General features: G+C 37.0%; 9 protein-coding genes, 3 long non-coding RNA genes and 1 pseudogene across 23 annotated transcripts in view; 5 read left to right on the forward strand and 8 right to left on the reverse strand.

The window, feature by feature from the left end:
• LOC136277496 (uncharacterized) overlaps positions 1 to 9618 on the reverse strand; it is a 20179-nt gene extending 10561 nt beyond the window's left edge. For both annotated transcript variants that reach the window (XR_010715916.1, XR_010715915.1), the window contains exon 1: positions 8989 to 9618. This is a non-coding gene — a long non-coding RNA (uncharacterized lncRNA). The remainder of the gene's footprint in view (positions 1 to 8988) is intronic.
• Positions 9619 to 10548: 930 nt separating this feature from the next.
• On the reverse strand, positions 10549 to 14383 carry LOC131799932 (angiopoietin-related protein 7-like). Its single transcript, XM_059117616.2, has 4 exons — positions 14261 to 14383; positions 13656 to 13832; positions 12801 to 13181; positions 10549 to 12453 (listed from the first exon to the last, which is right to left on the reverse strand). The coding sequence occupies exons 1-4, from the start codon at positions 14340 to 14342 to the stop codon at positions 12167 to 12169; spliced, it is 927 nt and encodes a 308-aa protein (XP_058973599.2). The 5' UTR covers positions 14343 to 14383; the 3' UTR covers positions 10549 to 12166.
• A 17220-nt stretch (positions 14384 to 31603) lies between these two features.
• Positions 31604 to 66395, forward strand: LOC131796873 (angiopoietin-related protein 7-like). 8 transcript variants are annotated; one of them, XM_066159251.1, is made up of 6 exons: positions 49816 to 49875; positions 60978 to 61036; positions 62343 to 62408; positions 63422 to 63598; positions 64946 to 65326; positions 65664 to 66395. In XM_066159251.1, the coding sequence occupies exons 3-6, from the start codon at positions 62348 to 62350 to the stop codon at positions 65948 to 65950; spliced, it is 906 nt and encodes a 301-aa protein (XP_066015348.1). In that variant the 5' UTR covers positions 49816 to 49875; positions 60978 to 61036; positions 62343 to 62347; the 3' UTR covers positions 65951 to 66395. The 8 variants fall into 8 exon arrangements, with proteins under 8 accessions (XP_066015346.1, XP_066015345.1, XP_066015351.1 ...); XM_066159250.1 differs by lacking the exon at positions 49816 to 49875 and adding an exon at positions 55680 to 55737; XM_066159249.1 differs by lacking the exons at positions 49816 to 49875; positions 60978 to 61036; positions 62343 to 62408; ... (1 more) ...; positions 64946 to 65326; positions 65664 to 66395 and adding exons at positions 31604 to 31690; positions 32099 to 32155; positions 38484 to 38660; positions 38782 to 39162; positions 39732 to 40356.
• On the reverse strand, positions 64959 to 79808 carry LOC131799931 (uncharacterized). The gene is made up of 4 exons (XR_010715853.1): positions 79470 to 79808; positions 69839 to 70219; positions 65623 to 65906; positions 64959 to 65187 (listed from the first exon to the last, which is right to left on the reverse strand). It is a non-coding gene; the product is annotated as an uncharacterized lncRNA (long non-coding RNA).
• Positions 67550 to 68947, forward strand: LOC136277347 (uncharacterized). Its single transcript, XM_066159362.1, has 2 exons — positions 67550 to 67565; positions 68415 to 68947. The coding sequence occupies exons 1-2, from the start codon at positions 67550 to 67552 to the stop codon at positions 68945 to 68947; spliced, it is 549 nt and encodes a 182-aa protein (XP_066015459.1).
• A 2846-nt stretch (positions 79809 to 82654) lies between the features above and the next one.
• On the reverse strand, positions 82655 to 84334 carry LOC131796874 (angiopoietin-related protein 7-like). Its single transcript, XM_059114480.2, has 3 exons — positions 84158 to 84334; positions 83305 to 83685; positions 82655 to 82956 (listed from the first exon to the last, which is right to left on the reverse strand). Exons 1-3 carry the CDS (start codon positions 84222 to 84224, stop codon positions 82670 to 82672), a joined length of 735 nt encoding a protein of 244 aa, XP_058970463.2. The 5' UTR covers positions 84225 to 84334; the 3' UTR covers positions 82655 to 82669.
• A 22223-nt stretch (positions 84335 to 106557) lies between these two features.
• Positions 106558 to 110454, forward strand: LOC131784734 (angiopoietin-related protein 7). Its single transcript, XM_066159255.1, has 4 exons — positions 106558 to 106582; positions 108857 to 109033; positions 109155 to 109535; positions 110100 to 110454. Exons 1-4 carry the CDS (start codon positions 106558 to 106560, stop codon positions 110378 to 110380), a joined length of 864 nt encoding a protein of 287 aa, XP_066015352.1. The 3' UTR covers positions 110381 to 110454.
• Positions 110455 to 117128: 6674 nt separating this feature from the next.
• LOC131784731 (52 kDa repressor of the inhibitor of the protein kinase-like) lies at positions 117129 to 119589 on the reverse strand. Of its 3 annotated transcripts, none has more exons than XM_059101554.2 (2): positions 119099 to 119589; positions 117129 to 117898 (listed from the first exon to the last, which is right to left on the reverse strand). In XM_059101554.2, the coding sequence occupies exons 1-2, from the start codon at positions 119226 to 119228 to the stop codon at positions 117270 to 117272; spliced, it is 759 nt and encodes a 252-aa protein (XP_058957537.2). In that variant the 5' UTR covers positions 119229 to 119589; the 3' UTR covers positions 117129 to 117269. The 3 variants fall into 3 exon arrangements, 2 of the variants coding, with proteins under 2 accessions (XP_058957537.2, XP_066015983.1); XM_066159886.1 differs by having other exon boundaries at positions 117129 to 118034; positions 119099 to 119191; XR_010715945.1 differs by lacking the exon at positions 117129 to 117898 and adding an exon at positions 118525 to 118619 and having other exon boundaries at positions 119099 to 119220.
• LOC136277348 (52 kDa repressor of the inhibitor of the protein kinase-like) lies at positions 118056 to 119072 on the reverse strand (the record flags this gene model as incomplete). Its single annotated transcript, XM_066159363.1, has 1 exon — positions 118056 to 119072. A coding segment is annotated over exon 1 (1017 nt), but the record flags the coding sequence as incomplete, so codon positions are not given.
• Positions 119590 to 122205: 2616 nt separating the features above from the next.
• On the forward strand, positions 122206 to 125049 carry LOC136277529 (uncharacterized; annotated as a pseudogene).
• A 726-nt stretch (positions 125050 to 125775) lies between these two features.
• On the reverse strand, positions 125776 to 127501 carry LOC131799013 (uncharacterized). The gene has a single exon (XM_059116678.2). It carries the CDS (start codon positions 127479 to 127481, stop codon positions 126135 to 126137), a length of 1347 nt encoding a protein of 448 aa, XP_058972661.2. The 5' UTR covers positions 127482 to 127501; the 3' UTR covers positions 125776 to 126134.
• Positions 127502 to 128042: 541 nt separating this feature from the next.
• On the forward strand, positions 128043 to 140659 carry LOC131784732 (angiopoietin-related protein 7-like). Of its 2 annotated transcripts, XM_059101555.2 has the most exons (6): positions 128043 to 128122; positions 129081 to 129137; positions 135251 to 135317; positions 136262 to 136438; positions 139124 to 139504; positions 139845 to 140659. In XM_059101555.2, the coding sequence occupies exons 3-6, from the start codon at positions 135293 to 135295 to the stop codon at positions 140129 to 140131; spliced, it is 870 nt and encodes a 289-aa protein (XP_058957538.2). In that variant the 5' UTR covers positions 128043 to 128122; positions 129081 to 129137; positions 135251 to 135292; the 3' UTR covers positions 140132 to 140659. The 2 variants fall into 2 exon arrangements, with proteins under 2 accessions (XP_058957538.2, XP_066015964.1); XM_066159867.1 differs by lacking the exons at positions 128043 to 128122; positions 129081 to 129137 and adding an exon at positions 135094 to 135122.
• Positions 139229 to 143683, reverse strand: LOC136277535 (uncharacterized). Its single transcript, XR_010715936.1, has 4 exons — positions 143242 to 143683; positions 142695 to 142901; positions 139804 to 140087; positions 139229 to 139365 (listed from the first exon to the last, which is right to left on the reverse strand). It is a non-coding gene; the product is annotated as an uncharacterized lncRNA (long non-coding RNA).
• Between the last annotated feature and the right edge of the window lie 496 nt (positions 143684 to 144179).

Below are 144179 nucleotides of genomic sequence, written 5' to 3' on the forward strand. Positions count from 1 at the left end.
TCCATCGTTCAATCGTTTTATGAAAGATATCTTCTTGGAGTCTAATTTCAGTTTTAGATTTTTTCTAGCTTTGGAATGGCTATTCAAAGTTTAGTCAATGAAAAGATTTTATGTTTTAATTCAAGTGTGAGAAGATAAAACAGAAGTGTCGCTGTGTAATGAGTTCTTGAAAATGACATCCCTATATAACAAGTATCACGCGAATCATTTGCATGTGATATTTGGCTGATTCGTCGAATTTCGTTCGGCCAAAGATTTAAGTCCTTTCCATTCCTTTATTCCTTTAAAGTTTACTTGCGTTCATGGTGCTTCTGAATACATGTTGGTGGCTAGGGTCCTGAAATCGCTGCCCTTTTTTTCGTACGGGAACGGCAAAGCGTGATGTTTGTTTGGCACAGTTAGATTTGAGGATTCTCTTACAGAATTTCGCCAAAGAAATTCAAGCGCCTTCTTCTTCTTTCTTTCAATATTGCTCTTTGCCGCCTTTTCTCGTCTGTTCAAAGAAGTCATGCACTCATTTTGTTCCTCAAAGTTTTGCGGCGGTGTTTTCTCGAAAAATTTGAATGTTGATTTGGCTCAAAAGATAAAGTCGAAGAGTAAAACCGCCACGTTGATAAATTCCTTCATATACCGTGATATTTTCATGTGAAGCGTATGGATGGAACATTCCCTGAGCGCAGGGAGACATGTCTTCGATCACTTCTTTCACTCGGTTCCACAAAACAAAACACGTGATTACTTATACTGTGACAACATTTTCGTTTGTCGATAAGCTGGAACTCAAAGACAAAGCAGTTTTTCTCTCTGAAGTATTATTCCTTGTTGCCTTAATCTTTTCAGGGGTTCGTAATGTTATGTAGATATTGAAATCTCGCTGTATATTGCCTGGTAATGTTTTGTTTTGTTTTGTTTTGTTTTGTTTTGTATTGTTTTGTTTTGTTTTGTATTGTTTTGTTTTGTTTTGTTTTGTTTTGTTTTGTTTTGTTTTGTTTTGTTTTGTTTTGTTTTGTTTTGTTTTGTTTTGTTTTGTTTTGTTTTGTTTTGTTTTGTTTTGTTTTGTTTTGTTTTGTTTTGTTTTGTTTTGTTTTGTTTTGTTTTGTTTTGGCGATTGGGGGCAGAATTAACTTCTGGTCATTGGAATTTGAAAAATTTTAGTACAACAAATTTCAGGGGCTCACTAAGCAATATCTGATTAAACAGTTATTCCATTTGCGCTTGATGGATGTGATATGGCAGATAGGCACCGTGCGTTAGTTGAATACCTTTAATATTCAAAGGTTGTGATTGTTGAAATGACAAAAAGAAAAAAACAGATTATATTGAGTCAATCAAGTAGGACTCCTTTCGCTAATAATCAGTGTACGTCTTCAGAGTACGTCAGTAAACTTTTGTGTTCGTACCATTTAATTTGATACCATAAATAAGATAAAAGATCTATGAAAATGTAAGTTCCATCCTCTTCTTTCCAAGATAGAAATGTTTGACGCATTTTTCGTCAGGTGCAAATCGATACCCAACCTCGTTTTAGACATTCCCACACCATCGAACACCTTTATTTTATCTTCAATAACTAAGAACGGTGCTGAGCTGTACAAATCTGGTCGAAGGGTCAGTAATGTTTATACAATCGACCCAGACGGTTCAGGCGCCTTCAATGTATATTGTAACCAAGCTACAGCCGGTGGGGGATAGATAGTGATCCAGAGGAGAATGGAAAACTTGATGGGTGAATTTTGAATTAGACTGGACAAGATAAACCACCTGACCCGAAAAAATATAAATAAGCTTAGAGTAGATCTAGGAGCACAAACTGGCAAAACTATTCACCCTGAGTATGGCTGGTTTGGGATTGGGACCGAGACAGTTAAGTACCAGTTATACCTTGGCAATATCCTAAGTAAGTAAACCGTTTTTTTAGCATTCATGGTTCGATTTTTATACATTACTTATCTCTCATCTAAATCTCGATATTTTACCCCACTTGGTCCAATATTGGTATTATTAAGCAGCAGGATAGTCCAGGGGTAGACCCGCATGTTCTAATTGTTTCTGACTCGGTCGGGAGTGACGGTAAGAGTAAGGTCCGAGCGCAACATAACAAACCTCTTTCCTACCTTTATTTTACTTATTTTCTTATTTCTTTTATGCCTTTTTTTTGTTTGTTTGTTTGTTTTTTTTTCGCGGAAAAGAACAAGTTTGAATCCATAAAGACATTATAGGGACCCTTGAATTATGCGCTCTTCTTTTGTTCTGTTTTGAAACAGATGCCACCGTTTCCTCTGACACCCTCGGTCCTCTCAGAGATCTCGTTTTTGGTGCCTGGGATGAGGTTCTCGCTGATTGTGCTCAAAATAGAGGAGGAGGCTGGTGGAATGACAATAGTAGCGCTGAATGTGCTGTTCATTCAAATCTCAATGGTATTTATCCACGTTGTGGAAAAGAAACCTCGGCTGCTATCCACTGGTGAAACTTTGATTCTACCAGTGCCGAGAGAAGCGCTCCGACATCAACTGAAATGAAAATTAGGCCAGTGGAATTTATGCGCGTGGCTTGAAGTCTACATGTATGATATGTGCATCTGCTTAATCAATGCTGTTTTAGAAAAAACAGGAAGTAATTTTGCGACAAAAAAACACCGATTAGTTTTTTTCAATTTCTTTAATTTAAGAGGGTCAGATTTTTAGAATAAGCAAATTAGTTTAATGACGGCATCATAGACTCGACGACTTTTTTGTTGTAAAGAAAATATAATGTAGCCAGTTTGTATCAGAATGTTTAATTATTTGTAGTCTTAATAAGATTTGTTTATTATGACAAAAATAAAATTTTACCAAACACGATTTCAGGAAGAGAATCTCATCATTACCCCAAAAGTTAATTCAGAAGAATTCCAATGGGTCGCTACACGCCATAAGATAGAGTTTGTATATGTTTTGTTCTTAATACTTTGGTTTTAATATTTTCTTATGATTTTTTAAGCTTTGCTATTTCAGTGCTATCAACGATTAAATCACAAAAGATACCTTTAAAATGGGAGTTTAATTTATAAAAAATAAAGACTGCTTTACATTATTTCTACATCTATATAAAACACTTATCGATTGAGTTGCCATGGGAATCCACTTGTCGCAGACCTTCTCCTATGCTCGAGGATTTCTAGGCCTACAATGGTTTTTGTAGTGTATTGCGTTACCTAAGCGTTACTATAGTCACGCTATATCCTGTAAGACACGATCGGTACATGATTGTAAAAGTACATTCCTATGTAAAAGTAGTATTACTGATTCCTAGTACTGTATTGTGAATATAGCTTGTTGATTCTTTAATAAAATTCAGTTGAGCAATAGCAATGAAAGAAGTAACTTGACTGAGTCTAGACGACACAACAGTTTTAAATTTGATATTTACAGTGAAGATCTTATACTTGATCTGAAGAACACGTTAAAGTATCGAGGTCCACTTCCGGGCATGGTGTAAGCGCTCATTTGCTTAAAAGTATTAGTTACCATGTTTTAGAATTATTTGCAGCATGACTCCCACTGAATACTCTCGTGTGAATAGAGTGACAAAAACAATTATGTCCTAAAATAAGAAATGTTCTTCTTAATCTCTTATGGAATTCTTTGTCAATACACTTAAAAATTTCAAGGGTTGAAAATTTGATTAACAGACAAAAGAAAATACCTTCTCACTTTACCCTTCATTTTCTGCACACCGTTCTAAAAAACGATGAGACGGCTAATTAATGAAAGAGAAAAATGAAAGTCCAGTTTGTTTCAGTGTTCGTGGTAGACAGTGGCTTGTGGAAAACACAGTCAATTTTGTGTTTAGAGGCTTTGGTGTGCCCGCTGAAATATATATGTTAAAACTTTAATTATTTTCGGAATACATATACTTCAAAAGCTTTGTATAATTTTTTTAAAGTTTATTTTTATGCAGCGTGCTCGGAACTATCAAGCCAGAAAACATTCTTACTAATTATACGCACTTATAACTTTCTACAGCTCGCGACAGAATTTCTGGTATTTTGTAATTAATTTTCATTATGCCCTCCGCGAATGAAGGTCAGGGTTTCAGTCGGTCTTATCAGCGCCCATCGTGCCAGAAATAACTTTTAGTTTGCCTGAAAAGATCTCCTCTTTCAGGTTATATTCAAATGCGTTGAGGTTTCTTTAAAACTAATTTACCATTTATACTTCAAGCTTTACAAGTTTGCAGGAGAGTGTGGCTATTTGTTGGAACTAATATTAGTGTTTGAGGCAGAGGAAGTAAAATACGAGAAGAGTTGGCTGTTTTCTCTCTACGCGTAAAATGATAAGCCACCTGCGTTCGTGAAATGAATTCCTAAATAAAGATTACGTGTCAGGAATGTGATGAAACAAGGGAGGATGTTGCTAATCCACTAATTGTGGCCTGAGCGCACGCTCTGGATTTCCCTGAGTATCAAAATTTATAAAATATATGATTTCTGAATGATGTATTCCTTCTGATGCAATGCTGCTGCAAGTTAGAAATTTGAACGAGATAAGATATCTACTACTGACCCATATATGGTCTAATGGAACTGTTTGACTGAAATGTCTAATGGAACCGGTCTCAATCCAAAAATATTTCAGAAGTATGTATGCAAATGCAAATTATGCAGGAAACTGACCAACGAGGCTCGACGCTCTTGAGACTGGAACTATGTTGCAAATCTACTTACTACAAGTCAATAATCTTTTAGAACTCTCTGCCTACGAAAACATTATTGTTGACTCAAGAAATATTAAATATCTTATTCACATAATTATAATTCTGACCCTATCGTATCGAGAAAATTGAATGCAAATGACACCAAGATTAGAGTACTGCTGTTCCTAAAATATTCTATAAATTGCTGTGTCGCGTTTTTGGTTAAATGAACTGATGCTAGGACACAGAGAATGAAAACGTTTTCAATCAAAATGAGACCAAATGAAGGTATCGCATTGCCCAGTACGTGTAATAAACAGTGGACGAATTTTGACAAAGCTATGTCAAACGAAAATGTATTAGTACCGATATGTGAAGGAAAAATTGCAGCCACATTTGCGTTGAAAACTTTTAAAATTTTGAAACTGTATGGTTTTAAAATTAAGTATTGCATTTTTTTTACTTAAATTTTCATATCACTATCACTGGACTCAGGAAAATTAGTTTGTTTTTTCTATAATTTAAAGTAATGAAGACAAAAAGGGAAACTCTTGAGCTGAATATAGTCGGAGGACAAATATCGACATAGTCAAGGATCATTGCATGATAAATGCCCGTAATTTGCATGACGTGACGTAAAGTAACTAATAGAATCGCGTGCATGACGTGACGTAAAGTAGCTAATAGAATCGCGCGAAAATTAATGTGTGGGTTATAATCTTTAATATACTGGAGAGTTAAATATCCATCATTTCACCGAAACTGAGGTAAATAGTTGTCTTATTATATTCCTCAGAGATACCAAAAGATTGGGTCCTTTTTTTCAACAAACCAAAATATGGTTGGAAATAAACTCTTGACGCGCGACTTTGTCTCATCGGCTGCTCTGAGTTGAAAAGTACTTGCTATTCACTTCGGGCTTAACCACTCAGCGCGCACGAAAAGCACCATTCACTTGTGAGGTATATATTAATTGTAAATATTGCTATGTAAATAAATACCTGTTGATGCAGTAAATTGTTGTAATTGACAAGAAAGCAATAACTGTCTATTAAGTTAATGTTGACACTGGGGGCACGGTTAACATACATGGCGCTAAATATATTTCTAAATTTAATTCTCCATTCTTAAAAGTGAGCAAGGAACTAACGTTTTTTTTTTTTTTTTGAGCAGGCATTTAACTTCCGTGGCGCTGAAAGACTGCACTCTTAGTTGAATAGCAAATTATCTTTAGGACCGTCCTTCATTTGTTTGAAGACGCGCGGGATCGTTAGATCTAGGTAGAGTGCTGCGGCAGAATTTGTGATAGGCTTCGTTGTCAATCATGATATGCGTGATTAAATGATGAAAAAGTGTTTAATCTTTGATATGCCGGAATCTGAAATGATATATAATTAAGGCCTCGTTTCCCGTAGTCTTAAAAGTCACAAACAAGGCTAAATGAAGATAATTTCAATTGTTAAATATCTTAGAGTAGTCTTGGATAATACGTTCCTGGCCCACAAATGATTGATTTCCTTTTGTCAGTTGCACGAGTAACTATGACATTGCAAAAAAAATAAGTTCAAGCCACTAACTGAATCATTATGCAACTTATGTTGCCTAATGAAAAAGAATTTACTGAAAGTAATCTGATTAAGCTGTCAAATTAGAAACAGAGCAGGCGGTCTATTTCAGTCACTCGCGTTAAAAACTAGGTTAATAATCATGCGTCTCCAGATCTCTGAAGCTTCTCTTCCCAAAATTATCCACCAGCCAACTTTTAGAGAAGAATTTAATTTCTTTCAAGTTTGGAAATACAAAGTGTTATGCCATATTTGATTACAGTATGCATTTAGGTCCCTTTATAACTACAAATTGATTTGTTTGCGTGCGTATTCCTCTTAAAATTGCTCGTACGAATTTACTATTATAATTTTATCTGGCGACGTGAAAACACGGCCACCAATTATTTCACCGATTCAATTAGCTCGCACACTTATGAAAAAACACCCATTGATTCCCAACTAAATGATTTAAACAGCATGTCTTGACCTCGGCGCCAGTAAGCGAATGTCATAAGCTCTATTAGGAACCCCACGTTTTGATTCTAAAGATATGTCCTCTGTTGATTCGATCTAAAGAAACCTTACTCGTCGTCATTTAGTAATCAGCTCTGTAAAAGTGTTTAGTATTCATCATTTAATGACGCGAGCCGAGATCTGGAAAGTTCAAAGAGGCTACAAATGAAATATTCAATAACTCTGCAAAATGCCTCCAATACATCATGAAAGTTCTATTGTGACAAAAATGCTGCAGTATAATCTAAGCGGCAGAAGGCACACCTCACTTCTACAAACCCAACTATTTCATCAAACAACGCGTAATGATTATTATCAAGTTGCGACTCCTATCGAAAATACTACAATTACCCTTGAAAGAAATTACTTTTAGCCACTACAGACTTAGTTTACCACTGGTACAAACTCAATGTCTTCAAATCTCCTCGAAATGCTAAGTCTTCGAAGTATATCACAGTAGATTTCTCACTAGAACGTCCTAGACAGTCGGTCTTTGTCGGCAACAGCTACTAACTACTCCTAGATGACTGAGTCCTTATATACTTGAAAAAAGCATTTTAGAACATCTCATTACAAGCCCATAACACAGCTACTCTGGCAGAAGTACATATTGATTACATAACCTTGTAGGAAGTTTTATAACGTTCCTTGGTATGTTATCAGGAGTTCGCGTATGTACATCACCGTGATTAAGGTTGCCAGAAATTTCAAGAAAATACAATTTACATTTACAATCCAATTATATACAGTCTACAATTGTTATATCAAAGACCCAGATGTAATAACCTACTCGTATTCGATTGCCGCGGTTGTTGAATGCAGTGTTATCCAAAAACACTGCAGAAAAAGTCTTGTTTGTTTTAGGTGACGACCGAAAAAGATAAAGAAGACTACGAAGCAGAGAGAAAATTTAGAAAATCAGAAAACGTATGATGGTATGGTTTTGCCGAGACTGATGGGTCTCTATCAAATGCCGAGTGCACTGGCTTCACTTATCGTATTACCCTTTAGAGCCCTTTCTTCCCACTCCGTACAAGAAAAGTGCGTCTCATGTTGCTCTATGTGCTTTCGTAACGTATATTTACGATAAGAAACAACAAACAGATCTCTTTTGCTGTCAGTTTGGGAAAAGTAAGGAATTCTTATGACCAGAGACAGAGCTTACGCTTTAAGTTTATCGAAAATGTAGAAGACGAAAGCCAAGATAACTTAGATGCTCAATGTCTGACCGAATTATGGTCAGACGCGGTTAAAATTGTGCAAAATTTATTTTGATATCGCTCTTTCCATTCTCAAAGTTTGGCAGGGAAAATGAACGATTTGGTGGACTAGAAATATCACTTTCCTGGCAGTAACAGACGACATTCTTAACTGAACAACAACAACTTTTAAGAGCCGGCCGACCTTGCTTTGTTTAAAGACTCCAAGTTCGAGAGAACTGCGGAGAGCCGTTCAACCTTGCTTTGTTTGAAGACTGCGAGTTCGTGAGAACTGCGATAGTGTAGAATGAGAATGTGGGTATTTCATCGAATTCAATAATGGGATTTATAGTTAAATGGTGAAAGCGTCAATTAATATTAAGAGCAACTAGACAGACTATGATTATGATTTTTCCTCTTGTTCAGCGTATTAAAATTTTAATTGGATGTAGTGCATCAGTTCTTTCATCTGGCACTCTTGAAGGCAGACTACTCGAACAGATTATTTTGAAAAATGTACTCTCTCTCTCTCTCTCTCAGTTTCCACGTTTAACACGAGTAATGTTTCATCAAAATCTGAGACATTCGTATCTCAATAAGTATGCACTTTGACCGCTTCGTGAGCAAACGGTAGGCCACGATTTCGTGTCATTAATGGAAATGAAACAGATGAACATAAAGCGAAATGTGCTTAAAAGATAAGAGGAATGAAATGCATAGATTCTAAGCCTTAAAGATAAAGGAAAAGGTAAGAAAAGACAATGTAGGGAATTTTATGGGGACCCTAACTATGGGCTACTTCGATCAGTTCTCATCAATCCGTCGATTAAATTCTTCTCAAACTCGTTAATGATGTCTACCAATGTTAAAATTACTGAAATGCTATTATTCGTTCAAGTACATTTCTTGAACTTTCCTTCATCATTATGTAAACGTCGTCAGTTACTGAACAAATTCGACTTTCAAACACGGTTACTTTTGATCACGAGTTGTTTCGAACGAAACATTGCAGCTCTCTATGGAATTGATTGCTCTAATAAAGCAAAATAAATTACCTTGCAGCCATTTTGACATATCTGTATCTGGCGGGGCAAAGAAGATGGTTCAGACCACTGATAAATATATGGAAATATCAAATGCTTCAAAAATGAACCGGCCAAGCTTCCGTTGGCTATCGAATTCCTATATATAAATGCCTTTTAGCTTTTAGTTTCAGCTCATGGATGATCATATTTCCTTTATGAGCACATTCTGCCCTTTCGATGGCAAATTGCTGTTACATAAGAATAACAATAGCTTATTCACAAAATAGCTTTTGGTTTAATTTAAAATGATATCGACCAGGAGTCTAAGGGTATTTATACTAAATGAGTCTGCTCCTCATGCAGTCTCAAGTCCGGAAAACTCAGATCAAAAAACCTTATTTTGGACTTCAAAACGACATTTTTTTTGTGGACAAGTCAATGTGAACAAGGCTGCTCTTGTGTGGGAAAAAAAAAAAGCAAGAGGGCGCCATTCAAACCAAGAAAAGAAACATCTGACGGCTAAAGCTGCTTGAATTGTTTTCTCTGAAGTTCTCGGAGAACTAATCCTGATACGAGACAATTCCTATCACGTTCATGTGTAAATTTCAGATAAGATGGTAGAAACAATATCATTTCATCGACGTATCTTCGATCGCTACCTTCGACGAGGTGTCTTTTATAAATCCCACCGGAGGCGGATCGAATTTTATTAAAAAAAAAAAAAAAAGAATGAAACTACAAGAAAAGTGCGTGTACGTGCAAAACATCGCAAGGTACGAGGATGGAGATGATGATTTCTTTCTTGAAATTTGTTGTAAATTATATACTCCCACTGAGGTGTGTCTGTTTCTTACTTTGACGGTGACAAAACAATGTTAGGCGGATTATATATATATATATATATATATATATATATATATATAATTATTTCGTAACTCTGTTCTCAACGAGAATATATATATATATGTTTAATAGTTTCCAGCGATTCACAAAAGTTATATCGATTTCTAGATAACGAAATTTATGATCTTGAGTTTACTTTATGAGGACGGTACAGAAATATAGCACTCAGTCCCAAACGTGATATTCAATATCTCGCCGAATTTATTTTGAAACAGGTATTTTAAGGTACTTGAAGCGTAGACCTTTTTTTATCTTGTTTGCGAAATGTACGAGATTGGGTGCAATTCGTGAGATCGCTATAAAAATTTAGCACTTGAGCGTGCATTGAGGCCACAAATCGCGAAACTTTGTTAGAATAGTACTACGCGTAGAGTACCTTCAGCTACTTGTTTAAAAAATAACTTCAACTTCTCTTCAAATAACTTAGGCGGAAACATTTAACGTTACTGGTAGTGTTCAATGTCTCCATGATTTCTTTCTTGAAATTTGTTGCACTTCAACTTCTCTTCAAATAACTTAGGCCGAAACATTTAACCTCTCTGGTAATGTTAAATGTCTCCGCCAAAACCTTTACTTTTAAAAATTTGTAACTTGTAGCAGTATTGTATAAGTATGAATAAATCAATCTGTAATGATTATATTTTATGATACGCAAGAAATTGCAGCTCATTCATCGACGCCACGATGTGATAGTCAAAAGCTCCGTTAGCTTTATTGATTTAACGGATTAGCACTATCTCACACGGTCTCGTCATATAACTGACAAACAATCCTTATGTAGCATTTCACTCCACAAGCTCAAGTGTCTCATCAGTTTTACGGAGGGAGAGAAAACAGCAAAGTCTTCTCTTATTTTATGATCCCTGTTTTAAACGCTCTATTTGCTCCAACAAAAACATAGACTTCCTCGAAAACTTACAGAGCTAGAGGGACAAATGATAAAATAGTTTTAATGAAATCGCAGCGCATTTGACCAAAATCTTAAGGAGGAGATCTTTTTAGACACACGAACAGTTATTTAGAATACGTTAGGCGTTAAGAAGACTAACTGAAACCTTATCATTCATTCACAGTGGGCTTGATGATGCACTTAATAAACTAATCAAACACCGGGAGTTCTTTCCTAGCTGTAGAAAGTCATAAGCGCGAACAAAATATAGTCTACCAGTTTTTGTGTATTTATTCCAGACCAAAAAACATATCACCGTAAACGAACGGTGTTTCGCAACTGAACTACCAGCCTCTGCGAACATGGCAACAGACTGGATTTTATCGCTCAAATTTAAGTTCGTTATCAAGGAAAACGACTTTGTGACTTTGAGAAAGAAATATAAAATGTTTTTCATTTTCCTCTTTGATCAATAGGCCGTCTCATCATTCTTTAGAATAGTGTGCAGACAACTAGGGTATGTTCTCTTGTCTGCCACCTTAATCAAATTTTAACCCCTTGAAATGTTTAGCATATCATTTAAGAACTCCGTAAGGGATGAATCATCACATCTCCATTTGCGAATATCTATCCTAGTTTGGGACATAATTGTTTTTGTAGGTTAGTTTACAAGAAGTATCTAATCAGTCAATATGCTGCAACAGCCATTGAAACATGGTAAACTAATACTTGTACGAAAGTAAGCGGTTGCATCAGGCCCGGAAGTGTACTTCGATACCTTTACTATTTGTCAGATAAAGCGAAAGAAGCTATACTGAAAATATAAATGTGGAAAACCATAGTAGGCCCAGAAATCCTCGAGCATAGGTGAAGGTCTGCGACAATTCGATTCCCAGGGAAACTTCAGAGAAAGTTGTGTTTTATATAGCTGTAGAAATAATGTAAAAGCAGTCTGTATTTCTTCACAAAATAAAAACTTGCATTCTAAGGTACCTTTTGCGATCTAATATTTAATGATAGCACTGAAATAGCAAAGCTTAAAAAATCAGTAAAAAAGATAAGAACAATAGTATTAAGAACAAAACATTTATAAACCCTATCTTATGACATGTGGCGTTCCATTAGAATTCTTCTGAATTAAACTTGGTGCGATGAAAAGATTCTATTCCTTAAATTGTGTGGTGACATTTCACTCGTATTATTGTAAAAAAATCTTAAAAAGTCTGCAAATAATGAAACATTTCTGATACCAACTGGCTACAATAAATTTTCTTTACAAAAAAAATGTGGTGGAATCAATGACGCCGCCATTAATCTAATTTGCGTATTCTAAAAATCTGAACCTCTTGAACTAAAGAGATTGAAAGAGGTAATCGATATTTTCCTGTTGTACAAACTACTTCATTTATGTAGACTTTAGGCCTCGCGCGTAAATTCCACTGGTCTAATTTTCATTTCAGTTGATGTTGGAGCGCTGCTCGCGGCACTGGTAGGAACTAATCCTCCCCAGTGAATATCGGAACAGGTTTTATATCCACAACGCGGATAAATACCATTGAGATTTGACAAAACAATACATTTGCTGCTGTTGTCATACCACCAGCCTCCACCTCTTTTTTGGGTACAACCAGCGGGATCTCTATCCCAGGTACCGAAAACGAAATCTCCGTGTGGACTCAGGGAATCAGCGGAAACAGTGTCATCTGTTTTGAAACAGAAAAAAAGAAATTCGCGTAATTCTAGGATCCGTAAAATACCATCATAGCTTTAACCTTGTCGTTTTCCGCCAAAAAAAAGAGAAAAAAGAGAAAAAAATTTTTTTTAAAAATTGAAAAAATGAGGTTAGTAAATAGTTTATTATGTGGCACTCGGACCAAAATCCCGACCGAGTAAGAACCAATCAGAACGTTCAGGTTTACCTCAGGAGTACCTTGCCATTTGATAATACCACTATTTGACAAAGTGGAGTAAAATTGATTCTAAGATTTAGGTGAGAGAGAAGTAATATATGAGAATTGAACAATGAATGCTAAGAAAACGGGTCACTTACTTATAAAATTGCCAATGTACAGCTGGTACTCAGCTGTCTCGTTCCCAATGCCAAACCAGCTATACTCAGGGTGAACAGTTTTCACATTTTTTACTCCCAGATCTACTCGAAGCTTGTTTTTTGTCTTGTTTCTTGTGAGACGGTTTATCTTATCCAGTCCGAGCCAAAATTCACCGACCAAGTTACCGAAGCCATCTTTGTATTCATTCCAGGTGCGGTTAAAATCAACGGAGCCATCCATTCTCTTCTGGATCACTGTCCATCCCCCACCAGCTGTTGTATGGTCACAATATACATTGAAGGCGCCTAAACCATCTGGGTCGATTGTGTAAACACCGCTGATCCTTTGACCGGATTTGTACAGCTCAGCACAGTTTTTAGCTATTAAATATAAAATAAAAGATACTTGATGTTGTGGGAATGCTCTAAAACAGGGAGTTTGGTATGAATGTGCTCCTATCATCTGACGAAGTATCTGTCGTGGAGAGAAGACGACGGGACTTGGATTCTTTATATATCTTTTATTTTTAAAAAGCGCATCAAATCATAATACAAGAATTAAAAAAAAAAAGTCACCTTGAAAAAACTCGACAAATAACTGAATTCAAGAAAAGTTTGGAGCATTTAAAATTATTCGGTGGTCAATGTTCAGCATCACTGCAGCTTGAAAAGACAGTTGCTGAAGATAAGAGCTCCAAGCGTACAGGAAATTTCGTCATCCAAACTGGCAAAGTGATTCCTCAAGAAAGGAATTGAAATCGCCATGCATATGACCACCGTTTTTCATGCTACACGATATTATGAAGAAGATAAAATGGAATAATCAGTTCAATTAGAAAAAAGAGTCTCACTTACATCTCACCAATGTTATGTTCTCCGTGAGAAGTTTAATCCCAAATCGAACTTGGGTCAGTTCCTTCATAATTTCTTCTAAGCAGACAGCAGTGTTCCTCTGGCAATCTATTGGAGCTGCACTGGTTGAAGGTATAATTTGATAATTTGCAAAAAGTGCCAAGAGCAGCAGAGCTGCACCTGAAGAGAAGAAGAAATTGTGCGAAGTGAAGTCATTCAGCTATGATATTTAATTTTCAGTGCCACGCACGTTACAGAATGAAATAAACAACCGACAGAACTTAACAAGGTATTGGTGCTTTCGATCGGGAAAACTGGATGCAGATTTTGAAATCCGGATTTTGCACAAAGTGAAATGTAAAAAATTGAGCGTTTGTAACAGTACCTTACGTTTGATAATACAGGGTGGACTTTTCGAAAGTTCTTGCTGTTTGCAAGCTTAAGAATCGCATACAAACTCCATGGGTTAGAAATTAGGGTTAAATGATATAGATGTGCAAAACGTCCTATATTCGAGACGGTAAGCATTGGATCTAAGAACTGATTCAGCTTTCGACGAAAGTCTCTTTGAGATGCGATTGTTCATCAAAGAGGCAGATTTCACTTACCCGTTCCTTGTTGGATACCTCTTATTGTCATTCTTTTAGTGTTGCATGCGCTACCACCTAGAACCACCGCCAAAAAATGCATAATGGTGATTACACTCAACCTTCTGCTGAGTTATAAGAAGCTGACAGAGTTGCGTGCGCACATTTTCTATGCATCAATGCCCCTTAAAGTTGAGGGAGTACTTCCGTTATCGCCGGACACAACTTTAATTGTATTAATCTTTTCGAGAATTACCGTCGAGAGTGACTTGTTAAATTGATTACCGTTGCGGCCAATCCTTGGTAAGTTATGCCTAGAAAGTTCCAAATGCAGTTAAAATTGCACAAAAATGTACCTTATAGGATTTTACCGAAAAGGTTCCACTCTTAAACGTAAGCAAGGGAAACTTTTGTTTTGTTGGAAGGATGATACACTTAACTGGATAACAATTTCGAGTTCGTGAGAATTGCGCGTAGCGTTCAGGCAGAATTTGTGATAGGTTTCGACTTCAGTGATGGGATTTGTGGTTAAACGCACGTTACAGAATGTGGTTAAACGCTCTTCCGTGGAAATGAAAGATGAGATTCTTAACTGGATAGCAACAATTTTTTTGGCGCGAACTTTGTTTAATTAGAGGCAGAATTTGTGATACGTTTCAAATCAATTACAAATTAATTACTTTAAAACCATGTCTTCCCCTATCTGCCATCGAGCAGATGCCATAAGATACGAGAGATCTTCTCTTTGATTCTAGAGAGTTTTCGTTCGGTGCGTTGTTTCAAAAGAACCTTCAATCCTCTCCATTTCATTATTACTTTTGAAAAAGCGAAAGTGCATATACCTTGTGACTGTATATAATGTTAGTGGCATACTAATATGAGAGCAGATCAGGGCATAAAATGCAGTGGCCTAAGCAATCACATCATAAATCGATAAATTAATGTACAACATGTACCGATTAACTGTGTTATGTCAAAGTATTCGATGAGCTTGATTTTTCATCTGGGGATATCTTTCACTTGAGTCATGGAGGTAGGAAGAGAACCTATTCCAAATAGTCGTGTTATCTTCATTCAAAATGACTAAGGCGGAATTAGAACGGAAAGAAGATCAGGGATTACGATTAATGAAGGAGACAGCTCAACACGCACTTGCATCTGTATCTCAGTAGCTTCCTGATACTGTATCTCATACAGTATCCATCATGTTTTATCATGGCATCCGTTATTTAATGGTGACATTTTAGCTAATTAATCTTCAGAGCTGTGAAACAAAATAAAATAATGATTTTCCTGTTGACTAAAATGTCTAGCTTCGTAGTAGTTGCAGAGTACATCATTGACCTCCCAGTGCAAGTGCGTGAGTATTGCGTATGGTGAAGAGTAAGAATTTAAGATTAAGGATTAAATGGTAAAAATGTCAGTTAATCCTCAGAGCTATTACAGTTTTTTTTTTCTCTTGTTGGTTAGAATGTTAAGCTTAGTAATTGCATGGTACATCTCTGACCCCCAGTATGGGTATTGGTATTTTGGTATTTCTCTGGTATTTTGCTACAGTCCAGCAATGACATGAAAGGTTGATCAACGTTTCAGCAGTCCGTTAAGGGCGTGCATGACCCAAAATAGCTTAGTGCCGTCTAAAAAGATGAATTCAGAAGGCTGTTTGGATTGTGGCCAAACTTGAAAAATGCACGAGATTATTTGGCCATTTTAATCTCGATTCAAAATAGTTTCCAGGGGCATCAGTATGTTTTTTGAACCGGACAAAAATGTTTCGTGGCAAACACCGGGTAGGTAAACAAAAAGAAGAAAAGATTCTGTTTTCTCTCCACGCCTGGAGGGGATAAGCCACTTGAGTTCTTTGGTAAAGGCGATTATTAAATGATGTTTTTTGGTTGAGTTAGAAGCATCGCGAAATTAGAAAGAAATAGTTCTACCAGTTAAATAAATTCAACTTATCATAAATAACTTGGGCAGAGCCACCCAATATTGCGTCTTTGGTTGGCCTTAATGCATGTGATATTTGAAGGAGGTTGTACAGCCCTTAGACGTTACTTGTCTAAATAAAGTATTGATTGAATTATTGATACAGTGATCTTATAAATGATACCCAGGCTCACACATATTTTATTGTAGACTAGAAAATCATCATTTTTTTTAATCCTTTGAAAACACAGCGTATGTATTTGATACTCTCACTGAAAAGTTTGAAAAAACCTAGTGAAACTCTGCGAAACATTTCTGGCTGCAGCCTATTTAGCGCATCCAAGATCGTACTCGGCTCCGACCATGTAGCTGTAGGGTATTGATTACTGCAATGTAATTTTACACTGTCGAGGTTGAGTATTCTTTCCACCGCACTCGTTACTAATATTGAGACTGAGGTGATGGAAATGTTTCAACGGGTGTGCCGAGACTGAATCCTAGCGAATCTGGGCGGCAAGTGTTCGCTGCAAGCCCAATGAAGATATGGGCACTCATATATAACGTGGTAGTGAAAATGGGTTATTCTCTATCCATATCATCATGTACTTTATACATGGACTTCTAGTTAAGATATAAATGGTTAAGTTGCCGCACGCTTTGCCGAAAGTAAATCAAGTGATAGATCCATCGATAGATTGACAGCCTGACTGACTAAACGACTGACTGGTTGAAGCATGTGACTGCTCACTCTCTGACTTTAGCAATGTAATGCATCTGCTCATAAATATGCCACAAAACAGCTGGAAAGTAATTATTTCCCCTACCAATGGAAATAATAAAATGAAATTTCTTTCGAAACAGCTAAGCCTTAACGTGTGTAAAAGACAAAGATCGAAAAAGACCCAATGACATCTGCATAACAGATGAGAAAAGTCAGAAATATCTTTTTGGAGAATAATTTCATTCTGATGATTTTAACATCGGTAGGTACCACAACTGTGTGAGTGAGATAATGCGTGATTTGATGAGTAAATAAAATCTTATGAAAGTAATTTAGGGTCATATTCCTCACGGAAAATTGCCAAAAATTAATGTTCTTACCTGTTGGATTACACCACCTAAAAGCTCGTTCGTGAAAGTACGGCCCGTGCCTATCATCAGCATTTAGGTGAGTTTAATCCATAATTATATGATGACAAATAAGATTTTCAGCGTCAACTTTAATTAATACGGCCATTTCATCGCTCCTTTCCTTTACAGTATCGTGATGTTTATAAGAAAATATAATTGCATTGTAACACTCACAGTTATTCATGGAACTGACGAAAACAAATCTGTCCCTTTAAGGCCTCTGATCTATTCTGTGACGAATACTTCAAATGCTCAATAAGAGCATTTATCTTCATTTTAGTTTCGTGACTCTCGAGACTACTCGAAACTACGCCTTGATTCTTTACCATTACATAGTTCCGCGGCATATGGAAGATTAATGACATTTTCGGTATTTGATCACCAATCACTTAATTTAGATATAAATATTTCCCGACCTCTGTCTCCACTCTATACATAGTTCTCATGACCTCGTACTTCTTTTCCTCAGAAGCGTGGTGTCTTTCTATTAAACTGTCAGTCTTCTCATCTAACATTTGAAGAAGGAAAGCATTATTAAAATATTTTCTGCGCAATTTTAACCGCATTTATGTCCTTTCTGGGCATGACTTACCAAAAACTAGCTAAAGCAATAATCACTTTAACGGCACCTCGTGATGTTCATTCTCGATAAAATAAATACCATTGATTAGCGATGTCTTTATCGCGACGAGGAAAGTACTTGAATTTTACGACATTGGTGCATAAAAAACATACGAACGCTCTTAAGTCAGGTTCTTAAAACATGGATAGTAAGTGTGAGTCTTACCAGTCTTTATGAAGTGCATATATCCTACGAATTACGCCAAACGATGTACACCAAAAGAATTATAGTGTGAAGCACTTGAGAAGGAATTGGTATGTAACATCCGGCTGTTTGGTAAACGAGTTGCAGCGTATAGAAACTTTCCCATAACCAGTACTCAGAGCTAATTCATTTTTTTTTCAAATATAGACCCTATCGCGAAACGTTTCGTCCTTTTTAAAAGCTGCAGCTTTTCGATTTGGAAAGGCTGAGAGTTGCACCAACTATTAACCTATGGGGTTTGTAAGCAACGCATAATCATGGAAACAGGAAGAACCTCCGAAAAATCCAATCTATATAATCACTTCTGCATGGAGCAGAAGTCCAACTCTGAACGTTTCAGAATATTGCGATGATGATTCAGAATAAAGAATAAACAGTTAGTCAGATACAGTTGACCTTTTACGCTCGAGGTACCATACAATGTCTTTTTTCCAAATTCAGTAGAATTTCCATTTCTAAACTCAGTCGGCTGGGTCAATCGTTTGCTTGAAAAGATTATTTTAAAATGAGCGATTTTGGTCAGTTTTTTAATTTGGCTTACCACAAGTATCATGTGAATATTTTGCCGATTCGTCGTCCAACGTGCCGAATTTCGTTCGGTCTAAAATTAAGAAAACAGTTTTTTTAGTTCTTCATTCTCCATTTTTTAATTAGAAGAGCATTTCCCTTCATGTTGCTACCAAAAGTATGGTCATGCCTACGGCCTTGAAATCGATCTGTGAGTGTGATTTCTTGTTTGGGATTGGTTTGGTGTAGTTAGATCTGAGGATTATCTTCTTCTATTTCATTTGACACAAACGGGCGTCAACCGCTTTCTTCTTTTGTCTTTGGTTAAAATATGAAGTGTGAAGAGAATGAGGGAATAGTGCTATAATAATTCAAAGACACATATCGGCAGTCCACTTTAGTTTTACCGCTAATTCATTGATTACGAGACTCTAAGTTCACTAGACCACAGCAATTTCATGCATCACGTAACATGCCGACGAACTCAGGCTTTTGCTTATCGGTATTCTGAAATAAGACTTTATAGGTCATAACCAAAGAGAACCAACTGGAGTGCAGTTGTTTATTTTATTTTGTGTAAGGCTTCAAAAAAAATTGTGGATTTAATTTTTCAGCAAGCATGATCCTCGCAGGTGATCTGCAATTTTGATAGTAATTGTAAACAACAATCCTGAAAAAACACACGAAGCCACGCGAAACCACAAGTTGGGATCGAGGCCAAGTTTAGAGAGTTCTTCCTTTCCCGTGGTAGAATACTTCACAATTGCTAATGGAATAAAACTCATTATTCTAGCTCCCAACGCGTAGTTTCGTGGTTGTGTTTGTAGTGGCCCTTACATAGCCTATTGGAGGCACGTGTTTGATAAAATTTCCGTTCATCTTCGAGGATCATGGTTTCATTTGAATGCAAAGGTTAAATTGGGCGACGTCTTATTCCTGACCATTTCTCTCTGATCCTTTTCACTTACAAAATAGCTTGCTGCTTACTTGAACCAGTCCGTGCCTCCCTTAATTCCATCATAAAAGCAGCAAGAGTCCATTTTAAGAACACTCTTCGTCGTCTTGGTTTAATTTAATCAGTCTGATCAAGACGTCACATAAACTCTTGACCAGATTTGAATGAGATATTTTTATACCCTGGGAAAAAGCCAACGCGCGAGATTAAGGAATTGAGTAGTAGAGCTGTCAGCTTTCACTTTTAATCATTTCACTTCCAGATCTTAAAAGTGTGTCACTAATGTTTTAAAACCGTTATGTTATGTTTTCACTTTGAATGATAAAACGAACCTAGCTATCCTTCAAATTTTTACGCTCGTTTTAGAATTGACTTCCGAAAGTTTTATTGATGCTAGCTATATCACGTCCTCCACATCACTTCTTAAACGACTGGTTTAAATTAATTGCCGGAATTTTCAAATTTCCGCGAAAATAGACGACCTCGAGGGCTTGAAAAGAATTTTCAAAGCAACATTCCGGAAACTTTCTATTCCATTCGATATCTGAGTGGAATTTCCGGACATTTATATCAGATGAAACTGTTTAGCAGTATTTGACACCAAGAAAAACAAACCCGGATTTCATCACAACTTGCTTTTGAATTATAACCAAAAAATGCTTAGGAACCAAAAGCAACATGGTATCTGCGAAAAAAAAGATATACAAGAAAAAGATGGTTACAAATTTGCGCTTCTTTCTGATAGGGAACTCGAGTGATTTGACACCAACAAGTGTCAAACTGGAAAAACTCAGTGCGCAAACTCACGACGTCTCTTAGTTTTTTTTTTTGTTTTTTTGTTTTTTTTTTTGACATTATGCGAAATATCCGTTAGATATGCCTTTTGAAGAAATGCTTGTGAAAACAAGAAATGCTTGTGAAAACACGGCCAGTGATCATCCACATTCAAGAGTTTGTAATCGATAGGTGTCAACTTTGATTGATGAAACAGTTCGATTGCTCCTGTCTATCTCACTAAAGTACTGTATCTGATGAAATAATTTTGTCATGCGATATTGAGAATTATTGGTGCAACTGACGAAATAATATTCATCGCTTTTGAGGCCCCGACCGATTATGTAATGACTACTCTATTGGTTTTTGCTCGTCGTTTATCTAAAAATAGGGCCCAACTTATGTCTGCAAGGCAGAAGTGCGAGTCGAACTTCTTTTGTGCAATTGCTTATAAGTGCCGCTCACCTGTGAGGATAATCTTTTTACTTGCATTTCATCTGCATGTCAGCACATATTTCTCATTTTTCAGATAAAGATATTGATGGTTGTCAGATAATTTCTGTTGAACAGGAAATGCAGAAACAAGGTAAAATTAAGATAATTGTGTAAAGCTAGCTGATTTCTTAACGGTAGGCGAACCGACGCCATGTTAGATTCCGGTAATATAATAATATGATAAACGTACAAGTTCCCGTGAACGCCGCACAGGACTGACTAGAGAAGAACTAAAAAACAAAGGTGCCTCTTGTTACGTTCCTGTGTTTGAAATTCGCACTAAAATTTGGAATATAACTTCTTTTCTAATTAAGTTGTAACAGAAGTTCTAAGCTTTCATGACTGAATTGAAACAAAAGAGAGTTATCTCGTTTTCGATTCCTTTGCGTATGTCATAAATTAAAATTCGCACGCGCTTTTTTAATTCTTGAACGGAGCACAAAGAAGGCGTGCGGTGAGAGAAACTATGTAAGTGGACCAGGTGAACTTGGCAGTTAGTTAAGTCCTATCATTTATTTATTTAGCTTCACCTAACTAAAATACAATTTGTAAAAAAAGAACACATAAAATTATTAGGCAAGGAGACCACTACAGCCTAGCCAATTGCAGCGGATCCCTCGTTAATTATTTATGTAAAGAATAAGTAATAACTAAACCTACTAATATGTAGGCAGAAAACGTAGGAGGAAACAGAACGGAAGTCTAAATTGCTAGAAGTAGCACGTTGGCGGGCATAGGAGAGACCTCGCTGTGTTGCACCTAGGACAAATTGCTCTCCATGTTCTAATGTCGTCAACGTCGTACAAGTTCAGAGCCTTTTTGTAATATTGAAGTAACAAACTTTTTAGAGAGCTGTGATTTGAGCGTAGCTCGACGGGAAGAACATTCCATGTGCGGCACACGCGTATGAAAAATGAACGTCGATATGTAGATCTCGTAAATTGTTTGCTTACAGGTAAAGCTTCACTATCTATGAAAACTGAGTTATTAACAGCTTTGTAGAAAAAGACCAAAATTCATGCCAGTATGAGATGGGCAACAGATTTGTTAGTTGGAGGGGGGTCGTATAGGTGACATCGCAACGGATGGGGAGCTTCAAAATTAGTTTTGTTGCACGGCGCTGCACGTTTTCAACTCGCTTTAGTAGGCCAGTGGACTGTGGCAACCATACTTGGGTTGCGTAGCCGAGATGGCACCGGACGATAGAAAGGTAAAGTGTACGACTTGTTTGGGTGCTTTGGATGTACCTAGAAACTCGGCGTACAAACCCAAGGAATTTGTTGGCTTTCGCACACTGTTCGGATACTTGTTTGTCCGAGGTAAGGTTGCTTGACACCCACTCTCCAAGGTCTTTCTCTGTGTCGCAACTTCCAAAGGCGTTTCGTTGATAGTATAGGTAGGTTGTGCAGGTAATCTTTTGCGGGTGATGCAATGGTATTTACACCTGGACTGATTAAATATGAGCCCGGATGATTCGGACCAACTGACAAGATTGTTAAGGTCGGATTGCAAGATATTACAGTCTATGATAGAATCGATGCTCTTGAAAACCTTAGTATCATCAGCGTAACAGGCAATTCTCGAAGTCTCAACAGCGTTTGATAAATCGTCCGCAAACAGCAGAAACAGTAGCGTCCCTAGTAGGGACCCTTGTGGTACCCCTGATGTCATCACTGTCTTGAGTAAGATTGCATATATTTAAGGCTTCGAGAGCTCCTCGAAGACCGTCGAAGTCACCATTATGATAGTCGTACATTGTTCTTTTTACTCTATGGATGGGTTTTGTGGAGGCGTAAAAGTCAAAAGACACCGAGCCATGGTCTGTGAACACATCCGATTTTTTTTGGACTGGGCATTTCGCGTACGCGAACAAGGTCCGGCACATTCGTAATTAAGAGATCTAACACTCCATCACGACGGGTGGGAAGAAAGTTTAATTGTGTTAAAAAATGATAATTGAGGATTTCTAGGAGCGCCACCTCTTTTGTGCCTCTGGTGTTTTCTAGCGAGTCCCAATATCTCCTATTACCATATTGTCATGGGTTTCAGAAGCGTGGTCAAGAAAAATATTAAACTTTTCAAACCAGCAGTCTGTATTGTCGTCGGAATCTGGCCAGCAAATCGAGCAAAACAAAACTTTCTTATTGCAGAAAGTGGTCATCTCAGCGCACACAAGTTCTAGGTCCTCCAAATTTTCTGAGTCCGGCACATATTCCTGCATCGACTTGAAGGAGTTACCTTTGACAGCAATAAGGAAGCCACTTACGGTCTTTCCTGTAGACGATAAAGAGAGAAGCGGGAAAAGTTCTTGGTCGAGGATGTTACCATTCAGCCAGGTTTCACTGATTAATACAATGTCAACATGTTCTGAACAGACTAGGTCTTGAGCCCGATCTAAATTGCTAACTCTTGAGGTCCCAACTTTATGTTACGATTTCATGCTTCTGGCATTAATCACATGGCCTTTTAACGGGACACTACACTGCCTTCTCTTGGTGGTTGTAGGTCCAGGCTGGCTAATAATATCGCCACAGAGCAGTAACAAGCCAGTAATGAAGCCGCTAGAGCTGTAAAAGTTGCGGTGGTGAGTCGGCTTGAAGCGATGGTTTCCACTCATGGCCGAAGGTTGATAAATCGAAGGTTTAAAAATTTTCCACGCCGCGAACTCGAATCCCTCTACTGGCCTCCTCGCAAGCGCGATATCCTTCTCCATCGATTTGAGGATGATTAATTGTGCATAAAAGACCAGAAACATAAGGCAACGGAGAAACCTACGGAGCACACGCGTGTGCGTCCAGCCGCCATGACTCTCCCTTCCTTCCCTTTTTTTATCTTATCAGTTACTTATCAGTTTTGGAAATTTATTGGGCGGTCTAACTTATCAGTTTTGCCATTATACTTTTTATGAAGAGTTTTGATTGTTCATTTTCTTAAAGTTGTCAAATTATTGTTACCATTATTATTACATTTTCTATTTCTTATTTTTAAAATTTGTTTTGCAGCCTTTGTGAATAACGTTGCAAACGACACCCAAGAATTAAAATGAAGAGCAAACGACAAGGAATAAGTATGTAAAATCTGGATGTTCGGTATAAAATTTTCATTGTGTAGAGACTTACGTGCTAACATTTGTTGCTTACTTTTTCAAATGAAGGACTGTACGTTGGGCTTACATACGGTTCCTAATTTAGTAACCAGAATGAACTCTAAAAAAATCAACGGCAAAGAAAAAATCTCAAAACGTCTCAAAATATTTTACGATCTGATTCATGCAATAACAAGTACAGTCACTTCAACTTTAATGCTCATAGTAGCACATGACAATATTTGGTTTTTTTTTTTTTTTTTTCTGAGTTCTGTAAAATTCAATTTCCAAATTCAGTAGGTTTGTTAAATATTTTCATTGTAATAAGCACATTCAGTTTAACGTTTCCTTCTGCTTTAGGAATTGTTAGCTGGTGTCTGGTCGATAGCATGATCGACAACTATACTTAGCTGTTTTTGAAAATGGCCTCCTAACAAAGCAGTTCATGCAGAGTTTTTGGCTGATTTATCGCTCTTGGCGTCGAAACTAATTCTTAATTTGCCTTAAAATCGATTTGTTCTCGTGGAAATCAATATTTACGGAAACAGAATCATTCCCAGACTAAACCTATGAAATCTACCAAATTCGAAGATAGATCCTCTATCCTTCTTTTCTTTGCGTTGTCTTCAGTCATGATTCCTATTAGCGCAAGCAAGACCGGTAACAAATCGATCTGATTGAAGTTTAGGACTCCCTCGTAGGGCCTTCAAGACTGTCCTTATTGATTGGTCATTAGTTTCGGCAGAGAAGAAGAGAGTTGGGGGAAGGATTCATCCCCCCTCCCCTAGTAGTTCATTGGCAGAGAATTACCTTGAAAAACCACGATATCCCTCCCTTCCCCCCCCCCCGCCTCATCCCCGTTCGTCACCAATCCCAAGCTTATCATGTTTGTAGATTTTTTTCCCACAATCTCTTGTTTATTTCAGTCTGTAACTTGGCATTATAACATATCATAGCTAGAGCGACTTCACACCGCATGACGACTTCTCTCCTCCAGGTTCTGCTCCGCTGTTTCTGGTACTTTCTGTGACTCTTGAATTCACAAACCATCAAGGCGAGCAGCCCCAATAAATTTCCTAAAGAACACTACTTTCCACTCGAAAGAAGCAGAGGAAAAAGAAATACCAAAAGAAGTGACATACAAGAAGACATCGGAGACATGTAATTATGATTCTCTATTCTCGTACGTGTGTTGAAACCCCTTACTCATTTTCATGTATTGTTATGATTATTATCCTCGTTATTACTTCTAACAGCTAAAACTGTGCTGAGCTGTACAAATCCGGTCCAAGGATCAGCGGTGTTTACATAATCGACCCAGCTGGTTCAGGTGCCTTTAATGTATTTTGTGACCAAACTACTTCCGATGGGGGGGTGGACAGTCTTTCAGAAGAGAATGGATGGCTCTGATGATTTTAACCGCACCTGGAATGACTACAAACATGGCTTCGGTAACTTTATCGGTGAATTTTGGCTCGGACTGTACATAATAAACTGCCTGACACGAAACAAGACAAACAACATGCTTCGAGTAGATCTGGGAGTAAAACTTGCAAAATTGTTCACGCTGAGTATGGCTGGTTGGGAACGAAATGGCTAAATAGTTAGTAAAACCGTTTTTTTCATCGTTCTGATTTAAATCATATTCTCCTCATCCTTTAAGAACCCCCTCCGCCCTCCCCTTTAACGTGTAACATAAGAATAATGGCTTGTTCTTCTAACCGTCTGATTATTCCACTCACGCGAGGTTGAGTCCAAGGTCCTCCATTGAAAATTGTAGCTTGCTTTGGAGTCTACAATTTAATGATAATACAGTTACTGAACTCAGCTATAGAAATATATCATAGTTTGTTTAACTATCCGATTTACTCACTATTAATAAAATCACGATATTTTACCCTACCTCGTCGAATAATAGTTAATCAATTATCGTCAACTGCGATTGAAAGTTCATAACTTTCGAGCTCAGAGAAATCTGTTTCATCGAATCAGCATGTAACTACAGTTTAAATTGAGTTTTGTTCTGCTTGCGTATTTGCTCGCTTTGTTTTTTGTTTTGTCTGTTTGTTCGTTGGTTTGTTTTGTCACAAACAGCAAGCTTGACGCTTCGAAGACGTTACCATGATTTTACTGCTCATTCATTTCGTTTTTGTTTTGTTTTGGAACAGATGAGACTGCAACCTTTCATTCCCTCGGTCCTCGCAAGAATCTCGTTTTCGGTACCTGGAATAGATATCCCCATGATTGAGATGAAAAGGGAGGCCTAGGCTGGTGGTATACCTACAGTAATTGTGCTGTTTGGTCAAATCTAAACTGTCTTTACTTTGATAATAAATCCTCGCCCGCTGTCTATTGGAGTAAGTTGAGTACCCTATCAGAGGATAGCATTCCCAAATCAGCAGAAATGAAAATAAGACCAGTGGACTTCTTTCCTTTTTTTTTTTTTTGGTATATTGACTGAAAACCCTTTTTTTCCTTTTTGTTTCTGACTGATATTGTAGAGCATTCGTAGGTCAAAAGATACCTTTCATTGGTCTAATTCCACTATCCTTCATTCATTAATCAAGAAAGTATGTTTTCAGTACAATACTCGTCACTAGTTTTTCACGTTTGCTTAGGAAAGTAAACATACAACAAGATTGAGTGATAGGAAATATCCATACTGGTATTAAGTGGAAGAAACATATACGTCAGTGTTGATGAAAGTGGTGGATATGTGATTACACTTCGGTGAGTAATCGCTAACTATTAATGTTTTGACTGCAAAACGCAAGGCTCCCTCAAGAATGTTATACAATGCCGTATTTACTAGAGCAAGCGCTGCCCAATCTCCTCCATAAAGGTGCCAGGCCTGAGGTCTAGGCCTCACCTATGATTTTCTATTTGAAAACGCATGCCTTTTGGGGCGCGTCCACCTATTTTAAATACTAAAACAACTAAAACTTTTCATAGAAACGGAGGCTTTGGTCCAGAAGCGGAGCTTATAGAAAAGGTTCTGTTTCCTGGGACGACAATAAACGGAGGCTTTTGAAGGAAAAGATCGCTTTTATCACCACTTTCGAGCGTATTTGTATAGTTAAAAGACATCAAAAGCAAAAAAAAGCAACCAAACATCAAAAATGAAAGAACAACGAATTAATATGATTTTTGCCAATGAAGCTTTTCATGCGTGGCCTAACAAAATGTAAAGGTGTAATTTGGGCACTGAATTTCATCAAAACTTCTTAGTCTGCCGTGTTTTATTGTTCGTTGCAGCATCTTGACCGAGAGAGATAAATACTCATTATTTATTTTACATATGGTATCGACAAAGAGAAAATAAACAACAACAAAAAATATGTTCAAACTAAGATAGATATTCGGAGACGGAAAATTTACCATTAATCTCATCATAATTTTAAAGGATAAAAGAAAAAAGAAAAAAAAAATGACGAAGATTAAAATGAACTGCGGATGTTTGCGCTTTTAACTTCCCAGAACCAGAGACAAAATTTCTGGTATTCTGTCATTACACGGGCTTTCTTAGGGAAATTCCTGAGTTGAAATTCCGGCCTCTTTTTTTTTTTTTTTTTTTTTTTTTTTGTTCAGTTGCAAATCGCTCGCTGTAGACTCGCATTAAAAATGTTGAGCGTTTCCGGAACGGGTTGGTCCGCATTTATGGGCGAACGTTTATAATAAACCTTCATCGAGAAACATGCTATATCAACTGAACTATCCAATATTAATCGAGAGAAGCATAAATGCAAACCCCATGGTGTATGTAGATGTGTTCTTCTCGAAGTACTAAATACATTTCTTTCAGAGTATACACAACAATGATGTACATGAAGTGAGAGAAGTATAAATTGAGAATATTCAAAATAGGATCGTCTTTCAAAATAATGTGAATGAAAACACAAATATATGATCAAGAGCTATCTCAACCTGGAATATTTTGTTAACCAAGAAAAAGAAAACATAAGAAGACAACCTATCTGGTAAATGACTCACCCCGCTCCAACCCCTTAACCAGCAAAACAACATTTAGTAAATTCCAAACCCAAAAAAAGTAATACATCTCTGTATAAATATCTGAAAAAACCTGCATTTCTGGTAAACCACGACAGAAAAAAAGTTACAGGATAAACCAATAATTGTATTTAAAACTTAGGCAAATGCAGGCACAAAAGATATATATTTCCAACAGAAAGCCTCAGTGCACGCAAATATGTGTCTAGTTTTAAGGAAGTCCATGTTTGAATTCATCATAAATGATGGTCAAGACTCAACTTCTCTTAATTGGCGCTCATTGTTCCCGAAAATAGCTGATTGTGCGTCAGAAAATGTAACACATTCAAATTGTAGCCAAAAACTTGAAAATTTTCACGCAAACTGTTTGAACATTTGCTGGACCCAAAAAATGTGTTTCTTATAGGAATAATATAAGAGTAGACTTGGCTGTTTTCCCTCCACGCGTAAAACTAGTAAGCCACCGGGGTTCGCAGAGTGAGTCACTCAATAAACAATTTGAATGAGTCAGGAATATGACGAACAAGATAAGATTCAATTCGATACGATATTGTGACAACCTGCTGAGTTATACCTTTCAGTATACAGTATTGTTATCACGTTTGTGGCCTTCGGAACGTGGCGGATTTCCGAGCGTATTATCGTAAATATAATGATTATTAATGATATACACCTTTTGATGGGATACTGCTGTTGAGGTATACCATACAATATCATTGAGTCAAGAAATATTAGGTATGCTATCACAATATTTTAATTCCGTCCTTATCAAGCAGTTTTGAATGCAGATAACACCAATTAGAATTCCTGGAGGATTGCAGTGATACCCGGTAGAATGAACATACAGTGCTCAATACAGTCGTCCGGTAGTGAGCAGTTGTGGTCAGCCCTTGATTTGTTGTCTTTCCCCTGTATCGAACCGTTAATTAAAACGGAACCTCTTGATTAAACTAAGAGTTATTCTTCAAATAAAATATAATCTATTATTATCTTTATATTTCTGTGTACGCCTTTGTACACTAAGTATTCAATTACGATAGATATTGGCATCCAACATGAAGTAAAAATAAACTTACCAATAAAAATTTTGGTAAGCCTGACCTTCAAATAATATAAAAACTATTCTCCGAAATAAAGGTAGGTAGTGGTGGATATCTACAGTTGTACCGAGCCGCGAGGCGGTAGCAATCGATAGCCACCGACACCCAGGTAAATAATTAATTAATTACTAACTAAAATAGTGAAACAATATACACGCTAAAGTATCATTTTGACTAATTTATTCTTGCAACAACTATAACTTTTTTGGGCGCAATTCCTACGCACATTGCTCGGAGGTGAATAGCAAAGGATCTTCGGAGTTTGTGCAGCCAATCAGAGTGTGCCTTCGACGTTATCCCCTGTTTTAGTATATGCTAATTATCATGAAGAATTTGAGCACTAGCTTCTCACCGTTAGCCTTTGGATTCAAAAGCTGGCTTTAGTTTTTTTTTAATTTTTACTGTGAGAATCAGTTTTGTCCAACGCCAAAATATCAATGTTTACCCTATCTGCTGATGATTAGTAAAATACAATCTTCATACTCTAGTGTGTCGGGAAAAATCATTTGTATTACTCTCAAAAGCCTTAATCTATTTACGTAATGGCGATTTAGGACTTGTTTTCGCTTCAGTTAAAAACACACACCCATACAAAAATAAAATTAAATATTCTGTTTCCATCGATGTGAACTTTTAAACTGTTAATGGCCAAAGACCGAGTTTCTGCTTCCAGTTGTTGAAAAGGTGGATAACGCTATCCACTGGATAAATCTCTATCCGTTAGATAGCACAGTATGTTTTGTTAACACTTATGCGCTAAATAGGGATTTCTCCGTTGCATAGCGTTATCTGCCCTTTGAACAAATGGGTCCTGGTATTTCGTTGAAGGACTGTCGTTACAATAAAAGTTGGTAAAGGGTCCAGCGGTCCGTTCATGGCGTATATTGAACCCGAAATAGCTTTTTGTCATCTGAGAAACATTTAATCAAAAGGACCAAAAACTATTACAACATTTTCCTTTTGATCCCAAATATTCACCAGGCGGGGAGACTGTCAAAATATTTAAAGAGCCAGAGTATTTAAAGAACCAGACACAAGAGATTGCCGCAGACAAGGGTCCCCACGCCTGAAAGGGGAGGAGGCACTTGCATGAGTTCTTTGGTAAAATGAATTACTAAATAGAGATTTTTTGAGCTAAAAAGATTGCGAACTTATTAGATATAAATAGTTCTATTCGTTGAATAACTTGAGCGTCTCGTTAAATAACTCGGGTGGGGTTATTAATCGTTTGTGGCCTTAATAAACGTGCTATAATCCTACAGCAATCTAATAAAAGATACCACGCTCGCACATTTCGTATACTAAAATTCATCGAAACCACTTTGCATTTAATCACAGGCGGGCCAAGCTCACGTCTCGAGAAAAAGCCAACGATTAATTCATGAAAGCGTCACGCGTTGTGTGACTCGGTGTTAAGTTACGAGAGGAACCCTTGAAAATTTGAACTCTTCGTTTTTAACGCGTATTACATTAATACATGAATAAAATTATATATCTCTTTTCTAAGAGCGAGAAAAAGAAAAATCCTGTCCATTTGCAAATTTTCAAAAAAACTCACCGTCTGGAACGCGCCCAATATATGCGTTGTGGATCACTCCAAAACCCTTGTTTTTCGTGACGTCATCACAATAAAATTCTTCAAGTTACGGTATTGCGCACGCTCACGTTTCGCACGTGCTAGTTGAAAATTAGTCGAGAAATAGAAGCTTACTTTCCCCACAACGGCGAAAAGTATACCTATATGTTGTAATATTTATGGAAATGCGCTTGAAAAGTCAGCTTTTAAATTCTTTACAGTGACTAATTTACGTCATCAACCCAGTTGAATTGGCTAAATCATCCTGTAATTACCACAGAGTCAACATATGCAGTGCAATACTGAGGAATTACCTTAATACAAGTTCGACTTTAACCTAATTATTTCTGTCAACGCGAGATGTTATGCCAACATTAGTTGGTGTGAAGGATATCCGATTCTCTTGCACAAGTTTTAGAAACTTACGTTGTTGCCGTTCTTTAGAGGAATCGAACAAACTCTGAATATAAACTTTGATCTTTCCAATGATATCAACAGCGTCGCTTTCCGAGAAAGTAACTGTCATGTTCCTGGCAGTGTATTCGGTCTTTACGTTGGCATCTTCCTTAGTTCCATAGGTCATTCGTATTCTTTCCCTTAAGAATGATCTCAGTGAGGCTACTCGGCAACTTTGTGAGCGCCTTTGGTTGGAACTGACTACATATGAGATAAAAGATAAAAATGCATTTGTGCTGTTTCCACCACGTTTTATATCGACAGCCTTTTTTCTATGATATTGATTCGGTATTCTTAATCGCTTATTTCAATACAGATCAATACTTCCAAACTATTTCGTTTAAAGTATGCCAACATCCGTTGATATGTGGTCGTGCTCTATGACAATTTCTCAACATAATGATGACCACTTCATTTGCTCTGATATTAATTGAAGCCGTTATCATTGGCTGTGTTATGGTATTGATCCTTTCAAGTATCGCGTATAAAACAGATATTTTAGTATGATATTTGAGGAACAACAAGTCTCGATAAGAACGCAATTAGAATAATTTGTTAAAACGAAACCAGCTTAAGAGCACACCATGCTCGGCGAAAGGCACCAATACTCTGGTAATACCTTTTTCAATTTTTTCTTTCATTACTCGGTTCTCTGGATCCAATACACAATTCTACTAACATTCAAGCTTATTTCATTCTGTGAAACTGTTGTTAATCTTTAAGGCTCTCAAATTCTGATTCTCACTAAATACTTCTTCTTCAACCACAAAAGTTTGGCTCTACTCTTCTGCACAATGTCTTCACTCGCCTAGTCTGCTTTCCTCTCTCTTCTCTCTACTCTCCTGAGTAACTTATAAAGAAAAAGCTTTAATAGTCACTACTGACAGATATAGGTGGTAATGCCAGCCAGCTCTGCTTGGGAGATTGAACTATTTTTTGTTGTAACGCTAAACCAAACAATTTCACGAGACTTCCGAAATGAATAACGAAGTATTTTATCATAATGCTTCCGTTCAACAGAGTCAACCTCTGATTGCGTCAGCCAAAATATGAACTTCCACGTGGGTCCAAAGCAAGGTCAGTAAACAAACTTAGCAATCCACTCAGAGAAGTTAGACAAGGCTGTCACAAGTCGGAAAGTCATCCCGTCAGCGTAAACGTAAATAACATCGGAATTCGAGTTGATACGTTAAATACACTCGAGACATAAACGAAAGATTAAATCGTACTAAACTAATTAACTAAATGACGAACTAATTATCAACTAGCTAAACAAATTTATTTTAATAAAATGCCAGATTTTGTATTTTGTATCGCCACAAAAGTTATAAGCAGACACACGTCCGCAATTTTTCTGCATTATAGTATTATATTGAACGCTCATAATCATTACACAATACGCCGCGGCGACTTCCGCGGCCCAAAGTGTGCACTTTAATGGAATTAATACCTTGCGGTCAGATTTTTTGAGCCAAATTTTAAATTTAAACCTAATTTGATTTCGAGGGTTTCCAAAAATTATGTTGATTTTGTAGATAATGAAAGAAATGCGCGGGCGTAGGTATCCTTTATGGTGATTTTCAAAGCTCCGCCCGCATTATCTGACGATAAGTTCAAGCTATTCACCGAGTAAAACTAATTTCCTTACTTTCGCGATGTTTCTAGCTCAACAATAGACTTATATAATAAATACTTTTGCTTAAGAACTTAAGTGGCTTATCACCTTTATGCGTGCCAAGAAAACTGCCGGTTCCCCTCTTTTTTTTTTGTCTTTTTTACCCGGTGTCTGTTACAAATAGATACCTGGATTAGGAAATACTCTGACTCACGCGAAAACTATTTGCGATCAAAACAAAAAATGTTCAAATAGTCTTTGGGTGCATTTTTCACGCGTTTGGTCACAATCCAAACGACCTTTTGAACGGCAGCTGAAATCACAAGACTTGAAAACAGAGGATTTTTTTGCCTTTTTTGTTTTGATTTTTGATGGTTTATTTGTTTTTTCTCTTCAGCCACCTCACCGCTGAGTAAATGTATAGTTATTTTCGGTTTCCAAGTCTGAAGACTGCGTTTGATTAAACATCAGCTAACAATGAACATGTCGAAATTTCCGGACAGAGAGACATCGACATGTTTTCGTCTGATAAAAATAATGAAACCAAAAAACCTACGCATTCAAATTTATAGGTAGCATTTGAAGCCAGCCTCAGCTTTCAAGGGGAAATGGATATAAATTATAAGAATAATACATATACCCGATATTTGTTTGAGGCCAACAGTGCTGTATAAGACAAATATATCTTGGTAGCTTGCAGCAATATCTTATTAGAAGGAATGTATTAATAAGTAATCATTATATTTCCGATAATACGAACACAAATCCGCTGGGCATTTTCCATGAGGTCTTAAAGTAATGCGAAATTTAATGTGCGTAACATATCTCTGGATCCATCGATTGATTAATTGATTGATTGATTGATTGATTGAATGAATGATTGATTGACTGATCGATTGACTGACTGACTGATTGATTGAGTGATTGATTGAGTGATTGATTGAGTGAGTGAGTGAGTGAGTGAGTGAGTGGGTGAGTAAATGATGATGTGACTGCTTGGCCGTCTGACTATCATTGAAGTCAAACTAATTTTGTACTCTGTTCCATGATAATCTAAGTAAGCCATGACATATCGTCACAAGATATCGCTCTCGCTTTATCAAAGCTGATTTATAATCGAGTGACGAGGTGTAAGGTTCTTTAAAGAGAAATTAACGGAGTACACCTTACTGAAATAAAACAGGTCCTCAGAGAGTTTACAGCATATTTCATTATCTTCCACCATTTCGCTGAAAAAGCGCTCGAGTACAATTCAGGCTATTTCAAATAACTTCTTTGTGTTACTCACTTAGCCTGTTTAGTTCAGCTGTAAACTTAAATTATATCGCACCGGAAATGTCCCCCTCTCTAGTATAAAACGTGGGAACCTTATCCGTTTTATGGCACCGAGGTCAAGACAAGTAACTTATTTGTGAATCCTCTGTTGCTTTTCATAACTGGGAAGCTAATTGTATCGGTTAACAGCCACCAACAGTGGCTGTGTGTTTTTACATCTCCATCATCATACTTCGTTATGGTAATTAGAGTGGAGCACGCGCGCAAATAAATCAATTTTAAGTTATTTAACGGAAGATGCATGCGTTATTCGCATATGGCAGAACAATGAAACGATTGCTGGCGGAAAATTTTAAGGAGAAAAGCCTCTGAAATCGTGTAAGATATAAGGCCCTGTCTGGAAAATTGCGCAATAAAGAACTTTATCGGTGTTTACTTAGCCTCCTCTACTCTAGAGAGTTGGAACAATTTCATAAGTTATGAAAACCCGTCACGCATTCCACTCGAGTTCCCACGAAGATATGTCGAGCTCCCTATCATCGGGGAAGACATAGAGATGAAGTACTTCCTTCTTTTTCTTTTTCCTCGGGCGCAGAGGGATTATGATGGCCAAACACAAAATCAAACTTTGCCTTTTTTCCCTATTGTTTTAACATTTGCACTTGCATTTTTTTTTTGGCGAGTGTTGTGAAAGGTCTCAGATCAAAACCGTCACGTGCACTCTCTTAAGTATCTCACAATAAGCATTTTAAGAGACATCTCGGGACGGTCATTCTCCATAAAATTAGATTATTACAAATAGTGATGTCTCTGACAGTAAGGGAATTATGATGCCTAGACAAGAGATTATGGGCAGAGAAAATAGGTCCAACTACCTATCAGGTAATAAGAACCTCGTGGAGGGTATAGTCTTATCAGTTTATAAAGCTTGCCGCCACATCTTCTGTATAGTTTCTCGTCGTATATGCCTGCTGCATACATCCAAAGAGTTACGCCCAAATCATTACAATGAGACGTTCTCAACAAGGAATAGGTATGTAATACCGGCTGTTTGGTATACTATTTGAAGTGCATATAAACTTCTGGGAACACTTTGGACATTTTTTTTTTCCAAATATAGGACTTTTAAATGTCATTTAATACTAGAGCTCTTCAATTTGAAGAAGCAAGCAGTTGTAGCAACGTTTATAACATGGAGTCTGCATGAAAGACTTTATTTTGCAAAATGTAAAAATCCACGGGAAGCCTTACATATATCATCAATTGAGTGGACAGAAGTTGAAGTGCAGGCGTAGTGGTTCATAGTCGTTTTGGATGCTTGTTTAGATAAAGCACGTTCTTTTCATCTAACACAGTCGAACCCTAACACTAATTATTTTCTATTACTTTTTTTTACACTGTGTTCTTTACAATCCCATTTCCAAACTCTCAAGATCGGCTTGTTTCTCAACACAAAATCAAACTTTGCAATTTTTGTCGAGCGTTGCGAAAGATCTGAGATGACGTCAAAACCGTCACGTCCACTCTCCTAAGTATCTCACAATAAGCATTTTAAGAGATATCGCAGGACGGTCATTCTCGATAAAACTAGATTGATACGTGTGATGTCTCTGGCAGTATGTGAAGTAAAATGTTGAGAAAATAGATTATTGGCAGAGAAAACAGGTCCACTTTCCTGTCAGGTTTATTCCTCACCAGTTTATAGAGGTTGCCGCCACATTTTCTGTATAGTTTCTCATTTTCTATTTGGTCGTATATGCGTGCTGCAAACATCCAAAGAGTTAGACCCAAATCATTACAATGAGACGTTCTCAACAAGGAATAGGCATGATATTATCAATTATCGTGAGAGTATATGGCTGTTTCATCATGGCTTTGGCAACGCGGTAAAATTCCAGTATCACTTGGTTTCGCGTAGACCTTTCTGTCTGGTCGGGGACTGTTTCTGATAATCATCATTCCAAGAAAGAGAAGTCTGTCGTTGTTCTCAAGTTCCTATATGAAACTGAGTGAAGGGTGGATTTCATCCAGTGTTCACAAGAATACCGAGGCAGATGAAACATCGGGCATTTTGCTAAGGCTTTTATCAACAAAGGGCGAATAGAAAGCAGCCATCTTGTTTTGGCTTTTCAATTTTTCTTCAATATGGCACATAAACGCATTTTTCATTAGTGGTCCGAAGGAGAGACCATGGCAACCCTATCCACTTGCTCGTACAAATTTCCTGCAAATTGGGAAAGGTGTTTTTTTTTTTTGTGATGTTAAGGACATATCTCCTATTGAAACCTTTGTCTTCGAACGCTTTCTCTGCTTGGATTTCGATGCTTCATCAGCCTCTGTTTTCTTCTCAACGCTGAATGAAATCCACCCTTCACTCATTTTTACGATGGAACTGAATGATGCACACTATGTCGTCTTTACGAGCCGACACTTTCATCAACGTGGGGAGGAACACGAGCGATCAAAACCCGGCAATCACGGAAAGGATCCCTAAACCATCGAAAGAAATTTCAAGATTCTGAAGAAATGTCAGAGCGAACTGGACTGTTTGATCTTTGAAATGCTTTTTATTCGCGAACTTGAACCAAAACTGAACAAACATAGTGATTCGATCCGAGCAAGAGTATTAACCTTATCGATTCAATTTTAACATTGTCTTTTTCGCCTTAGCGTTTTTTATCATTCTTGCCTCGATTTTCTCTTAATTTTTCTATGTAAATATTTTAGAGTTTTAGTGAGAATCTCATTAGCATTTTTACAATTGATTATATAGATAAGCACATGACAAAAATTTGATCCTTCAACTTCAAACTGACCATATATGGCAGCATGATAAAAATTTTATCCTTCAACTTGAAAATGACACTTGGCAGTCGAAACGTCGTTGCTTTTTAACCTTAATATTTATAGTAAAATCCGTTTATATCGAGGTTATGAGATTTCGTAGATTTGGCAGATTTCCTTGCTATTCTTTACTTAGTTGGTTATTGAAGAAGTTGTCAAAGGATCGTTCATTGTGAATCGTTGATTAAAGATCGTTGCTGGTTTGAGCTAATTATAAAATAACCTAAAAATATTTTTGAGAGCAAGCGTGAAAGGGAATTCTAAATGGAGATTGGTAACATCCACAGTTGATCCTTACAACTAGTAACACTCTTGATGAAAGGGAATCAGCGACTGGTTTTGCTGTTATTCCTTACATTCAGAGTGTTACGGAACCCATCAAGAGAATTTTGAATAGCCACAACGTTAAAGTTGCTCAAAAACCTTTTCAGACTTTGGGGCATATTTTCGCCAAATCTTAGGATTCTGTCACGAAAGAACAACGAACCGACGCCATTCATTCTATCCCTTGCAATGACTGGGACAACGAATACATCAGACAGACTAGTTTGGTACACGTTTGAAAGGGCATCAAAAACCGGTTTTCCTTTGCAAAAAGGAAAATTCAGCATTATCGGAGCACACATGCCTAACTAACAATACAATTGGGTGGGATAATTCTCAAATTATCACCACTAATCGGCGTTACCACCAGCGCCTTTGTTAGAGGCTTAGCATATTAACTCCGTCCACGCTCCTGTAAATCGTGACGATGGCAGCTTGCTTCCTGACCCCTATTTACAACTCGTCAGAAAAAAAGGCAGCTTACTAGTGATCATATAAAAAGACCTCTTGTTGCAGCGTTTAGATCACCCCTGATGAAGGCACTAGACAGGAGTGTCTTAACGTTGGGTCTATGAATTGAAACTTATTCGGTTACATTCATTAAATCTGTAAACCAGAGTAGCATCAAACCGTGGCTGATTGTCCACCTGGTTGCCGTGTGAACTTTAATATAATTTAACCAATTTATGTTTACTGTATAGGCTAACGCAAAAGGGGTAATGCAAATATGTTGTCTCTTAAGTTGATCTGGTTTTTGAAATTCCTAAACAGTAAACGAGACTGTAGAATCCGGTAATAAAGCACTAAGGTTTGACTTCAAGAGACATCTTTACCGAGTATGTTTTCCCTACCCACTTCAGCTTATGTAATAATACTCTAGCGAATTACTACATTCAAATTTCTTCTTACTCACTTGTGTATGTGCCTATGATTCACTAAAAATAAGGCTGAGAATTCCCTTCTAATCTAAAGTTCTGGTATAGTGGGTAAACAAAACGTACAACCTAAAGGAGTCTATTGATTTCAAACATTTATCCTTCGAGATTCGTTTCTTCGATGCTGAAAGTTACCAAACGACATATCTATCTACATGTCTGTTGTCTTTACCAAGTGGGGTATTTCATTTTCCGCTAAGACGCATTATAATTTAGTTCTAACAACGCGTTTTCACTACAAAATCCCCTTTCGGACGACCTAAATTTCAAACATTTCTAAGGGAGTATGCTACCTATTTACCACTCCAAGAACTTCATTTCTTCGGCGGATATTAATCCGACCACCCTTACTAATCCTGGATCTGCCCTAAGCAGTAAATTTACACCTCATAATAAGATTTCTTTCCTTTAGGTTCTGACCTGCTTTTTCTGGCACTTTCTGTGACTTATCAAATTCTATCATCAACCCAGGCATTCCCAATAGATTGCCAAAAGAACACTGCAGTCTGTTTGGAAGAAATAATGAAGGAAGTCACCCAAGTTCGATTTGAGGTTAAAATTCTCACGGAGAACAAAACATTGGCGAGACGTAAGCACGATTCCTCTTCGTTCATGTGTGTTACTATCTTTATTAACATTTATTCATTTCAATTCTACTTGTAATTTTTCAAGAGTATATCAACTGTTATTCCCTTTTATTTCATCAACAGCTAAGAACTGTGTTGAGCTCTACCATTCCGGTCAAAGGATCAGCGGTGTTTATACAGTCGATCCAGATGGCTCAGGCGCCTTTAATGTATATTGTGACCAAACTACTTCTGATGGGGGGTGGATTGTCTTCCAGAAGAGAATGGATGGCTCTGTTGATTTTAATCGAACCTGGAATGAGTACAAACATGGCTTTGGTAACTTGGTCGGTGAATTTTGGCTCGGACTGGACAAGATAAACCGTCTGACACAAAACAAGACAAAGAACATGCTTCGGGTAGCTCTGGGGGTAACTACTCGCCAAACTGTTCACGCTGAGTATGAATGGTTTGGAATTGGGAACGGGACGACTGACTACCGGCTGTACATCGGCAATATGACAAGTAAGTAAACCGTCTTTTTAAACAGTCATCGTTGGATTTTTATATGTTACTTCCCTTTCGACGTCTAGTGCCCTATTCGCACCAAAGCTTAACAGCTGTTTTGCTAAAAACGATTAAAACTGCTTTCTTCAGAGAGGCTGCTTAAACTGATGTTTGTCCACCTCAAATTGAGCCAACTGAAAATACAAGTTAGTGACAACTTGAATCCTATGGAAAACTCAGTTATTCATTTTTCTGTTACTGATTGTTAATTCAAACCCCTCCCCCAACTCCACGTAACCTGCAAATAATGGTTTCAGTCTAGCGTTTGAGTGCTTTTAGCCTTTAATTCTGCCTATACCTAGTTAAGTCCGCGCTACTCCGTGGAAAGTTTGCTTTCGAAGCTGCTTGAGATAGAAAAGTCATTGAACTCGGCTCTGGCAAAATCATAAAATGTGAGTGTTGATTATTTTGCCCGATATTTTTGTATTTCGATATCTGCCCTACTTCGTCGATTATCGAGTTTGGGGCGTCAAACGTATTATCTTGATCCTAACATTACGGAATTTTCTTTTTTTCTTTTTAAGCAGATGCAACTGTTTCCTCTGATTCTCTCGATCCTCACAAAGATCTCAATTTTGGTACCTGGGATAGAGATCCTGCTAATTGTACTCTAAAAAGAGGCGGAGGCTGGTGGTATGGCAGGAGTAGTAATTTTGCTGTTTCTTCGAATCTCAACGGAATTTATCCGCGTTGTCGAAAGGAAACCTGGGCCGATATCCATTGGAATAAATTAGATCCAAACAATCCCAAGGGCCACGCCCCCACATCAACTGAAATGAAAATTAGACCAGTAGATTTTTTTTAAAACTTTCTGACGGTAGAGTGTTCACATAAATAGTGATTTCTGCGTCTTCTGCTTCGTCGACTTCGCTTTTATTGATTGGTAGATTGGTTGGTGATTGGTAGATTAATGATTGAGTGGCCTTCCTTGAATTTGAATGAATTCCGCCGGGGAAACATCACCGTTAACTGTTTCCTTCGTGACCAGGGATCAAGTGCAATAATCTGTAACGGCTAGAAAAAGACTTTTTTCAACGCCTTTAATTTTAGAGGTTAAAATGTTTAGACATTTGTTTAGACATATGAAAAAATCATGGACTCGACCATATATAGTCGATCAAATGCGATTTTGGAAAATAATTTTTTTTTTTTTACATCAAAATTAATTCAGGAAGATTTATATCGGTAGAACGTTCTAAGCTACTAAGTGAAGTTCATAAATGTTTTTACTTATCTCCACAGTTTTGTACGTTTTCTGATGATACTTAAAGTTTTTTAATATTAGAGCTATCAATAAAACGAATTAAGACGAATAAAATGAAACTTGAATAAATAAAATGAAACTTTAGGTATGCGAGTTTTACCGGGAGAAGAAATGAAGACTGTTATAAATTATTTACGCATTTACGTCAAAAGCTATGCGATACTGTTGCCATGGCAACCCAATAGGTCATAAACCTACTATACTTGAGAATTTCCAAGCTTACACTGGTTTTTCATTTTCATATTTGCAAGTGAAGCTTCTTACACACGATTGACGAGCATTTTGAACTGTATAGGTATCGAGGTGAGTCCACGTTCAGGCCTGGTGTAAGTTGGGAATATAATTTTATAAAAAAATTGGTAACCAACTTCACAAGTTCTTTGTTTGTATATCTAATTAATACCGACAAAAAAAAAAAAAAAAACAGAACAAAACAAAGAAACAAACGAAAAACCATATATGTTCCAAACTAGGATAGATACGAACAGAAGGATTAAATTTTGATTTCGATATAGCAAGGAAATGTACTTACTTTGACCCTTAATTGTCTGTGCACTGCACCTGATGAAACTACAAATTTATCAAAATGAACGATGAAAAAGTCTTAAATTCCTCTCTCAAAGTCACGGAGTAGCACAAATAGCAAATACCGAACTTCAAATCGTTATATGGTTGGACTCTTCAAAAAAGATGGCGACAGATCATTAAGCTACAAAGTTATCAGTCTGTGAAGTAAAAGTGCGAGACACCGAGGTGAGGTTTTTTACTCGTTTCCCGCTCGATTTAAAATCTCTAAAATACAAAGCCGACACTTCTGTTTAAAAATGCGCAGAAACACTTTGTTTCCGTTTTTTATCGACTAACTAACTAAGAAATTAAGTGGGTTTAAGTAATCTTCGATAAATCTTAATGACCATACTTATTGGATTTAACCTTTCGGACAGATCGCCTTTGCGGGTTGAATTACTGCCAGAATGAACTCGATGGATTTCCGATCCATTACGTAAACGGGTTGCTGCCACTTTTAAGTCGCTTCAAGGCAGAATTTCTTCTTACAGCATCAATACAATATCAAGCAGACAAATGTTAAGAGTAACGAGAAATATCAATAAGGCAATTATTTAATGCAGGATCCAAGGTAAACTTCCACAAAATAACACCATAATAATTGAATGGCGATTAGTATGCAGAATTTCTTATGAGATCTTGAGAGTAAAAGGCCGGTAAAGGGATTATCACGGCTATCACTGCACTGAAGAATCTATTGAGCATTAGAAAGGGGACCGTGAGCAAATGCAATCTTCCGTCATTAGGATTTCGAGTCCTAAACGCGCAAATAATATCAAGACTAGCTTAAGCATGCAGAGAATAGAGTAAGAGAAAGTTAAGTGAGATGGATTCAATCAATGTGTAATGCGAAAAAAAGAAGATTAAGATGACGAATAATAAGATTTGCGAATAATAAAATTTGACCCTGGTAAAGCGCACGTGTGTTTGTTATAAGACTCGTAGATGCTCCAAAAGGTTATCTGCAGTTTCTTAAGGTTTTAAGATGATGTTCTTCTGTGACTGACACAGGTATTTATAGAAAAAAGAGCTTCGAGTCGAACCTATGACCCTCCGAAAAATACTTCAGATGCTGTACCACTGAGCTATTTGAGACTCGTGGCAGGCTGAGCCGTTTATCTTTGTCCATGGAGACAAACTTCATCTATACTTCTAGGATAGGAATATCGACATGTGATGCTACTGCACAATAGTGATGTAAATGAAGACGTTCAATTTTAATGCTAGTAATTTGTTTTTTGTTTTGTTTTCTTGTTGTCTCTTTGTTTGTCCGACAAAATTTAATAAAGAAGGCATGACGTCTCAATCAAAACACACCTATTGGCCAATGAGAGCACGCGTACTAACTTAAATTTTTCCTCTATAAGTTATTTAGGCGGGTATGCTGACGCTTTTGTCTTTACCGTTAGCATCCGAGTTTCCGTGTCTCAATCTAATTTCTGATCTTTTGCAATGTCCGCTGGGTGAGCAGGAAATATGTTATTTCGGAATACCTCTCAATACCACCCAAAGGAAGAGAGAAAGAAACAAAAAATAAAAAAATTCCAAAAATTTTAATTCTGCAAATTTGTCAAAATAAAACTGTCTGATTACCATTTTCTATGTTTTTCGTGAAGAACTCTGGCCGTTATCGTTAAAGCCTTTCGAGAGAAAACTAACTCACCGGAACTTTTAAATTAATTCTTGTTCCGATATTGAAAGAATTCATCTCTGTGTCAGTGCAGTTTTGCCACAGGCTAGGATAAAGTGGCGACTAAGCAACGAGGAGATAAATGAACCTTTTAAAATATTTAGTAAGTCATTGTGCGGAAACTGTGCTTGACAGGTCCACGTACATACCTGTGAGGGGATTGAGGGTGGGGTAAGTACTTCTTAGTCCCATTTTCACGGCTGGATTTACTATAATAGGGATGCATTCTTTAATGGAGTTACTACAATGGGGTCGCACATTTTTCGAGATTTTGGGGGTGAGAAAAGTCTGGTATATAGGGATTTAAAAATGGGAAGATTTACAGTCAAAAAGTTGTCACTGTATTTCGCGCTGTTGTTTAACAATCGGTTTGCATTAGAACTATGCCCTTCCCCTCCGCCGCCCACGCGGGCTGCGAGGTCACGCTTCAAGAGGTCAATAAAAGAAACAGATGACGTGCTTTTGAAACAACGTTCTACAGATGGACAAACAAAGAAATTGATAATTTCGCATGTGTCTAACATTCTTTGGTGTAAAATACTCATCTAAACTTTTGTTTGTCATTGACAAGAACTTAATTAGTTTTTGTTTTCGTGTTGTAACAGTCTTCGAAAGCACGCACGCACGCCAGAAACAGATAAGGATTCGAAGATCAGTGGACGGTTAGGACCATTAGGCTTGCAAAAGAAAGCACAAAGAGTTTAATAGAATAGGAATGTTTTGAATCAAACAAAGTTTCTATTGGGGTCAAAGAAGAGAGAAAGACAAGGGACTTAAATTCGGTCGGATTATAGTATTCCGTTTACTAACGCAATAACGTTTCCTCATCAAGGCGCGACTATGATGGTTAAAAGCGAAAAGGTCGAATTTTCTGAGGGTCACATTTCAAGCATTTCAGCAGTCAACATTCCTTGGTCACAGAAACGTTGTTCGGGCTTCCCTTAAGTAATCACATCAAATGTAGCAAGAAACAAACACACCCTCTAAAAGTTTTGCCTTCTATTACACATCCTTGTAAGTTTCTAGCAAATCAGTTCTTGCTCTTAGATCCATTTAGAGCAGATTATCTACAAATATTTACATCTGCATCCCTTGCGAAAACGTTTTAAAACATGGGAATAAAAAGATTAGTATTGCACTGTATTTGCCTGGTTTTGCAAAGAGGGTAATGCTTGTGCAAATTCATGTCGTTATTAAAAATTTGTAGTATCTGCAAAGGTGAAGGAAAAAAAGAGCACAATGTCACGTTTATATCACGTGTGCACAGGAAAGCCACAAGAATAGGCAAATCAATTCGTCAACACCAATTTATATCCCTAAATTTTCAACACGTTTGCTTACTTTGCAACCCGAGTTAATCCAAATTTTCGTGTAGTGTATTTCACCTTTTTTTTTTCTGTCCTAAACGCAGAAATATCTAATCAATAAGATTCCAAGACAATGAGATCAGGTTCTTGTTTCTTTTTCCTCTCAAAAACACGAAGCCATTAGAAATTTGCCTTATCAACTCAGTTGATGATGCTGTATTACCCTGCTATACTCTCCCGCTGACGTAGTACCACACTTTCTTCAGAAACTTACCCCCTTTATCGATTGAGGACATTTCTCTTCAAAATATTTCTCTCAATCTAACTAAACAATACAGATTTATATTTACCCATATTAAAAACAACAACATCAACAACAACAACAAGATTAAAAATAAGAAAAATCACATCACAAACAGGTAGAATAATTTTTTTTTTTAAGCTGTACGAGCTTTTAACTTCCCAGGTCTAGCGACAATATTTCTGGTATTCTATAATTTCATTAAATTCATGATTAAGTCAATTTTGAACGATAGTCAAGATTTCACCAGTCTTAATTGGTGTTCACTGTACCCAAAAATAGCTTTCGTGCGTGTAAAAGGATATCTCATATTTAGTTTCTTGCAAAACACTGGAATTTACAATTTTACTATCTATCTTAAAGTTTGTGAGTTTTTAGGGGAGACTGAAGATACTTTTAATTGCAGGGACAGTAAAATAAGGGAAGAGCTGGCTGTGTGCTCTCCAACTGTAAAACCGATAAGGTTCTTAAGTTGTCACAGTGAGTCACTAAACAAAGAATTTTGTTGAGTTAGAAATACGATCAAACAAGATAGGATAGTGCTGATTCGTTAGACTGAAAAAGCTAACAGACACATTGAATATCACATTTGTGGCGTCGGTAAACGTGCTGAGTTTCCGTGGATATTAGCTGAGATATAATGATTACTGATACATGTTTATCTTCTGATATCTTTTGATACAACCGTCTGAGAAATATCTGTCTTAAAATTTATTTTTGACCCAAGACGTTTGACGTGTGGCGTCAGTGAGCGTGTTAATGAATTAATGCCAAGAAGAATCTCTTAAGCGCACTTAAATCCAGTGTTATCTTTCGAAGCAAGGTTAGTTATATTTGTAAGTGCGTATTTGTACTTGAAGTGGTCAATTATGACAAAATTTGGAATTTTCTATCGTTTTCTCAGTATATAATACCCCTTCTATGTAAAATCTGCATTTAGTGGGCACTCCTCTATTCTTCGTACTGGCCGCTTTTAAAATATAGCCGGGTTCGACTATCTATAATTCCCTATGCTTAGTGTTAGTGAAAAGAGTTTTTAATTTTCAATTTCCTCTCATACGCTCTTTATTCAGACCACCGGCTCGCATGTCAAAGGGAAGACAATCACATGTTTTAGCGAAAAAATTGATGATAGACTTACTGAAAGAATAGCTGACTGACTTATCGAACGATTGGTTTACTAATTGGTGCGGCATGTGATTCCTTCACCTCTGATTTTCAGAACTTAAGTTTTTTCCCCGTACCCCAAACTGAAATATAGTACCTAAAAAATTTGACCAATTTCCTTTTGATCCAAAATAGTTCCAGGGGAGTCGGAAAATTTCTTCAACCAGATAAAAATCTTTTGTGACTGACATCGAATGAACGAAAAAGGAGGAGTCACTTGTTCTTTCGCCACGCTCGGAGGTGATAAGCCACTTGAGTTCTTTAGCAAAAATATGCTAGTGAGTTAGAAACATCCCGAACCTAGGTTAAAAATAGTTTAACTTATCAATGGATAACACAGTTTCACTGCTCTTGTTTAATGAAATAAATGTATCAGAAAGAATTCCTCAATTTAACCTGATTTGCTTTGCAATTTCATTTCTTTTTATGCATCTGAGGGGAAATCTTTTTTTCCTTAGGGTCAATGGTTTACTATAAAATTACTAACCTTAACATTCTAGCCAACAGGAAAAACTGTAATTCTGTTTTGCTTCATAGCTCTGAGGATTAACTGACATTTTTCCCTTTAAATATTGAATTCCATCGGTAACGTATCTCAAATTCTTACTCTTCACCATACGCAGTTGCCACGAACTTGCTCTTGGGGAGCAATGATGTACTTCGCAACTACTACGAAGCTCGATATTTTAAACAATAGGAAAAATCATATTTTCATTTTGTATCATAGCTCCGAAGATTAGGTAGCTAAATGTGACCATTCAATAACGGATCCATGTTAATACATGGTGGATACTGAAAGGTGACTTTAACCGACACGATACTAATGCAAGCTATTGGGATACAGATGCGAATGTGTGTTGAGTTGTAATCGTAATCCTCGATCTTCTTTTCAATCTAATTCCGCCATGTCGAGCCATGTTATGTAGATAACAAAGATCATCCCGAAAAGTTGTTGCTACCAAGTTAAGAATCTTGCCTTTCATTTCCATAAAAGAGCGGTTTTCGTCCCAAAAAACCGTCAGTTACCCCTCTAACGTTTAAGAATAAAAAATTCCTCTACCGCAATTTCATCCAGGATCTTAGGGTCATCATAACTTGAATAGACAGTTGTGTCTCTCCTGCCCATTGTAAGAAAATATTTCATTTCAATATTCATAGTTATTCATGCAACTGATAAAATGAAATTTATCACTTTTAGGCCTCAGATGTGATAGACAATGATACTCTAAAATATCTATAAATATCATCATTTAACCTTATTTCGTGGCTCCTAAGCCGGACTACATGAAAATAAGTCCTAATAATTTCAGTTCCGGTATATGAAAGATTATTGCCATTTTCACCATTAAATAATAAATCCCATAACTGAAGTTGAAACCAATCATAAATTCTGCCTGAACGCTCTACGAAATTCTCACGAACTCGTACGTCCTCAAACAAAGGTCGGCCTTAAAAAGAATTGTTATTTTTCCGTTAGGTGTATCATATATCCTGCCGAAAAAAACATACGTTTCCCTTGCTTGCGTTTAAGAGTGAAAACTTTACGGTAAAATCCGAAGGTATATTTTGTGCAATTTTCAGCGTGTTTGAAAACTTTCTGAACATGACTTTCCAAGGATTCGCTGAAACAGTAATCAATCAATCAATCAATTTGAAACTCAAAACTCAAAACTCAACTTTGCCAGGTTTTGATTCCATGGCATTGGACTTAAGCAAAAGCTTTTCCGAAGACACAGACTTCTTAGTATGTTGACCGAGGGTGTTCGAACCATGTGCTTCTCCTTTCGCTTCTTTCGTCCTCTTGGCATTTTCTTTCGAAGGTTTCGTGAATTGATTTCCCGAAAACTTCCTTTTAGGACGCCTTATGGCACGATGCTTAGGAGGCATGGTTGTTAACGTGAAAAAAGAACGAGAAACAGGATAAAAAACTCAAAACGCCACGCCACTAGTATTGTTGTGAATTTCGCAACGACAACTTCTCGTGTTTCACAGGCTCATCAACTACGACAGGCTAATCGTTGTTTTGTAGGGGGTAACAGAGAGTCCCTTGTCACGCAACGATCGTTTTCCGGGGGAAAACAACTATTGGGGGATTGTTTCTTCACTGTAAACAAGATAAAAACAAACCTGTTGCCCCTGGCAACCAAAGACCTGGTCTCAAAAATGAGTAAATACTGGACAACAAATAACATTTTCATGAAAAATTAAACTGTGCCGTTAATACCAAGTGAAATACGGACCTTTTCCAGCAATAAAAATTTTTAGGTTAAACTTCGAAATTTTTGCCTTTTTTAAGGTATCATACCACCTTAACGGTTACTTATGACGGTGATTCTCGAAAAAATTACTACAATTAGTATTGTCTCTGGCGATAACCACGACTTGACGAGGCATTGATGTATAGAACATGTGCGCACGCAGCTCTGTCAGCTACTTATGATTCAGCAGAAGGATGAGTCCAATTAATATTGACAAAACCACTGATACATGCGTTAAAAATTTGTAATTTCAGAATATATGTACTATATGTACTTTAAAAGCTCTGCGTTGACGTTAAAATTCATCGAAACCACTTTGCATTTAATCACAGGCGGCCCAAGCTCACGTCTCGAGAAAAAGCCAACGATTAATTCATGAAAGCGTCAAGCGTTGTGTGACTCGGTGTTAAGTTACGGAGAGGAACCCTTGAAAATTTGAACACGTTATAAGGAATAGCATGGGGAACGAAATATTGTCGATTTACAACGGTAAATATTTCGAAATATGAATATTTTACACGTAAAATCAAAAACACTTCCTCGCATCCTGTGTGTCCGTTGTAGTTTCTGGCGATTTCTTCCGTTTTAGGCTTGCTTTACCGTCACTGTTTATCCTGTCAAAAGACGAAGTCAAGGCTACACACTTCGATTTCGACCGTTGTCCATGCGGAGGTGGTTTGCGCACCGAAAATCCTCCCCATCGGCATTTTTCTCAGCCATATTTTACGATCTATGATCATTGCACTTTGGGACATGTCTCAATATCAAAACTTTCCCCTTTAAATTCTCCTTTTAAATTCTTTACAGTGACCAATTTACGTCATCAACCCAGTTTAATTTGCTAAGTCATCCTGTAATTACCACAGAGTCAACATATGCAGTGCAGTACTGAGGAATCATTTTAATACAAGTTCGACTTTAACCTATTCATTTCTGTCAACGCGAGATGTTATATCAACATTAGTTGGCGAGACGGATATCCGATTCTCTTGCACAAGTTTTAGAAACTTACGTTGTTGCCGTTCTTTAGAGGCATCGAACAAACTCTGAATATTAACTTTGATCTTTCCAATGATATCACCAGCGTCGCTTTCCGAGAAAGTAACTGTCATGTTCCTGCAGTGGATTCGGTCTTTACGTTGGCATCTCCCTTAGCTCCATAGGTCAGTCGTATTTTTTCCCTTAAGAATGATCTCAGTGAGGCTAGCTCGGCAACTCTGTGAGCGCCTTTGGTTGGAACTGACTACATATGAGATAAAAGATGATAATGCATTTGTGCTGTTTCCACCACGTTTTATCTCGACAGCCTTTTTTCTATGATATTGATTCGGTATTCTTAATCGCTTATTTCAATACAGATCAATACTTCCAAACTATTTCGTTTGAAGTATGCCAACATCCGTTGACATGTGGTCGTGCTCTATGACAATTTCTCAACATAATGATGACCACTTCATTTGCTCTGATATTAATTGAAGCCGTTATCATTGTCTGCGTTATGGCATTGATCCTTTCGAGTATCGCGTATACAACAGATATTTTAGTATGATATTTGAAGAACAACAAGTCTCGATAAGAACGCAATTAGAATAATTTGTTAGAACGAAACCAGCTTACGAGCACTCCATGCTCGGCGAAAGGCACCACTCTGGAAATACCTTTTTCAATTTTTTCTTTCATTACTCGGTTCTCTGGATCCAATACACAATTCTACTAACATTGAAGCTTATTTTAATTCTGTGAAATTGTTGTTAATCTCTAAGGCTCTCAAATTCTGATTCCCACTAAATACTTCTTCTTCAACTACAAAAATTTGACTCTACTCTTCTGCACAATGTCTTCACTCGCTTAGTCTGCTTTCCTCTCTCTTCTCTCTACTCTCCTGAGTAACCTATAAAGAAAAAGTTTTAATAGTCAATACTGACAGATATAGGTGGTAATGCCAGCCAGCTCTCCTTGGGAGATTGAACTATTTTTTGTTGTAACGCTAAACCAAACAATTTCACGAGACTTCCGAAATGATTAACGAAGTATTTCATCATAATGCTTCCGTTCAACAGAGTCAACCTCTGATTGCATCAGCCAAAACATGAACTTCCACGTGGGTCCAAAGCAAGGTCAGTAAACAAATTTAGCAATCCACCTAGAGAAGTTAGACCAAGTTGTCACAAGTCGGAAAGTCATCCCGTCAACGTAAACATAAATAACATCGGAATTCGAGTTGATACGTTAAATACACTCTGGATATAAACGAAAGATTCAATCATACTAAACTAATTAACTAAATGACGAACTAATTATCAATTAGCTAAATGATTCATAACAAATTTATTTGAATAAAATGCCAGATTTTGTATTTTGTATCGCTACAAAAGTTATAAGCAGACACACGTCAGCAATTTTTCTGCATTATAGTATTACTTTGAACACTTCAATCCAAATCACCTTGCAGTAATCATCACACAATACGCCGCGGTGACTTCTGCAGCTCGAAGTGCGCACTTTAATGGAATAAATACCTTGCGGTCAGAATTTATTTCCCAAATTTTCAATTTAAACCCAATTTCATTTCGAGGGTTCCCAAAAGTTATGTTGATTTTGTAGATGATGAAAGAAATGCGCGGGCGTAGGTATCATTTATGGTGATGTTCAAAGCTCCGCCCGCATTATCTGGCGATTAGTTCAAGTTATTCAACGGATAAAACTACTTTCCTTACTTTCGCGATGTTTCTGGTTCAACAATAGACTTATGTAATAAATACTTTTGCTTAAGAACTTAAGTGGCTTATCACTTTTACGTGTGCCAAGAAAACTGCCGGTTCCCCTCTTTTTTTTTTCTTTTTTACCCAGCATCTGCTGCAAATGGATTTCTGGATTAGGAAATACTCTGACGCACGCGAAAACTATTTGCGATTAAAAAAAAATGTTCAAATAGTCTTTGGGTGAATTTTTCACGCGTTTGGTCACAATCCAAACGACCTTTTGAACGGCAGCTGAAATCACAAGACTTGAAAACAGAGGGTTTTTTTGCCTTTTTTGTTTTGATTTTTGATGGTTTATTTGTTTTTCTCTTCATACTTCACCGCTGAGTAAATGTATAGTTATTTTCGGTTTCCAAAGTCTGAAGACTGCGTTTGATTAAACATCAGCTAACAATGAATATTTCGAAATTTCCGGACAGAGAAGACATCGACATGTTATCGTCTGATAAAATAATAAAACCAATAAACCTACGCATTCAAATTTAAAGGTAGCATTTGAAGCCAACCTCAGCTCTCAAGGAGAAATGGATGCCAATTATAAGAATAATAGATATACCTGATATTTTTTTGGGTCAACAACACTGTATAAGACAGATATATCTCGGTAGCTTGCAGCAGTATCTTATCAGAAGGAATGTATTAATAAGAAATCATTGTATTTCCGATAATACGCACACAAATCCGCTGGGCATTTTCCCTGAGGTCATAAAGTAATGCGAAATTTAATATGTGTAACATATCTCTGGATCCATCGATTGATTTAATGATTGACTGACTGACTGACTGACTGACTGACTGACTGATTGATTGATTGATTGATTGATTGATTGATTGATTGAGTGAGTGAGTGAGTGAGTGAGTGAGTGAGTGAGTGAGTGAGTGAGTGGGTGAATAAATGATGATGTGACTGCTTGGCCGTCTCATTATCATTGAAGTCCAACTAATTTTGTACTCTGCTCCATAATAATCTGGGTAAGCCATGACATATCGTCACGAGATATTCGCTCCCGCTTTATCAAAGCTGATTTATAATCGAGTGACGAGGTGTGTAAGGTTCTTTAAAGAGAAATTAACGGAGGACATCTTACTGAAATCAAATAGGTCTTCAGAGAGTTTACTGCATCTTCCATTATCTTCCACCATTTCGCCGAAAAAGCGCTCGAGTACAATTCAGGCCATTTCAAATAACTTCTTCGTGTTACTCACTTAGCCTGTTTAGTTCAGCTGCAAACTTAAGTTATATCGCACTGGAATGTCCCTCTCTTTAGGATAAAACGTGGGATCCTTACCCGTTTTATGGCATCGAGGTCAAGACAAGTAACTTAGTTGTGAATCGTTTTTTTCATAACTGGGAACCTAATTGCATCGGTTAACAGCCACCCACAGTGGCTGTGTTTTTTTACATCTCCATCATGATAGTTGTTATTGTAATTAGAGTGGAACACGCGCGCAAATAAATCAGTTATTTAAGTTATTTAGCGGAAGATGCATGCGTTATTCGCATATGGCAGAACACTCTGCATTTTCTAGCTTGAATGAAAGGACATTCTTCTCGAAATGAATGCTGGCGGAAAATTTTAAGAAGAAAAGCCTCTGAGATCGTGTAACACATAAGGCCCTGTCTAGACAATTGCGTAATAAAGAACTTTATCGGTGTTTACTTAGCTTCCTCTACTCTAGAAGGGTTGGAACAATTTGATAAGTTATGAAAACCGTGACGCATTTCACTCGAGTTCCCACGAAGATATGTCGAGCTCACGATAATCGAGGAAGACATATAGATGAAGTACTTCCTTCTTTTTCTTTTTCCTCGGGCTCGGAGGGATTATGATGGCCAAACACAAAATCAAACTTTACCTTTTTTCCCTATTGTTTTAATATTTGCACTTGCAATTTTTTTTGGCGAGTGTTGTGAAAGATCTCAGATCAAAACCGTCACGTACACTCTCTTAAGTATCTCACAATAAGCATCTCAAGAGATATCTCGGGAAAGTCATTCTCGATAAAATTATATTATTACAAATAGTGAATTGACAAGAGATTATTGGCAGAGAAAATAGGTCCAACTACCTGTCAGGTAATAAGAAACTCAGCGGAGAGTATAGTCTTATCAGTTTATAAAGCCTGCCGCCACATCTTCTGTATAGTTTCTCGTCGTATATGCCTGCTGCATACATCCAAAGAGTTACGCCCACGAGACGTTCTCAACAAGGAATAGGTATGTAATACCGGCTGTTTGGTATACAATTTGCAGTACGTAGAAACTTCTGGAAACACTTTGGACATTTTTTTTTCCAAATATAGGACTTTTGTAAGTGTAAGAATTCTCGGGAAGCCTTCCATATATCATCAATTGAGTGGACAGAAGTTGAAGTGCAGGCGTAGTGATTCATAGTCGTTCTGGATGCTTGTTTAGATAAAGCACGTACTTTTCATCTAACACAGTCGAACCTTAACACTAATGATTTTCTATTACTTTTTTTTTACACTGTGTTCTTTACAATCCCATTTCCAAACTCTCAAGATCGGCTTGTTTCTCAACATAAAATCAAACTTTGCAATTTTTGTCGAGTGTTGCGAAAGATCTGAGATGACGTCAAAACCGTCACGTGCACTCTCTCTTAAGTATCTCACAATAAGCATTTTAAGAGATATCGCAGGACGGTCATTCTCGATAAAACTAGATTGATACGTGTGTTGTCTCTGACAGTATGTGAAGTAAAATGTTGAGAAAATAGATTATTGGCAGAGAAAACAGGTCCACTCTCCTGTCAGATTTATTCCACATCACTTTATAAAGGTTGCCGCCACATTTTCTGTATAGTTTCTCGTTTTCTATGTGGTCGTATATGCGTGCTGCATACATCCAAAGAGTAAGACCCAAATCATTACAACGAGACGTTCTCAACAAAGAATAGGCATGATATTATCAAGTATCGTGAGATTATATAGCTGTTTCATCATAGCTTTGGCAACGCGGCAAAATTCCAGTATCAGTTGGTTTCGCGTACACCTTCGTGTCTGGTCGGGGACTGTTTCTGATAATCATCATTCCAAGAAAGGGAAGTCTGTCGTTGTTCTCAAGTTCCTTTATGAAGCTGAGTGTTCACAAGAATACCGAGGCAGATGAAACATCGGGCATTTTGCAAAGGGTTTTATCGACAAAGCGCTAATAGAAAGCAGCCGTCTTGTTTTTCCTTTAAAATTTTTCTTCAATATGGCACATAAACACATCTTCCATTAGTGGTCCGAAGGAGAGCCCATGGCAACCCTATCCACTTGCTCGTACAAATTTCCTGCAAATTGGGAAAAGGTGTTTCGAGCCGACACTTTCATCAACGTCAGGAGGAACACAAGCGATCAAAACCCGGCAGTCACGTAGAGGACGAACACGGAAAGGATCGCGAGACCATCGAAAGAAATTTCAAGATTCTGAAGAAATGTCAGAGCGAACTGGACTGTTTGATCTTGAACCAAAACTGAACAAACATAGTGATTCGATCCGTGTAAAAGTGTTAACCTTATCGATTCACTTTTAACATTGTTTCTTTCGCCTTAGCGTTTTTATCATTCTTGCCTCAATTTTCTCGTAATTTTTCTATGTAAATATTTAGAGTTTTAGTCAGAATCTCATTAGCATTTTTACAATTGATTACATAGATAAGCACATGACAACAATTTGATCCTTCAGCTTCAAACTGACCATATTTGGCAACATGATAAAAATTTTATCCTTCAACTTGAAAATGACACTTTTTAACCTTAATATTTATAGTAAAATCCATTTATATCGAGGTTACAAGATATTTTTCAGGAAATAAACAGAATAACTTATTTTTGGTAAATCAAGGAATTAATCCCAACTGAACACCAGCAATTTTGAAATTAAGCACCTTTGCTTTAATCACCTCGCGCGTAGTCATTATAGCGAGATACGACACCATCCTCGATCCATTAGAGCGAGAGAATCTCTATCATAATAATCTCCTGAGCATTGGAATTCGTAATCCTCGTCTTTATTAACAATGTTATCCTCATCTTTGATTAAAAACTGTTCACAAATAGTATAAGCCTTACCAGCAGGATTCCACCGCTAAAACTGCTATTAAATTCCATTGATGATTCAACTGATTAACGTACGATTAAAAACATTTCTCTCAAAGACATTTTATCAACTTATTAACCATTGCCTGATTAGCATGTCTATGAACTGACGAAGAGCTAACGCTCTAAACGTCAGCTTTGAAACTCTCTACGGTAGTCAATTTACCTTATCAACTCAGTTGATGATACTGTATTACCCTGCTATACTCTCCCGCTGACGCAGTACCACACTTTCTTCAGAAACTTACCCCCTTTATCGATTGAAGACATTTCTCTTCAAAATATTTCTCTCAATCTAACTAAACAACACAGATTTATATTTACCCATATTAAAAACAGCAACAACAACAACAACAACAACAAGATTAAAAATAAGAAAAATCGCATCTCAAACAGGTAGAATAATTTTTTCTCGAGCTGTACGAGCTTTTAACTTCCCAGGTCTAGCGACAATATTTCTGGTATTCTATAATTTCATTAAATTCATGATTAAGTCAATTTTGAACGATAGTCAAGATTTCACCAGTCTTAATTGGTGTTCATTGTACCTAAAAATAGCTTTCGTGCGTGTAAAAGGATATCCCATTTACTGGAATTTACAATTTTACTATCTATCTTAAAATTTATGAGTTTTTAGGGGAGACTGAAGATATTTTTAGTTGCAGGGACAGTAAAATGAGGGAAGAGCTGGCTACTTGCTCTCCACCTGTAAAACCGATAAGGTTCTTAAGTTGTCACAGTGAGTCACTAAACAAAGATTTTTGTTGAGTTAGAAATACGATCAAACAAGATAGGATAGTGCTAATTCGTTAGACTGAAAAAGCTAACAGACACATTGAATATCACATTTGTGGCGTCGGTAAACGTGCTGAGTTTCCGTGGATATTATCTGAGATATAATGATTACTGATACATGTTTATCTTCTGATATCTTTTGATACAACCGTCTGAGAAATATCTGTCTTAAAATTTATTTTTGACCCAAGAAAAATATATTTAGTATGTTATCCAAATTGAATGACACATTTGTGGCGTCAGTGAGCGTGTTAATGAATTAATGCCAAGAAGAATCTCTTAAGCGCACTTAAATCCAGTGTTATCTTTCGAAGCAAGGTTAGTTATATTTGTAAGTGCGTATTTGTACTTGAAGTGGTCAATTATGACAGAATTTGGAATTTTCTATCGTTTTCTCAGTATATAAAACCCCTTCTATGTAAAACCTGAATTTAGTGGGCACTCCTCTATTCTTCGTACTGGCCGCTTTTAAAATATAGCCGTGTTCGACTATCTATATTTCCCTATGCTCAGTGTTGATGAAAATTGTCTTTCGTTTTCAATTTCCTCTCATACGCTCTTCATTCAGACCACCGGCTCGCATGTCAAAGGGAAGACAATCACATGTTTTAGCGAAAAAATTGATGATGGACTTACTGAAAGAATAGCTGACTGACTTATCGAACGATTGGTTTACGAATTGGTGTGGCAAGTGATTCCTTCACCTCTGATTTTCAGAACTTAAGTTTTTGCCCCGTACCCCAAACTGAAATATAGTACCTAAAAAATTTGACCAATTTCCTTTTGATCCAAAATAGTTCCAGGGGAGTCGGAAAATTTCTTCAACCAGATAAAAATCTTTTGTGACTGACATCGAATGAACGAAAAAGGAGGAGTCACTTGTTCTTTCGCCACGCTCGGAGGTGATAAGCCACTTGAGTTCTTTAGCAAAAATATGCTAGTGAGTTAGAAACATCCCGAACCTAGGTTAAAAATAGTTTAACTTATCAATGGATAACACAGTTTCACTGCTCTTGTTTAATGAAATAAATGTATCAGAAAGAATTCCTCAATTTAACCTGATTTGCTTTGCAATTTCATTTCTTTTTATGCATCTGAGGGGAAATATTTTTTTCCTGAGGGTCAATGGTTTACTATAAAATTACTAACCTTAACATTCTAGCCAACAGGAAAAACTGTAATTCTGTTTTGCTTCATAGCTCTGAGGATTAACTGACATTTTTCCCTTTAATCTTGAATTCCATCGGTAACGTATCTCAAATTATTACTCTTCACCATACGCAGTTGCCACGAACTTGCTCTTGAGGAGCAATGATGTACTTCGCAACTACTACGAGGCTCGACATTTTAAACAATAGGAAAAATCATATTTTCATTTTGTTTCATAGCTCCGAAGATTAGGTAGCTAAATATTAATAGTTATTCATGCAACTGATAAAATGAAATTTATCACTTTTAGGCCTCAGATGTGATAAAGAATGATACTCTAAAATATCTATAAATATCATCATTTAACCTTATTTCGTGGCTCCTAAGCCGGACTACATGAAAATAAGTCCTAATAATTTCAGATTCCGGTATATGAAAGATTATTGCCATTTTCACCATTAAATAATAAATCTCATAACTGAAGTTGAAACCAACCACAAATTCTGCCTGAACACTCTACGAAATTCTCACCAACTCGCACGTCCTCAAACGAAGGTCGGCTTTAAAAAAAATTGTTATTTTCCCGTTAGGTATATCATATATCCTGCCGAAAAAACATAAGTTTCCCTTGCTTGCGTTTAAGAGTGAAAACTTTACGGTAAAATCCGAAGGTATATTTTGTGCAATTTTCAGCGTGTTTGAAAACTTTCTGAACATGACTTTCCAAGGATTCTCTGAAACAATATTCAATTTAACGGGTTACTCATGACGGTGATTGTCGAAAAAATTACTACAATTAGTATTGGCAATAACCACGACTTGACGAGGCATTGATGTATAGAACATGTGCGCACGCAGCTCTGTCAGCTACTTATAATTCGGCAGAAGGTTGAGTCCAATTAGTATTAACAAAACCACTGATACATGCGTTAAAAATTTTGTAATTTCAGAATATATGTACTATAAGTACTTTAAAAGCTCTGCCTGATGTTCTATAGTTTCTTTTAATGAAGCATGCTTGGGGAGAGTTTTTTCAGGAGGCACACTATTCTTTGACAGTAAACTTAACTAAAAATAATAATAAAACAACTAATATCTAACTGAAACCTGTAAAAGAACTTTTCTCGCTTATAACTTTCCACAACTAACGACAGAATTTCTAGTCTTTTGCTATTTATTTTCATGTATTCCACCATGAATGAGGGTCAGGGCTTGGCGCCCATTGTGCCCGAAATAACTTTAAGCGTGTCTGAGAAGATCTCCTCTTTCAGATTGCAGTCAGATGTGCTGGGATTTAATTACAACTATTTTACTATATATCCTTCAAGCTTTACAAGTTTTCAGGAGAGCCTATTGTTGGACCTGAAATAACTGTTTATGGTAGGGACAGTAAGATACGAGAAGAGTTCACCGTTTTCTCTCCACGCGCAAAACTGATAGGCCACTTGCGTTCGTTGAGTGAAATGCTAAATAAGGGTCAAGTGTAAGATGGTGCTAATTCGTTAAACTGATAAACAAAACAGAGGTATCGAATATCACATTTGTGGCTTCGGAGCACGTTCTGGATTTCACTGAGTGTAAAAATTTATAAAATATAATGATTTCTGATACAATCTGCGGAAAGTTATAGTTTTGAACAAGATAAGATATCTACCATCGGCCCATGAATGGTCTCATGGAACTGTCCAGGTCTCTATCCAAATATATTTCAAGAAGTATATATGCAAATGAAATTTATGCAGGAAACTGACCTAGAAGTACAGCGCTCTGGAGAACGGAACTCCGCCGCAAATCTACTCACTAGAGTATTTGTAAAACACTCAGGAATTGGATAGCGATTGTATATCGAGTTATAGATGCACGCGCGAGAGAAGGGTAAGAGTTGATGAGAGTTGCTCGATGCGCAGCTGAGAGTAAACTGAGCTTCTTGAGAGCTCTCCAAACTTCCCAAGTGTATTAATAACTCGATATAAGTACAGTTAAAGCATGAACCAATTATTTCAGAACAAAGCATGTAAACAATAGTTTTACTCGGAAAAAAAAAATTAAAACTGTGTCGGGTTTACCAAGTAACCATGTTCTACTCGAAAACTATGAAAAGGCAGAAACGACCAAGAAATATTTCGAGACCAAATAGGTATTCAAAGAACTGAAATTTTTCTTCTCTGGAGCGAAAAATGAATGAAATTTCTATGCGAGACTACGTAGTAGATTCAGCATGCTTGAATCGTCGTTTACTCGAATTCACGACCAGAAAATTGCATAGGTTTGTGTTGAAAATTTTTAAAATTCTGAAATTATATAGTTTTTAAATTATAATATTGTACTTTTACAATAATTTTTAAATCCAGCAGCTGAAAATGATATTAACTGTTCGAAAAACGACGCAACATATTCAGTTAAGCTAGTGATCCCTTTTGCTGAACCCTTTTGAGTCTTGTCGACCACTACGCTCCTCAAGTTTTGTTGAAACATCCGGCACCCCATTAGATAAGTTTGAGCCTTTTAACAACTGTCCAGTTTTTTTCACTTTAAAAAACTTCGGAGAAAAGGAAAGGGGAGATTTCTCAACATTTATGATGATAATTTTGATGACTTTGAACCATGACTACGATTAAATCAAGTTACAAATCATCACACGATTGTAGTGAGCCAATGCAGCGAGTATGTGCACCCTTACACAATTACGACGATACTCAGTTTCGCAGATTTCTTCATCTACAGAACGAACATCATTTCCTTTTTTTGTCCTTCGACATCCAATACCATATTTTTTGATACTACCAACAAGTTTGAAAAAAAAACCCTTATAGTATATTCCTGACTACTTGGCACTAAGTGCATTGAAGAGCGTCCCCGCGCATTTGGCAATGTGATTTGGACTGAGGTATTCTTTCTAATACAATATTGATGCAAACTGCTGCCGCGTGCTTGTCTAATACTTTGATGGTGACCCATAAAATATTAGGTATGCTATTTTGATTATTCTAGTTCCGTCCTTATCACAAAAATGAAACGGTTTGGAGACACAAAATGATCCGAAAGACACAAATGCTTCAATAGACACAGATGATCTGACAGACATAAATGATCTAACAGACAAACATGATTCAATAAACACAAATGCTTCAATAGACACAAATGATCCAACAGACACGAACGCTTCAATAGACACAAATGACTTAACATACTCAAATGATCTCATAGACATAACTGATCCAAGAGACACCAGCGCTTTAATTGACGCAGACGCTTCAATAGACACAAACGATCCAATAGACACAAATGATTCAGAGACACAAATGACACCACGGGCAGAAATGATCCAAGAGACATGAGTGATTCAACTAGCAAAAATAATCCAAATGATAGAAATGAAATGATAGATAACCCAGTTACCCCAAAAAAGCCGTCTGCCTTAAGAAACATGGACCTCTTGATTTACTTTGTGGAAGTTTCCAATACCCTTTGAAAATAACGAATTCGTAACTAAAACATGAATTATGAATTCCGATTTTTTCATCGTCAATTAAAACTCTCCGTTAAATCGGATTCGAAATTTAGAAAAAGCTGTCTATTTAGATCATACGCGATGCACTCTTTAAAACGCGACGAAAACGGTTACAACATACTAGAAAATCGGGGGAAAACATTTCAGAAAACGGAATGTTAATCAGTGTAATGCTTGTGCCGGAAAACTGGTGTCGTATATCAAGTTTTCACCTCATTAGCCGCTTCAAGAAAAAAAAACTAAACAAACACCGAGGTAATCCACACTGGATAACCAATGCAAAAATGTTAGGAAAACAAAGTGTAGAAATGAGTTTTTCCATGCCCCGAGAAACATGCCGAGAACGTAATTTTTTTTCTCGTGAAAAAGAAGAATTTTTTTTCCGTGTAGAAATTGGTGATAAGACTTCCGAAGGCAATTAAAAAAGTCTTTGGACGCGTTGAAAACAGTACCAACGTATTATCATCGTTTGTCTCAGATGTAGTCACCAGTGATATCACTTCCTTGTAGCGGAAAGTAACCCTACGAAACCACCTATCGTAAAATTTAAGAAAAATCTCTTCTCTCTTGTCAAGGATGAGATAGCTTTCCAGTGCTCTTACAACCAACATTAAAAAGACATAAGTCGTAAGGGAAAACGTTTGAAAAGTGTGTCGAGGATTGTGGTGATTCTGGATCATAGATTTAAAATAGATAAAATGGATGTGTGCAATTTTTTTACACCGTGTTGGTGAAAATGGGTTCTCCATTACAAATATTTTCTTGTGTTCCATATAGGGACCTCAAAGTCAGAAGTAAAGGGTAAACTCACCACACGATTTGGAAAAATAATGGTAAATAACAACTGATTAATCGATTAATTAGTGAAGAATGTGATTGTTAAACCTCTGTTTTTCAGCGGTCTTCTGCATCTTCTCTGCCCGCCAAATTACGAGAATGCCACAATACAGCTGCAAGGTAATTATCTTCCTCTATACCAAAGCTGACAGTCAAATTAAATTTCTTTCGAAACACGTCATCGATAACGTGAGTAAGTCACGGGATTGAGGAGGAAAAATTCAATAAATGTCGCTTGCGGAAATAATTTTATCCAAACGATTTTAAAAGTTGTAGCCACCGTAACTGTATGAGTTAGATAGTGATTTCATTGACAGATGAAAACTGATGAGAAGAGCTTAGGAAGGATTAGAGGCTACGGGAAATTGCCAACACCTTCTTATCTTATCTTTTCCTTTTATTTAAGGCACAAAGTTGCTTTTAGACTTCCTTAACTTCATTTCGTTTCTTTCATAAATGGCGCGAAATGGTAGCTAAACCGTTTGCCCACATAGCAGTGAAAATATATGCGTATTCAGGCAACACTCTCTGAAATTTTGACCATGCTGTTCCAAGGACTCCTTTTATAAAACTTGGTAACTGAGAAATAGCAACCATTTTGGTTGAAAGAATCTGTTTGTTTCGTCTGCATTCCGGAGTGCCTGCATGATTAAGGAACGGAATTAGGATTATAAAAAAGCCATTAAGCTCTCATGAAGTGTCAAATATCAGAGGATATAAAACATCTATATAGCTACTGTTTATAATCATAAGTCCAATATAATAAATTACTGAATTCCATTTGATTTGCTTTGCAATACTCATTGTTAAACATCTATCTCACGAAGGAAAATCTATCATATCAATAAACAAAGATGGGTCCGGAAGAGACTTCATCAAACACTCTTTTAAATCTTGTTTAGGCAGAAAAAATTGAAACTAAGATATTTCTAGAAGACCAGCTGAATTCTGAACACTAGCTGTCACGATAATGTAGTCGTCAATCATGTCACATTTCAGTGATATGGTTGACGACTACGTGCAAGTTGTCGCCAACTATGAATAAGACTGACCAAAGACGAGCCAAAACTAGAAATTTCCTGTTACGAACCCGTTGTAGATTCTCGATATTGTTAGCTGCCTTAGTTCTATTTTAAGGGGTAACAGAATTTTTAACCCCTGGAACGGCCTGAGCCAATAGGATTTGTCTACTTTTTGTTTTCTGTGGCCATATTTAGCAGACAAATTCGAACGGACTTTTATTAGTTCTTGAACAGAGCACGAAGGAGGCGGGCGGTTAGGGTAAATAAGTAAGTCAAGTAAGTGAGCTCAGCAGTATGTAAGGTCCTAGTACTTTTGGGAAAAACTTTCCCACTGTACTTTTTCCATAGAGTTTCTTAATGTTCTTTCCTATCTTTAACATAAAATCGGTTTTATCTTTTTGCAGCCTTTATGAATAACACTGCAAACAACACCCGGCGAATCAAAATGAGGGACAATCGACAAGGTATAGGTATGTAATACTGTTCGATATGCAAGTCACAGTTTTGAGCAACTTACTTGATTATATCCTATTCTTCTTTTTTCCAAATATGGAATTTTTCGTTTTGAAGCTATTGAAAATGAAGAGGCTAACGTTTGCACCTCCTTTTAACCGATGGGGTTTGTATTATACAGTATACAGTATTTATAGAGCGCTAATTCCCAGTGGTCCAAAAGCGCTTATTGTATGCGACTCCTATTATATAGCAAACACCAACAACTCTCAAAACCCAGTCAGTGTGCTCGATCACAGGGAACAATAGTCGAAATCCAAAGGTTTTGAAATCTTTCAGTCGTGGTGTGATAAATGAAGTAAAGTCAGTTAACTGAAACAGTCGATCATTCACGCTCGTGGTAGCCTATAACTTTCTTTTGCAACGAGCCCTGAACAATTTCACTTAAAAAACTCGATCGCCTTGTTCAATAGTTGACTGAATTGAATCTCTTGGATTATGCAGATGCAGTTTTGAGTTCGTTTCTACCTCGGGAATGCCAAAATTGACAACTATCGTTCTTTTTTAAAAATTGCGAGCGGGTTAAAATAGCGCAGGGGAGCTCTTGCAAGCTTCTTGTTTGTAGGTGTTTCAATTTCTTGTCCAACTATTGTTTGGACAATCATATATTGGAATGAAATGACTGATAAAATAATTTAAAAATAGCAAATGCTTTATGGGATTAAAAGATAGCACTCGTCTTTTAAAAGAACGCAAAAGAAGGAATTTCGTGATATCATAAGTTGGATAACTTATAATAATAATAATCCCCCGTAAGAAAGGGGTTTTTGAGATTTAAAGTCTGGTTTTTTACTTCATGCTTTGTCGCAAAATCCGAGATCCGGATATCAAAAACTAAATCCAGATTTCCCAATCAAAAGGACCCCATAATTTCTTTCCGTTTGTTGTCAGAAATTCATTCGGAAATGTGACTGTATAACATATCATAGATGAAGTGACCTCATAACGCTAGATGACTTCTTCTCTGCAGGTTCTGCTCTACTGTTTCTGGCATTTTTTTTGACTTTTCAAATTCTACCATCAATGCATGCATTGCCAATAGATTGCCAAAAGAACGCTGCAGTTTGCCTGGAAGAAATAATGAAGGAACTCACCCAAGTTCGATTTGAGGTTAACATTCTCTTAAAGAACAGAACATCGTTGAGATGTAAGTAAGATATCCTTCGTTTACTTGTATTTATCATTCCATCTTTTCTAAATCGTTACTTATATTACGGGAGACTAATTCTGCAGAATGATGAATCCAATTTATGTTTCAAAGGAGTAACTTTGCAATTCTAAAATATACAGTTTTCTCTTCGTAGTTCTTATCCTTTGCAATACTCTTTTAAAAAGCAATGTAGCTAAACATGGAAAGGAAAAAAGGAAAAGGATAACACTTTGAAATGCTTGCAGTAACTTCCTCAGAAAGAAGCAACAAACAGTCTATTAGAATAAGAAACAGTATATTGTTCGGTTTGGAGCCGATTCGGGAGGGAGGAACCGAGGAATGAAGGTGTTCGTTCCAGAATGTGTACGACAGTATTGTCTCTGTGTGTTTGACAAACGTGAATAATATATATATATATATATATATATATATATATATATATATATATTATTTTTTATTCTTTTTATTTATTTATTTTTATGTCCGTTCTATTTTTGTCGTTTATCGTCGTTTTTATCCTCATTAATTTGCTTTATACGTAATCAAAATTAACGAGAGTTGGAGGCTAAAGTTAATAAGTGCGTGTCAACTATTTTACGATCATATTGTAGACGAAAAATCGCCTAATTTTTCTCGTCTTTTGTGTCTGAGATCCATGATTATGACACTATAAGTATATAGTTGCAGCACCCGAACACTTGCACCTTCAGAAAAAATATAAGGAGATTCTGTGCAACAGTTATCGAATGCTACTATTGAAATGATATTCCTATATCAGTGCGGGAGAAGCCCACTAGAAAACATTTTTTAAAGAGCAGTTTTTATGTATTACTTTTCTTAGTATTTATTAACGTCTTCCTTTCACTATGTACTATTGATATATTTGTTGTTAAAAGTGTGATTCCTATTCCCTCTCATATATCAATCGCTTTTGTTATATTGTATGAAAAAAAATGTTATTTGGCGTAAAGGTCATCTAATTAGCTTGCTTTATTATACCTATCTCCAATTTTCTCTATTTTGTTGTAATTAATCAAAGGTTGTGATTGTTGAAGTGAAGGGAAGAATGATAAAAAAATAATACAGATAATAATGAGTCGATCAAGTAGCACTTCTTTCGCTTATAATCAGTGTTCGTCTACAAAGTACGTTAATAAACTTTCATGTTCATACCATTTAATTTTACACGACAAATAAGATAAAAGATCTACGAAAAATGTAGGTTCCGTCGTTTTCTTTCCAAGATATAAATTTTTTATACATTTTTCGTCAGGTGCAAATCTATACCCACCCTCGTTTTAGACATTCTCGCGCCATCGGTCACCTTTACTTTATCTTCAATAGCTAAGAACTGCGCTGAGCTTTACAAATCTGGTCAAAGGGTCAGCGGTGTTTACACAATCGACCCGGATGGTTCAGGCGCCTTTAATGTATACTGTGACCAAACTACAACTGGTGGGGGATGGACGGTGATCCAGAAGAGAATGGATGGCTCTGTCGATTTTAACCGCACCTGGGATGATTACAAGCATGGCTTTGGTAACTTGGTCGGTGAATTTTGGCTCGGACTAGACAAGATAAACCGCCTGACACGAAACAAGACAGAGAACAAGCTTCGAGTAGATCTAGGAGTAAAAACTGGCAAGACTGTTCACTCTGAGTATGGCTGGTTTGGGATTGGGACTGAGACAGCTAAGTACTGGCTAGACCTTGACAAAATGGTAGGTAAGTAGACCGTTTTTTTAGCATTCATCGCTCGATCTTTATACGTTACTTCTCTCTCATCAAAATCTCGATCTAAAACTCCACGTAGTCGAATAATGGTATTATTAAGTAGCAGGGTAGCCCTGAGGCAGTCCCGCATGTTCTGATTGGTTCTTACTCGGTCAAGAGTTTGGTCTGAGTGCCACATAACAAACATCTTACTAACCTTATTTTATTTATTTGTCTATTTTTTATTTATTTACTTTTTTTTTTAACGGAAAACAACCATTTTTAAATTGCAAAGACACTATACGAACCCTTGAATTATGCGGATTTCTTTTGTTCTGTTTTGAAACAGATGCCAGTGTTTCCAATGATTCACTCGGTCCTCATAAAGGTTTCGTTTTTGGTACCTGGGATAAGGTTCCTGCTGGTTGTGCTCAACAAATAGGAGGAGGCTGGTGGTATGACAGCAGTATTACCCAATGTGCTGTTTCGTCAAATCTTAATGGTATTTATCCACGTTGTGGAAAAGAAACCTTGGCCGCTATCCACTGGGGATACTTAGGGAGAAGTGCCAAGAGAAGCGCTCCAACATCAACTGAAATGAAAATAAGACCAGTGGAATTTATGCGCGTGGCTTGAATTCTACTTAAATGAAATGTGCATCTACTGTTTGCAAAAATCAAGAAGTGTTTTGTGTGACAATAAAACACCGATTACTTTTTTCAATCTCTTTACTTCAAGACTTATAGATTTTTAGAATGCAAATTAGATTAATGACGGCATCATAGACTCGACTACACTTTTGTTGTTAAGAAGATATATCGTAATCAGTTGGTATCAGAAATGTTTTATTATTTGCAGACTTTATGGGATTTGTTTAGAATAATGCGATTAAAATGTCACCAAACATAATTTTGGGAAAAACATATTTTCATAACACCGAAATTAATTCAGAAGAATTCTGTATACAGTGGAACACTATATGCCATAAGATAGAGTTTATATATGTTTTGTTATTAATACAATAGTTTTTATATTTTCTAAGGATTCTTCAACTTTGTTATTTCAGTGCTATCAAAGATTAGATCACAAAAGGTACCTTTAAAATGTGACTTCATAATTTGTGAAGAAATAAAAACTGCTTTATAATATTTCTACGTCTACTTAAAACTCTTATTAATTGAGTTGCCATGGGAATCCACTTGTGGAGACTTCCTATGCTCGAGGAATACTGAGCCTACAATGGTTTTCAATTTGATATTTGCACTTCCGGGCCTTGTGTAACCGCTTACTTGCGTAAAAGTATTAGTTTAACATGTTTCAAATGTCTATGCAACATACTGAGCGCAATAACTCCTGCTATTTACTTTCGTGTAAATATAATGACAAAAACAATTATGTTCCAAAGTAGGAAATTTTATCATCAGTCTCATGGAATTCTTCGCCGATATACTTAAAATTTCAAGGCTTGAAAAGTTGAGTAACAGACAAGGGACATACGTTCTCAGTTTAGGCTTAACTATTTGCACACTCTTCAGAAAGCGAATTAATGAAAGTGAAAAATTAAACATCCTTCAATTTATTTCTTAAAGTCACATTGCCGTTTTCCTTCATATCGAAAATTTAATTGGACTTGAGTGATACAGTCCAGTTTCTTTGGATGTCTGTGGTATGAAGAAGCTGGTGGAAAGCACAGTCAGTTTTGTGTTTAGAGACTTTGATGTACCTGCTCTCCAACTTGACGCGTGCATCCATAATTCGATATACGCACGCTGACCAATTATTTGATGTTTCATAAATAATCTATTACATGATGTTGAATAACCATATTCTCTTTCCACAATGTGGTTGCAGGTTTTCTTTCACATGTCGGTACTAATGCACTTTGTCGCTTGACCCAATTTTGTCAGAAGTCATCCACGGTTTATTGAATTTACTCAGTAATGTGATACCTTCATTCGGTCAGATTTTGATTGACACCGTTTTCATTCTCTGTGTTTTGGCATTTATTTAACTAAAAACACTGCACAAAAATTTCCAGAATATTTCAGGTACATCAGTTATCTAATAATTGCGTCATTTGCATTCAAATTTCTCGATGAGATCGGAACCGAATTTAAATTATGCGAATAACATACCTAATATTTCTTGGGTCAACGATGAAGTTTTCGTATGCAGAGTTTCGAAAGCTTATTGATTTGTAATGAGAAGATTTGCGACGGAGTTCCGCTCTCAAGAATGCCGTGCCTCATAGGTTAGTTTCCTGCATAAATTGCAGTTGTATACAAACTTCTTTAAATGTTTTTGGATAGAGACCGAAACAGTTCGATGACACCTTATATGGCCAATAGTAGATATGTTATCTTCTTCAAATTTGTATCAGAGGGAATGCATCAACCAGAAATCCTTATATTCCATACATTTTGATACTCAGGGAAATCTGGAACGTGCTCCGAGGCAACAAATGTGATATTCAATGAGTTTGCTGGACCAGTTTAACAGATTTCCACCATTTTCCCTTGTTTCATCGTATTAATGACACTTAATCTTAATTTAGCAACTTACTCCCAAACACAAGTGGTTCATATCAGTTTTACGGGTGGAGAGAAAACGGCCAACTCTTCTCGTATTTTACTGTCCCTGCCACAAACATTTATTGCAGGTCCGACAAATAGTAAGATTCTCCTGAAAACTTGAGGATAAATGGTGAAATAGCTTTAATGAAATATCAACACATTTGACCACACACCACAATCTGAAAGAGGAGATATTTTCAGACACGCTTAAAGTTATTTAGGACACAATGAGCGCTAATAAGACTGGCTAAAAGCCTGACCTTCATTCATGGTGGGCTTAATGAAAATTTATTTCAATATAAGAGAAATTCCGTTGCTGCCTGTAAAAAGTTTGAAGCGCAGAAAAAGTTCTTTTACCTGTTTCATTTGTATGTTAATTCGCTTTTTGTTTTGACTTCTTTTTCGTTAAATTTACTGACACAGAATAGTGTACCTTCTGGAAAAACTGTCCCAAGCATGCAAGAAAATTATATAAAGCTTTAAAAGTATATATATATATATATATATATATATATATATATATATAGTAGCTTACCGACAACCGAAAAGTCTACGAGACAGACTTGTTCGTTCAAGATTTGTAAATGAAACACCTCAGAATTTGATACCAAAGGGATGTAGAGCATGTGAAAGAACGAAGTGTTGTTGGTGTAAAAAGATCAACCAGACCACAACTTTCACCAGTCCCAATAACAACAAGACCTATACCATATTTCATACAGTGGACTGCCAATCGTCATGGATCATTTACATAATCGAGTGCAACATTTGCAAACTTCAATACATTGGTAAAAGCGAAACTGCATTTAACTTACGGTTAAACAATCACAGAAACCATATTAAAAAGGGAGTGAGTAGCTGCGAACTCACGGAACACTTTTTACATAACAAACGAACTCACGACTTTAACAATAATGTTACCATAACCATTATAGAGCAAATCCGAAAAGATCATTTAGAGACTGACAAAAAGAAAGAAGTTCTTAGAGAAAGAGAGATTTTTTGGCAAAGAACATTAAACTCCTTTCAGCCATATGGACTAAACAAAAGAACTGGATAAATCTTTTACGCGAAAACCTTTATAAAGTTTTAGGTACATAAATTGTTTTTAACATACGTTATAAAGGTTTTAAAACTGTTTACCAATTAGAAACACTAATTGTTTACGAGAGATTTTACTCAGCATTTAATTAAGCAACATGCACTGTATTACGTCACACAATTAACCAATTACGACTCTGTAACAATTGCATGTTAAGGCCCCTGAGGAAGGCAAATGCCGAAACGCGTCGGGTCTTTAATAAAGCGTTGAAAACGGAAGCACATTCTCCATTGTGCAAATTATATATATATATATATATATATATATATATATATATATTCTGAAAATAACAGAAGTTTTAACATACGCGTTTCAGTAGGCAAACCAAAGCCTTTAAACACAAAACTGACTGTGTTTTTTACCAGCCTCTGCGTACCACATACATCCAAACAAACTGGACTATATCACTCCAGTCCAAGTGAATTTTCGATGTGAAGGAAAACGGCAATGTGAATTCGAGAAAGAAATTGAATAATCTCTGCGAGGAACGAGGGAATCAGAGGAAACAGAGGCATCTGTTTCAAAACAGTGAGAAAGAAATCTGCATAATTCTAGGGTCCGTTTAATGTCTTTATAGCTTCAAACTTGTTGTTTTCCGCAAAAAAGAAAAAAAATAGATGAATGAATAAATAAATGAAATAAGGCTGGTAAGAAGTAAGAAGTTTGTTATGTGGCACTCAGACCAATTTCCCGGCCGAGTAAAAACCAATCAGAAGGTCTACCTCAGGACTACCCTGCTACTTAATAATACCATTATTCGACAAAGAAGAGTAAAATATCGAGATTTAGGTGAGAGAGAAGCAAAGTATAAAAATCGAGCGATGAATGCCAAAAAAACGGTTTACTTACTTATGATAGTGCCAAGGTATAGCCGGTAGTTAGCTGTCTCGGTCCCAGTCCCAAACTAGCCATACTCAAGGTAACAGTTTTGCCAGTTTTTACTCCTAAATCTACTCCCAATTTTTTTTTTTTTTTTTTTGTGTCTTGTTTCGGGTCAGGCGGTTTATCTTGTCCAGTCCGAGACAAAATTCACCGACCAAGTTACCGAAGCCATGTTTGTAGTCATCCTGAGTGCTGTTAAAATTGACAGAGCCATCCATTTTCTCCTGGATCACTGTCCATCCCCCACCGGCTGTAGTTTGGTCACAATACACATTAAAGGCGCCTAAACCATCTGGGTCGAACAGGTAAACACCGCTGACCCTTCGACCGGATTTGTACAGCTCAGCACTGTTGAAGATAAAACAAAGGTGTTCGATGGTGTGGGAATGTCTTGAACGAGGGGTAGGTATGGTTTGCATCTGACGAAGAATGTGTAAAATTTTTATCATGGAAAGAAAAAGACGGAACCTTCTTTATTTTAGATCTTTAATCTTATTTATCGTATCAAATTAAATTAGTTAGTATGAACACAAAAGTTTATTAACGTACTTTGTAACATACATTGATTATTCAGCGAAAGGAGTGCTACTTGATTGACTCGCTATGATCTGTATTATTATTATTTTTTTAATCATTATTTCCTTCATTTCAACAATCACAACCTTTAAATAATTGCAACAAAATAAAATAAAAAAAGGAGATAGGCATAATAAACCAAGCTTATTAGATGCCCTTTACGCCAAATAACACTTTTTCATGCAATAAAACAAAAGCAATTTATATCTAAGAGAGGGAATGGGAATTACACTTTTAACAACATACATACCAATATTACATGGTCAAAGGAAGACATTAATAAATACTGAGAGAAATAATACATAAAAACTACACTTTTAAAAGTTTTCTAGTGGGCTTCTCCCGCATTGACATAGGAATATCATTTCAATAGTAGCATCCTATAACTGTTGGACAGAATCTCCTTACATTTATCCTGATAATAATCATGGATCTCAGACACAAGAGACAGAGCAAAATTTGGCGATTTTTTATCTAAAATATGATCATAAAATAGTTAACACGTGCCTCTTAATTTTAGCCTCCAAGTCTCGTCAATTTTGATTACGTATAAAGCAAATAAATGAGGATAAAAACGACAATAAACGGAAGTAACTGAACGCACACACACAAAAAAATGTTATTCACGTTTGTCAAACACACAGCAACAAAACTGTCGTACACATTCTGGAACGAACTCCTTCATTCCTCAGTTCCTCCCTTTAAAATCGGCTCCTAACCGGAGAAGAAGTGTGCAGACACCTCAACTACGATATGTTGTACTGTCACATTTCAGAGTGAATTTCTGACAACCGACACAAGGAAATTATTGGGTGTTATCAACTGGAAAATCTGGATTTAGCTTTTGATATCTGGATATCGGATTTTGCGACAACACATCAAATCAAAAACAAAATTTCCAAGCTCAGAAATCCGTTGTTAAGGTGGATTATTATTATTATTATTATTATTATTATCATTAATATTATTATTTCTTATCCAACTTCAGAAATCGTGAATTTTCTTCTTTTGCAGTCTTTTAAAAGATGAGTGCCATATTTTAATCCCCTAAAGCATTTGTTATTTTAAATTTACCTATCAGTCATTGCATTCCAATATATAATTTTCCAAACAATAGTTGGACCAGTTATCGAAACACCTACAAACAAGAAGCTTACAAGAGCTTTCCCTATGCTATTTTAATCTCCTCATATTTTATTTCGACTCGTGTAGACCGTTCAACTAAAAGAGGTCTCCATGTGTACGAATAATGAACAAAAAGAGACAGCTGTTCACGACTACAGTTTCGTAAATCCTTTTTTAGAAAATTGAAAAAAAACAAACAAAAAGGAAACCCATGAGATCCATTCCATCGAATAAATCGGGTATCAAAGATGATCCATAATTAAACGCAACCACACTGTGTTAATAACAAACGATCAGTTTCTAAAAGGGGCCTATAATTTTCTTTAACGTATCTATTAAAGTGCAATATTGAAAAAATTAAAAACATGTTCCGTTCTTATGCCGCCTGGAAGAAAGTATTTGTTAAAAACGGTTCTAGGACCGAGTGGAGTCCACTTCCGTCCGCAACCGTACCAATGATTGACAAAATCTGGCGACCGCGAAGGGAGAGTCCGATTTGTTAATCACGAGTATTATTACAGATAGGATTAGACGACACGAGGTCCTGTTATAACTTTCCAAAAAGAAAAAATAGGTAATTCGGCGAAATACGAGACAACAGCGCGCGCCCATTACGCGTTCTATCCATTTACACAGGCTGTCCTATTACGAAGTCCATGACGCGTACACTGACCTATTAGTGCTTAAATCGGGCTGGTGAGAACCAGTCACGTTCAAGAATTTTGTTATACTTTTGATTTATAGCGGTAATAGGACTGCCTGGAGTCCAATTGGGTCTGTAATCAGTAATCAGTGGTATAATTACAGACAGAATTGGACGACAAGAAGGTCTGATACCAATTAATCATAACCATTTCAATTTCCGAAAAAACAAATACACGTAGAACAAATATCTCCAATGGCAACAATGCCTTTTGTTAAAAATTCCGCCATTTTGGAAATGCCATAATTTTTCTTTGGATAAATGGTCGTTGCTATGGTTATTGTGATCATTTCTGTGATTGGTGGATTAGCAGAGTAGACTTAGTATGATTGGTTGCTTCAACTGTCCGATTAAAGGTGTCCAGTTACAGCCAACTGTCCGATTACAACTGTACAGAATGATCAGTGAAAAATGAAGCTGCATATGCACCAATAATGGCTATGATTAAAATAAAAAAAATTTTAAAAATTAAAAAAAAAAAAAGGATGGCGACAGAGTTAAGTTCCTCATGGTCCAGTCAAGGAACGGACCAAATTCATCAAATACGCCATTTTAAAATTCGTTTGAAGCATTTTGCAAACATTCCATCGTGAGTGTCCATCTGTTAAACATCTTACGCCCGTTTAGAGACATGTGCCAACATCAGGTTCTGTGAGCCTCCAGCAGAAAATATGGTAGTACCCCTCACGTTTAAAACAATCAAAGGCCCCGCTAGATTGTGTTAGCATAGCTTTTGGCATAATTTGGAGAAACGAGCATAATTTTTGCGCTTCTAATGAAAATAGCACCACCAACATAGCATGAACTTCCAATGAAAGATCTTACATCGAAAGATTAGGAGTTTGGACTCTCCCGCAAAAATTATCGAAAAAAACAAATGTTCCATGCATCCATATATAGAGATCACCACAATAACCACACGCTTGCCTATCACAAGCTCCTGGTCTCCGAGATGAAGATGAATACCTAAGAACCCGCTAAAATAACAGCCACAACACCGAGGAACGAAGCGAGCTTTAAAAAAAAATACCAGAAATATTCAGCATTTGGTAAACGTTGCAGCTAGGGTTATTCGGTTGTAGCCACTTGACCAAAAAGTATAAAAAGATTGAGCAAATAAACCAACTACAACATCAGAAATAGCAAGACTGAGCAACAATGTTGTTAAATTATTTGGCAAAGATGTAGCTTTCTGCATGGGGTACATTGTCACAATGTTTAACGGAATAGCGGTGTAGCTAAGGAAACTATGGAAGACAACTCAACTATGAGAGCTGATCGAAGCACTCTCAAGTCAGAAAGAGAGGATAATTGCTGTAGAAAGTTTGCAAAAAACGTCCCGTTCATCATGATTACTATAAAAAAGAACTTTGCTACCCTTTGTCAGAAAAGTTTATATCGTATTTTGACCAGTGCCATTTCCATATGGATTTTGACAAAAGCAAAGCTAGTATTATGATAACTCGCCTTTTCATTGGTTCACGGATTTTGGTCGAAAGATTTAAGATATTTGGCTCTCTCCTGTTACCAATCACGAGTGATTTTTCTGGCTGAATTAAGATGCTCATCAAATTTTTTAACTTTGTTATGATTATACCGTTATTCTTTAACCCCCTGAGAAAAGATAACAAGATATTTTTCAGGCAACAAACAGAAGAGCTTACTTTGGGTAAATCAAGCAATTAATCGAAGCTGAACACTGGCAATTCCATGGCATCTAAATTCAGGGTGAAAGATTGAAGAATAGACTCCTTTTAGCCGCATTATGTTGTGAAGTCTAATTTCCCGCAATGGGCACATTTACATAATCAACGCAGTTGGTAAAACTAAATTTATCCTGTAGCATCCCCTACCGACGCAGCACAACAATGATCAAATACTAAATATATCATTTTCGGAATACATATACTTCAAAAGCTTTGTATAATTTTTTTAAAGTTTCTTTTTATGCAGTGTGCTCGGAACTATCAAGCCAGAAAACATTCTTACTAATTATACGCACTTATAGCTTTCTACAGCTCGCGACAGAATTTCTGGTATTTTGTAATTAGTTTTCATTATGCCCTCCGCGAATGAAGGTCAGGGTTTCAGTCGGTCTTATCAGCGCCCATCGTGCCAGAAATAACTTTTAGTTTGCCTGAAAAGATCTCCTCTTTCAGGTTATAGTCAAATGCGTTGAGATTTCTTTAAAACTAATTTACCATTTATACTTCAAGCTTACAAGTTTGCAGGAGAGTGTGGCTATTTGTTGGAACTAATATTAGTGTTTGAGGCAGAGGAAGTAAAATACGAGAAGAGTTGGCTGTTTTCTCTCTACGCGTAAAATGATAAGCCACTTGCGTTCGTGAAATGAATTCCTAAATAAAGATTACGTGTCAGGAATGTGATGAAACAAGGGAGGATGTTGCTAATCCGCTAATTGTGGCCTGAGCGCACGCTCTGGATTTCCCTGAGTATCAAAATTTATGAAATATATGATTTCTGAATGATGTATTCCTTCTGATGCAATGCCGCTGCAAGTTAGAAATTTGAACGAGATAAGATATCTACTATTGACCCATGTATGATCTAATGGAACTGTTTGACTGAAATGTCTAATGGAACCGGTCTCTATCCAAAAATATTTCAGAACTATGTATGCAAATGCAAATTATGCAGGAAACTGACCAATGAGGCTCGACGCTCTTGAGACTGGAACTATGTTGCAAATCTACTTACTACAAGTCAATAATCTTTTAGAACTCTCTGCCTACGAAAACATTATTGTTGACTCAAGAAATATTAAATATCTTATTCACATAATTTTAATTCTGACCCTATCGTATCGAGAAAATTGAATGCAAATGACACCAAGATTAGAGTACTGCTGTTCCTAAAATATTCTATAAATTGCTGTGCCGCGTTTTTGGTTAAATGAACTGATGCTAGGACACAGAGAATGAAAACGTTTTCAATCAAAATGAGACCAAATGAAGGTATCGCATTGCCCAGTACGTGTAATAAACAGTGGACGAATTTTGACAAAGCTATGTCAAACGAAAATGTATTAGTACCGATATGTGAAGGAAAAATTGCAGCCACATTTGCGTTGAAAACTTTTAAAATTCTGAAACTGTATGGTTTTAAAATTAAGTATTGCATTTTTTTTACTTAAATTTTCATATCACTATCACTGGACTCAAGAAAATTAGTTTGTTTTTTCTATAATTTAAAGTAATGAAGACAAAAAGGGAAACTCTTGAGCTGAATATAGTCGGAGGACAAATATCGACATAGTCAAGGATCATTGCATGATAAATGCCCGTAATTTGCATGACGTGACGTAAAGTAACTAATAGAATCGCGTGCATGACGTGACGTAAAGTAGCTAATAGAATCGCGCGAAAATTAATGTGTGGGTTATAATCTTTAATATACTGGAGAGTTAAATATCCATCATTTCACCGAAACTGAGGTAAATAGTTGTCTTATTATATTCCTCAGAGATACCAAAAGATTGGGTCCTTTTTTTCAACAAACCAAAAAATGGTTGGAAATAAACTCTTGACGCGCGACTTTGTCTCATCGGCTGCTCTGAGTTGAAAAGTACTTGCTATTCACTTCCGGCTTAACCACTCAGCGCGCACGAAAAGCACCATTCACTTGTGAGGTATATATTAACTGTAAATATTGCTATGTAAATAAATACCTGTTGATGCAGTAAATTGTTGTAATTGACAAGAAAGCAATAACTGTCTATTAAGTTAATGTTGACACTGGGGGCACGGTTGACATACATGGCGCTAAATATATTTCTAAATTTAATTCTCCATTCTTAAAAGTGAGCAAGGAACTAACGTTTTTTTTTTTTTTTTTTTGAGCAGGCATTTAACTTCCGTGGCGCTGAAAGACTGCACTCTTAGTTGAATAGCAAATTATCTTTAGGACCGTCCTTCATTTGTTTGAAGACGCGCGGGATCGTTAGATCTAGGTAGAGTGCTGCGGCAGAATTTGTGATAGGCTTCGTTGTCAATCATGATATGCGTGATTAAATGATGAAAAAGTGTTTAATCTTCGATATGCCGGAATCTGAAATGATATATAATTAAGGCCTCGTTTCCCGTAGTCTTAAAAGTCACAAACAAGGCTAAATGAAGATAATTTTAATTGTTAAATATCTTAGAGTAGTCTTGGATAATACGTTCCTGGCCCACAAATGATTGATTTCCTTTTGTCAGTTGCACGAGTAACTATGACATTGCAAAGAAAATACAATCCTTCAAAGATATCTCATTTGTTTACATTCAATTATGGATTAGAATCCTTTTCTTGATGAAAATAAGCATTAGCGAACGATTTTTCTTGTGGTTTGCATATGACAGCTGGAAATATTGTAAGACCGGTCGCTCTTCCAACTTTACCTGATATTAATGGAGTTAGTGAAGTAAAATTTAATTGGAGTTAAGTTCAAGCCACTAACTGAATCATTATGCAACTTATGTTGCCTGGTGAAAAAGAATTTACTGAAAGTAATCTGATTAAGCTGTCAAATTAGAAACAGAGCGGGCCGTCTATTTCAGTCACTCGCGTTAAAAACTAGGTTAATAATCATGTGTCTCCAGATCTCTGAAGCTTCTCTTCCCAAAATTATCCACCAGCCAACTTTTAGAGAAGAATTTAATTTCTTTCAAGTTTGGAAATACAAAGTGTTATGCCATATTTGATTACAGTATGCATTAACGTCCCGTTATAACTACAAATTGATTTGTTTGCGTACGTATTCCTCTTAAAATTGCTCGTACGAATTTACTATTATAATTTTATCTGGCGACGTGAAAACACGGCCACCAATTATTTCACCGATTCAATTAGCTCGCACACTTATGAAAAAACACCCATTGATTCCCAACTAAATGATTTAAACAGCATGTCTTGACCTCGGCGCCAGTAAGCGAATGTCATAAGCTCTATTAGGAACCCCACGTTTTGATTCTAAAGATATGTCCTCTGTTGATTCGATCTAAAGAAACCTTACTCGTCGTCATTTAGTAATCAGCTCTGTAAAAGTGTTTAGTATTCATCATTTAATGACGCGAGCCGAGATCTGGAAAGTTCAAAGAGGCTACAAATGAAATATTCAATAACTCTGCAAAATGCCTCCAATACATCATGAAAGTTCTATTGTGACAAAAATGCTGCAGTATAATCTAAGCGGCAGAAGGCACACCTCACTTCTACAAACCCAACTATTTCATCAAACAACGCGTAATGATTATTATCAAGTTGCGACTCCTATCGAAAATACTACAATTACCCTTGAAAGAAATTACTTTTAGCCACTACAGACTTAGTTTACCACTGGTACAAACTCAATGTCTTCAAATCTCCTCGAAATGCTAAGTCTTCGAAGTATATCACAGTAGATTTCTCACTAGAACGTCCTAGACAGTCGGTCTTTGTCGGCAACAGCTACTAACTACTCCTAGATGACTGAGTCCTTATATACTTGAAAAAAGCATTCTAGAACATCTCATTACAAGCCCATAACACAGCTACTCTGGCAGAAGTACATATTGATTACATAACCTTGTAGGAAGTTTTATAACGTTCCTTGGTATGTTATCAGGAGTTCGCGTATGTACATCACCGTGATTAAGGTTGCCAGAAATTTCAAGAAAATACAATTTACATTTACAATCCAATTATATACAGTCTACAATTGTTATATCAAAGACCCAGATGTAATAACCTACTCGTATTCGATTGCCGCGGTTGTTGAATGCAGTGTTATCAAAAAACACTGCAGAAAAAGTCTTGTTTGTTTTAGGTGACGACCGAAAAAGATACAGAAGACTACGAAGCAGAGAGAAAATTTAGAAAATCAGAAAACGTATGATGGTATGGTTTTGCCGAGACTGATGGGTCTCTATCAAATGCCGAGTGCACTGGCTTCACTTATCGTTTTACCCTTTAGAGCCCTTTCTTCCCACTCCGTACAAGAAAAGTGCGTCTCATGTTACTCTATGTGCTTTCGTAACGTATATTTACGATAAGAAACAACAAACAGATCTCTTTTGCTGTCAGTTTGGGAAAAGTAAGAAATTCTTATGACCAGAGACAGAGCTTACGCTTTAAGTTTTTCGAAAATGTAGAAGACGAAAGCCAAGATAACTTAGATGCTCAATGTCTGACCGAATTATGGTCAGACGCGGTTAAAATTGTGCAAAATTTATTTTGATATCGCTCTTTCCATTCTCAAAGTTTGGCAGGGAAAATGAACGATTTGGTGGACTAGAAATATCACTTTCCTGGCAGTAACAGACGACATTCTTAACTGAACAACAACAACTTTTAAGAGCCGGCCGACCTTGCTTTGTTTAAAGACTCCAAGTTCGAGAGAACTGCGGAGAGCCGTTCGACCTTGCTTTGTTTGAAGACTGCGAGTTCGTGAGAACTGCGATAGTGTAGAATGAGAATGTGGGTATTTCATCGAATTCAATAATGGGATTTATAGTTAAATGGTGAAAGCGTCAATTAATATTAAGAGCAACTAGACAAACTATGATTATGATTTTTCCTCTTGTTCAGCGTATTAAAATTTTAATTGGATGTAGTGCATCAGTTCTTTCATCTGGCACTCTTGAAGGCAGACTACTCGAACAGATTATTTTGAAAAATGTACTCTCTCTCTCTCTCTCAGTTTCCACGTGTAACACGAGTAATGTTTCATCAAAATCTGAGACATTCGTATCTCAATAAGTATGCACTTTGACCGCTTCGTGAGCAAACGGTAGGCCACGATTTCGTGTCATTAATGGAAATGAAACAGATGAACATAAAGCGAAATGTGCTTAAAAGATAAGAGGAATGAAATGCATAGATTCTAAGCCTTAAAGATAAAGGAAAAGGTAAGAAAAGACAATGTAGGGAATTTTATGGGGACCCTAACTATGGGCTACTTCGATCAGTTCTCATCAATCCGTCGATTAAATTCTTCTCAAACTCGTTAATGATGTCTACCAATGTTAAAATTACTGAAATGCTATTATTCGTTCAAGTACATTTCTTGAACTTTCCTTCATCATTATGTAAACGTCGTCAGTTACTGAACAAATTCGACTTTCAAACACGGTTACTTTTGATCACGAGTTGTTTCGAACGAAACATTGCAGCTCTCTATGGAATTGATTGCTCTAATAAAGCAAAATAAATTACCTTGCAGCCATTTTGACATATCTGTATCTGGCGGGGCAAAGAAGATGGTTCAGACCACTGATAAATATATGGAAATATCAAATGCTTCAAAAATGAACCGGCCAAGCTTCCGTTGGCTATCGAATTCCTATATATAAATGCCTTTTAGCTTTTAGTTTCAGCTCATGGATGATCATATTTCCTTTATGAGCACATTCTGCCCTTTCGATGGCAAATTGCTGTTACATAAGAATAACAATAGCTTATTCACAAAATAGCTTTTGGTTTAATTTAAAATGATATCGACCAGGAGTCTAAGGGTATTTATACTAAATGAGTCTGCTCCTCATGCAGTCTCAAGTCCGGAAAACTCGGATCAAAAAACGTTATTTTGGACTTCAAAACGACATTTTTTTGTGGACAAGTCAATGTGAACAAGGCTGCTCTTGTGTGGGAAAAAAAAAGCGAGAGGGCGCCATTCAAACCAAGAAAAGAAACATCTGACGGCTAAAGCTGCTTGAATTGTTTTCTCTGAAGTTCTTGGAGAACTAATCCTGATACGAGACAATTCCTATCACGTTCATGTGTAAATTTCAGATAAGATGGTAGAAACAATATCATTTCATCGACGTATCTTCGATCGCTACCTTCGACGAGGTGTCTTTTATAAATCCCACCGAAAGCGGATCGAATTTTATTTAAAAAAAAAAAAAAAAAAAAAAAAAAAAAAAAAAAAATGAAACTACAAGAAAAGTGCGTGTACGTGCAAAACATTGCAGGGTACGAGGATGGAGATGATGATTTCTTTCTTGAAATTTGTTGTAAATTATATACTCCCACTGAGGTGTGTCTGTTTCTTACTTTGACGGTGACAAAACAATGTTAGGCGGATTATATATATATATATAGATATATATATATATATATATATATATATAATTATTTCGTAACTCTGTTCTCAACGAGCATATATATATATGTTTAATAGTTTCCAGCGATTCACAAAAGTTATATCGATTTCTAGATAACGAAATGTATGATCTTGAGTTTACTTTATGAGGACGGTACAGAAATATAGCACTCAGTCACAAACGTGATATTCAATATCTCGCCGAATTTATTTTGAAACAGGTATTTTAAGGTACTTGAAACGTAGACCTTTTTTTATCTTGTTTGCGAAATGTACGAGATTGGGTGCACTTCGTGAGATCGCTATAAAAATTTAGCACTTGAGCGTGCATTGAGGCCACAAATCGCGAAACTTTGTCAGAATAGTACTACGCGTAGAGTACCTTCAGCTACTTGTTTAAAAAATAACTTCAACTTCTCTTCAAATAACTTAGGCGGAAACATTTAACGTTACTGGTAGTGTTCAATGTCTCCATGATTTCTTTCTTGAAATTTGTTACACTTCAACTTCTCTTCAAATAACTTAGGCGGAAACATTTAACCTCTCTGGTAATGTTAAATGTCTCCGCCAAAACCTTTACTTTTAAAAATCTGTAACTTGTAGCAGTATTGTATAAGTATGAATAAATCAATCTGTAATGATTATATTTTATGATACGCAAGAAATTGCAGCTCATTCATCGACGCCACGATGTGATAGTCAAAAGCTCCGTTAGCTTTATTGATTTAACGGATTAGCACTATCTCACACGGTCTCGTCATATAACTGACAAACAATCCTTATGTAGCATTTCACTCCACAAGCTCAAGTGTCTCATCAGTTTTACGGAGGGAGAGAAAACAGCAAAGTCTTCTCTTATTTTATGATCCCTGTTTTAAACGCTCTATTTGCTCCAACAAAAACATAGACTTCCCCGAAAACTTACAGAGCTAGAGGGACAAATGATAAAATAGTTTTAATGAAATCGCAGCGCATTTGACCAAAATCTTAAGGAGGAGATCTTTTTAGACACACGAACAGTTATTTAGAATACGTTAGGCGTTAAGAAGACTAACTGAAACCTTATCATTCATTCACAGTGGGCTTGATGATGCACTTAATAAACTAATCAAACACCGGGAGTTCTTTCCTAGCTGTAGAAAGTCATAAGCGCGAACAAAATATAGTCTACCAGTTTTTGTGTATTTATTCCAGACCAAAAAACATATCACCGTAAACGAACGGTGTTTCGCAACTGAACTACCAGCCTCTATGAACATGGCAACAGACTGGATTTTATCGCTCAAATTTAAGTTCGTTATCAAGGAAAACGACTTTGTGACTTTGAGAAAGAAATATAAAATGTTTTTCATTTTCCTATTTGATCAATAGGCCGTCTCATCATTCTTTAGAATAGTGTGCAGACAACTAGGGTATGTTCTCTTGTCTGCCACCTTAATCAAATTTTAACCCCTTGAAATGTTTAGCATATCATTTAAGAACTCCGTAAGGGATGAATCATCACATCTCCATTTGCGAATATCTATCCTAGTTTGGGACATAATTGTTTTTGTAGGTTAGTTTACAAGAAGTATCTAATCAGTCAATATGCTGCAACAGCCATTGAAACATGGTAAACTAATACTTGTACGAAAGTAAGCGGTTGCATCAGGCCCGGAAGTGTACTTCGATACCTTAACTATTTGTCAGATAAAGCGAAAGAAGCTATACTGAAAATATAAATATGGAAAACCATAGTAGGCCCAGAAATCCTCGAGCATAGGTGAAGGTCTGCGACAATTCGATTCCCAGGGAAACTTCAGAGAAAGTTGTGTTTTATATAGCTGTAGAAATAATGTAAAAGCAGTCTGTATTTCTTCACAAAATAAAAACTTGCATTCTAAGGTACCTTTTGCGATCTAATATTTAATGATAGCACTGAAATAGCAAAGCTTAAAAAATCAGTAAAAAAGATAAGAACAATAGTATTAAGAACAAAACATTTATAAACCCTATCTTATGACATGTGGCGTTCCATTAGAATTATTCTGAATTAAACTTGGTGCGATGAAAAGATTCTATTCCTTAAATTGTGTGGTGACATTTCACTCGTATTATTGTAAAAAAATCTTAAAAAGTCTGCAAATAATGAAACATTTCTGATACCAACTGGCTACAATAAATTTTCTTTACAAAAAAAATGTGGTGGAATCAATGACGCCGCCATTAATCTAATTTGCGTATTCTAAAAATCTGAACCTCTTGAACTAAAGAGATTGAAAGAGGTAATCGATATTTTCCTGTTGTACAAACTACTTCATTTATGTAGACTTTAAGCCTCGCGCGTAAATTCCACTGGTCTAATTTTCATTTCAGTTGATGTTGGAGCGCTGCTCGCGGCACTGGTAGGAACTAATCCTCCCCAGTGAATATCGGAACAGGTTTTATATCCACAACGCGGATAAATACCATTGAGATTTGACAAAACAATACATTTGCTGCTGTTGTCATACCACCAGCCTCCACCTCTTTTTTGGGTACAACCAGCGGGATCTCTATCCCAGGTACCGAAAACGAAATCTCCGTGTGGACTCAGGGAATCAGCGGAAACAGTGTCATCTGTTTTGAAACAGAAAAAAAGAAATTCGCGTAATTCTAGGATCCGTAAAATACCATCATAGCTTTAACCTTGTCGTTTTCCGCCAAAAAAAAGAGAAAAAAAGAGAAAAAATTTTTTTTTAAAAATTGAAAAAATAAGGTTAGTAAATAGTTTATTATGTGGCACTCGGACCAAAATCCCGACCGAGTAAGAACCAATCAGAACGTTCAGGTTTACCTCAGGAGTACCTTGCCATTTGATAATACCACTATTTGACAAAGTGGAGTAAAATTGATTCTAAGATTTAGGTGAGAGAGAAGTAATATATGAGAATTGAACAATGAATGCTAAGAAAACGGGTCACTTACTTATAAAATTGCCAATGTACAGCTGGTACTCAGCTGTCTCGTTCCCAATGCCAAACCAGCTATACTCAGGGTGAACAGTTTTCACATTTTTTACTCCCAGATCTACTCGAAGCTTGTTTTTTGTCTTGTTTCTTGTGAGACGGTTTATCTTATCCAGTCCGAGCCAAAATTCACCGACCAAGTTACCGAAGCCATCTTTGTATTCATTCCAGGTGCGGTTAAAATCAACGGAGCCATCCATTCTCTTCTGGATCACTGTCCATCCCCCACCAGCTGTTGTATGGTCACAATATACATTGAAGGCGCCTAAACCATCTGGGTCGATTGTGTAAACACCGCTGATCCTTCGACCGGATTTGTACAGCTCAGCACAGTTTTTAGCTATTAAATATAAAATAAAAGATACTTGATGTTGTGGGAATGCTCTAAAACAGGGAGTTTGGTATGAATGTGCTCCTATCATCTGACGAAGTATCTGTCGTGGAGAGAAGACGACGGGACTTGGATTCTTTATATATCTTTTATTTTTAAAAAGCGCATCAAATCATAATACAAGAATTAAAAAAAAAGTCACCTTGAAAAAACTCGACAAATAACTGAATTCAAGAAAAGTTTGGAGCATTTAAAATTATTCGGTGGTCAATGTTCAGCATCACTGCAGCTTGAAAAGACAGTTGCTGAAGATAAGAGCTCCAAGCGTACAGGAAATTTCGTCATCCAAACTGGCAAAGTGATTCCTCAAGAAAGGAATTGAAATCGCCATGCATATGACCACCGTTTTTCATGCTACACGATATTATGAAGAAGATAAAATGGAATAATCAGTTCAATTAGAAAAAAGAGTCTCACTTACATCTCACCAATGTTATGTTCTCCGTGAGAAGTTTAATCCCAAATCGAACTTGGGTCAGTTCCTTCATAATTTCTTCTAAGCAGACAGCAGTGTTCCTCTGGCAATCTATTGGAGCTGCACTGGTTGAAGGTATAATTTGATAATTTGCAAAAAGTGCCAAGAGCAGCAGAGCTGCACCTGAAGAGAAGAAGAAATTGTGCGAAGTGAAGTCATTCAGCTATGATATTTAATTTTCAGTGCCACGCACGTTACAGAATGAAATAAACAACCGACAGAACTTAACAAGGTATTGGTGCTTTCGATCGGGAAAACTGGATGCAGATTTTGAAATCCGGATTTTTGCACAAAGTGAAATGTAAAAAATTGAGCGTTTGTAACAGTATGTTACGTTTGATAATACAGGGGTACTTTTCGAAAGTTCATGCTGTTTGCAAGCTTAAGAATCGCATACAAACTCCCTGGGTTAGAAATTAGGGTTAAATGATATAGATGTGCAAAACGTCCTATATTCGAGACAGTAAGCACTGGATCTAAGAACTGATTCAGTTTTCGACGAAAGTCTCTTTGAGATGCGATTGTTCATCATAGAGCCAGATTTCACATACCTGTTCCTTGTTGGATACCTCTTATTGTCATTATTTTGGTGTTGCATGCGCTACCACCTAGAACCACCGCCAAAAAATGCATAATGGTGGTTACACTCAACCTTCTGCTGAGTTATAAGAAGCTGACAGAGTTGCGTGCGCACATTTTCTATGCATCAATGCCCCTTAAAGTTGAGGGAGTACTTCCGTTATCGCCGGACACAACTTTAATTGTATTTATCTTTTCGAGAATTACCGTCGAGAGTGACTTGTTAAATTGATTACCGTTGCGGCCAATCCTTGGTAAGTTATGCCTAGAAAGTTCCAAATGCAGTTTAAATTGCACAAAATATACCTTATAGGATTTTACCGAAAAGGTTCCACTCTTAAACGTAAGCAAGGGAAACTTTTGTTTTGTTGGAAGGATGATACACTTAACTGGATAACAATTTCGAGTTCGTGAGAATTGCGTGTAGCTTTCAGGCAGAATTTGTGATAGGTTTCGACTTCAGTGATGGGATTTGTGGTTAAACGCACGTTACAGAATGTGGTTAAACGCTCTTCCGTGGAAATGAAAGATGAGATTCTTAACTGGATAGCAACAACTTTTTTGGCGCGAACTTTGTTTAATTAGAGGCACAATTTGTGATACGTTTCAAATCAATTACAAATTAATTACTTTAAAACCATGTCTTCCCCTATCTGCCATCGAGCAGATGCCATAAGATACGAGAGATCTTCTCTTTGATTCTAGAGAGTTTTCGTTCGGTGCGTTGTTTCAAAAGAACCCTCAATCCTCTCCATTTCATTATTACTTTTGAAAAAGCGAAAGTGCATATACCTTGTGACTGTATATAATGTTAGTGGCATACTAATATCAGAGCAGATCAGGGCATAAAATGCAGTGGCCTAAGCAATCACATCATAAATCGATAAATTATTGTACAACATGTACCGATTAACTGTGTTATGTCAAAGTATTCGATGAGCTTGATTTTTCATCTGGGGATATCTTTCACTTGAGTCATGGAGGTAGGAAGAGAACCTATTCCAAATAGTCGTGTTATCTTCATTCAAAATGGCTAAGGCGGAATTAGAACGGAAAGAAGATCAGAGACTACGATTAATGAAATAGACAGCTCAACACGCACTTGCATCTGTATCTCAGTAGCTTCCTGATACTGTATCTCATACAGTATCCATCATGTTTTATCATGGCATCCGTTATTTAATGGTGACATTTTAGCTAATTAATCTTCAGAGCTGTGAAACAAAATAAAAAAAAGGTTTTTCCTGTTGACTAAAATGTCTAGCTTCGTAGTAGTTGCAGAGTACATCATTGACCTCCCAGTGCAAGTGCGTGAGTATTGCGTATGGTGAAGAGTAAGAATTTTAGATTAAGGATTAAATGGTAAAAATGTCAGTTAATCCTCAGAGCTATTACAGTTTTTTTTTTCTCTTGTTGGTTAGAATGTTAAGCTTAGTAATTGCATGGTACATCTCTGACCCCCAGAAAAATATTTTCCCTCATGAGATGCATAAAGAGAAATAAAATTACTGCGCAAATCAGCTTGCATTAAGAAATTCTATCTAATACGTTTATTTCAATAATCAAGAGCCATAAAACTGAGCTATCCACTGATATTTGACACTTCAAAAGTGCTTGATGGCACCGTTGTCGTCCTTATTCCATTCCTTGATCAGGCACTCCTAAATTCAGACCACACGTACAGACTATTTCAACCAAAATAGTTGCCTTCTTCTAACCTTCTTCAATCAATTTTATGGTATTTTGGTATTTGGTATTTTGGTATTTCTCTGGTATTTTGCTACAGTCCAGCAATGAAATGAAAGGTTGATCAACGTTTCAGCAGTCCGTTAAGGGCGTGCATGACCCAAAATAGCTTAGTGCCGTCTTAAAAGATGAATTCAGAAGGCTGTTTGGATTGTGGCCAAACTTGAAAAATGCACGAGATTATTTGGCCATTTTCATCTCGATTCAAAATAGTTTCCAGGGGCATCAGTATATTTTTTGAACCGGACAAAAAGTTTTCGTGGCAAACACCGGGTAGGTAAACAAAAAGAAGAAAAGATTCTGTTTTCTCTCCACGCCTGGAGGGGATAAGCCACTTGAGTTCTTTGGTAAAGGCGATTATTAAATGATGTTTTTTGGTTGAGTTAGAAGCATCGCGAAATTAGAAAGAAATAGTTCTACCAGTTAAATAAATTCAACTTATCATAAATAACTTGGGGATAGCCACCCAATATTGCGTCTTTGGTTGGCCTTAATGCATGTGATATTTCAAGGAGGTTGTACAGCCCTTAGACGTTACTTGTTTAAATAAAGTATTGATTGAATTATTGATACAGTGATCTTATAAATGATATCCAGGCTCACACATATTTTATTGTAGACTAGAAAATCATCATTTTTTTTAATCCTTTGAAAACACAGCGTATGTATTTGATACTCTCACTGAAAAGTTTGAAAAAACCTAGTGAAACTCTGCGAAACATTTCTGGCTGCAGCCTATTTAGCGCATCCAAGATCGTACTCGGCTCCGACCATGTAGCTGTAGGGTATTGATTACTGCAATGTAATTTTACACTGTCGAGGTTGAGTATTCTTTCCACCGCACTCGTTACTAATATTGAGACTGAGGTGATGGAAATGTTTCAACAGGTGTGCCGAGACTGAATCCTAGCGAATCTGGGCGGCAAGCGTTCGCTGCAAGCCCAATGAAGATATGGGCACTCATATATAACGTGGTAGTGAAAATGGGTTATTCTCTATCCATATCATCATGTACTTTATACATGGACTTCTAGTTAAGATATAAATGGTTAAGTTGCCGCACGCTTTGCCGAAAATAAATCAAGTGATAGATCCATCGATAGATTGACAGCCTGACTGACTAAACGACTGACTGGTTGAAGCATGTGACTGCTCAGTCTCTGACTTTAGCAATGTAATGCATCTGCTCATAAATATGCCACAAAACAGCTGGAAAGTAATTATTTCCCCTACCAATGGAAATAATAAAATGAAATTTCTTTCGAAACAACTAAGCCTTAACGTGTGTAAAAGACAAAGATCGAAAAAGACCCAATGACATCTGCATAACAGATGAGAAAAGTCAGAAATATCTTTTTGGAGAATAATTTCATTCTGATGATTTTAACATCGGTAGGTACCACAACTGTGTGAGTGAGATAATGCGTGATTTGATGAGTAAATAAAATCTTATGAAAGTAATTTAGGGTCATATTCCTCACGGAAAATTGCCAAAAATTAATGTTCTTACCTTTTTCTCAAGTTGCGTTTAACGCAAGAAGGGTTGGAATTTCTTCGTTTGATTTCTTCTCAATTTAACGCGCAAAGTGGCCTTTACGCTGACTTAATTTTATTTCTTTTACTTTCATTGATGGTGCGAAAGGGATGCTTAACCCTTTGCTCAAGAGGCAATGAAAATATTTGCGTACTGAGGTATGAATTTCAAGATTTTAAGTATGCGCACCGAGGATTCCTTGTGTGAAAGTTAGTTATTGAGAAAGAGCAACCATTTTGGTTTGAAGAATCTGCCTGGTAAAGAAACGGAATTAGTATGTGAAGTGTGCCACCAAGCTAGTCTCGTGAAGTGTTAAATATTTGTGGATGAAACAGCTACATGGCTCCTGTTTATTATATAGGATTAGATAATATGTATCAGATTGAATTTAACAGTGCCACTTGATTTGCTCTGATGAATTGGTAGCTTTCCCTGCTTACGTCCTACAATGGAAAGAGAAATCTTAAAATATATGTTGCAGAAGTGCGTTCGGCTACAATCTGGCCATGACTGACCAACGGCTGGCTAAGACATTGAGCATCTAAGTTATCCTGACTTTCGATAAAATCAAAGCGTTAAGCTCTGTCTCAGGCGATAAGAATTTCTTCTGTCCCACGATTTGACAGAAAAAAGAGGTCTGTTTCTTGTCATTACTACGTATTGTATATTTTTCCTTATCCGTGTAACTCCCATCTTAGCGAGCTATCTAAAACGCGGATAAAATCCTCTAGAAATAATCAGTCCTGTTCCTTAACTGTCAAGTGAAAGATATCTCCGGACATGAGTTCATCACATACTCTGACCTCAGCAACTAATCATGTTGGTGATGTGTTTGCATGGCTCTCTTACTGTCATTGCAGTTCCGTGCATTTAATTAAGTTTAATTGTGCGCGCTGATTGAATCGGTTTAACAATCAGTAGCCGTCCTTCTAACGTCACCAGATGACATTATATTTACTTTTTCGTTTGAGTAATTTGAGAGGAGCGAAATCAATCTCAAGGTGTAAGGTATTTGAATATAGCATAATACTTTGCATTTCCAAGTTTAAAAGAAACTAAATTCATCTTGAATGGTACACTCAGTGGTGGATAATTTTAGAAAGAAAAAGTTCTAAGATGGTAAAACGCGTAATCTTTCGTCTTATTTCGCGGAAGCGATGAAAGGGACCACCTGCTTTGTTTCCGATGTGGTAGCCTAAGAAGATTACTCACCGTACCCCTAAGCGTAAATCCTCTTTGATTAGGAGATATAAATTACACACTACTTCAGTTGGTGGTGTGACCTTAATTTCATTTGTCTTGAGCTTTGCTAACTCGCTTAATTTCAGATGACTTTCAAAAGCGAACGCCTTCACAATATTTCTGGATGTAATTTTATGCCACTAGAAAAGTAACCCTTAAAAACTAGGCAGCGCTTGTCGTCTTTCGTGAAGAGTTTGAAATCCATAAATAAATGATAACAGATGAGATTTCTTAAAATCAGGGAGAGTTGGTAAGACCTTTTTGCCATGACTACTATTATATATGAAATTTTTGAAAATATCTAATGATAAGTGGCCTGGTATAGTGGCATTTAAGGCTACATGAAACTACGCCTTACTACATTATTTACAGTTTTTCGATATATAAAGGTTAACATATACCATGATTTCCAACGAAATCTATCACAAGATTCTGGATATCAGTGATTACACCACCTAAAAGCTCGTTCGTGAAAGTACGGCCCGTGCCTATCATCAGCATTTAGGTGAGTTTAATCCATAATTATATGATGACAAATAAGATTTTCAGCGTCAACTTTAATCAATAGGGCCATTTCATCACTCCTTTCCTTTACAGTATCGTGATGTTTATAAGAAAATATAATTGCATTGTAACACTCACAGTTACTCATGGAACTGACGAAAACAAATCTGTCTCTTTAAGGCCTCTGATCTATTTTGTGACGAATACTTCAAATGCTCAATAAGAGCATTTATCTTCATTTTAGTTTCGTGACTCTCGAGACTACTCGAAACTACGCCTTGATTCTTTACCATTACAGAGTTCCGCGGCATATGGAAGATTATTGACATTTTCGGTATTTGATCACCAATCACTTAATTTAGATATAAATATTTCCCGACCTCTGTCTCCACGCTATACATAGTTCTCATGACCTCGTACTTCTTTTCCTCAGAAGCGTGGTGTCTTTCTATTAAACTGTCAGTCTTCTCATCTAACATTTGAAGAAGGAGAGCATTATTAAAATATTTTCTGCGCAATTTTAACCGCATTTATGTCCTTTCTGGGCATGACTTACCAAAGACTAGCTAAAGCAATAATCACTTTAACGGCACCTCGTGATGTTCATTCTCGATAAAATAAATACCATTGATTAGAGATGTCTTTATCGCGACGAGGAAAGTACTTGAATTTTACGACATTGGTGCATAAAAAACATACGAACGCACTTAAGTCAGGTTCTTAAAACATGGATAGTAAGTGTGAGTCTTACCAGTCTTTATGAAGTGCATATATCCTAAGAATTACACCAAACGATGTACACCAAAAGAATTATAGTGTGAAGCACTTGAGAAGGAATTGGTATGTAACATCTGGCTGTTTGGTAAACGAGTTGCAGCGTATAGAAACTTTCCCATAACCAGTGCTCAGAGCTAATTCATTTTTTTTTTCAAATATAGACCCTATCGCGAAACGTTTCGTCCTTTTTAAAAGCTGCAGCTTTTCGATTTGGAAAGGCTGAGAGTTGTACCAACTATTAACCTATGGGGTTTGTAAGCAACGCATAATCATGTAAACAGGAAGAACCTCCGAAACATCCAATCTATATAATCACTTCTGCATGGAGCAGAAGTCCAACTCCGAACGTTTCAGAATATTGCGATGATGATTCAGAATAAAGAATAAACAGTTAGTCAGATACAGTTGACCTTTTACGCTCGAGGTACCATACAATGTCTTTTTTCCAAGTTCAGTAGAATTTCCATTTCTAAACTCAGTCGGCTGGGTCAATCGTTTGCTTGAAACGATTATTTTAAAATGAGCGATTTTGGTCAGTTTTTGAATTTGGCTTATCACAAGTATCATGTGAATATTTTGCCGATTCGTCGTCCAACATGCCGAATTTCGTTCGGTCTAAAATTAAGAAACAAGTTTTTTTAGTTCTTCATTCTCCATTTTTTAATTAGAAGAGTATTTCCCTTCATGTTGCTACCAAAAGTATGGGCATGCCTACGGCCTTGAAATCGATCGTTGCATTAACGACAAAGTGTGATTTCTTGTTTGGGATTGGTTTGGTGTAGTTAGATCTGAGGATTATCTTCTTCTATTTCATTGACACAAACGGGCGTCAACCGCTTTCTTCTTTTGTCTTTGGTTAAAATATGAAGTGTGAAGAGAATGAGGGAATAGTGCTATAATAATTCAAAGACACATATCGGCAGTCCACTTTAGTTTTACCGCTAATTCATTGATTACGAGATTCTAAGTTCACTAGACCACAGCAATTTCATGCATCACGTAACATGCCGACGAACTCAGGCTTTTGCTTATCGGTATTCTGAAATAAGACTTTATAGGTCATAATCAAAGAGAACCAACTGGAGTGCAGTTGCTTATTTTATTTTGTGTAAGGCTTCAAAAAAAATTTGTGGATTTAATTTTTCAGCAAGCATGATTCTTGCAGGTGATCTGCAATTTTGATAGTAATTGTAAACAACAATCCTGAAAAAACACACGAAGCCACACGAAACCACAAGTTGGGATCGAGGCCAAGTTTAGAGAGTTCTTCCTTTCCCGTGGTAGAATACTTCACAACTGCTAATGGAATAAAACTCATTATTCTAGCTCCCAACGTGTAGTTTCGTGGCTGTGTTTTTAGTGGCCCTTACATAGCCTATTGGAGGCACGTGTTTGATAAAATTTCCGTTCTTCTTCGAGGATCATGGTTTCATTTGAATGCAAAGGTTAAATTGGGCGACGTCTTATTCCTGACCATTTCTCTCTGATCCTTTTCACTTACAAAATGGCTTGCTGCTTACTTGAACCAGTCCGTGCCTCCCTTAATTCCATCATAAAAGCAGCAAGAGTCCATTTTAAGAACACTCTTCGTCGTCTTGGTTTAATTTAATCAGTCTGATCAAGACGTCACATAAACTCTTGACCAGATTTGAATGAGATATTTTTATACCCTGGGAAAAAGCCAACGCGCGAGATTAAGGAATTGAGTAGTAGAGCTGTCAGCTTTCACTTTTAATCATTTCACTTCCAGATCTTAAAAGTGTGTCACTAATGTTTTAAAACCGTTATGTTATGTTTTTACTTTGAATGATAAAACGAACCTAGCTATCCTTCAAGTTTTTACGCTCGTTTTAGAATTGACTTCCGAAAGTTTTATTGATGCTAGCTATATCACGTCCTCCACATCACTTCTAAAACGACTGGTTTAAATTAATTGCCGGAATTTTCAAATTTCAGCGAAAATAGACAACCTCGAGGGCTTGAAAAGAATTTTCAAAACAACATTCCGGAAACTTTCTATTCCATTCGATATCTGAGTGGAATTTCCGGACATTTATATCAGATGGAACTATTTAGCAGTATTTGACACCAAGAAAAACAAACCCGGATTTCATCACAACTTGCTTTTGAATTATAACCAAAAAATGCTTAGGAACCAAAAGCAACATGGTATCTGCGAAAAAAAAATATACAAGAAAAAGATGGTTACAAATTTGCGCTTCTTTCTGATAGGGAACTCGAGTGATTTGACACCCACAAGTGTCAAACTGGAAAAACTCAGTGCGCAAACTCACGACGTCTCTTAGTTTTTTTTTGTTTTTTTTTGTTTGTTTGTTTGTTTTGACATTATGCGATATATCCATTAGATATGCCTTTTGAAAATGCTTGTGAAAACAAGAAATGCTTGTGAAAACACGGCCAGTGATCATCCGCATTCAAGAGTTTGTAATCGATAGGTGTCAACTTTGATTAATGAAACAGTTCGATTGCTCCTGTCTATCTCACTAAAGTACTGTATCTGATGAAATATTTTTGTCGTGCGATATTGAGAATTATTGGTGCAACTAACGAAATAATATTCATCGCTTTTGAGGCCCCGACCGATTATGTAATGACTACTCTATTGGTTTTTGCTCGTCGTTTATCTAAAAATAGGGCCCAACTTATATCTGCAAGGCAGAAATTCGAGTCGAACTTCTTTTGTGCAATTGCTTATAAGTGCCGCTCACCTGTGAGGATAATCTTTTTACTTGCATTTCATCTGCATGTCAGCACATATTTCTCATTTTTCAGATAAAGATATTGATGGTTGTCAGATAATTTCTGTTGAACAGGAAATGCAGAAACAAGGTAAAATTAAGATAATTGTGTAAAGCTAGCTGATTTCTTAACGGTAGGCGATTGAAATTCTCAATAAAATTTGGAATATAACTTCTTTTCTAATTAAGTTGTAACGGAAGTTCTAAGCTTTCATGACTGAATTGAAACAAAAGAGAGTTATCTCGTTTTCGATTCCTTTGCGTATGTCATAAATTAAAATTCGCACGCGCTTTTTTAATTCTTGAACGGAGCACAAAGAAGGCGTGCGGTGAGAGAAACTATGTAAGTGGAGCCCGGATGATTCGGACCAACTGACAAGATTGTTAAGGTCGGATTGCAAGATGTTACAGTCTATGATAGAATCGATGCTCTTGAAAACCTTAGTATCATCGGCGTAACAGGCAACTCTCGAAGTCTCAACAGCGTTTGATAAATCGTCCGCAAACAGCAGAAACAGTAGCGTCCCTAGTAGGGACCCTTGTGGTACCCCTGATGTCATCACCATCTTGAGTAAGATTGCATATATTTAAGGCTTCGAGAGCTCCTCGAAGACCGTCGAAGTCACCATTATGATAGTCGTACATTGTTCTTTTTACTCTATGGATGGGTTTTGTGGAGGCGTAAAAGTCGAAAGACACCGAGCCATGGTCTGTGAACACATCTGGTTTTTTTTGGACTGGGCATTTCGCGTACGCGAACAAGGTCCGGCACATTCGTAATTAAGAGATCTAACACTCCATCACGACGGGTGGGAAGAAAGTTTAATTGTGTTAAAAAATGATAATTGAGGATTTCTAAGAGCGCCACCTCTTTTGTGCCTCTGGTGCTTTCTAGCGAGTCCCAATATCTCCTATTACCATATTGTCATGGGTTTCAGAAGCATGGTCAAGAAAAATATTAAACTTTTCAAACCAGCAGTCTGTATTGTCGTCGGAATCTGGCCAGTAAATCGAGCAAAACAAAACTTTCTTATTGCAGAAAGTGGTCATCTCAGCGCACACAAGTTCTAGGTCCTCCAAATTTTCTGAGTCCGGCACATATTCCTGCATCGACTTGAAAGAGTTACCTTTGACAGCAATAAGGAAGCCACCACAATTACGATCCTTACGGTCTTTCCTGTAGACGATAAAGAGAGAAGCGGGAAAAGTTCTTGGTCGAGGATGTTACCATCCAGCCAGGTTTCACTGATTAATACAATGTCAACATGTTCTGAACAGACCAGGTCTTGAGCCCGATCTAAATTGCTAACTCTTGAGGTCCCAACTTTATGTTACGATTTCATGCTTCTGGCATTAATCACAAGGCCTTTTTAACGGGACACTACACTGCCTTCTCTTGGTGGTTGTAGGTCCAGGCTGGCTAATAATATCGCCACAGAGCAGTAACAAGCCGGTAATGAAGCCGCTAGAGCTGTAAAAGTTGCGGTAGTGAGTCGGCTTGAAGCGATGGTTTCCACTCATGGCCGAAGGTTGATAAATCGAAGGTTTAAAAATTTTCCACGCCGCGAACTCGAATCCCTCTACTGGCCTCCTCGCAAGCGCGATATCCTTCTCCATCGATTTGAGGATGATTAATTGTGCATAAAAGACCAGAAACATAAGGCAACGGAGAAACCTACGGAGCACACGCGTGTGCGTCCAGCCGCCATGATTCTCCCTTCCTTCCCTTTTTTTATCTTATCAGTTACTTATCAGTTTTGAAAATTTAGGAAATTTATTGGGCGGTCTAACTTATCAGTTTTGCCATTATACTTTTTATGAAGAGTTTTGATTGTTCATTTTCTTAAAGTTGTCAAATTATTGTTACCATTATTATTTCATTTTCTATTTCTTATTTTTAAAATTTGTTTTCCAGCCTTTGTGAATAACGTTGCAAACGACACCCAAGAATTAAAATGAAGAGCAAACGACAAGGAATAAGTATGTAAAATCTGGATGTTCGGTATAAAATTTTCATTGTGTAGAGACTTACGTGCTAACATTTGTTGCTTACTTTTTCAAATGTAGGACTGTACGTGGGGCTTACATACGGTTCCTAATTTAGTAACCAGAATGAACTCTAAAAAAATCGACGGCAAAGAAAAAATCTCAAAAAAAAAATTTTACAATCTGATTCATGCAGTAATAAGTACAGTCACTTCAATTTTCATGCTCATAGTAGCACATGACAATATTTGTTTATTTTTTTTTTCTGAGTTCTGTAAAATTCAATTTCCAAATTCGGTAGGTTTGTTAAATATTTTCATTGTAATAAGCACATTCAGATTAACGTTTCCTTCTGCTTTAGGAATTGTAAGCTGGTGTCTGGTCAATAGCATGATCGACAACTATACTTAGCTGTTTTTGAAAATGGCCTCCTAACAAAGCAGTGCATGCAGAGTTTTTGGCTGATTTATCGCTCTTAGCGTCGAAACTAATTCTTAATTTGCCTTAAAATCGATTTGTTCTCGTGGAAATCAATATTTATGGAAACAGAATCATTCCCAGAATAAACCTATGAAATCTACCAAATTCGAAGATAGATCCTCTATCCTTCTTTTCTTTGCGTTGTCTTCAGTCATGATTCCTATTAGCGCAAGCAAGACCGGTAACAAATCGATCTGATTGAAGTTTAGGACTCCCTCGTAGGGCCTTCAAGACTGTCCTTATTGATTGGTCATTAGTTTCGGCGGAGAAGAAGAGAGTTGGGGGAAGGATTCAACCCCCCTCCCCTAGTAGTTCATTGGCAGAGAATTATCTTGAAAAACCACGATATCCCTCCCTTCCCCCCCCCCCCCCCCCCCGCCTCATCCCCGTTCCTCACCAATCCTAGGCTTATCATGTTTGTAGATTTTTTTTTTCCCACAATCTCTTGTTTATTTCAGTCTGTAACTTGGCATTATAACATATCATAGCTAGAGCGACTTCACACCGCATGACGACTTCTCTCCTCCAGGTTCTGCTCTGCTGTTTCTGGTACTTTCTGTGACTCTTGAAGTTCTACCATCAAGGTGAGTAGCCCCAATAAATTTCCTAAAGAACACTACTTTCCACTCGAAAGAAGCAGAGGAAAAAGACATACCAAAAGAAGTGACATACAAGAAGACATCGGAGACATGTAATTATGATTCTCTATTCTCGTACGTGTGTTGAAACCCCTTACTCATTTTCATGTATTGTTATGATTATTATCCTCGTTATTACTTCTAACAGCTAAAACTGTGCTGAGCTGTACAAATCCGGTCCAAGGATCAGCGGTGTTTACATAATCGACCCAGCTGGTTCAGGTGCCTTTAATGTATTTTGTGACCAAACTACTTCCGATGGGGGGTGGACAGTCTCTCAGAAGAGAATGGATGGCTCTGATGATTTTAACCGCACCTGGAATGACTACAAACATGGCTTCGGTAACTTTATCGGTGAATTTTAGCTCGGACTGTACATAATAAACTGCCTGACACGAAACAAGACAAACAACATGCTTCGAGTAGATCTGGGAGTAAAACTTGCAAAATTGTTCACGCTGAGTATGGCTGGTTGGGAACGAAATGGCTAAAGAGTTAGTAAAACCGTTTTTTTCATCGTTTTGATTTAAATCATATTCTCCTCATCCTTTAAGGACCCCCTCCTCCCTCCCCTTTAACGTGTAACATAAGAAAAATGGCTTGTTCTTCTAACCGTCTGATTATTCCACTCACGCGAGGTTGAGTCCAAGCTCCTCCATTGAAAATTGTAGCTTGCTTTGGAGTCTACAATTTAATGATAATACAGTTACTGAACTCAGCTATAGAAATATATCATAGTTTGTTTAACTATCCGATTTACTCACTATTAATAAAATCACGATATTTTACCCTACCTCGTCAAATAATAGTTAATCAATTATCGTCAACTGCGATTGAAAGTTCATAACTTTCGAGCTCAGAGAAATCTGTTTCATCGAAGCAGCATGTAACTACAGTTTAAATTGAGTTTTGTTCTGCTTGCGTATTTGCTCGCTTTGTTTTTTGTTTTGTCTGTTTGTTCGTTGGTTTGTTTTGTCACAAACAGCAAGCTTGACGCTTCGAAGACGTTACCATGATTTTACTGCTCATTCATTTCGTTTTTGTTTTGTTTTGGAACAGATGAGACTGCAACCTTTCATTCCCTCGGTCCTCGCAGGAATCTCGTTTTCGGTACCTGGAATAGATATCCCCGTGATTGAGATGAAAAGAGAGGCCTAGGCTGGTGGTATACCTACAGTAATTGTGCTGTTTGGTCAAATCTCAACGGTCTTTACTTTGATAATAAATCCTCGCCCGCTGTCTATTGGAGTAAGTTGAGTACCCTATCAGAGGAAAGCATTCCCAAATCAGCAGAAATGAAAATAAGACCAGTGGACTTCTTTCCTTTTTTTTTTTTTTTTTTGGTATATTGGCTGAAAACCCTTTTTTTCCTTTTTGTTTCTGACTGGTATTGTAGAGCATTCGTAGGTCAAAGGATACCTTTCATTGGTCTAATTCCACTATCCTTCATTCATTAATCAAGAAAGTATGTTTTCAGTACAATACTCGTCACTAGTTTTTCACGTTTGCTTAGGAAAGTAAACATACAACAAGATTGAGTGATAGGAAATATCCATACTGTTATTAAGTGGAAGAAACATATACGTCAGTGTTGATGAAAGTGGTGGATATATGATTACACTTCGGTGAGTAATCGCTAACTATTAATGTTTTGACTGCAAAACGCAAGGCTCCCTCAAGAATGTTATACAATACCGTATTTACTAGAGCAAGCGCTGCCCAATCTCCTCCATAAAGGTGCTAGGCCTGAGGTCTAGGCCTCACCTATGATTTTCTATTTGAAAACGCATGCCTTTTGGGGCGTGTCCACCTATTTTAAACACTAAAACAACTACAACTTTTCATAGAAATGGAGGTTTTGGTCCAAAAGCGGAGCTTAAAGAAAAGGTTCTGTTTCCTGGGACGACAATAAACGGAGGCTTTTGAAGGAAAAGATCGCTTTTATCACCACTTTCGAGCGTATTTGTATAGTTGAAAGACATCAAAAGCAAAAAAAAAGCAACCAAACATCAAAAATGAAAGAACAACGAATTAATATGATTTTTTCCAATGAAGCTTTTCATGGGTGACCTAACAAAGTGTAAAGGTGTAATTTGGGCACTGAGTTTCATCAAAACTTCTTAGTCTGCCATGTTTCATTGTTCGTTGCAGCATCTTGACCGAGAGAGATAAATACTCATTATTTATTTTACATATGGTATCGACAAAGAGAAAATAAACAACAACAAAAAATATGTTCAAACTAAGATAGATATTCGGAGACGGAAAATTTAACATTAATCTCATCATAATTTTAAAGGATAAAAGAAAAAAGAAAAAAAAATGACGAAGATTAAAATGAACTGCAGCTGTTTGCGCTTTTAACTTCCCAGAACCAGAGACAAAATTTCTGGTATTCTGTTAATACTCGGGCTTTCCTAGGGAATTTCCTGTGTTGAAATTACGGCTTTTTTTTTCTTTTTTCGTTCAGTTGCAAATCGCTCGCTGTAGACTCGCATTAAAACATGTTGAGCGTTTCCGGAACGGGTCGGTCCGCAAAACTTATGAGAGATCTCTTTATGGGCGAACATTTATAAATAAACCTTCATCGAGAAACATGCTATATCCACTGAACTATCCAATGTTAATCTAGAGAAGCATAAATGCAAACCCCATGGTGTATGTAGATGTTCTTCTCGAAGTGCTTAATACATTTCTTTCAGAGTATGCACAACAATGATATATTTGAAGTGAGAGAAGTATAAATTGAGAATATTCAAAATAGGATCGTCAATCATAATAGTGTGAATGAAACCACAAATATATGATCAAGAGCTATCTCAACCTGGAATATTTTATTAACCAAGAAAAAGAAAACATAAGAAGACAACCTATCTGGTAAATGACTCACCCCGCTCAAACCCCTTAACCAGCAAAACAGCATTTAGTAAATTCCAAACCCAAAAAAAGTAATACATCTCTGTATACATATCTGAAAAAAACTTGCATCTCTAGTAAACCACGACAGAAAAAAGTTACAGGATAAACCAACATATGTATTTAAAACTTAGGCAAATGCAGGCACAAAGGAAATATATTTCCAACAGAAAGCCTCAGTGCACGCAAATATGCGTCTAGTTTTATAGAAGTCCATGTTTGAATTCATCATAAATGATGGTCAAGACTCAACTTCTCTTAATTGGCGCTCATTGTTCCCGAAAATAGCTTATTGTGCGTCAGAAAATGTAACACATTCATATTGTAGCCAAAAACTTGAAAATTTTCACGCAAACTGTTTGAACATTTGCTGGACCCAAAAAATGTGTTTCTTATAGGAATAATATAAGAGTAGACTTGGCTGTTTTCCCTCCACGCGTAAAACTAGTAAGCCACCGGGGTTCGCAGAGTGAGTCACTCAATAAACAATTTGAATGAGTCAGGAATATGACGAACAAGATAAGATTCAATTCGATACGATATTGAGACAACCTGCTGAGTTATACCTTTCAGTATACAGTATTGTTATCACGTTTGTGGCCTCCGGAACGTGGCGGATTTCCGAGTGTATTATCGTAAATATAATGATTTTTAATGATATACACCTTTTGATGGGATACTGCTGTTGAGGTATACCATACAATATCGTTGAGTCAAGAAATATTAGGTATGCTATCACAATATTTTAATTCCGTCCTTATCAAGCAGTTTTGAATGCAGATAACACCAATTAGAATTCCTGGAGGATTGCAGTGATACCCGGTAGAATGAACATATAGTGCTCAATACAGTCGTCCGGTAGTGAGCAGTTGTGGTCAGCCCTTATTCGTTGTCTTTCCCCTGTATCGAACCGTTAATTAAAACGGAATCTCTTGAAATAAAATCTAATCTATTATTATCTTTCTAAACATCGTTAGTTATATTTCTGTGTACGCCTTTGTACACTAAGTATTCAATTACGATAGAGATTGGCATCCAACATGAAGTAAAAAGAAACTTACCAATAAAAATTTTGGTAAGCCAGACCTTCAAATAATATAAAAACTATTCTCCGAAGTAAAGGTAGGTAGCGGTGGATATCTACAGTTGTACCGAGGCGCGAGGCGGTAGCAATCGATAGCCACCGACACCGAGGTAAATAATTAATTAATTATTAACTAAAATAGTGAAACAATATACACGCTAAAGTATCATTTTGACTCATTTATTCTTGCAGCAACTATAACTTTTTCAGGCGCAATTCCTGCGCACATTGCTAGAAGGTGAATAGCAAAGGATATTCGGAGTTTGTGCAGCCAATCAGAATGTGCCTTCGACGTTATCCCCTGTTTTAGTATATGCTAATTATCATGAAGAATTTGAGCACTAGCTTCTCACCGTTAGCCTTTGGATTCAAAAGCTGGCCTTAGCTTTTTTCTAATTTTTACTGTGAGAATCAGTTTTTCCCAACGCCGAAATGTCAATGTCTACCATATCTGCTGATGATTAGTCAAATGCAATCTCATACTTTAGTGTGGCGGGAAAAATAATTTGTATTACTCTCAAAAGCCTTAAACTATTTACGTAATGGCGATTTAGGGCTGGTTTTCGCTTCAGTTAAAAACACAATAAAATTAAATCTTCTGTTTCCATCGATGCGAACTTTTAAACTGTTAATGGCTAAAGATCGAATTTCTGCTTCCAGTTGTTGAAAAGGTGGATAACGCTATCCACTGGATAAATCTCTATCCGTTAGATGGCAGAGTATGTTTTGTTAACACTTATGCGCTAAATAAGGATATCTCCGTTGCATAGCGTTATCTGCCCTTTTGAAAAACTGGGTCCTGGTATTTCGTTGAAGGACTGTCGTTACCATAAAAGTTGGTAAAGGGTCCAGCAGTCCGTTCATGGCATATATTGAACCCAAAATAGCTTTTTTTCATCTGAGAAACATGTAATCAAAAGGACCAAAACTATTATAACATTTTCCTTTTGATCCCAAATATTCACTAAGGGGGGGAGACCGTCAGAATATTTAAAGAGCCAGAGTATTTAAAGAACCAGACACAAGAGTTTGCCGCAGACAAGGGTCCCCACGCCTGAAAGGGGAATAGCCACTTGCATGAATTCTTTGGTAAAATGAATTATTAAATAAAGATTTTTTGAGCTAAAAAGATCGCGAACTTAGATAGAAATAGTTCTATTCGTTGAATAACTTGAGCGTCCCGTTAAATAACTCGGGTGGGGTTATTAAATATCTCGTTTGTGGCCTTAATAAACGTGCTATATTCCTACAGTAATCTAATAAAAGATACCACGCTCGCACATTTCGTAAACTAAAATGCATCGAAACCACTTTGCATTTAATCACAGGCGGCCCAAGCTCACGTCTCGAGAAAAAGCCAACGATTAATTCAATGAAGCGTCAAGCGTTGTGTGACTCGGTGTTAAGTTACGGAGAGGAACCCTTGAAAATTTGAACACGTTATAAGGAATAGTATGGGGAACGAAATATTGTCGATTTATAACGGTAAATATTTCGAAATATGAATATTTTACACGTAAAATCAATAACACTTCCTCGCATCCTGTGTGTCCGTTGTAGTTTCTGGCGATTTCTTCCGTTTTAGGCTTGCTTTACCGTCAGTGTTAATCCTGTCAAAAGACGAAGTCAAGGCTACACACTCCGATTTCGACCGTTGTCCATGTGGAGGTGGTTTGCGCATCGAAAATCCTCCCGATCGGCATTTTTCTCAGCCATATTTTACGATCTATGATCATTGCACTTTGGGACATGTCTCAATATAAAAACTTTCCCCTTTAAATTCTCCTTTTAAATTCTTCACAGTGACCAATTTACGTCATCAACCCAGTTGAATTTGCTAAGTCATCCTGTAATTACCACAGAGTCAACATATGCAGTGCAATACTGAGGAATCATCTTAATACAAGTTCGACTTTAACCTATTTATTTCTGTCAACGCGAGTAGTTATATCAACATTAGTTGGTGAGACGGATATCCGATTCTCTTGCACAAGTTTTAGAAACTTACGTTGTTGCCGTTCTTTAGAGGCATCGAACAAACTCTGAATATTAACTTTGATCTTTCCAATGATATCACCAGCGTCGCTTTCCGAGAAAGTAACTGTCGTGTTCCTGCAGTGACTCGGTCTTTACGTCGGCATCTCCCTTTGTTCCATAGGTCAGTCGTATTCTTTCCCTTAAGAATGATCTCAGTGAGGCTAGCTCGGCAACTCTGTGAGCGTCTTTGGTTGGAACTGACTACATATGAGATCAAAGATGATAATGCATTTGTGCTGTTTCCACCACGTTTTATCTCGACAGCCTTTTTTCTATGGTATTGATTGGGTATTCTTAATCGCATATTTCAATACAGATCAATACTTCCAAACTATTTCGTTTGAAGTATGCCAACATCCGTTGACATGTGGTCGTGCTCTATGACAATTTCTCAACATAATGATGACCACTTCATTTGCTCTGATATTAATTGAAGCCGTTATCATTGTCTGTGTTATGGCATTGATCCTTTCAAGTATCGCGTATACAACAGATATTTTAGTATGATATTTGAGGAACAACAAGTCTCCCCATAAGAACGCAATTAGAATAATTTGTTAGAACGAAACCAGCTTACGAGCACACCATGCTCGGCGAAAGGCACCACTCTGGAAATACCTTTTTCAATTTTTTCATTCATTACTCGGTTCTCTGGATCCAATACACAAATCTACTAACATTTGACTCTACTCTTCTGCACAATGTCTTCACTCGCCTAGTTTGCTTTCCTCTCTCTTCTCTCTACTCTCCTGAGTAACCTATAAAGAAAAAGTTTTAATAGTCAGTACTGACAGATATAGGTGGTAATGCCAGCCAGCTCTCCTTGGGAGATTGAACTATTTTTTGTTGTAACGCTAAACCAAACAATTTCACGAGACTTCCGAAATGATTAACGAAGTATTTCATCATAATGCTTCCGTTCAACAGAGTCAACCTCTGATTGCGTCAGCCAAAACATGAACTTCCACGTAGGTCCAAAGCAAGGTCAGTAAACAAACTTAGCAATCCACCTAGAGAAGTTAGACCAAGTTGTCACAAGTCGGAAAGTCATCCCGTCAACGTAAACGTAAATAACATCGGAATTCGAGTTGATACGTTAAATACACTCTGGATATAAACGAAAGATTCAATCATACTAAACTAATTAACTAAATGAGGAACTAATTATCAACAAGCTAAATGATTCATAACTAATTTATTTGAATAAAATGCCAGATTTTGAATTTTGGATCGCTACAAAAGTTATAAGCAGACACACGTCAGCAATTTTTCTGCATTATAGTATTGCATTGAACACTTCAATCCAAATCACCTTGCAGTAATCATCACACAATACGTCGCGGTGACTTCTGCGGCTCAAAGTGCGCACTTTAATGGAATAAATACCTTGTGGTCAGAATTTATTTCCCAAATTTTCAATTTAAACCCAATTTCATTTCGAGGGTTCCCAAAAATTATGTTGATTTTGTAGATGATGAAAGAGATGCGTGGGCGTAGGTATCATTTATGGTGACGTTCAAAGCTCCGCCCGCATTATCTGGCGATTAGTTCAAGTTATTCAACGGGTAAAACTACTTTTCCTTACTTTCACGATGTTTCTGGTTCAACAATAGATTTATATAATAAATACTTTTGCTTAAGAACTTAAGTGGCTTATCACCCTTATACGTGCCAAGAAAACTGCCGGTTCCCCTCTTTTTTATTTTTTTTTTACCCGGCATCTGCTGCAAATGGATTTCTTGATTAGGAAATACTCTGACTCACGCGAAAACTATTTGCGATTTTAAAAAAAAAAATGTTCAAATAGTCTTTGGGTGAATTTTTCACGCGTTTGGTCACAATCCAAACGACCTTTTGAACGGCAGCTGAAATCACAAGACTTGAAAACAGAGGATTTTTTTGCATTTTTTGTTTTGATTTTTGATTGTTTATTTGTTTTTCTCTTCATACTTCACCGCTGAGTAAATGTATAGTTATTTTCGGTTTCCAAAGTCTGAAGACTGCGTTTGATTAAACATCAGCTAACAATGAACATGTCGAAATTTCCGGACAGAGAAGACATCGACATGTTATCGTCTGATAAAATAATAAAACCAAAAAACCTACGCATTCAAATTTAAAGGTAGCGTTTGAAGCCAACCTCAGCTCTCAAGGAGAAATGGATGCTAATTATAAGAATAATACATATACCTGATATTTTTTTGGGTCAACAACACTGTATAAGACAGATATATCTCGGTAGCTTTCAGCAGTATCTTATCAGAAGGAATGTATTAATAAGAAATCATTGTATTTCCGATAATACGCACACAAATCCGCTGGGCATTTACCCTGAGGTCATAAAGTAATGCGAAATTTAATGTGCATAACATATCTCTGGATCCATCGATTGATTGATTGATTGATTGACTGACTGACTGACTGACTGACTGATTGATTGGTTGATTGATTGATTGATTGATTGATTGATTGATTGATTGATTGATTGAGTGAGTGAGTGAGTGAGTGAGTGGGTGGATAAATGATGATGTGACTGCTTGGCCGTCTGACTATCATTGAAGTCAAACTAATTTTGTACTCTGCTCCATAATAATCTGAGTAAGCCATGACATATCGTCACGAGATATTCGCTCCCGCTTTATCAAAGCTGATTTATAATCGAGTGACGAGGTGTAAGGTTCTTTAAAGAGAAATTAACGGAGGACATCTTACTGAAATCAAATAGGTCTTCAGAGAGTTTACAGCATCCTCCATTATCTTCCCCCATTTCGCCGAAAAAGCGCTCGAGTACAATTCAGGCCATTTCAAATAACTTCTTCGTGTTACTCACTTAGCCTGTTTAGTTCAGCTGCAAACTTAAATTATATCGCACTGGAATGTCCCTCTCTTTAGGATAAAACCTGGGATCCTTACCCGTTTTATGGCATCGAGGTCAAGACAAGTAACTTAGTTGTGAATCATTTTTTCATAACTGGGAACCTAATTGCATCGGTTAACAGCCACCCACAGTGGCTGTGTTTTTTTACATCTCCATCATGATAGTTGTTATTGTAATTAGAGTGGAGCACGCGCGCAAATAAATCAATTTTAAGTTATTTAGCGGAAGATGTATGGGTTATTCGCATATGGTAGAACACTCTGCACTTCCTAGCTTGAATGAAAGGACATTCTTCTCGAGACGATTGCTGGCGGAAAATTTTAAGAAGAAAAGCCTCTGAGATCGTGTAACACATAAGGCCCTGTCTGGACAATTGCGTAATAAAGAACTGAGACGTTCTTAACAAGGAATAGGTATGTAATACCGGCTGTTTGGTATACAATTTGCAGTACATAGAAACTTCTGGAAACACTTTGGACATTTTTTTTCCAAATATAGGACTTTTTGTAAAAAAAGAGTATGTCATTTAATACTAGAGCCCTTCAATTTGAAGAGGCAAACAGTTGTAGCAACGTTCATAACATGGGGTCTGCATGAAAGACTTTATTTTGCAAAGTGTAAGAATTCTCGGGAAGCCTTCCATATATCATCAATTGAGTGGACAGAAGTTGAAGTGCAGGCGTAGTGGTTCATAGTCGTTCTGGAGCTTGTTTAGATAAAGCACGTTCTTTTCATCTAACACAGTCGAACCTTAACACTAATGATTTTCTATTACTTTGTTTTACACTGTGTTCTTTACAATCCCATTTCCAAACTCTCAAGATCGGTTTGTTTCTCAACACAAAATCAAACTTTGCAATTTTTGTCGAGTGTTGCGAAAGATCTGAGATAACGTCAAACCGTCACGTGCACTCTCTTAAGTATCTCACAATAAGCATTTTAAGAGATATCGCAAGACGGTCATTCTCGATAAAACTAGATTGATACGTGTGATGTCTCTGACAGTAAGTGAAGTAAAATGTTGAGAAAATAGATTATTGGCAGAGAAAACAGGTCCACTCTCCTGTCAGGTTTATTCCACATCAGTTTATAAAGGTTGCCGCCACATTTTCTGTAGTTTCTCGTTTTCTATTTGGTCGTATATGCGTGCTGCATACATCCAAAGAGTTAGACCCAAATCATTACAATGAGACGTTCTCAACAAGGAATAGGCATGATATTATCAAGTATCGTCAGATTATATGGCTGTTTCATCATAGCTTTGGCAACGCGGTAAAATTCCAGTATCAGTTGGTTTCGCGTAGACCTTCGTGTCTGGTCGGGGACTGTTTCTGATAATCATCATTCCAAGAAAGGGAAGTCTGTCGTTGTTCTCAAGTTCCTTTATGAAGCTGAGTGTTCACAAGAATACCGAGGCAGATGAAACATCGGGCATTTTGCTAAGGGTTTTATCGACAAAGCGCTAATAGAAAGCAGCCGTCTTGTTTTTCCTTTAAAATTTTTCTTCAATATGGCACATAAGCGCATCTTCCATTAGTGGTCCGAAGGAGAGCCCATGGCAACCCTATCCACTTGCTCGTACAAATTTCCTGCAAATTGGGAAAAGGTGTTTTTTTTGTTTTTTTGTTTTTTTTTTTTTGTGATGTTAAGGGCATATCTCCTATTGAAACCGTTGTCTTCGAACGCTTTCTCTGCTTGGATTTCGATGCCTCATCAGCCTCTGTTTTCTTCTCAACGCTGAATTAAATCCACCCTTCACTCATTTTTACGATGGAACTGAGTGATGCACACTATGTTGGCTTCACCAGCCGACACTTTCATCAACGTGAGGAGGAACACAAGCGATCAAAACCCGGCAGTCACGTAAAGGACGAACACGGAAAGGATCGCGAGACCATCGAAAGAAATTTCAAGATTCTGAAGAAATGTCAGAGCGAACTGGACTGTTTGATCTTTGAAATGCTTTTTATTCGCGAACTTGAACCAAAACTGAACAAACATAGGGATTCGATCCGTGCAAAAGTGTTAACCTTATCGATTCACTTTTAACATAGTTTCTTTCGCCTTAGCGTTTTTATCATTCTTGCCTCGATTTTCTCGTAATTTTTCTATGTAAATATTTTAGAGTTTTAGTCAGAATCCCATTAGCATTTTTATAATTGATTACATAGATAAGCACATGACAAAAATTTGATCCTTCAGCTTCAAACTGACCATATTTGGCAGCATGATAAAAATTTTATCCTTCAAATTGAAAATGACACTTTTTAAGCTTAATATTTATAGTAAAATCCGTTTATATCTAGGTTATGAGATTTCGTAGATTTGGCAGAATTCCTTGTTATTCTTTACTTAGTTGGTTATTGAAGAAGTTGTCAAAGGATCGTTCATTGTGAATCGTTGATTAAAGATCGTTGCTGGTTTGAGCTAATTATAAAATAACGTAAAAATATTTTTGAGAGCAAGCGTGAAAGGGAATTCTAAATGGAGATTGTTAACATCCACAGTTGATCCTTATAACTAGTAACACTCTTGATGAAAGGGAATCAGAGACTGGTTTTGCTGTTATTCCTAACATTCAGAGTGTTACGGAACCCATCAAGAGAATTTTGAATAGCCACAGCGTTAAAGTTGCTCAAAAACCTTTTCAGACTTTGGGGCATATTTTCGCCAAATCTTAGGATTCTGTCACGAAAGAACAACAAAGCGACGCCATTTATTCTATCCCTTGCAAGGACTGGGACAACGAATACATCGGACAGACCAAACGTCAGTTTGGTACACGTTTGAAAGAGATCAAAAACCAGTTTTCTTTTGCAAAAAGGAAAATTCAACATTATCGGAGCACACATGCCTAACTTACCATACAATTAGGTGGGATAATTCTAAAATTATCACCACTAATCGGCGTTACCACCAGCGCCTTTGTTTGGAGGCTTGGCATATTAACTCCGCCCACGCTCCTTTACATCGTGACGATGGCGGCTTGCCTCCTGGCCCCTATTGACACCTTGTCAGAAAAAAGGCAGCTATTTAGTGATCATATAAAAAAGACCTCTTGTTGCAGCGTTTACATCACCACTAATGAAGGCACTAGACAGGAGTGTCTTAACGTTGGGTCTATGAATTGTAACCTATTCGGTTACATTCATTAAATCTGTAAACCAGAGTAGCATCAAACCATGTCTGATTGACCACCTGGTTGCCGTGTGAACTTTAATATATTTTAAACAATTTATGTTTGCAGTATAGGCTAACGCAAATGGGGTAATGCACATATGCTGTCTTTGAAGTTGATCTAACTTTTGAAAAATTAGCCTTTTGTTTTTGCGGGGATGTAGGAAATGAAGCACCAAGGTTTAACTCCAAGAGATATCTTTACCTAGTATGTTTTGCCTACCCACTTCAGGTCATGTAATAATAATCTAGGGAATTACTACATTCAAATTTCTTCTTACTCACTTGATTTCTCTTCTTTCCTTTAGGTTCTGATCTGCTTTTTCTAGCACTTTCTGTAACTTATCAAATTCTACCATCAGCCCAGGCATTCCCAATAGACTGCCAAAAGAACACTGCAGTCTGTTTGGAAGAAATAATGAAGGAAGTCACCCAAGTTCGATTTGAGGTTAAAATTCTCACGGAGAACAAAACATTGGCGAGACGTAAGCATGATTCTTCTTCGCTAATGTTTTTTACTATCTTTATTAACGTTTATTCATTTCAATTCTTCCTGCAATTTTTCAAGAGTATATCAACTGTTATTCCCTTGTATTTCATCAACAGCTAAGAACTGTGTTGAGCTCTACCATTCCGGTCAAAGGATCAGCGTTGTTTATACAGTCGACCCAGATGGCTCAGGCGCCTTTAATGTGTATTGTGACCAAACTATTTCTGGCGGGGGGTGGACAGTCTTCCAGAAGAGAATGGATGGCTCTGTTGATTTTAATCGCACCTGGAAAGACTACATAGATGGCTTCGGTAACTTGGTCGGTGAATTTTGGCTCGGACTGGACAAGATAAATCGTCTGACAGAAAACAAGACAAAGAACATGCTTCGAGTAGATCTGGGGGTAACTACTCGCCAAACTGTTCACGCTGAGTATGAATGGTTTGGAATTGGGAACGGGACGACTGACTACCGGCAGTACATCGGCAATATGACAAGTAAGTAAACCGTCTTTTAAACATTCATCTTTGGATTTTTATATGTTACTTCCCTTTCGATGTCTAGTGCCCTATTCACACCAAAGCTAAAGAGCTGTTCTGCTAAAAACGATTAAAGTTGGTTTCTTTAGAGAGGCTGCTTAAACTGATGTTTGCCCACTTCAAATTTAGCCAATTGAAAATACAAGTTAGTGACAACTTGAATCCAATGGAAAACTCAGTTATTCAGTTCTCTGTTACTGATTGTTAATTCAATCCCCTCCCCCAACTCTACGTAACCTGCAGATAATGGTTTCAGTCATGCGTTTGAGTGTTTTTTTTGCTGTTAATTCTGCCTATACCTAGTTAAGTCCGCGCTACTACGAAGACAGTTTGCTTTCGAAGCTGCTTGAGATAGAAAAATCATTGAACTCGGCTTTAGCAAAATAAAATTTGAGTATTAATTATTTTTCCCGATATTTTTGTATTTCGATATCTGCCCTACTTCGTCGATTATCGAGTTTGGGGCGTCAAAAGTATTATCTTGATCCTAATATTATGGAATTTTCTTTTTTTCTTTTTAAGCAGATGCAACTGTTTCCTCTGATTCCCTCAATCCTCACAAAGATCTCAATTTTGGTACCTGGGATAGGGATCCTGCTAATTGTACACTGAAAAGAGGCGGAGGCTGGTGGTATGGCAGAAGTAGTAATTGTGCTGTTTCTTCGAATCTCAACGGAATTTATCCGCATTGTCGAAAGGAAACCTGGGCCGATAGCCATTGGAGAGAATTAGACCCAAACAATCCCAAGGGCAACGCCCCCACATCAACTGAAATGAAAATTAGACCAGTGGATTTTTTTTAAAAACTTTCTGACGATAAAGTGTTCACGTAAATAGTGATTTCTGCGTCTTCTGCTCGATCGACTTCGCTTTTATTAAAATTGTGATTGGCAGATTAATGATCGAGTGGCCTTCTTTGAATTTGCATGAATTCCACCGGCGAAACATCATCGTTGACTGTTTCCTTCGTGACCAGGCATCAAGTGCAGTAATTTTTAACGGCAAGACAAAAAAAGACCTGTATTTTTTCCAACGCCCTTTAATTTTAGAGGTTAAAATGTTTAGAATATACAGAATAGAAAAAATGACAAAATCATGGACTCGACCATATATAGTCGGTCAAATGCGATTTTAGAAAATAATTTTTTTTTTTCAGAAGGATTTATATCTGTAGAACGTTCTAAGCTACTAACTGGAGTTCATAAATGTTTTTACTCATCTCCACAGTTTTTACGTTTTCTGATGATATTTAAAGTTTCACAATATTAGAGCTATCAATAGAACGAATTAAGATTGTGTCAAAAAATAAAAATTTAGGTATGCGAGTTTTACCGGGAGAAGAAGTGAAGACTGTTATACATTATTTACGCATTTACGTCAAAAGCTCTGCGATAGTGTTGCCATGGCATCCCAATAGGTCGCAAACCTCCTATACTTGAGGATTTCCAAGCTTACACTGGTCTTTTATTTTCATATTTGCCAGTGAAGCTTCTTACGCACGATTGACAAACATTTAAGACTGTAAAGGTATCGAGGTCAGTCCACGTTCCGGCCTGGTGTAAGTTGGGAACATAATTTTATCAAAAATTGGTAAACAACTTCACAAGTTCTTTGTTTGCATATCTTGTTAATACCGAAAAATAAAACAGAACAAAGAAAACAAACAAACGAAAAACTATATATGTCCCAAACTAGGATACACTTGGAAAATCGTCCAAAATTTTGCTTAAATCGTTATATGGTCGGACTCTTAAAAAAAGACGGCGACAGGTTAGGTCTTTCATTCGTTTTCCTCTCAATTTAAAATCTCTAAAATACAAAGCCAATACTTCCGTTTAAAAATGCGTAGAAACACTTTGTTTCCGTTTTTTATCGACTAACTTATTATTTATACTCATCTAAACTTTTGTTTGTCATTGACAAGAACTTAATTGGTTTTTGTTTTGGTGTTGTAACAGTCTTAGACTTTCTTAACTTCATTTCGTTTCTTTCATAAATGGCGCGAAATGGTAGCTAAACCGTTTGCCCACATAGCAGTGAAAATATATGCGTATTCAGGCAACACTCTCTGAAATTTTGACCATGCTGTTCCAAGGACTCCTTTTATAAAACTTGGTAACTGAGAAATAGCAACCATTTTGGTTGAAAGAATCTGTTTGTTTCGTCTGCATTTCGGAGTGCCTGCATGATTAAGGAACGGAATTAGGATTATAAAAAAGCCATTAAGCTCTCATGAAGTGTCAAATACAGAGGATATAAAACAGCTATATAGTTACTGTTTATAATCATAAGTCCAATATAATAAATTACTGAATTCCATTTGATTTGCTTTGCAATACTCATTGTTAAACATCTATCTCACGAAGGAAAATCTATCATATCAATAAACAAAGATGGGTCCGGAAGAGACTTCATCAAACACTCTTTTAAATCTTGTTTAGGCAGAAAAAATTGAAACTAAGATATTTCTAGAAGACCAGCTGAATTCTGAACAGTAGCTGTCACGATAATGTAGTCGTCAATCATGTCACATTTCAGTGATATGGTTGACGACTACATGCAAGTTCTCGCCAACTATATAGAATAAGACTGACCAAAGACGAGCCAAAACTAGAAATTTCCTGTTACGAACCCGTTGTAGATTCTCGATATAGTTAGCTGCCTTAGTTCTATTTTAAGGGGTAACAGAATTTTTAACCCCTGGAACGGCCTGAGCCAGTAGGATTTGTCTACTTTTTGTTTTCTGTGGGCATATTTAGCAGACAAATTCGAACGGACTTTTATTAGTTCTTGAACAGAGCACGAAGGAGGCGGGCGGTTAGGGTAAATAAGTAAGTGAAGTAAGTGAGCTCAGCAGTATGTAAGGTCCTAGTACTTTTGGGAAAAACTTTCCCACTGTACTTTTTCCATAGAGTTTCTTAATGTTCTTTTCTATCTTTATCATAAAATCGGTTTCATCTTTTTGCAGCCTTTATGAATAACACCGCAAACAACACCCGACGAATCAAAATGAGGGACAATCGACAAGGAATGGCTTCTTTTTTCCAAATATGGAATTTTTCGTTTTGAAGCTATAGAAAATGAAGAGGCTAAAGTTTCCACCTCCTTTTAACCTTTGGGGTTTGTATGCGACTCCTATTATAGCAAACACCAACAACTCTTAAAACCCAGTCAGTGTGCTCGATCACAGGGAACAACAGTCGAACTCCAAAGGTTTTGAAATCTTTCAGTCGTGGTGTGATAAATGAAGTAAAGTCAGTTATCTGAAGCAGTCGATCATTCACGCTCGTGGTAGCCTATAACTTTCTTTTGCAACGAGCCCTGAACAATTTCACTTAAAAACTCGATCGCCTTGTTAAATAGTTGACTGAATTGAATCTCTTGGATTATGCAGATGCAGTTTTGAGTTCGTTTCTACCTTGGGAATGCCAAAATTGACAACTATCGTTCTTTTTTAAAAATTGCGAGCGGGTTAAAATAGCGCAGGGGAGCTCTTGCAAGCTTCTTGTTTGTAGGTGTTTCAATTTCTTGTCCAACTATTGTTTGGAAAATCATATGTTGGAATGAAATGACTGATAAAATAATTTAAAAATAGAAAATGCTTAATGGGATTCAAAGAAAGCACTCTTCTTTTACAAGAACGCAAAAGAAGGAATTTCGCGGATAACTTATAATAATAATAATTCCCTGTAAGAAACGGGTTTTTGAGATTTAAAGTCTGGTTTTTTACCTCATGCTTTGTCGCAAAATCTGAGATCCGGATATCAAAAACTAAATCCAGATTTCCCAATCAAAAGGACCCCATAATTTCTTTTCGTTTGTTGTCAGAAATTCATTCGGAAATGTGACTGTATAACGCTCGATGACATCTTCTCTGCAGGTTCTGCTCTACTGTTTCTGGCACTTTTTTGACTTTTCAAATTCTACCATCAATGCGTGCATTGCCAATAGATTGCCAAAAGAACACTGCAGTTTGCCTGGAAGAAATAATGAAGGAACTCACCCAAGTTCGATTTGAGGTTAACATTCTCGCAAAGAACAGAACATCGTTGAGATGTGAGTAAGATATCCTTCGTTTACTCGTATTTATCATTCCATCTTCTCTAAATCGTTACTTATATTACGGGAGACTAATTCTGCAGAATGATGAATCCAATTTATGTTTCAAAGGAGTAACTTTGCAATTCTAAAATATACAGTTTTCTCTTCGTAGTTCTTATCCTTTGCAATACTCTTTTAAAAAGCAATGTAGCTAAACATGGAAAGGAAAAAAGGAAAAGGATAACACTTTGAAATGCTTGCAGTAACTTCCTCAGAAAGAAGCAACAAACAGTCTATTAGAATAAGAAACAGTATATTGTTCGGTTTGGAGCTGATTCGGGAGGGAGGAACCGAGGAATGAAAGTGTTCGTTCCAGAATGTGTGTTTGACAAACGTGAATAATATAGATATATATATTTTTTTTAAATTCATTTTTTAATTTATTTTATTTTTTTTTTTTTATGTCCGTTCTATTTTTGTCCCTTATCGTCGTTTTTATCCTCATTAATTTGCTTTATACGTAATCAAAATTAACGAGAGTTGGAGGCTAAAGTTAATAAGTGCGTGTCAGCTATTTCACGATCATATTGTAGATGAAAAATCGCCTAATCTTTCTCGTCTTTTGTGTCTGAGATCCATGATTATGACACTATAAGTAAATAGTTGCAGCACCCGAACACTTGCACCTTTAGAATAAATATAAAGAGGTTCTGTGCAACAGTTATCGAATGCTACTATTGAAATGATATTCCTACATCGGTGCGGGAGAAGCCCACTAGAAAATATTTTTTAATTAACAGTTTTTATGTATTACTTTTCTTAGTATTTATTAACGTCTTCCTTTCACTATGTACTATTGATATATTTGTTGTTAAAAGTGTGATTCCTATTCCCTCTCATATATCAATCGCTTTTGTTCTATTGTATGAAAAAAAATGTGATTTGGCGTAAAGGTCATCTAATTAGCTTGCTTTATTATGCCTATCTCCAATTTTCTCTATTTTGTTGTAATTAATCAAAGGTTGTGATTGTTGAAGTAAAGGGAAGAATGATAAAAAAATTATAAAAATTATAATGAGTCAATCAAGTAGCACTTCTTTCGCTTATAATCAGTGTATGTCTACAAAGTACGTGAATAAACTTTTGTGTTCATTTCATTTAATTTGACATGACAAATAAGATAAAAGATCTACGACAAATAAGATAAAAGATCTACGAAAATGTGGGTTCCGTCTTTTTCTTTCCAAGATATAAATTTTTTATACATTTTTCGTCAGGTTCAAATCTATACCCACCCTCGCTTTAGACACTCTCGCGCCATCGGACATCTTTATTTTATCTTCAATAGCTAAGAACTCTGCTGAGCTGTACAAATCTGGTCAAAGGGTCAGCGGTGTTTACACAATCGACCCGGATGGTTCAGGCGCCTTTAATGTATACTGTGACCAAACTACAACCGGTGGGGGATGGACGGTGATCCAGAAGAGAATGCATGGTTCTGTCGATTTTAACCGCAGCTGGGATGACCACAAGCATGGCTTCGGTAACTTGGTCGGTGAATTTTGGCTCGGACTAGACAAGATAAATCGCCTGACACGAAACAAGACAAAGAACAAGCTTCGAGTAGATCTAGGAGTAAAAACTGGCAAGACTGTTCACTCTGAGTATGCTGGTTTGGGATTGGGACCGAGACAGCTAGGTAAGTAGACCGTTTTTTTAGCATTCATCGCTCGATCTTTATACGTTACTTCACTCTCATCAAAATCTCAACGGTCTTTACTTTGATAATAAATCCTCGCCCGCTGTCTATTGGAGTAAGTTGAGTACCATACCAGATATACCAGAGGAAAGCATTCCCAAATCAGCAGAAATGAAAATAAGACCATTGGACTTCTTTCCTTTTTTTTTTTTTTTTGGTATATTAACTGAAAACCGTTTTTTTCCTTTTCGTTTCCCACTGGTATTGTAGAGCATTCGTAGGTCAAAGGATACCTTTCATTGGTCTAATTCCACTATCCTTCATTCATCAATCATGAAAGTATGTTTTCAGTACAATACTCGTCACTAGTTTTTCACGTTTGCTTAGGAAAGTAAACATACAACAAGATTGAGTGATAGGAAATATCCATACTGGTATTAAGTGGAAGAAACATATACGTCAGTGTTGATGAAAGTGGTGGATATGTGATTACACTTCGGTGAGTAATCGCTAACTATTAATGTTTTGACTGCAAAACGCAAGGCTCCCTCAAGCAGGGGTGGATCCAGGATTTTGAGTGAGTAGTTTCCACCCGAGGACCCACTCCTGCTAGGGGGGTTCGGGGGCATGCCCCCCCGAGAAAATTTGAAATTTGGAGCTCTCTAAAGGCCATTTCATGCATTTTTAGAAAATTTAATTGCCCCCAAAAGACTAAAAAAGCATGTAATCAAAAAGGCAAAAAACATTTATTTTTCTTGAAAGTACTACAGGAAACACTCTGATCTACAAATATTCCACCTTTAGCTACTGTGCAAACCAGTGTATATAGTGTTTTCAGGAAGGCCAAGTCATCACCAAGACTTTTCACACTGGAGAACATCACCTCCCAGTCAGGAAAATCAAGATGTGGAGAAAAAAAAACGAACCAAGTGTTAGTGTTTTTGATAACAAAAGAAAAACAAGCACAATTGATGATATAGTTTAAAGATTGATAATAAAAATCTACTTGCCTTTTTCATCCTTGGGACCACAGGCTTACCATCCATAAAGCCCTTCTCTCTCTCAAATTTCTTCTGTGTTGTGCTCCTATAATGAATGAAATGAATGAAAGCCAGGCTCAATAAATCCAAATGTTTAGCAACACTAAAAACAACATTTCCTGAGCTGGCTTTTATTCATTTCATTTATAGGAGCACAACACAGAAAAGAATTTGAGAGAGAGAGAAGGGCTTTATGGATGGTTAGCCTGTGTTGGGAGCTGGAATTCAAAAATAAAACAATTATTAGAAAAATATAAATTATAAGAATCATAAAATGATATACAAATTGAAGTAAAATGATAATTTGAAATAATACTAGCCTTTCTTCATCCTTGGGAATTGCTGTGAAGCTGGTTGAGTTCAGTGAAAATGTTTGTTAACCATTTAAGGTTAACATGAAAACCCAATGTCAATGTCAATGGAAAATCATCACAAGTAAAACAAAATAGAAAATAACCTTGAAATGAGTTGAAAAAAGTTATACAGGCACCAGTTTGAGCTTCTGTACTGTTCTCCATCAGTTTAAGGATTATGAGACTTAAAGGCCATAACCCAGACAGAACATAACTCACAAGTACTCTAGAAACAGCTGGTGCAAAAAATTATTACAAAATGTTTTCCATTCTCATTCTCCTAGGATGTAACTCAGCAAATAAATCTATTATACGTTCAAGGTCAAAATCCATGTCTCTGTGGGCATGCATCAGTGCCAATCCATTCAGTCTGTCCTGGGTCATTGTATTTCTCAAATAGTTCTTAAGATTCCGAAGGGATGATATGGATCTCTCACAAGATGCAGATGAAATTGGAATTGTGATCAGGACTTTCAGCATGGAATAGATGTTGACATATGCATCTTTGTCAATATCCTTCAGTGTAGCCTCCAAACTGTCAGGAATAATATCTCCTCTGTTATCCCTCCCCTTCCACAATCTCTGCCTGTAATCCTGCATAATTTGGTATGTCCTGTCTGTAATGGTTACAAAATTCCAAAACATTGGCCTTCCAGGCAGGGTCAGTAGCTAGTAAAACAGAGGGAATAATCGAAATACCTTTATAGCAAACAAATACATCATCCTGGAATCTGGTGTTGAGCTGCTGGAGTACATGGTCAAGAAAAACTCTAGTGAGATTGATCTTGAAATATCCCTCAGGAGTTGCAGCAGGAGCATTATTTCTATGCATTTGTCTCTGGGCTATCCTTGGCATTTCTGGCTGGACTGCTACTTGTCTTGCAATGGTCACTGCTTCCTGGTAGAGATTATGATGTCTGTTATCAATGTCAGTGCTCATGTCTTCAAGGACTGATTTCAAAAGAGCAAGTTCATCTTTAGCTTTTAGAAGATCCATTGCTTTTTGTTGCAGCTTCACTGTGAGTGGTCTAGTTAATCCCAAAATATGTCTGACAATAACAAGAGAAACAATAAAGGAAAAGTTGATTGCATTAATTAAGGACTGAGCATCATGTCTGCTTGTTGGATTCCAGGTTGAGTCTCCAGGGCTGTTTCTGTTAAGTGAGATGTCTTCAAGTGTAGCTGTGACTGGGTAGAGAAGTTCAACTATGCGGTCCATTCCATCAATCCGTTCAATCCATCGTGTGCGGCACACATCAATTAAAACAGTATGGTTTGCCCGAGGCAATAGTTCTCTGATCTTGGCTATTAAATGTTGTTGACGCTTGGGAGAGTTGTTAAAAAAATTAGAAATCTTGCGCACAATATCCATCATGTTCCTGACAATTGGCAATTGGCAAGTGTCTGCTATGCACAAATTAAGCATGTGGTTCATGCAGTGGACATAGATTGCCTTTTCGTGTTCTGCACTGATCAATGAGGAGGCTCCATTTAGTCTTCCAGCCATATTGCCTGCACCATCATAACACTGCCCACGACAGTCTTCCATTGTCAATCCTAAGTTTGCTACAGCTGCAGTTATAATGTCCTTGATAGCTTCCCCTGTTAATCCCTCCTCACAAATGCAATACCCAATAAATTCTTCTCGGATGGTTTTAGTTGTATCCAGAAATCTTATTACTACAGAAACATTCTCCTTATTTGAAATGTCAGCAGCTTCATCTGCCATAACTGAAAAATACTTACTATTTCTTATTTCCTGTGATAGATCATTCAAAATGTGAGCACCAACAGTTTCTATCATTTCATTCTGAATGGTCTTTGAAATGTATGTGGCATTTCTGGGTGCAGTGTCCAGGTGTTGCTGCAGTGTTTGGTCACCACTGTCTACCCGGAATTCTAGCAATGCCTGGAAATTACCGGTTAGGGCAGCATTAGTGGGATCATCTCTCCGCCCCCTGAGTGGGATGTTGTTTTTGCCACAGAAAATAATAGTTTTGAAAAGGGACTTTAGAATCTCCCGATTTCTCGCGATTTGCTGTTGAACTATGTTATTTAACTGCTGGTCAATTGGGACAGCTCCTCTTTGCATCATTCTCTTGAAATCATTCATAGCAGTCATAGAAAAATTGTGAATTTCACAATTTCCTAGCGAGTGTTTGGTTAAGCGAGAAGCGGCCGAAGTCCAATTTGTGAGAGGAGACTTCAATAACTTGTCTAACTTATTAGCGTTTCGCCCACACTGAACTCCAAAACAAACACAAGCTAAACAAAATGCTCCATCGAAATATTTGGAGTAAGCTAGCCATGGAAATCTTTTCAGCCAGCCCGAGACAAACTTACGAGATTTTCCATTTTCCATTGACACGGGGAAATCAAAAAGCTCACCTGGTTTCCACACGTTTTCGACGAACTCCAGCTTCTGATGCGGCGAGTAGTTGTGGATCTCGTCGAAAACTAGGCCAATGTCGAAGGGAGAACAATCCTCCCTCCGACAAACAGGATCTCCGCGAGTCATAACACTAGTATTTTTTAAACGTTTAACAGTAAATTCCGTCGTTAACCCCTGAGCAAGTTCAAAAGTACTTGTATTGTAGGAGCAACGAAAGAGACCCGCTGGGGGAGGAACTGCCCTTTTTATACTTTGTCAGTAGTTTCCAAGGTAGTTTCCAAACACAACTAGCCAATCAGAAGAGTGTTTTGAGTGAGTTCCGATGACGAAATCTTTGCTAGCCAATCGTGAGGGGTTTTGACTGTGTTCCGCCTGTTATTGTCACCAAATAACAAGGACTTACACCCACCGGTTGCGTAAAGATTGGCTCCACGAACATTTTCCGACGGCTTCCGACGGTTTCCGAGGTGTAATCGAAGCTCGAAAGGCCAGCGCGTGATCCCGAGCGCTCCCGAACGCCTCATGACCGCAATTATAACGAAATTAGTCATTCTAAACGTATTTTCTTTAATAAATAACTGTAAAACAGGAAGATGGTTTATTTCTGGAACACGTTTAGTGATTTCCACAAAAGTATCAGTAGTTTCCAAAGGGAAATTAGAGTGTTTTCCAAAAGTACTTTTATCAACATTTAACTAGGTCGGAAAAAATTTGAGTGAGTTCCGGAAATCAGGTAAACTACCCTGGATCCACCCCTGCTCAAGAATGTCATACAATGCCGTATTTACTAGAGCAAGCGCTACCCAATCTCCTCCATAAAGGTGCTAGGCCTGAGGTCTAGGCCTCACCTATGATTTTCTATTTGAAAACGCATGCCTATTGGGGCGCGTCCACCTATTTTAAACACTAAAACAACTAAAACTTTTCATGGAGGTTTTGGTCCAAAAGCGGAGCTTAAAGAAAAGGTTCTGTTTCCTGGGACGACAATAAACGGAAGCTTCTGAAGGAAAAGATCGCTTTTATCACCACTTTCGAGCGTATTTGTATAGTTAAAAGACATCAAAAGCAAAAAAAAAGTAACCAAACATAAAAAAAATGAAAGAACAACGAATTAATATGATTTTTGCCAATGAAGCTTTTCATGGGTGACCTAACAAAATGTAAAGGTGTAATTTGGGCACTGAATTTCATCAAAACTTCTTAGTCTGCCATGTTTCTTTGTTCGTTGCAGCATCTTGACTGAGAGAGATAAATACTCATTATTTATTTTACATATGGTATCGACAAAGAGAAAGTAAACAACAACAAAAAATATGTTCAAACTAAGATAAATATTCAGAGACGGAATATTTACCATTGATCTCATCATAATTTTAAAGGATAAAAGAAAAAAGAAAAAAAATGACGAAGATTAAAATGAACAGCAGATGTTTAACTTCCTGAGTTGAAATTCCGGCTTTTTTTTTTTTTTTTTTTTTTTTTTTCGTTCAGTTGCAAATCGCTCGCTGTAGACTCGCATTAAAAAATGTTGAGCGTTTCCGGAACGGGTCGGTCCGCAAGACTTATGAGAGATCTCTTTATGGACGAACATTTATAAATAAACCTTCATCGAGAAACATGCTATATCAACTGAACTATCCAATGTTAATCGAGAGAAGCATAAATGCAAACCCCATGGTGTATGTAGATGTGTTCTTCTCGAAGTGCTTCATATATTTCTTTCAGAGTATACACAACAATGATATATTTGAAATGAGAGAAGTATAAATTGAGAATATTCAAAATAGGATCGTCTATCAAAATAGTGTGAATGAAACCACAAATATATGATCAAGAGCTATCTCAACCTGGAATTTTTGAATGAGTCAGAAATATGACGAACAAGATAAGATTCTATTCGATACGATATTGAGACAACCTGCTGAGTTATACCTTTCAGTGTACAGTATTGTTATCACGTTTGTGGCCTCGGGAACGTGTCTGACTCATTCAAATTGTTTATTACAACATTTTCCTTTCGATCCCAAATTTTCACCACGCGGGGAGACTGTCAGAATATTTAAAGAGCCAGAGTATTTAAAGAACCAGGCACAAGAGTTTGCCGCAGACAAGGGTCCCCACGCCTGAAAGGTGAGTAGGCACTTGCATGAGTTCTTTGGTAAAATGAATTACTAAATAGAGATTTTTTGAGCTAAAAAGATCGCGAACTTAGATAGAAATAGTTCTATTCGTTGAATAACTTGAGTGTCCCGTTAAATAACTCGGGTGGGGTTATTAAATATCTCGTTTGTGGCCTTAATAAACGTGCTATAATCCTACAGCAATCTAACACGTAAAATCAAAAACACTTACTCGTATCCTGTGTGTCCGTTGTAGTTTCTGGCGATTTCTTCCGTTTTAGGCTTGCTTTACCGTCACTGTTAATCCTGTCAAAAGACGAAGTCAAGGCTGCACACTCCGATATCGACCGTTGTCCATGCGGAGGTGGTTTGCGCACCGAAAATCCTCCCGATCGGCATTTTTCTCAGCCATATTTTACGATCTAAGATCATTGCACTCTGGGACATGTCTCAATGCCAAAACTCCACGCGCATTTCGCTGGAAACGAGCGTTTTGTACCTGAATTTCCAAGTTCGCTTCTTTCTGGCTATGCTTTGAACAAGCAGACTGGACACAGCCGCGGAAGAAACTTGGGTACGAGGTTAATTTTCTCTCCACCGCGAGTGGTAAGGTCGAGCAATGTACAATACTTGCCCCTTCTCCACAGAGACACCAGGCTTGTTTTTTTGACCTGACTGACTTCTCGACAGTGTTTCTAGGTTTCTATGGGGTGAATTTTCTTTGTTTTGGGGGAAACAGAATAAACATTTATGGAGTTTCTACTGATAAAGCCAGAAGAAAATATGTACATAATTAAATTAATATATGAATAAAATTATATATCTCTTTTCTAAGAGCGAGAAAAAGAAAAATCCTGTCCATTTGCAAATTTTCAAAAAAACTCACCGTCTGGAACACGCCCAATTGCTGGTTTGCAGCTGACGTCATACATTTATGCAAATTAATCGTCCGCCATGTTGGTGCTCATCTCAGGTGTGAAATTTCATGCAAATATAGTGCCATCTCTATAGTGCCCTCTTCCAAATACTTTGTTCTATGGATACTTCAAGCGAAAAAAATCCAGAATCGCAAGAGAATATTCTTCTCAGGATACCCGTGCTTTTGAGCTATGCGGAGGGCCTAGAAAGCCATGTTCGAGAGCGATATTTAAAGAAAATTTCTGTGGTCGGTGTCGATCCAGCAGCCATTCCAAAGGAGCAGTTCCACTCAGAATGTTTGCCCCCGATTGAAGTCTCGGACCTTCTTTCCTATTTAGTTCTCGAGACAAGTTACTATACAAATAAGCAGTTTAAAGCTTTCAAAAGTCTTGAAGCGTACAAGCAAGTGGTGTCTGGCTTCGTAAACTCGGTTCAAGGAGCAGAGATTCTCAACAAGATTGTTGTTGTGGCGAAGGTGAAACATTCGCAACGGATGAACGATCCTCTGATAGACATTTGGATCATCGCAGAAAGTGATGGTACCATTCTTTCAGCTCATTGCTTAGGCTGCAAGGCAGGCCTTGCTGAATCCTACTCGCACGTAGCAAGTGTCCTTTTCTATATCGAAACAGTGACAAGAATCCAAGGGAAACTCGCATGTACTCAAACTAAGTGCACGTGGATTCTGCCAACGTATGTTAGAGAAGTGCCGTACTCGAAGGTGCGGGATATCGACTTTTCGTCCGCGAAAAAGCTTAAAAAGACGCTGGACCAAAGAATCGACTCCCTGCACCCAAATTTCGGGGAACAACAGAAAAACTCAGCGGAGAAGGACGATCTAAGTTCGCCCATCGCGTCTCTATCAGGAGAAGAAATGCAGGCTGTGTATGCGAAGCTAAATGCTTGCAAAATTAAAGCTGCTGTTCTCAGCTTCATCGATCCCTATGCTGACCAGTTTATCGATGAGAGCCGCTCCCTGCCGATTATTACCGATCTATTTGAAACGGGAAATGTTGATCTTGCAACATGAGCATGAATTTAATAGTGCTGCGCATAAGAAAATGTGTTGAAGTGACACTGGATATTTCTGATGAGCACGTAAACAAAGTGGAACTCAACACAAGAGATCAAGCCAGTGGGTCGGGATTTTTTAGACATCGTGCTGGCAGAATTGGTGCGTCTGAAAGTCACGCAGCATTTCACACAAACATTGCACAGCCCTCTCAGTCTCTGATTAAAACAATTTGTTACCCAAGCCTCTACATAGTTAACACTAAAGCTACCAGGCATGGTAAGAGGCATGAAAGTGATGCTGTAAATGCATACGAAGCTGCTGTAAAAACTGGTCATGTGAACTTAACTGTTAAGAAGTGTGGCTTGTTTATTAACAAAGAACATGAATTTCTCCATGCCACTCCTGATTTCTTAGTTTCATGAGACTGTTGTGGCACTGGATGCGGTGAAGTGAAGTGCCTGATTATAATCAAAGATGGCAACTTTGAAAACTTTGCACAGAAGAAGAATTCCTACTTAGAAAAAGTGAATGGACATTTACAGCTTAGAAAAAATCACAGCTACTACTATCAGGTGCAGCAGCAACTTTTCTCTGTGCCTGGAATCAAGTATTGTGAGTTTGTGGTTTGTGCCATTGATGAGAAAAAGAGCATGAATTTAATAGGTAAGTGCTGCGCATATATCCAGATGTGCAGCATTGGAACTCTGTACTGCCCAAATTGGAAACATTTTGGAGAATATGTATTCTTCCAGAAATTCTAGGGCAATGGTATACCAGAAGATTTACAGTGCCTCCTAAATTACCAGATAAGGATGGTATTTGTTTTTGCAGGAAAATCAGACATGAGGAAACCATTTCATGCAGTAACAAAAATTGCCCTTACATAAGGTTTCACCCTTCCTGTCTTTCACTCACTGCCATGAGAAAGCCAAAGACTTGGTATTGCCCTCACTGCTCTCGACTTCCCCAGTTCAAGAGAAGAGGTGGTACCAGGACATCAGCACAACCCCCTACAGCATCTATTCAGGCAGCTATGAAATTGGACAACATCTGCATCTGCAAGACTAGGCCTAGTGCAACAGAGAAGGTTGTAGAATGCCTTGGAGACAACTGTGAAAATGGAAAATTTTTCCACCTTTCCTGCCTCGGTTTAAACAGAATGCCCAACAATTATCAAACAACCTGGAAATGTTCTGAATGCAATAAAGTTGCCATTGTCCATTCAGCCACCACCCTTACCAAGTATTGTTCTTCATCAGATTCCTTAAGTGGTGAAGAGGAAAGTAATATTTCTATCATTAAAGTCACTCATGGCAGCAGTGACAAGTCTAGTCCTCTGGGAAACCTAACTGACTCCCATTTTGATTTAATTCTTAGTCCCACTGGATGGCTAGACTGTGACATTATTCACCAAGCTCAAGTTTTGCTGCGTGGTGAGAATTCAAGCATAGAAGGCTTTCAGCGACCAACTCTTGGCCCAGTTAGAAATTTTGATGTTGTCAGTGGTGAATTCATACAAATTTTGCACACTGGTCACAGTCACTGGGTGTGTGTAAGCTCAATTGGATGTGAGCTGGGCCATGTCAATCTTTATGACAGCCTGTATCATGACTCTGACTCGAATGACTTGTTAGGGGGCTGTTTGGTTGCTCTTAACCCTATGCCAGTGCAGCAGCAAACAAATGGAAGTGACTGTGGGGTTTTTGCTATTGCATTTTCTACCTGCCTGGTCTTTGGAGAAGATCTCACATTCATAAATTTTGATGCTCAAAGTATGAGAACTCACTTAGCATCATGTCTAAGTAATGGCAAGTTTACTTTGTTCCCTACATTCTAAGTACACTGATTATGCATACAGTCTGAAGTGAAGGATAAAATCCATGTAATTTTGTTTTTAATCAATTTCAGTTCTCAATCTATGTACATTACATGCATGAGAAGATCATTTACTTTGTTCATAAAAGAAAACTAAGTTTTGCAGGGCAATTTTTTTAATCACACTTGCCAGTCAAAGTTGTTTGTACCTCAGTTGTAATTTCATGGTATTCTTTGCTTTCCCTACTAAGACACACAACAGCCAATGGTAATTGAATGCTAAAATATCTACTGTTTTAACATAATTATAAATTAAAGATAACAGGGCTGGATGCATTCTTCATCCAATCTGCATGCCAACATTAAGTCAAATCAATGTTTCATTTCTTTTCCTCTCATTTCGACAATGGCACACCCACATAAAGACAATGTCAAACAACCCTCCAGTTTCAAAGGAAGGAATCAACAAGCAATATCTAATTAAAAGGGGACATAAACAGGGGTTTGGTTTCTCTTTCCAAGGCTTTAATTTTTTTTTAAAAGAATGATCAAGGGTTTGAAGTATATTGTTGACACCCTCATGGAGAATTCCTCGATCATCAGATACAATATTATTTCACTATTTACAGAACAACTAAAAAAAAATGTGAACACCAAAATAAGTCGTGGGTATTAGTCAAGTAGCACAAACCTGATTGGGGTATTCTGGATAGAACACAGTTTGATGAAAAAGTAATAAACAATGTTCACAGTAACAATTCAGGCATATTTCAGTTGTTCACCATTTTCTGAATTGCACTGTAACATCCAAGGTTTACAAATTAAACAAATGGTAAAGTACATTAAGAATATTTATTGGAATATCCACATTTCTGGAGAGTTCCATGTGTCTTTGTTTCTAAATTTATCTTCAATCATACACAACATAACTATTTGAAATGGGAGGTTTGCCTAATCAAAAGGTACAATAGGAGGACAGAAGTTAACAAGAGCTGCACAAACTCTTATCATGTGATCCACCGGTGGAGTGTGGCAATCAGAGTTTTCATGATTATATATAAGATAGTCAGTTGGCAGGGTACCTTCTAGAATTGTAAATTTTCGTCTGAGCAATCCAATCACACGTTCAACATGGATCCTTACATTTGCAATTCCTCTAGTCTGCTACACATCCACTGGGTCCAGCTGAGATTTTCCCTTTGTAAAAGCTGGGATTACCAGTCTTGCTTGCTTGAGACCAATGCTTTCACTAACGGTAAATCCTCGGTCAGCCATCACCATATCTCCCGGAAGAAGCTTGTCCAGAAAACCACAGTTCTCGGTTACAAATTTATCATTACCTCCCCAGGCTTCTGAAACAAAAGAAATCGTTCCTTGGGGGGTTATACCAACAAGAATCTTGATAGTGTTGTGGTGTTTATAACTGGAAAATGTCTGTGCTCTGGCAAGCAAGTTTGATGGTCTTTCAATAAACACCTCAAAACAGTCGTTAACAACAGTTGTTTTCCTGCCAAAGGCATACTGGAGACACTGGGGCATTGTCTTCCAAAGTTGATGCCTGTCTGGCCAGTAAACAAAGGTAAACAGTCTCTTGTCCATTACCACAATCCAATGGAAAAATATTCTTGAAATAGTTGAAATCGATACAACAAAACGATAGGCAAGGTCCTGTAGCGGTACATTAAGCCTAAGTTTCATGAGTACAATAATAAACTCTTGGAACCTATCGAGTGACTGAGATTGCCTTTTTACATGTGAAGCTACATGGTCAAACACAACCATTAGCACTTCCAAGGAAGGTAGACCAGTATAGAAGCGAACCTTCTCGTCAGAGTCAAAGAACTCTTTATCCGGTGCCCGATACGTGCTTTTTTGAAACATGTATTCTATTTCGGTGGTTTGGCATTCCGAATCCTTTAGCTCTGTGTCTGCTTGGCACTCGGCGTCTCTCATAATTGGCGTTCTGATTTTATCAGACTCACTGCCTTCATCACATGCCGTAAGGTCACCGGAAAAGGCATCTTCGTTTCCAGTTTTTTCTTCTTCTGTGGAGGTGCTTGGCTGATTAAAGTCGATCTGGGCCACAGGAAGACTGCTTTCGATGAGTTTCTGACGCTTCTCTGCCGCTTCGCGTTCTTGTTGCTCGATGGCGTGTTTCTCTCTTTTCTTCGCTCTTTCTTGCCTCTTTGCTCTCGCTTCATAGTCTATCTCACGGCCATAACTTTTCTTTCCGAGCTCTAAAGTTGGCACCCAATCTACATTGTGCTTGTCCCAGTAAGGAGATGGCTTTCCAGAGACAAAATGCTTGCCGCATACTCGTTCGCTTTTGAGAACGTCTTTTGCTTTTGTGTCGCCCCGACTTATCGCTTGTATCCACTTTTCTCTCCTCTCTGTTGTCAATTCTTCTTCGAAGGTAGACTTATTATTGATAACTGATGGTATTCGATAAAATCCAATCCCTTTCTCCCGATCGCTTCTACTGCCACAGCCGAAAACTACACAAAGAACCATTTCTACTATCTCACGTTCACCTTACTATAAGCGCATTTGTAACTATTTGTTTGGGCACCAACATGGCGGATAGCAACCGTCGTCAAGACGAAAGTCACGTGGGTGAAAACCAAGAATATATGCGTTTTTGGATCACTCCAAAACCTTTGTTTTTCGTGACGTCATCAAAATAAAATTCTTCAAGTTACGGTATTGCGCACGCTCACGTTTCACTTTCTTCGCACGTGCTAGTTGAAAATTAGTCGAGAAGTAGAAGCTTACTTTCCCCACTACGGCGAAAATTATACCAATATGTCGCAATATTTATGGAAATGCGCTTGAAAAGTCAGCTTTTAAACTGTTTACAGTGACCAATTTACGTCATCAACCCAGTTGAATTTGCTAAATCATCCTGTAATTACCACGGAGTCAACATATGCAGTGCAATATTGAGGAATTACCTTAATACAAGTTCGACTTCAACCTATTTATTCCTGTCAACGCGAGATGTTATGTCAACATTAGTTGGTGAGACGGATATCCGATTCTCTTGCACAAGTTTTAGAAACTTACGTTGTTGCCGTTCTTTAGAGGCATCGAACAAACTCTGAATATTAACTTTGATCTTTCCAATGATATCACCAGCGTCGCTTTCCGAGAAGGTAATTGTCATGTTCCTGGCAGGGGATTCGGTCTTTACGTTGGCATCCCCCTTAGCTCCATAGGTCATTCGTATTCTTTCCCTTAAGAATGATCTCAGTTAGGGTACTCGGCAACTCTGTGAGCGCCTTTGGTTGGAACTGACTACATATGAGATAAAAGATGATAGTGCATTTGTGCTGTTTCCACCACGTTTTAAATGGACAGCCTTTTTTCTATGATATTGATTCGGTATTCTTAATCGCTTATTTCAATACAGATCAATACTTCCAAACTATTTCGTTTAAAGTATGCCAACATCCGTTGACATGTGGTCGTGCTCTATGACAATTTCTCAACATAATGATGACCACTTCATTTGCTCTGATATTAATTGAAGTCGTTATCATTGTCTGTGTTATGGCATTGATCCTTTCAAGTATCGTGTATACAACAGATATTTTAGTATGATATTTGAGGAACAACAAGTCTCGATAAGAACGCAATTAGAATAATTTGTTAGAACGAAACCAGCTTATGAGCACACCATGCTCGGTGAAAGGCACTTATACTCTGGAAATACCTTTTTCAATTTTTTCTTTCATTAATCGGTTCTCTGGATCCAATACACAATTCTACTAACATTCAAGCTTATTTCATCCTGTGAAATTGTTGTTAATCTCTAAGGCTCTCAAATTCTGATTCTCAAATACTTCTTCTTTAACTACAAAAGTTTGACTCTACTCTTTTGCACAATGTCTTCACTCGCCTAGTCTGCTTTCCTCTCTCTTATCTCTACTCTCCTGAGTAACCTATAAAGAAAAAGCTTTAATAGTTACTACTAACAGATATAGGTGGTAATGTCAGCCAGCTCTCCTTGGGAGATTGAACAATTTTTTGTTGTAACGCTAAACCAAACAATTTCACGAGACTTCCGAAATTAATAACGCAGTATTTCATCATAATGCTTCCGTTCAACAGAGTCAACCTCTGATTGCGTCAGCCAAAACACGAACTTCCACGTGGGTCCAAAGCAAGGTCAGTAACCAAACTTAGCAATCCACTTAAAGAAGTTAGACAAGGCTGTCACAAGTCGGAAAGTCATCCCGTCAGCGTGAACCTAAATAACATCGGAATTCGAGTTGATACGTTAAATACACTCTGGACATGAACGAAAGATGAAATCATACTAAACTGATTAACTAAATGACAAACTAATTATCAACTAGCTAAATAGTTCATAACAAATTTATTTGAATAAAATGCCAGATTTTGTATTTTGTGTCGCCACAAAAGTTAAAAGCAGACACACGTCAGTAATGTTTCTGCATTATAGTATTTTATTGAACACTTCAATCCAAATCACCGACGACGACTTCCGCGGCCCAAAGTGCGCACTTTAATGGAATAAATACCTTGCGGTCAGAGTTTTTTAGCCAAATTTTCAGTTTAAACCTAATTTGATTTCGAGGGTTTCCAAAATTGATTTTGTAGATAATGAAAGAAATGCGCGGGCGTAGTTATCCTTTATGGTGACGTTCAAAGCTCCGCCCGCATTGTCTGACGATAAGTTCAAGCTATTCACCGAGTAAAACTAATTTCCTTATTTTCGCAATGTTTCTCGCTCAACAATAGACTTATATAACAGATACTTTTGCTTAAGAACTTAAGTGGCTTATCACCTTTATGCGTGCCAATGTATCTGTTGCAAATAGATATCTGGATTAGGAAATACTCTGACTCACGCGAAAACTGTTTGTGATCAAACAAAAAATGTTCAAATAGTCTTTGGGTGCATTTTTTCACGCGTTTGGTCACAATCCAAACGACCTTTTGAACGGCAGCTGAAATCAAAAGACTTGAAAACAGAGGATTTTTTTGCCTTTTTTGTTTTGAGTTTTGATGGTTTATTTGTTTTTCTCTTCAGCCACCTCACCGCTGAGTAAATGTATAGTTATTTTCGGTTTCCAAAGTCTGAAGACTGCGTTTGATTAAACATCAGCTAACAATGAACATGTCGAAATTTCCGGACAGAGAAGACATTGACATGTTTTCGTCTGATAAAAATAGTAAAACCAAAAAACCTACGCATTCAAATTTATAGGTAGCATTTGAAGCCAGCCTCAGCTCTCAAGGAGAAATGGATATTAATTATAAGAATGATACATATACCTGATATTTTTTTGGGGTCAACAACGCTGTATAAGACAAATATATCTTGGTAGCTTGTAGCAGTATCTTATCAGAAGGAATGTATTAATAAGTAATCATTGTATTTCCGATAATACGTACATTAGTATGCTGGGCATTTTCAATGAGGTCTTAAAGTAGTGCGAAATTTAATTTGCGTAGAATATCTCTGGATCCATCGATTCATTGATTGATTGATTGATTGATTGATTGATTGATTGATTGATTGATTGAATGATTGAGTGAGTGAGTGAGTGAGTGGGAGAGTAAATGATGATGTGACTGCTTGGCCGTCTGACTATCATTGAAGTCAAACTAATTTTGTACTCTGCTCCATGATAATCTGAGTAAGCCATGACATATCGTCACAAGATATCGCTCTCGCTTTATCAAAGCTGATTTATAATCGAGTGACGAGGTGTAAAGTTCTTTAAAGAGAAATTAACGGAGTACATCTTACTGAAATAAAATAGGTCCACAGAGAGTTTACAGCATCTTCCATTATCTTCCACCATTTTGCTGAAAAAGTGCTCGAGTACAATTCAGGCTATTTCAAATAACTTCTACGTGTTACTCACTTAGCCTGTTTAGTTCAGCTGTAAACTTAAATTATATCGCACTGGAAATGTCCCCCTCTTTAGTATAAAACGTGGGAACCTTATCCGTTTTATTTCACCGAGGTCAAGACAAGTAACTTGTGAATCCTTTGTTGCTTTTCATAACTGGGAAGCTAATTGCATCGGTTAACAGCCACCAACAGTGGCTGTGTTTTTTTTACATCTCCATCATCATAGTTCGTTATGGTAATTAGAGTGGAGCACGCGCGCAAATAAATCAATTTTAAGTTATTTAACGGAAGATGCATGCGTTATTCGCATATGGCAGAACACTCTGCACTTCCTAACTTGAATGAAAGGACATTCTTCTCGAAAATTAAATTAAATTCCAACGATGATTCAACTGATTAACGTACGATTAAAAACATTTCTCTCAAAGACATTTTATCAACTTATTATCCATTGCCTGATTAGCATGTCTATTAACTGACGAAGGGCGAACGCTCGAAACGTCAGCTTTGAAACTCTCTACGGTAGTCAATTTACCTTATCAACTCAGTCGATGTACTGTATTACCCTGCTATACTCTCCCACTGACGCAGTACCACACTTTCTTCAGAAACTTACCCCCTTTATCGATTGAAGACATTTCTCTTCAAAATATTTCTCTCGATCTAACTAAACAGTACAGATTTATATTTACCCATATTAAAAACAACAACAACATCAACAACAACAACAAGATTAAAAATAAGAAAAATCACATCACAAACAGGTAGAATAATTTTTTTTTCAAGCTGTACGAGATTTTAACTTCCCAGGTCTAGCAACAATATTTCTGGTATTCTTTAATTTCATTAAATTTATGATTAAGTCAATTTTGAACGATAATCAAGATTTCACCAGTCTTAATTGGCGTTCACTGTACCCAAAAATAGCTTTCGTGCGTGTAAAAGGATATCCCATATTTATAAAGGGGTAAGTTTCTAGATAAACTGTGGTGCTGTGACTAATTACGGTGGCTAATTTACGTTTTCAACCCAGTTGTTAACGCTAAATTACCTGCTATCCCATATTTAGTTTGTTGCAAAACACTGGAATTTACAATTTTACTATCTATCTTAAAGTTTATGAGTTTTTAGGGGAGACTAAAGATATTTTTAGTTGCAGGGACAGTAAAATAAGGGAAGAACTGGCTGTTTTGCTCCCCACCTGTAAAACCGATAAGCTTCTTGAGTTGTCAAAGTGAGTCACCAAACAAAGAATTCTGTTGAGTTAGAAATACGATCAAACAAGATAGGATAGTGCTAATTCGTTAGACTGAAAAAGCTAACAGACACATTGAATATCACATTTGTGGCGTCGGTAAACGTGCTGAGTTTCCGTGGATATTATCTGAGATATAATGATTACTGATACATGTTTATCTTCTGATATCTTTTGATACAACCGTCTGAGAAATATCTGTCTTAAAATTTATTTTTGACCCAAGAAAAATATATTTAGTATGTTATCCAAATTGAATGACACATTTGTGGCGTCAGTGAGCGTGTTAATGAATTAATGCCAAGAAGAATCTCTTAAGCGCACTTAAATCCAGTGTAATCTTTCGAAGCAAGGTTAGTTATATTTGTAAGTGCGTGTTTGTACTTGAAGTGGTCAATTATGACAGAATTTGGAATTTTCTATCGTTTTCTCAGTATATAAAACCCCTTCTATGTAAAACCTGAATTTAGTGGGCACTCCTCTATTCTTCGTACTGGCCGCTTTTAAAATATAGCCGGGTTCGACTATCTATAATTCCCTATGCTCAGTGTTGATGAAAATAGTCTTTCATTTTCAATTTCCTCTCATACGCTCTTCATTCAGACCACCGGTTCGCATGTAAAAGGGAAGACAATCACATGTTTTAGCGAAAAAATTGATGATGGACTTACTGAAAGAATAGCTGACTGACTTATCGAACGATTGGTTTACGAATTGGTGCGGCAAGTGATTCCTTCGCCTCTGATTTTCAGAACTAAAGTTTTTGCCCCGTACCCCAAACTGAAATATAGTACCTAAAAAATTTGACCAATTTCCTATCCAAAATAGTTCCAGGGGAGTCGGAAAATTTCTTGAACCAGATAAGAATCTTTTGTGACTGACATCGAATGAACGAAAAAGGAGGAGTCACTTGTTCTGACGCCACGCTCGGAGGTGATAAGCCACTTGAGTTCTTTAGCAAAAATATGCTAGTGAGTTAGAAACATACTCTAAAATATCTCGAACTCGCACGTCCTCAAACAAAGGTCGGCTTTAAAAAAAATTGTTATTTTCCCGTTAGGTATATCATATATCCTGCCGAAAAAACACAAGTTTCCCTTGCTTGCGTTTAAGAGTGAAAACTTTACGGTAAAATCCGAAGGTATATTTTGTGCAATTTTCAGCGTGTTTGAAAACTTTCTGAACATGGCTTTCCAAGGATTCGCTGAAACAGTATTCAATTTAACGGGTTACTTATGACGGTGCTTGTCGAAAAAATTACTACAATTAGTATTGTCTCTGGCGATAACCACGACTTGACGAGGCATTGATGTATAGAACATGTGCGCACGCAGCTCTGTCAGCTACTTATAATTCGGCAGAAGGTTGAGTCCAATTAGTATTAAGAAAACCACTGATACATGCGTTAAAAATTTTGTAATTTCAGAATATATGTACTATATGTACTTTAAAAGCTCTGCGTGATGTTCTATAGTTTCTTTTAATGTAGCATGCTTGGGGAGAGTTTTTTCAGGAGGCACACTATTCTGTGACAGTAAACTTAACTAATAATAATAATAAAACAACTAATATCTAACTGAAACCTGTAAAAAAGATTTTCTCGCTTTTAACTTTCCACAACTAACGACATAATTTCTAGTGTTTTGCTATTTATTTTCATGTATTCCACCATGAATGAGGGTCAGGGCTTAGCGCCCATTGTGCCCGAAATAACTTTAAGCATGTCTGAGAAGATCTCCTCTTTCAGATTGCAGTCAGATGTGCTGCGATTTCATTACAACTATTTTACTAGTTATCCTTCAAGCTTTACAAGTTTTCAGGAGAGCCTATTGTTGGACCTGAAATAACTGTTTGTGGTAGGGACAGTAAGATACGAGAAGAGTTCACCGTTTTCTCTCCACGCGCAAAACTGATAGGCCACATGCGTCGGTGGAGTGAAATGCTAAATAAGGGTCAAGTGTGAGATGGTGCTAATCCGTTAAACTAATAAACAAAACAGAGGTATTGAATATCACATTTGTGGCCTCGGAGCACGTTCTGGATTTCACTGAGTGTAAAAATTTATAAAATATAATGATTTCTGATACAATGCTACGGCAAGTTATAGATTTGAACAAGATAAGATATCTACCATCGGCCCATGAATGGTCTCATGGAACTGTCCAACTGTCCTGCAAATGAAATTTATGCAGGAAACTGACCTAGAAGTACAGCGCTCTGGAGAACGGAACTCCGCCGCAAATCTACTCACTAGAGTATTTATAAAACACTCAGGAATTGGATAGCGATTGTATATCGAGTTATAGATGCACGCGCGAGAGAAGGGTAAGAGTTGATGAGAGTTGCTCGATGCGCAGCTGAGAGTAAACTGAGCTTCTTGAGAGCTCTCCAAACTTCCCAAGTGTATTAATAACTCTATATAAGTACAGTTAAAGCATGAACCAATTATTTTAGAACAAAGCATGTAAACAATAGTTTTACTCGGAAAAAAAATTAAAACTGTGTCGGGTTTACCAAGTAATCGTGTTCTACTCGAAAACTATGAAAAGGCAGAAACGACCAAGAAATATTTCGAGACCAAATATATATTCAAAGAACTGAAATTTTTCTTCTCTGGAGCGAAAAATGAATGAAATTTTCTATACGAGACTACGTAGTAGATTCAGCATGCTTGAATCGTCGTTTACTCGAATTCACGACCAGAAAATTGCATAGGTTTGTGTTGAAAATTTTTAAAATTCTGAAAAGACGAGCCAAAACTAGAAATTTCCTGTTACGAAAGATTCTCGATATAGTTAGCTGTCTTAGTTCTATTTTAAGGAGTTCTATTTTAAGGAGTTCTATTATAAGGGGTAACAGAATATTTAACCCCTGGAACGGCCTGAGCCAATAGGATTTGTCTACTTTTTGTTCCTGTGGGCATATTTAGCAGACAAATTCGAACGGACTTTTATGAGTTCTTGAACAGAGCACGAAGGAGGCGGGCGGTTAGGGTAAATAAGTAAGTGAAGTAAGTGAGCTCAGCAGTATGTAAGGTCCTAGTACTTTTGGGAAAAACTTTCCCACTGTACTTTTTCCATAGAGTTTCTTAGTGTTCTTTCCTATCTTTATCATAAAATCGGTTTTATCTTTTTGCAGCCTTTATGAATAACACTCCAAACAACACCCGACGAATAGAAAATGAGGGACAATCGACAAGGTATAGGTATGTAATACTGTTCGATATGCAAATCACAGTTTTGAGCAACTTACTTGATTATATCCTATGCTTCTTTTTTCTAAATATGGAATTTTTCGTTCTGAAGCTATTGAAAATGAAGGGGCTAAAGTTTCCACCTCCTTTTAACCGATGGGGTTTGTATGCGACTCCTATTATAGCAAACACCAACAACTCTTAAAACCCAGTCATGTGCTCGATCACAGGGAACAATAGTCGAACTCCAAAGGTTTTGAAATCTTTCAGTCGTGGTGTGATAAATGAAGTAAAGTCAGTTATCTGAAACAGTCGATCATTTACGCTCGTGGCAGCCTATAACTTTCTTTTGCAACGAGCCCTGAACAATTTCACTTAAAAAACTCGATCGCCTTGTTCAATAGTTGACTGAATTGAATCTCTTGGATTATGCAGATGCAGTTTTGAGTTCGTTTCTACCTTGGGAATGCCAAAATTGACAACTATCGTTCTTTTTTAAAAATTGCGAGCGGGTTAAAATAGCGCAGGGCAGCTCTTGCAAGCTTCTTGTTTGTAGGTGTTTCAATTTCTTGTCCAACTATTGTTTGGACAAACATATGTTGGAATGAAATAACTGATAAAATAATTTAAAAATAGCAAATGCTTTATGGGATTAAAAGATAGCACTCGTCTTTTAAAAGAACGCAAAAGAAGGAATTTCGTGATATCATAAGTTGGATAACTTATAATAATGATAATCCCCTGTAAGAAACGGGTTTTTGAGATTTAAAATCTGTTTTTTTACTTAATGCTTTGTCGCAAAATCGTAGGATATCAAAAACTGAATCCAGTTTTCCCAATCAAAAGGACCCCATAATTTCTTTTCGTTTGTTGTCAGAAATTCATTCAGAAATGTGACTGTACAACATATCGTAGATGAAGTGACCTATTAACGCTCGATGACTTCTTCTCTTCAGGTTCTGCTCTACTGTTTCTGGCACTTTTTTTGACTTTTCAAATTCTACCATCGATGCGTGCATTGCCAATAGATTGCCAAAAGAACACTGCAGTTTGCCTGGAAGAAATAATGAAGGAACTCACCCAAGTTCGATTTGAGGTTAACATTCTCGCAAAGAACAGAACATCGTTGAGATGTGAGTAAGATATCCTTCGTTTACTCGTATTTATCATTCCATCTTCTCTAAATCGTTACTTATATTACGGGAGACTAATTCTGCAGAATGATGAATCCAATTTATGTTTCAAAGGAGTAACTTTGCAATTCTAAAATATACAGTTTTCTCTTCGTAGTTCTTATCCTTTGCAATACTCTTTTGAAAAGAAATGTAGCTAAACATGGAAAGGAAAAAAGGAAAAGGATAACACTTTGAAATGCTTGCAGTAACTTCCTCAGAAAGAAGCAACAAACGGTCTATTAGAATAAGAAACAGTATATTGTTCGGTTTGGAGCCGATTCGGGAGGGAGGAATCGAGGAATGAAGGTGTTCGTTCCAGAATGTGTACGACAGTATTGTCTCTGTGTGTTTGACAAACTTGAATAATATATATATTTATTGTTTTTTTAGAGGGCACGGTAACGAATCCTGCAATCTGATTGGTTCTTTACCCGGTCAGTATTTTCCTATCTCTGCCCACGGGCCACGGTAACGCTTTCGTGAGTCGCCGTGTACATCTCAACTTTCGTTGCCATTTTTCATAAATATACCTCGTTTTGCCCGCTGGGCAGTATTTTTAAGCAAACACATCGGTCACTACCTCAAGCCGACTTATGAATCCTCTCTTTCTCTCTCTCAAATCAATTTAGTTGACAAAAAATATTGGTTTCAGAATGAATTTGTATAGGCAACGTCGGTTGACAAGCGGCCTAAAAACCGTCTGCAATTGATTTTAATCATTCACAAAAAGTACTTAGAAAGTTAAAACGTGAGGTATTTGGTTACAGGTAAACTGAACAATAGAACTTTCATTCATATAATGTCTGAATTTTCTCAAACAATTTGTTCGTAGTAAAAGAGCGAGCGAAGTTTTAATTTCAGTTCGACAATAAATATACGCTCTCGGTGGGTCTTTCAAAGTCCGTTCAATTTGGACATTTGGACCATAAATTGCACAACAGAAACTGAAGGAATTTATTGAGAAAAGGCCGCATTAAATCCCCTTGTGTCTCGTTGGAGTGTGCCGTTCGAATTCAGTTTTTGTGGAGGAAAGACCAGATTTACACACGCCGTTGCAGCAAACAAACGAGCAAACTCTCACAACTTCAAAATAAAAATTTGAATTTACTCACAATTACTTTCCTCGCCGTTTACTTAATGAACAGAGGTAAATCTTCATACATGAATGAATCGTCGATGAGAGTGAATAATACTTTCCGTTATATCATTGATTGTTTTTGAAGAAAACATTGTCGTGACAGTCCTTGCCAAACTAATTCCGTTGTTTTTCAAATCTTCTTGCGCTTTTTTTTTCTTACGCGCTCTCTAATTGACAGGTGTCAGATTGTGACAGATAGTTTTAAAAATAATGTTTCCAACTTTGTTTGGAAGCCTTTTAAATCACCTTCATCGTTACGGAAATGAAAATGTTTCGCTGAGGCATCTCTCTTAAATTTGCATCACTTCTATTTTAACTACCATTTACTCACTCAAAAATTGTTCAGTTTATGGAAGATCTTGCCGTATTTACGGCCATAAATCATTCGGGTTCTTTCGGAAAGAATTTCGTCAAGTTTAAAAACAATAAATATGTTATTTACCGGCTAAGGGTCGGTCCGTATGGTGAAAAACTGTGACTTCGTCTTGAAAATGCTGCCCTCGGCCTACGGCCTCGGGCAGTATTTTCAAGACCTCGGTCACAGTTTTTCACCATACGGACCTCCCAGCCGGCAAATAACATATATTTTTTTTTTTTTTTAATTTATTTTTTATTTATTTTTTATCATTTTTTTTATGTCCGTTCTATTTTTGTCGTTTATCGTCGTTTTTGTCCTCATTAATTTGCTTTATACGTAATCAAAATTAACGAGAGTTGGAGGCTAAAGTTAATAAGTGCGTGTCAACTATTTTACGATCATATTGTAGATGAAAAATCGCCTAATTTTTCTCGTCTTTTGTGTCTGAGATCCATGATTATGACACTATAAGTATATAGTTGCAGCACCCGAACACTTGCACCTTCAGAATAAATATAGGGAGATTCTGTGCAACAGTTATCGAATGCTACTATTGAAATGATATTCCTATATCAGTGCGGGAGAAGCCCACTAGAAAACATTTTTTAAAGAGCAGTTTTTATGTATTACTTTTCTTAGTATTTATTAACGTCTTCCTTTCACTATGTACTATTGATATATTTGTTGTTAAAAGTGTGATTCCTATTCCCTCTCATATATCAATCGCTTTTGTTCTATTGTATTGTATGAAAAAAAATGTTATTTGGCGTAAAGGTCATCTAATTAGCTTGCTTTATTATACCTATCTCCAATTTTCTCTATTTTGTTGTAATTAATCAAAGGTTGTGATTGTTGAAGTGAAGGGAAAAATGATAAAAAAATAATACAGATTATAATGAGTCGATCAAGTAGCACTTCTTTCGCTTATAATCAGTGTTCGTCTACAAAGTTCGTTAATAAACTTTCATGTTCATACCATTTAATTTTACACGACAAATAAGATAAAAGATCTACGAAAAATGTAGGTTCCGTCTTTTTCTTTCCAAGATATAAACTTTTTATACATTTTTCGTCAGGTGCAAATCTATATCCACCCTCGTTTTAGACATTCTCGCGCCATCGGACGCCTTTATTTTATCTTCAATAGCTAAGAACTGCGCTGAGCTGTACGAATCTGGTCAAAGGGTCAGCGGTGTTTACACAATCGACCCGGATGGTTCAGGCGCGTTTAATGTATACTGTGACCAAACTACAACCGGTGGGGGATGGACGGTGATCCAGAAGAGAATGGATGGCTCTGTCGATTTTAACCGCAGCTGGGATGATTACAAGCATGGCTTCGGTAACTTGGTCGGTGAATTTTGGCTCGGACTAGACAAGATAAACCGCCTGACACAAAACAAGACAAAGAACAAGCTTCGAGTAGATCTAGGAGTAAAAACTGGCAAGACTGTTCACTCTGAGTATGGCTGGTTTGGGATTGGGACCGAGACAGCTAAGTACTGGCTAGACCTTGGCAAAATTATAGGTGAGTAGACCGTTTTTTTAGCATTCATCGCTCGATCTTTATACGTTACTTTTCTCTCGTCAAAATCTCGATCTAAAACTCCACGTAGTCGAATAATGGTATTATTAAGTAGCAGGGTAGCCCTGAGGTAGACCCGCATGTTCTGATTGGTTCTTACTCGGTCGAGAGTTTGGTCTGAGTGCCACATAACAAACTTCTTACTAACCTTATTTTATTTATTTGTTTATTTTTTATTTATTTCCTTTTTTTTTTTTTAACGGAAAACAACCATTTTTAAATTGCAAAGACACTATACGAACCCTTGAATTATGCGGATTTCTTTTGTTCTGTTTTGAAACAGATGCCACTGTTTCCAATGATTCACTCGGTCCTCATAAAGGTTTCGTTTTTGGTACCTGGGATAAGGTTCCTGCTGGTTGTGCTCAACAAATAGGAGGAGGCTGGTGGTATGACAGCAGTATTACCCAATGTGCTGTTTCGTCAAATCTTAATGGTATTTATCCACGTTGTGGAAAAGAAACCTTGGCCGCTATCCACTGGGGATACTTAGGGAGAAGTGCCAAGAGAAGCGCTCCAACATCAACTGAAATGAAAATAAGACCAGTGGAATTTATGCGCGTGGCTTGAATTCTACTTAAATGAAATGTGCATCTACTGTTTTCAAAAATCAAGAAGTGTTTTGTGTGACAATAAAACACCGATTACTTTTTTCAATCTCTTTACTTCAAGACTTATAGATTTTTAGAATGCAAATTAGATTAATGACGGCATCATAGACTCGACTACACTTTTGTTGTTAAGAAGATATATCGTAATCAGTTGGTATCAGAAATGTTTTATTATTTGCAGACTTTATGGGATTTGTTTAGAATAATGCGATTAAAATGTCACCAAACATAATTTTGGGAAAAACATATTTTCATAACACCGAAATTAATTCAGAAGAATTCTGTATACAGTGAAACACTATATGCCATAAGATAGAGTTTATATATGTTTTGTTATTAATACAATAGTTTTTTATATTTTCTAAGGATTCTTCAACTTTGCTATTTCAGTGCTATCAAAGATTAGATCACAAAAGGTACCTTTAAAATGTGACTTTATAATTTGTGAAGAAATAAAGACTGCTTTATAATATTTCTACCTCTACTTAAAACTCTTATTGATTGAGTTGCCATGGGAATCCACTTGTCGAAGACTTCCTATGCTCGAGGAATACTGAGCCTACAATGGTTTTCAATTTGATATTTGCAGTGAGGATCTTTCGCTTGATCTGACGAATACGTTATGGTATCGAAGTCCACTTCCGGGCCTTGTGTAACCGCTTACTTGCGTAAAAGTATTAGTTTAACATGTTTCAAATGTCTATGCAACATACTGAGCGCAATAACTCCTGCTATTTACTTTCGTGTAAATAGAATGACAAAAACAATTATGTTCCAAAGTAGGAAATTTTATCATCAGTCTCATGGAATTCTTCGCCGATATACTTAAAATTTCAAGGGTTGAAAAGTTAAGTAACAGACAAGGGACATACGTTCTCAGTTTAGGCTTAACTATTTGCACACTCTTCAGACAGCTAATTAAATGAAAGTGAAAAATTAGACATCCTTCAATTTATTTCTTAAAGTCACATTGCCGTTTTCCTTCATATCGAAAATTTAATTGGACTTGAGTGATACAGTCCGGTTTCTTTGGATGTCTGTGGTATGCAGAAGCTGGTGGAAAGCACAGTCAGTTTTGTGTTTAGAGACTTTGATGTACCTGCTCTCCAACTTCACGCGTGCATCCATAATTCGATATACGCACGCTGACCAATTCTTTGATGTTTCATAAATAATCTATTACATGATGTTGAATAACCACATTCTGGTTGCAGGTTTTCTTTCACATGTCGGTACTAATGCACTTTTTCTCTTGACCCAATTTTGTTAGAAGTCATCCACGGTTTATTGAAATTACTCAGTAATGTGATACCTTCCTTCGGTCAGATTTTGATTGACACCGTTTTCATTCTCTGTGTTTAAGCATTTATTTAACTAAAAACACTATACAAAAATTTCCAGAGTGTTTCAGGTACATCAGTTATCTAATAATTGCGTCATTTGCATTCAAATTTCTCGATGAGATCGGAACCGAATTGAAATTATGTGAATAACATACCTAATATTTCTTGGGTCAACGATGAAGTTTCCGTATGCAGAGTTTCGAAAGCTTATTGATTTGTAATGAGTAGATTTGCGACGGAGTTCCGCTCTCAAGAGTGCCGTACCTCATAGGTTAGTTTCCTGCATAAATTGCATTTCTATACAAACTTCTTTAAATGTTTTTGGATAGAGACCGAAACAGTTTGATGACACCTTATATGGCCAATAGTGGATATATTATCTTCTTCAAATTTGTAGTTTGCCGCAGCATTGTATCAGAGGGAATGCATCAATCAGAAATCCTTATATTTCATACATTTTGATACTCAGGGAAATCCGGAACGTGCTCCGAGGCAACAAATGTGATATTCAATGACTTTGCTGGGTTTACAAGTTTCACAGATTAGCACCATTTTCCCTTGTTTCATCGTATTCATGACACTTAATCTTAATTAAGCAACTTACTCCCAAACACAAGTGGTTCATATCAGTTTTACGGGTGGAGAGAAAACGGCCAACTCTTCTCGTATTTTACTGTCCCTGCCACAAACATTTATTTCAGGTCCGACAAATAGTAAGATTCTCCTGAAAACTTGAGGATAAATGGTGAAATAGCTTTAATGAAATATCAACACATTTGACCACACACCACAATCTGAAAGAGGAGATCTTTTAAGACACGCTTAATGTTATTTAGGACACAATGAGCGCTAATAAGACTGGCTGAAAGCCTGACCTTCATTCATGGTGGGCTTAATGAAAATTTATTTCAATATAAGAGAAATTCCGTTGCTGCCTGTAAAAAGTTTGAAGCGCATAAAAAGTTCTTTTACCTGTTTCATTTGTATGTTAATTCGCTTTTTGTTTTGACTTCTTTTTCGTTAAATTTACTGACACAGAATAGTGTACCTTCTGGAAAAACTGTCCCTAAGCATGCAAGAAAATTATATGAAGCTTTAAAAGTATGTATATATATATATATATATATATATATATATATATATATACATATTCTGAAAACAACAAAAGTTTTGACTTACGCGTTTCAGTAGGCAAACCAAAGCCTCTAAACACAAAACTGACTGTGTTTTCTACCAGCCTCTGCGTACCACATACATCCAAACAAACTGGACTATATCACTCCAGTCCAAGTAAATTTTCGATCTGAAGGAAAACGGCAATGTGACTTCGAGAATGAAATTGAATAATCTCTGCGAGGACGAGGGAATCAGAGGAAACAGAGGCATCTGTTTCAAAACAGAAAGAAAGAAATCTGCATAATTCTAGGGTCCGTTTAATGTCTTTATAGTTTCAAACTTGTTGTTTTCCGCAAAAAAGAAAAAAAATAGATGAATGAATAAATAAATAAAATAAGGCTAGTAAGAAGTAAGAAGTTTGTTATGTGGCACTCAGACCAAACTCCCGGCCGAGTAAAAACCAATCAGAACGTGTGGGTCTACCTCAGGACTACCCTGCTACTTAATAATACCATTATTCGACAAAGAAGAGTAAAATATCGAGATTTAGGTGAGAGAGAAGCAACGTATAAAAATTGAGCGATGAATGCCAAAAAAACGGTTTACTTACTTATGATAGTGCCAAGGTATAGCCGGTAGTTAGCTGTCTCGGTCCCAGTCCCAAACTAGCCATACTCGAGGTAACAGTTTTGCCAGTTTTTACTCCAAAATCTACCCCCCGCTTTTTTTTTTTTGTTTTGTTTCGGGTCAGGCGGTTTATCTTGTCCAGTCTGAGCCAAAATTCACCGACCAAGTTACCGAAGCCATGTTTCTAGTCATCCTGAGTGCGGTTAAAATTGACAGAGCCATCCATTTTCTCCTGGATCACTGTCCATCCCCCACCGGCTGTAGTTTGGTCACAATACACGTTAAAGGCGCCTAAACCATCTGGGTCGAACGGGTAAACACCGCTGACCCTTCGACCGGATTTATACAGCTCAGCACTGTTGAAGATAAAACAAAGGTGATCGATGGTGTGGGAATGTCTTGAACGAGGGGTAGGTATGGATTTGCATCTGACGAAGAATGTGTAAAATTTCTATCATGGAAAGAAAAAGACGGAACCTACTTTATTTTAGATCTTTAATCTTATTTATCGTATCAAATTAATTAGTATGAACACAAAAGTTTAGTAACGTACTTTGTAACATACATTGATTATTCAGCGAAAGGAGTGCTACTTGATTGACTCGCTATGATCTGTATTATTATTATTTTTTTAATCATTATTTCCTTCATTTCAACAATCACAACCTTTAAATAATTGCAACAAAATAAAATAAAAAAAGGAGATGGGCATAATAAACCAAGCTTATTAGATGTCCTTTACGCCAAATAACACTTTTTCATGCAATAAAACAAAAGCAATTTATATCTAAGAGAGGGAATGGGAATTACACTTTTAACAACATACATACTGATATTACATGGTCAAAGGAAGACATTAATAAATACTGAGAGAAATAATACATAAAAACTACACTTTTAAAAGTTTTCTAGTGGGCTTCT

Source organism: Pocillopora verrucosa, chromosome 12 (assembly GCF_036669915.1).
Source record: "Pocillopora verrucosa isolate sample1 chromosome 12, ASM3666991v2, whole genome shotgun sequence".
NCBI classification, from domain to species: domain Eukaryota; kingdom Metazoa; phylum Cnidaria; class Anthozoa; order Scleractinia; family Pocilloporidae; genus Pocillopora; species Pocillopora verrucosa.

Excerpts from the sequence above, each read along its gene's own strand:
- LOC131799932 (XM_059117616.2), bottom strand. The coding sequence starts at position 14,342 with ATGCATTTTTTGGCGGTGGTTCTAGGTGGTAGCGCATGCAACACTAAA. Across the intron at positions 13,182-13,655 it reads GAACATAACATTGGTGAGAT|CTAAAAACTGTGCTGAGCTG; the intron begins GTAAGTGAGACT and ends TATATTTAATAG. Across the intron at positions 12,454-12,800 it reads GTACATTGGCAATTTTATAA|ATGACACTGTTTCCGCTGAT; the intron begins GTAAGTGACCCG and ends GTTTCAAAACAG.
- LOC131796873 (XM_066159247.1), top strand. The coding sequence starts at position 34,977 with ATGAGACGTTCTCAACAAGGAATAG. Across the intron at positions 35,002-62,342 it reads ACGTTCTCAACAAGGAATAG|CCTTTATGAATAACACTGCA; the intron begins GTATGTAATACC and ends ATCTTTTTGCAG. Across the intron at positions 63,599-64,945 it reads GAACAGAACATCGTTGAGAT|CTAAGAACTGCGCTGAGCTT; the intron begins GTAAGTAAGATA and ends TATCTTCAATAG.
- LOC131796874 (XM_059114480.2), bottom strand. The coding sequence starts at position 84,224 with ATGAAGGAACTGACCCAAGTTCGATTTGGGATTAAACTTCTCACGGAG. Across the intron at positions 83,686-84,157 it reads GAACATAACATTGGTGAGAT|CTAAAAACTGTGCTGAGCTG; the intron begins GTAAGTGAGACT and ends TATATTTAATAG. Across the intron at positions 82,957-83,304 it reads GTACATTGGCAATTTTATAA|ATGACACTGTTTCCGCTGAT; the intron begins GTAAGTGACCCG and ends GTTTCAAAACAG.
- LOC131784734 (XM_066159255.1), top strand. The coding sequence starts at position 106,558 with ATGAGACGTTCTCAACAAGGAATAG. Across the intron at positions 106,583-108,856 it reads ACGTTCTCAACAAGGAATAG|GTTCTGATCTGCTTTTTCTA; the intron begins GCATGATATTAT and ends TCTTTCCTTTAG. Across the intron at positions 109,536-110,099 it reads GTACATCGGCAATATGACAA|CAGATGCAACTGTTTCCTCT; the intron begins GTAAGTAAACCG and ends TTTCTTTTTAAG.
- LOC131784731 (XM_059101554.2), bottom strand. The coding sequence starts at position 119,228 with ATGACTCGCGGAGATCCTGTTTGTCGGAGGGAGGATTGTTCTCCCTTC. Across the intron at positions 117,899-119,098 it reads CGAAAACGTGTGGAAACCAG|TCACAGCTACACTTGAAGAC; the intron begins GTGAGCTTTTTG and ends TTCTCTACCCAG.
- LOC131799013 (XM_059116678.2), bottom strand. The coding sequence starts at position 127,481 with ATGGTTCTTTGTGTAGTTTTCGGCTGTGGCAGTAGAAGCGATCGGGAG.
- LOC131784732 (XM_059101555.2), top strand. The coding sequence starts at position 135,293 with ATGAGGGACAATCGACAAGGTATAG. Across the intron at positions 135,318-136,261 it reads GGACAATCGACAAGGTATAG|GTTCTGCTCTACTGTTTCTG; the intron begins GTATGTAATACT and ends TCTTCTCTTCAG. Across the intron at positions 136,439-139,123 it reads GAACAGAACATCGTTGAGAT|CTAAGAACTGCGCTGAGCTG; the intron begins GTGAGTAAGATA and ends TATCTTCAATAG.